Source organism: Zingiber officinale, chromosome 3B (genome assembly GCF_018446385.1).
Source record: "Zingiber officinale cultivar Zhangliang chromosome 3B, Zo_v1.1, whole genome shotgun sequence".
Classification (NCBI taxonomy): Eukaryota; Viridiplantae; Streptophyta; class Magnoliopsida; order Zingiberales; family Zingiberaceae; genus Zingiber; species Zingiber officinale.
Window position 1 is genome coordinate 133,726,538 of NC_055991.1, and position 143,507 is coordinate 133,870,044.

The following is a 143,507-nucleotide window of genomic DNA, read 5'->3' on the forward strand; positions in this document are numbered from 1 at the left end:
TTGTACAACATAAAAAAAATGCAGGAAGGTGAGTCGGCAATCCAACTTCACGTGCAGATTCAGGACCTACTGAACGACCTTCATGCAATAGATCAGAAGGTGGAAAACTGCGACATCATCAGGTATGCGCTCAATGCATTTCTGAGGAATACCTTATGGGCATCAATGGTAGATGCTTACAAAGTATCCAAGGATCTTTCTTTAATTAGACTTGATCCGGCGGTAAGAATGGGGGACCCACTTCCTGAAGGGTCCCAGCCTGAGGACGGATGGAGGACTGACTAAGCGGGTAATGGCCGCGTCAAGCAGTTGAGCAGGTCCGAGCGGAGCCAGAGATAACCCAGCCATGGGCTTGGGTTTCCGACGCCAAGGCGGGAGGACTGAATGGTCGAGCGGGTGTCTGCCCGGCTGGGACCGAAGGGCCGAACGGGTGGTCCGTTCGGCCAGGATAAGGGCGAGGATACAAAGGTTAGCCGAGCGGCCTATTCGTTCGGCTCGGGATATGGGATGTCAGCAAAGGCATGTCTGATGATTATGCCGTACACAAGATTGCACGATGGAGGATCTCGCCGTCACATCATGGAGAGGTTGATACAGTAGCGGTATGACCTTATGGATGCCCTTCTGACAGACCCATACCTGGGCATGGTCGAAAGCAGGTGATTGCTTTGATTGGCGCGCCCAGACTCCTTCGAGAGGTCTATATAAGGTCTCCATTTCTTCACCGGAGGTACGCTGGTCTGAATCTCTGAAGCCACCTCTTTGTTATTCCTCGCCTGACTTGAGCGTCGGAGGGCCGTCGCCGGGACACCCCTCCCGGCTCGGTTTTGTTGCAGGTTCGCCGGAGCACTCGAGGATCCAGCAGGGAGCGCCACGTCCCCAGCGTCCTTTGACTTCTGATTCGGACAGGATCAAGACTAAATGAGCTTTTTTCTGAATTTGAACTTCATGAACAAACTAATACTATTCGGACCAAGAAAGGTATTGTTTTGATTGCAAGAACAAGTAGAATGCAGGAATCAAAAGCAAAGCGCAGAATCGAACCCGAGTCCAAAGATGAATCAGACTCAAAAGACGACGACGATGAAATTACAGCCAAGCTCGTAAAACTGGTACGAAAAATGTGAAAAATGAAGAAGGTGACTTAATTGAACACGAAGGCCAAGTTTGGAGTTACCTGCTACGACTACAACCAGAAGGGACACTACAAGACGGAGTGTTCAAACTAGAAGCAAAGAAGAAGGAAGGCCTTGAAAGCAACATGGTCCGAGTCTTCTGAATATTCTGATGAAGAATACGAGCAAACAAGCTTCCTTGCTCTACCAATACAAGCATACGTTGCCAAAACATAGTCCGAATCAAAAATTGAAGTCGAATCAGAAACTAAGTTTGAAAGAAGCCATGGATCCGTATCCGTTTTCGAAAGGCCAAATAATATTGTAAGTTCCCTAATTTCTAGTACTAAAATTGATGAATTATAAAATTTAGTTTCATATTTGTTAAGAAAGTTGGCAAAATCCAATCTTCGAGTCAAGTCACTTCAAAAGGAGGAGACTAACCTAAGTTCTTTGACCGAGCCAATTCAAAATGGAAGTTCGTTCAACTCAAGTTCAACAACTTGAGGAAGAAAATTTTAATTTGAAAACTCAAGTTAAAGGACTTGAGGATATGTTGGAATGATTCACCTTGGGTTCCAAGAATCTTGAGCTGATTCTCGGAAAACAAAGAGTCGTTTACAACCAATCTGGACTTGGATTGAAGGCTAAACAAAAATATAGATCTTACTTATCACTTGTAAATAGAACAAAGAGAAAATTAATCCAAGCATGGGTCACCAAGTCAAACTTGATTAATCAAGTTGGACTTGGTCAATATTGGATCCCCAAGGATCAAATCCACTACCTTGATAGTACCCTATCTAGGTTATGATCCAGGGGGAGCTGATAGAAGGACCATTTTTATCAATAGATAGATTTGTTTGATGCTTGCTTTATTGTTTTCACTATACATGCTTATACTAGGATAGATAAAGACCTAGGCTTGATTCACACTTGACTAGTTAGACCGAAGAGTTTCAGAAAGAGAATTAAATATCCAATTTCTTTGAAAGACTTTGTCTAGAAATGGTGGATGATCTCCTACCCAAGAAGGCCTAATGTCTTGCCATAACCTGGAAGTCAATTATTGAAATAAATATTTAATTGACTAACTATAAAATCTTAGTCTAACTCAAATGTTAATCAATCCTTATATTGGAATTTAAATTGAAGATTAAATTAACCATCTCACAAAACTATTAAGATTCACTAAACTATTAAGATTCACTGATTGAAAATCTAGAAAAGAGTGAGATGGACCTACGTTTAAAAGTAGTTAATCAAATTTAAATTAATTAAATTATAGCTAACTCAATTAAAATTCATAATTAATTATAAAATCACAATTTCAAAATCTAATTAATTATAAAAGTTTAATTAATTTTAAAATCTAATTAATTATAAAAGTTTAATTAATTACAAAATCATAATTATTTTCATAACCATAATTAATTTCAAAATCCTAATTATTTTCAAAACTATAATTAATTTCATAATTAATTATAAAATCATAATTAATTTTAAAATCATAATTAATTTTAAATTCATAATTAATTTCAAAATCATAATTATTTATAAAATCATAATTAAATTCAAAATCGTAATTAATCTCAAAATATAATTTTAAAATCATAATAAATTTCAAAAATCTTAATTATTTGATTAGTAATTTTTAAATCATAATTAAGTTTATAATTTCAAACTTAATTAATTTTTAATATATTTTTAAAATCTTCAAAATTTTAATTATTGTCAAATGTTTAAATCTAATTAAAACTCATATTTTAAAATTTGAAATTCAAACTCATTGAAAAATTCAAACTTATATTTTAAAATCTCAATTTTAATATTTTAAATATTGATAAAATTACAATAAACTTAACTTTGTCTCACACAAACTCATAAGTTTTACATATTTGATAACTTAAAAAGGGTGAGATGGAAAATCAGGAAAATAGAAAACTACCTTGAAAATTAGAAAAATAGATAATTTCTTTTATCTTATACCTGCTTGGACTCTAGGATCCTCAAAATATTTTTAAGATATTAATCAAGGAAGAGTGAAGGGAGTTAAGTTAAGTTAATTTTTTATTTTAAAAGTTAAAGTATTTTTTTTCAAAATTTTAAAGTTAAACTTTTCTTTTTACTCTTTGAAAAGTTAAAAAAATTTTAAAGAGAAATTCAGTTTTCCCATTTAACTTTTTTTAAAATAATACTTAAATATTTTATTTGAAAAACTAAGTTTAAATATTTTTTATCTAGAAAAACAAGTTTTTTTAAGAAAAGGGGTACTTAACTAAGCTTCTTATCAAAAGCATTTTTAATCTAAGTACTTAACTGAGCTTTTATCAACATCTTTTTAATGTTAAGTACTTAACTAAGTTTTGATCAAATTTTTTGAAACTAAGTTTTTTTAAGCTAAGTACTTAACTAAGATTTTTATCAATTTTTTTTAAAGCTAAGCACTTAACTAAGTTTTGATAAAACCAAGTATTTGATAAAGTTTCTTTTTAAAAGAATTCATCTTCTTAGCTAAGAATTTTTACAAGGAATTCTGTTTAAAGTTAAATATTTTATCAAAATCTTTTTCAAACCTAAATGTTTATCAAAATCCTGTTAGAGCTAAGTTTTTCTCTAACTCTTTTTCAAAAATAATTATTTTCAAAACTTAAGTTTGGCTAAGTTTTTGTTGAAAAAGATAAATATTTTCAAAGCATTTCTAATTTATTTAGGTGTTTTAAAAGTAATTATTTTCAAAAGCTAAGTTTAGCTAAATTTTTTTCAAAAGCTAAGTCATTTTCAACTCTTAAAAATTAGCTAAGTTTCTTTTTACTACCTTTCAGGGGAACTTAAAGTTAAACAGAGTAAATTTTTTACTATCTTTATATATTAAATAAATTTTCTCTCTACTTATTTTATTTTTGATTTATGTCAAAGGGGGAGAGAGAAGTTAAAAGTTAAGAGTTAAAACATAATTTTTGTGAAAGAGGGAGCATAAGGAAGTTTTTTTTTTACAAATTATTGTATTTATGCTCATGCTAAAAATCCTTTGATTATCGTTATGTTTTACTTAACTTTGAACCAGGTTGCCATAATTAAAAAGGGGGAGATTGTTGGTGCGGAAGCACCAGACGATCGAACATATGTTTTGATTATGTCAAAGGGTCCAAAGTTAAGTTGTCTTGTGATCTAATAAGGTTAATTGAGCTTGCAGGAAAAGCCTTAAGTTGTCTTAAGCAAAAGTTCCAGTGGATTCTAGGCAGGTGGAAAACCCTAGGGGGTGGTAACCCTAGGTGATGAAAAGTTTAGCTACGGTTAGGCAAGTGGAAAACCCTAGGAGTCGGTAACCCTAGGTCATAGGGGATGATAACCCTAGGCGGAAAGTCTTGGTCAGGCGCTTCGGGTAAAATCCTAGAGTCAGGGACTTTAGGTTGAAATCCTGGTGATCGCGGACCGGGTGGAAGTTTGGACAGGTCATGGAGCGGACGTCCAGTATGAAGACCGGAAGCCTCGGGCACTGAGCAAAAGTCAGTCAGTCTGGAGGACCGGTCTGGTAACAGGTAGCTTCTCTTGAGAGAAGTAGGTGAGGGTGCATTCCCCCGTGAGGGAACATTAAGCGTCGGTTCGCCGATGGCGAAATCCGAAGTCAGAATTAGATAGTTCGGAAACTGTCAAAATAATTTATTATTTCATATTTTATTGTGCTAACTATATTTTGCAGGATATGTTTTGTATTTTGGACTAATGCATCTTACAGGAAGAGAAAAGGACTTAAAATGAATAGTTCCCAAGGCGCTCTCTATGGAGCTTGGAGGTGCCTCAGGTACCTTAGTCGAAAGCCTCGCGCAACAAGGTGCGAAGGTGCCTTCTAAGGAGATGGAAAGTGCCTTGAATGCTGGATGGAGGGTGCCCTCCATGGAGCTTGGAGACGCCTTCGGGTGGATAAGCGGCACAAGCAGCGGAGGTTATCGGCACCGCGGAAATAGGGATAGAACCTTGGCTGAAGGCACCTCCTATGGAGGTTGGAGGCGCCCTCAATGACTTACTTAAGCCTAGTTCGAGCAGAGGCAAATAAACAATTAAAGCTTGCAATCTTTCTTTCGTGTGCTGCTAACAAAATAATCTGGCAAAATCATAACACTACTCTGACGACCAGAAGCTCTCAATTTCAAACATCATTGTTATCGGTATAATATTTGGTAGCACTTTAATTCTTGTACTCTATTTGTAATATTTCAGACTAATAGTGAATTGTCCAAAATAAACACTCAACGAGTGTGGGCTTTGGAGTAGGAGTCGTCACAGACTCCGAACCAAGTAAACCTACTTGTGTCATTGTTTTCTTTAATTGTTCTTATTCCGCTACATTTACTCGATTATTTTAAAACGAACAAATTAGTCATGAGTGCTATTCACCTCCCCCCTATAACGCTTTTCGATCCTACAAATGCTTCAACCAATGCTGAATCTGAAGCCCAGACTGAGAAGAGCAAGAAACATAAGGATAATTTCTATGGGCTTGGTGCTGCAAAAAGGAAGAGGAACAATGAGGTAGTTATTGTCTAGTTTCTCCCTTTATGTTTAAACTGATTTCTTCAGTTACCAATAGGCATCTCACTGAGCACAGCAACCATGTTGTAGGATACGGTAATAGATCAATCACAAGTAGCTTCACATGCAGCTGGGGAAATGGAAGAGAGGGTAAAATGGAATTTGAACAGAGTGCTGAGCCAAGTAGTCCATCTGTGGCGACTGAGAAGCCTAGAGGGAAGCAAACAAAAGACAGCATCGACATCAGAGCACGGCGTGGCCAGGCAACAAACAGCCACAGTGTTGCAGAAAGAGTAAGCTCTTGCCACCTTCTGAAATGCCAGTTTATTCAGGAACACCTGTGAAAGCAAATTTACATGGTATATATCTAATCTATTCACGTGTCAAAGGTAAGAAGAGAGAAGATCAATGAGAGGATGAAGCTTCTGCAAGATCTTGTTCCTGGCTGCAGCAAGGCAAGTTTCTTTCATTCTCCTTAAATCTCCACATACTTTATGAAACTCATCGGCTTCAGCATGGCACTGCAGATCACAGGAAAGGCAGTAATGCTCGATGAGATCATAAACTATGTTCAATCACTGCAACAACAGGTTGAGGTAAGTATGGATTTATCATTCTAATTATACAGAATTTATCATAAAAAATGAGCCTCATCGATCGATACAACATTATAATCTCTTAGTCACTGTCTCGTGTTATTCTTATCAGATTACATCATTCCTCCATCCCTCCTCTCCCTGTTCACTTTTATTCTTAACTCTTCTATACAAGAATGAAGATTATTCGAATAGTATAAATAAAGCTATCGTATATTGCCTGAAACATTCATCTGCAACTTGCTCATTTGATCATCTCTAAGCAAACTACCCTGAAATGTACTCATGAAGTCTATGGTTTATCAGGCTGTGGGAGACACTCTTGGGGGTTTGCATAGAAGTAGTCTTCTTCCTTGGGCCTGTCAGGAATCACCACTCTCCTGCTAGGGTTCCCCATGCGCTCGGTATGAGTTGCCTTCACCGACCAGGAGAATTCATCCCAACTCAAAGTGCCATTAGTGTACTGATCTATCAGATCGACCAGGCGCTTTCGGTCTAACAGAATCGTCTTCTTGAACCCCAAGTACCTGAAAGTATGCATAATTTTAATGATGGCAGATAATTAAGCAAAAGGCCAGTAGGATCAAGTGCACCCTACCTACGATGACCTTCAACAACTTTGTCCATGTTACCGTCGTATGTAGGAACGAAGATATCACTCTCTAAGGAAACCAAGTAATCTAATGCAGCCATCTGGGATGAATGATTCTGGAAGTATCTAAGATCCGAATTTCCCAACAGAGTTTCCTTTTTTACCTATCAATATTGAAACAAGTAACAGATTGAAATAAGCAAATATTGCAATCGTAAAAACCCACTTACTGACCAGTCGAGGATAAGCAGTAGAAAGAGCTTTCATTCTCCTTTCTCCACCAAATATTTCTCCAGCTGCAATATGTATTTGAAAGTTGCTATCAATGACCAATGCCCTCAGTAACAAAGTGGTCTCTTCAGGTGTTAGAGGACAGAGACCATCTTTCCTTTTCATATCAGAGTTGATGACTTTATCTTTCCACCAGGGATAGGCATACCTGGTGCAGAAAGAAGAAGTGATAAATTGTTATGATGGACTATAATTCTCAGTCCAAGTAATAACAAAACTGAAAAGATGCACCTCATTCTTGTCAACTCATCTGCTTCCTCAGGAGTACAACCTTGAGTGCACCCTGAGAATGCCAACATATCCATTTCGTATCGCAAATGCAGGACCATAAAAGGACCTTGCTGTCGCAGAATTCTAATAATTCTTCTGCCCAATTCTTCAATTTGAGGGGTGAATCTAAGAGAGACATAGTTCACTTTGCAGCGCAATCTTTGTATTGCTAGCGGCAGACCATTGTTAGCAAGTCGGGCATCAGTTCTGTTCAAATGAATGACCTTGTGCTTTTGTATCAAAGGAAGAATCTACTTGCCAGACAAATTAGACATCAATCTTAAAAACAAGATCATTCATAATTTTATATATTTTTGTTAGCGTCATAGAGGCATACCAACCTGATTTTCATAGTAAGAAATATCAGACCAACTAACAGGAGGCATCGAATAAACTAGTCCTCGACTAACCGTTTCCTTTAACTTCGGAGGAAGTTCCTTCAATATTCGGACCTCATCTTTCAATGAAGTTATAAAATGATCAACATCAAATATATCTTGGAACTCACTGGCATGGCACAAAAATTGTTATTCTTGCTAAAGGATCTAGTAACCACTAACATATGCCTAGTCCTTGCAAAGTTAGACATAGAAACATACCTAGGGTCGTTCCAAAAGGAGGTTTTGTCCAACTCTGGTATTATAAGTGTTACATTCAAATATCTTGCAATAGCAACCATGTCGCAAATCTAGATGAACAAAAAAAATTCAATCAGAAGGAGAATTTGCCGAATCAAACATGAACTATTGATGAAAAACTCACTGCTCCTCTCATCTGATTAAGTCCACCATTGCATGAAACCATCAAGTATCCATTGTTCTTGTAGATTCCTAAAGAAAGGGGCATCCAAAGTTCATGTAAGCTATATAACTAAAATCTCCAAGACAACAATTTATAATCAGAATCATCTGAACCAAACAAACAATACAAGAAATATCACACTTTAAATATCTGTAATGAGCAAAAGGGACTCACTTTTGGGCGGCAGAAGAATTTTGTCGACGAAGATGACCGGAGAGGATTCATTCACTGCGAGTGGTGAATTATAGGAGGGAGTGAGGAAGGCTGGCCACCGTCTCAAGATCCTCGGCCCCCATATATCCCCAATTGCCGTAAGCTGGAGGACGCACGTCCAAAGCAACACCATCGTCGTCACTCGTACCATCCAAAGTTTGATCTTGGGCCTCGAAACCATCCAGCTATTCTTTCTAAGCAGCACATCCCTTGAAACCAAAGAGCTCTGCCTTCCATTCATAAGAACAGCTAAATCCGATTCATTCACATTCAAATCCCCAAAACCTCGAAATCTTCAAAGGAGATAAAAGAACGGACTCTGCCGACCAAGTCAATGAAGAATAGATACATGAACTTCGCTTTTCTCCTCAATGCACTTCGACACAAGGAATCGATAAGCGACTCAGCTAAGAAAATAAACGAATCGATCCAAACAAACAAATTTCAGCTTAAACTCTAAATAGCGTCATGAGAGCAGCCCGAAGCTCAATCTTTCGATGACAAAAGCTACTTTCCCAACCTGATTTCCTTCCAAAGAACATTAATCCAAACGCACCGCCATTCCCCAACCCCCAAAAAATTCTTCTTTGGGAGCAGACTGCTACTTTTGGCGACGTAGAAGGAAATGGAATCAGCGCAAAGGAGATGGTGGCATGGGACGGGGAGAGAGGAGAGCGAATGAGAAGGCAGGGCTCGGCGGCCTCTTCGTCCCTTTCCCGGTCCCCGTTCGATCCGCTTTAAAAAGAGTGGGAGGAGGAGGAGGAGGAGGAGGCGGCCGGGCAGTATCGCGATCGGGGCGTCGGTAGCGTATCAAATACTCGTACGGTACGACACTTTCTTCGAACTGTTCCTTTAACCGCGGTTAAATATTAACTCGCCGACGGTGGACGCGGAGAGCCACCAGCGGGCCCATGCGATGGCGTCCTAGTTTGACGCCGTTATACCCGCCGTCATACCGTTAGTCATTGTGGTCAACGTCAAAAACCCATTTGCAATATAAATGCGCTTAATTACATAACAAACAACTCATTTGATATTTGTAAACTTAAATGATAGTTGATAATTTTTTTAGTTAATAAATACACACTTAATTACTTTTAGAAGACATAAATGATAGTAGATAATCTATATTCCCTTTTTTCCATATTAATATAATAATAATAATAATAATAATAATATTTTTCTTAAATTTCAACAAATATTTAATTATTTTTTTATAATAAGTAGGTTTATAAATTAAAATAATATATTTTAAAGTTTCGATAAATTAGAGAAAAATCCTCAATCATAATGTTAACTTTGCATGTAATCTCATGTCCAAAAAACTTTATTTTCACTCCTTGCATGGAAAGTATTACTTGTTTCAACTCCCTCATGTAAATATTGATACCTAAATTGCCCTTCAAATTTTTTAGGTACAAAAATTTCAAAATTGAGTTAGAAAAGTCCGAAAATAAGTATAATTCTTCTTAAAGTCAATACTTTATATTAAAAATCGAGTATATTTTCTATCAAAATTGCCCCTCTTATTTTTTAGGTATAAAAAGTCTAAAAATAAGTATAATTTATGTTAAATTCAGCACTTTACACTATAATCTAGTACTCTATACTAGTATTGAGTATATTTTCTATCGAAATTAATCCTCATATTTTTCGGTACAAATAGTCTAAAAATGAGTATAATTTCTATTAAATTCAGCACATTAAACTAAAATCGAGTATATTTTGAGGTGAAAAAAAATCGTACTCAATTTGATAGAAAATATTCTAGATTCTAAGTTAATATACTCAATTTAAGAGGATTTATACTGATTTTTAGACTTTTTGTACCTAAAAATATCATGAGTAATTAGGTAAAGATGTTTGACTGGGGAGTGAAAATAAAAATTTTTATGAATGAGAACTACATGCAAAAATTTATTTATCTATAGGGACTACATGCAAAATTACCTTGTAGAAAAATGGCAACAAATATTATTTTAGAAGCACAAGTTAATTTTTCTAATTTTGAAAATACAATCGAAATGTTTAGCTTTGACTAGTAGAGCTTGACAATGATGGTTTGACTTTATTATATATTTTTTTTATAAAAAAAACTTTTTAGATTGAATCGAGTCGGATTTTAAGTGAATTTTCTCGGGAGTTTTTTTTTTTTTTTTTTTGTCTATTAGAGTTTTTCAATATTTGCAGAAGTATTAAAACTTTTCGTTTAAGAAAATTCCTCTCAATATTAAATGCTGAGGTACAAACAAGCTACATCTCTTGAAAATATATGCCAACGTGTCTCGACTTATCCTAAAATAAATTTTCAAAATTCAAAGTGGCGCAAGAAATAAAAAAATCTATCGATATTTTATTAAAAATGAGGGGAGAAGTAATTGATTTTCAAAAAATAATTTAGATGGCTAAATTTCACCACTAATTCTGAAAATAAACAATCTTATTTCATGATTTACCTATCGAATAAATGTAGACTACACTTAAAAGCCGACCTCAGAAAAATAATTGATTATGGAATGAGATAATTTTGTTTTTTTTCATGCTTAAATCAATGTCTTACCGAGTATGTTTGTAAATAAATTGAACATTTATGAATAAATTTAATATTTGATTTAATAAAAATTTATTTATGTTCATTCTACTTGAAATATAATCAAAATCTTATATTAATTTAATTAAATCTTATTAATCTTATTAAATTACTGAATTAATTTAATTGGATCTTAAAGTTATTAGATTAATGATTAATCTAATATTTATTTAAATTTTTTAAATAAATCCAAATCAAATGAAGCCGAATAATATATAAAACTTGACTACTTGCTACTTGAATCTTATCATATAAGAACTTGTTATGTTTTATAAAATCTTATTAGATAAAATTTGATGGTTAGGAACATGTCTTATCTGATTATAAAAAACATAAAAATTAGTGTTTTATACAAACTTATTATGCATAGTAACTAGCACTATGTGATGTGATTCTCCAATTGTGCTCATGAGATAGGCGACGATTGTGCTCATGTGGATACCGCTAGAGGCATAAACATATTAATCATATTGAGATCGACCAAACTCTCTAGATATGTAAAAGAGTTTTACACATCAAAATGTAATATTATTTCCAAACCAGTGATATTATAACCTGAATTTGTATGAATCTATGTGGTTTTCTTTTTAATTTAAACACATATATGTTTAACTTATTTATGTTCCTATAAAATATTTTGAAATCATTTTTATTAATATAATTCTTATCAACATGTTAAATAAATAAATAAATTTTAAAATAAATAAATAAATTTATATTATAAAGTCAATAACAACTAAACAAGTTTAAAATAGCTTAAAATGTAAAATTTTAAACGATCAAATAAATAAAAAAATGAATCAAGTTCGAGTTAAACTTAATCAAGCTTAAGCTCATTATTAAATAATCATATTAACGACTTAATTTGACTCGATTATTTTATCAAATGAGTTTGAATATTATAAAATTTGACTAGGCTCAACCGTGTAATGTGATAAAAGATGATTCACTCGTTCCAGCGCTCTTGCTAATCCATTCCTAAGCCAATCAAAGAAAATAAATCACGAGTACTACTAGTCATAAATGCAGTGGTCAAGATATGAAAAAAAAGTCATGCTCAAATACACAAAATTTTAATCTAATGACATAATATGATAATATCTTGTGTTTTAACCAACGTCAGGAAAGGCTCAACTCGTGTAAAAGCTATATGTTTAATTAAGTTGTTTTATCCATGAAGCACGGTGGAATATAACAAGTACACAACCTTATATATCAAGACATATTTGAATGTAGTTTAATAAAAAAAATAATTTTTTGCATTCCAATAAAAATGTTTTCCGTTGTCCTATTTTTGTGTGCTCGACAAGGATTAGAGTAGAGAAGGAGATGGGGCAACCAACGCTAGGTAGTAATTAATCTTGTGCGTATAAAAAAAATGGGCACGCCGTGAAGACAACGGGCGAAACAATGCATGTTTAATTATATATTAAGAGTAATGTCATATTTTCTTCTTATCCATATCTTTATAGATCAGGAGATGGATCACATAAATTTATGATCGGATTATGATAATTCCGTCATAATTGATTTATAATCCCTTCTTAGGTTTACTGTCTTTTCAAATTATAGTTTAAATCGGGACAAATAGTTGGAGGCCGCCCAAAGGTTACCTCCCACTCAACGATCAATAATCTGGTCACTTGTCCACCACCGATAATCTTCAAATAACTTCCGATCATTCGTCTTTATTCAAACTATAACTTAGGAGGACATTGAATCTAGAAAAATCACAATTAATTATAGTCATATCATCACCATAAATCGATCATAATTCTATATGACCTATCTTCTAATCCAAAATATGAATCAGGGGATCTGATCCCGCTTAATAGAGATTTTAATTTGAAAGTTAACAATGTAACAAAAGACAAACTCGGTATGGTTTGACTTGGCTTTTGACTAATAGAGCTTGACACTGATGGTTTGACTTTATTATATAGTTTTTTCATTAAAAAAATCTTTTTAGATTGGATCGAGTCGGATTTCAATTGAATTTTCTCGGGAGGTTTTTTTTCACAAAAAAAATATTAAAAATTTTCGTTTAAGAAAATTCCTCCCTTCCATCCCCTCAATATTAAATGCTGAGTTACAAACAATCTACGCCTCTTGAAAATATATACCAACGTGTCTCGACTTATCCTAAAATAAATTTTCAAAATTCAAAGTGGCGCAAGAAATAAAAAAATCTATCGATATTTTATTGAAAATGAGGGGAGAAGTAATTGATTTTCAAAAAATAATTTAGATAGCTAAATTTCACCACTAATTCTGAAAATAAACAATCTTTTTTCATGATTTACCTATCGAATAAATGTAAATTACACTCAAAAGCCCCTTCAGAAAAATAATTGATTATGGAATGAGATAATTTTATTTTTTTCTAATGCGTAAATCAATGTCTTACGGCTTAGGTACGTAAATAAATCGAATGTTTGTAAATAAATTTAATATTAGATTTGATAAGAATTTGTTGACGTTCATTTTGTTTGAAATACAATTTGAGTCTCATATTAATTTAATTAAATCTTATTAAATTACTTAGTTAATCTAATTAGCTCTTAAAATTATTAGATTAATCATGAATCTAATATTTATTTGGATTTTTAAATAAACTCAAATCAAATGAAGTCGAATAATATATTAGTGGATAAGACTTGTCGTATTAGATAAGAAATTGTTATATTTTATAACATCTTATTAGATAAAACTTGGTGGTTACAAGCATATCTTATCTGATTAAAAAAAAAATCTAAAAGTTAGGGTTTTATATAAAAGAAATAGATCCGCTATCTTAGGCCCCACGGATATAGAGGGTAGAGTTTTATATGAAACTTATTATGCATAAAAGTTTATATAGGGTTTTATATAAACTTATTGTGCATAATAGTTAGCACTATGTGATTCTCCAATTGTGCTTTGAGACGGGTGATGACTGTGCTCATACGGATACCGTCAGAGGCGCAAACATATTAATCATATTGACATCAATCAGACTCTCTGGATACGTAAAAGAGTTTTACACATCAAGATATAACATTATTTCCAAACCAACGATATAACTTGAATTCACATGAATCTCTAGTGGTTTTCTTTTCCGTTGTATTTAATTTTAATGTTTTATTTTGCTACATAATCCAACATGTTCAATATATACAATATTAATTAAATGAACAAGTTTTAACTAACTCATTAAATTAAATGAACAAATAGAAATGCATATATATACAATATTAATTAAATGAACAAGTTTTAACTAACTCATTAAACTAAATGAATAAATAGAAATGCATATATATTTAGCTTGTTTATGTTCGTAAATAATATTTAGGAATCATTTTTATCAATACAACTCTTATCAACATACTAAATAAATAAATAAATTTTAAAATAAATAAATAAATTTATATTATTAAAGTCAATAACAACTAAACAGGTTTAAAATATAGAAATTTTAAACAATCAAATAAATTGAGAAATGAACCAAGTTCAAATAAAGCTTGAACCAAGTTTAAGCTTACTCATTTTATCAAATGAGTTTGAATATTATAAAATTTAGCTAGGCTCGACTTGTGTAATGTGGCAAAAGGCGATTTATTTGCCCCATCACTCCCGTCAACTCATCCCTAAGCCAACACAGAAAGAGTAAATCACGAGTGCTACTAGTCATTAGTGCAATGGCAAAAACATAAGGAAAGATATACTTAAATACATATAGTTTCGATCTAATGACCTAATATGGTAACACATCATATTTTAATCATACTACCACCTCATGAACAAGCTCAACTCGTGTAAAAACTATATGTTTAATGCACATACGACATTTAAATGGAGGGATGATCAAGTTGTTTTTTCCATGACGCACGGTGGAATTTAACAAGTACACAACCTTAGCTTATAGATCAAGACATATTTGAATGGAGTTTAATAAAAAAAAATATTTTTTTGCATTCCAAGAAAAATGTTTTCCGTTGTGCTACTTTTGTGTGCTCGACAAGGATTAGAGTAGAGAAGGAGATGGTGCAACCAACGCTAGTTAGTAATTAATCTTGTGTGTATAAAAAAAAGGGGCACGCCGTGAAGACAACGGGGGAAACAATGCATGTGTTTTCTCATCTAATCCATAGCCACGAAATAATTCATTTATGTTTGTTAATTATATATTAAGAATAATGTCATATTTTCTTCTGTGTGTAACAGGGGAGATCTTCTTGTCCATAATTTTATGAATTAGGAGATGGATCATGATCATGATAATAATTCGGATACAATTGATTTATAATCTCTCCTTGGATTCATCATCCCTCCAGATTATAGTTTAAGTTGGGATGGATGGTTAAAGACCGCTCAAAGGCCACCTCCTACTCGACGACCAACAATCTGTTCACTTATTTATCATTGGCAGCCTTCGGACGACCTCTGATCATTCGTTCTAATTCAAACTATAATCTAAGGGATGATGAATCCAGAGAAAGATCATAATGAATTATAATCAAATCGTCATCATGATCCAAACATAATATCATATAATTCATTCCCTGATCCAAAACAATATGGACAAGGACATCTCGTCCCGTATAACAGAGGTTTTAATTTGGAAGTTAACAAGGTAAAAAAAGACACTCGATATGGTAGGGAGCAGTCCAAATAATTAGACTTTTTATTTTATTTTTCTATGGAAAACTCTTCCCTTGTTTTAATTTATAGTAGAAAAATGATTAATTTTATCATGTTTAAAAACATTTATTAAAAACAACGTTAGAATACCTTTAATTATTATCAAATCATTAGCTTTAATTTTTGTTAAATGACAGGAATAAAAATGAGTATAAGTTTGATAATGAGATAGAATGAAAATATGAATAAAAATAAAATCTATCTAATTATATAAATTTAGTTGATTCCTATAAATTTAAAAATTATTTTTAAATTATCATTCTTAGATTCACAATTCCGACAACATATTTTATTATCATTTCATTCTCCCATTTTTAAATCCATCAACCAAATACTTACAGATAATCCGGTTTCTTAGAAATTTATTATATAAAAATAAATTAAAAAATGATCATGATGGATGGTGCCATCAATTTCTCAAGTAGATCACCTTTCAGATAGTTAGATGAAATTTGTGTTGGTTTGAATAGAAATAATTAAGAAGAGGTGGATGAAGAAGAAGATTTCGTTTTGAATGGCTTTTAGTCCATATTTAAAATTTTATGATAATATTAGTAGTTTATAATGTATCATAATCATTAAAATTATTAATATATGCATGGAGAAATCTTCTCTCATGGTCGATGGTTGATGCACAACAATTGGTCGGTGGAACCATATGTTTTGATACAAATGGTTGGTTGGTCGGTGTTATATCCCAGCGGTTGAAATTTGAGTTGGATAGGTAAATGACCTTTTATCATTGGTACTAATTATGATGAGTGGAGTTAAAAGATAATGTGATAGTTAAAGTTAAAAAAAAAAAGGATAATCAAAGTCAAGATGAAGTGGTAGTTACACCCGAAAGGAGTTAATATCCTTTCATCTGACTTTGATTAATCGTCCAGTGCTAAGGTTAACCGAACCGAGTTATAAGCTGGTCAAGGAGAAATGATTAGCCTTCAAGCCGAACGAACCAGGGAGTTTTAGTATTTTAAGGACGACCAAATATTATGGCGACCAAAATTAAGGTCGGTCGCCCTTACGTGCCAGTCGGAATGATTGACTCAATTCTACAACAGATCAACCATTCGTGACGGTGCGCAGGTGTATCCGTCCAGTCTTAAAAGTCGAACGAGTACATATGTCCTGACCGTACAAAAATCTAGCCGGGAAATGATATGATGACACTCAGCTTAATATATCAATCGAACTTCTCAAGACATGGATGTGTCTCTCCTGGTAACCCCTTATAAGCCCGGACGGATAAGAGGATGATCGGGTTTGCAGCATTTATCATCATATTATCACCCAGATAGGATTCCAGCAAAACACAGGTTATCAAAAGGACTTCTATGGAGCAAGAGGCCTTGCGTTATTCTCCGAACAAATGTCTCAAGCATGTGCAGAATATAGTAGAGCGGCTTAAAGACCAGCGGAAATATACTCAACAAATATTATGATCATAACAAGGTGGTTGGCTTAAAAACTGGTCGAGATATATTCAGTCAGCAACATCCTAACAAGGCGACCATTTTTTAGACCGGTTGAAATACACACAGTATAATACACAATAGAGAAGCTTATGGGCTAGAGCAAAGGCAATAGGAAAGAGGGGGAGAGGAATACATTGGATGTCAGGGAGCCTATTGAACTTGTACTAAAAAACCTAGATCAAGCTTGGAATCAAGCCGGGAGCAGTCATCATACATGGGAACATCAATATGACTCGTGGAGGAGAATAACCAAGAATAACAACACACAACACTCAGACTCAGATAGATGCAGTGTCAGCTCATCATCAATGCAAGGTTTTACTGAAAATAGCTATGGGAACAGCAATACCAGTGGCACAGAAAATGGCACAAAGAAGGAACCTGATTTGGCACAGCAGTGGACAGTACAAACCAGAGCTTGAGTTGCAAAAAGGCAGATGCATGCCAATCAAGCACACATAAGTATTATGCCAAAACAAATGATTGAGTTGGTCTCGACCTTGCTAGCATCAGATACCACCAAGGCTTACATGCACAAAAAATGGACAACACCAGGCTAGATTAGGCAGTCAAACAGGGACCTGATTTGGCCAAGACAAGAGCCAGCAAACAGCAACATATCATAAATCACCAACCCCCTACAAACTAGATGACAAAAGAAATTACTGATTTGCACAATAATAGGTTCTCGGTAGCCAAACAGTAAGGAGCAGTAGGCAGTAAATCTGGTCTCTCCTTGCTCAGTGATGAGGATGGTATGGATGGCAGAGTCTAAACTTGAAATCAAGTGGCAAGACGGTCTAGGTCATCTACCTCCACATGAAGATATCATCTTGGAATATGAGGAGCTTCAACCAAGCCCCCAAACAGAGGGGAGTGCAGAGCTTCTTTCTAAAAAATAAATTAGCAGTGATGGGCCTCATGGAGACAAAATTGACATAACAAGCTTTCAAAGCAATGAAACTAAGAAGATTTAAGCACTTGGAGATGAAACACTACATTAAGGAGGGCTCATTGAGAAGTAGAATGTTGATTATTAGGACCCTTATAAAGTGACCTTTGATACACTAGAATTGAATGATCAATATATACACGACAGTCTCAGTTGCAAATTGACGTAGAAATCCTTTGTCATCACCTTTGTTTATGGTTAGCTCACCATAATTAACAGGAAGAGATTATGGGAGGGCCTAAACATGAATGGTACGGATATGGAGGTGCCTTGGATACTACTTGGAGATTTCAACTCCCCTATCTCAGTTGAAGATAGAAAAGGTGGTATGTCGATCACTTCCTACCAGGTTATTGATTTTCAAGATTATGTCATGTGAAATGGGCTTGAGGATCTTTCTCAAGTTGGATGCACATGCACTTGGTCCAACAATGAGGTTTTCTACAAATTGGATAGATGCATGGTCAATAAATGGTGGCTAGAACAGGACATGAGGGGAATGGCTGAGTTCCTTGCACCTGGTTACATACCAGACCATACACAATGTTTGGTGACCGTTACGGGGGAATTGGAACACACCGATAAACCTTTCAAATACTTCAACATCTGGACTACTCATGCGAACTACAACATTGTGGTGGAGAGGAAATGGACTAGCTTGAATTGGGGCACACATGGAGGCACGACATAGTATATGTTCAAGCAAAAGTTGCAAGGGTTGAAAACAGAGTTCAAGCAATTCAATAGACTTTATTTTCAGCACATTAAAGAGAGGGCAAACCGGGCACAAGAGGAGCTCCTTCACATGCAATAGTTGGGATACACTATTGGTCAATTTGAGGAAAACTATCAAATGATCCGAAAGCAAGCTCATCAACTGAGCCACGCAGAGTTCCTATTTTGTGCTCAAAAGGCAAAGTGCCAATACTTTAGGGAGGTGGACTGAAACACCAATTACTTTCATGCACTAGTTAAAAGAACAAATCGGAGAAGATAAATAATAGTCCTTGAGAAGGGAGATGGTGGTAGCACAACAAGTTTGAATGAGATTGTGAATGAGTTTATGGAAGCATTCTAAGGCTTGCTTGGCACTAGTGTCCACAAGACTCCAATCCAAACTGAATGTCTAGCTTTTGGGAAAATGTTAAGTTTGAAATAGCAAGAATCCCTTCAAAAAATGTCGACTGAAGATGACATCAAGAAGGCTCTTTTTAGCATTGGTGATCAAAAAGCTCCCGGCCGGATGGGTATGGATCCAAATTTTTCAAGCACTCCTGGGACATCATAAAGACTGATTTGGTGGCAGCGGTGAATGGATTTTTTTGGCATGGGAAGCTACTTAAACAATGGAATCACACTCTTATATCTTTAGTCCCAAAAGTGTCGCATGCTAGTAGAGTTGTGGATTTCAGACTCATATCATGTTGCACAGTTTTCTACAAGATAATTTCAAAACTACTATCTTCTAGGCATGCAGAGGTTGCTGAGCATATCATTCACCCAGTCCATGCTGCTTTTGTTAAAGGGAGGAATATAGCAGATAACATTCATCTAGCACAAGAGATTATGGGAAATTACATAAGGAAGAGAATCTCCCCTAGGAGCACTATGAAGGTAGACCTCTAGAAAGCTTTTGACACGGTTTACTGGGATTTCTTGATAGAGGCCCTTGCAAGACTACAGTCTGTTGGAGCAATCCTAATGGTCCGTGCAACCATGTATTTTGGTGTTTGGGCAAAGAGTTTAAGTTAGGTTCACTCTTATATTTGATATGTGTATGTGAGTGTGCAGGTTTACAGGATACACATATGACTCAGTTTGATGACTTCGGGTCTGGTGAAGGATGGAGCATCCGAGGGACCGTGAACAAGGCAGCAAGGACAAGGGCCGAGGGAAGTGACTTCGAGTCATACGTGAAGGATGACATTAGGGACGAGCCGCGGGCTTGGATGCATCCGAGGGACGAGAGCCAAAGAAACTAGGCTTGAAGGCAAAAGGTCAAGTCTGCGAAGAAGAGTTAAGTGAGTCGTAAGGGTGAGGGTTTGAGTGTTGAGAGATTATACTCGGGTACCAGTCGACTGATGGTTTCATCAGTCAACTGGTGCAGTCGACCGGGTAGTCGACTGGGAGCGAACAAAATGCTTGTATTTACTCGGCCAGTGTGGAGCAGTCGACTAATGGAAGTATCAATCAACTGGTATCGATCCGTTGGGTTGTAACGGTCGAATCTCCATAGAGGGCAGTCAACTAATAGTTTCATCAGTCGACTGATAGTTTCATCAGTCGACTGATAGGCGGGGTTTTCCAACCCGTGGCTTATATAACCAAGCCTTGGAAGCTTGATTAAGGTTGACGAAATAGAGGTGGTTAACTCCTATTAGTAGTCTACATGTGCCCTAGCTTCTCAAGTATTCTTGTGAGAGTTGTGGTGAGGTTTCTCCATCCACAAGGAGCTACGTGAGCTAGCCGAAGTTTGTCGGGGAGTCATCCACCGACAGATCAGGATCATCCACCTTACGGACAGCCATGGAGTAGGAGCCTTATCTCTAAATCACATTAAACAAACGTGTTAGCAGTTTGAATTTCTCTTCTTGTCTTTAGTTTAGCTTTCGTATTTGTATTTAGTATTAGATTTTCGCCGTGCACTAATGAATACATAGGAAGCTATCGAATTGGGGGTGTCGTCTATTCAACCCCTCTTCTAGTCAACCATCTGATCCCCTACAGATGCTCTCCATTGGACTAATCACCAAGGAAGTAAAAGATGGCCGACTTGATAGCACCTCCAAAGTTTGAAGGAGGAAGCCTAGGGGACATCACATTTTGGATGATGAAGATGAATGCCTTCTTCGACATGGATTGAGACACCATGATGGTGATCAAGGACCCGTTCGAAGTCCCAAGAGATAAGAAAGGAAAGAGACTCCGACCACGACATTGGACGGAAGAGCAAACCTCATGATCGGAGGCAAACTCAAAGGTAATATCTATTTTAATTGATATTTTACCTAATAATGTTATGAGTTGTGTAGGTAATTATGAGAACGCCCATGAGTTATGGAGCAAGGTGAAGATCGTTCTACGGGAAGAACCTGTTGGATCGAAAAGAATTTAGATATCTTCACAATGATATGATATTGTCCACTTTGGGCCTAGGCCCTCATGGCTTTGCTCTTGGGCTCTCCCCAACATGCCTCATACCAATGGAGATATCTTTCTCTTATAAACTCATGATCTTTCTCATATGTTTTCAATGTGGGACTATGTTTGCAACCCCAACAATCCCTCCCTCAAACAAAGGACCACAGGCTTCCCATGTCCGATCCTCGACCCACCAGGTCTTCCTACCCCTCGGTCCACCCGACCTACTAGGACTTCCTGCCTGGTGCCTGATCCTCTTGATCCGAACATAGGAACCCCACTTTCTTTGTTTGAGGTCAATATTGTACCCACATGACTCAATCAGACCATAGCTCTTGTGCACAGTCGGCAGTTAAACCTTCTGGCAGTCCAGGCTCTGATACTAATTGTTGGATCGAAAATAATTTAGATATATCCACAATGATATGATATTGTCCACTTTGGGTCTAGGCCCTTATGACTTTGCTCTTGGGCTCTCCCCAACATGCCTCATACCAATTGAGATATCTTTCTCTTATAAACTCATGATCTTTCCCATGTGTTTACAATGTGGGACTATGTTTGCAACCTTGCAACCCCAACAGAATCTAAACCTACACAAGAAGAAGAAGAACCCAAGAAGATGGGTTTAATTACTCAAGTTGAGGAGGAGCAAACGGAAGTTGAGTCATGCTCAACATCCGAAGAGGAGAAGGAAGATGATGCATCATCTACATCCTCAAAGGTTGAAGAAAAATCCAAGACAATTGAAGAAGAAGAAGTCTTGAAAGTCAACCTAGTGAGCACCTCCACCGAAGTCAAGTCAAAAGACCACATCATTTGCTTCGGTTGCAATGAGAAGGGACATTACAAGAGTAGATATCCTTTGCTCAAGAAAGTAAAACCTAAATCCACTCAAATTATCTTAGATACTAATGTGGGTTATAGGAATGATGGTGCCAAGAAGAAGAAGGAAAAGAAATGGCACATAGTATGCTTCACATGTGGGGAGAAGGGATATTACCACACCAAATGACCCAATGGGACGCAGAGTGCGACCGGGCTTTGGAAGAGCTCAATGAGTATCTTAACTCTTTACCTGTACTAGCTAAGACGAGCGTAGGAGAGCCCCTCTGGATCTATTTGTCATCCACCAAGCATGCGATCGGATCAACATTGGTTAAGCAGAACGGCCATGAAAAAGATTCCGATGGGACGCAGAGTGCAACCGGACTTTGGAAGAGCTCAAGGAGTATCTTAACTCCTTGCCTATACTAGTTAAGTCGAGCATAGGAGAGCCTCTCTAGATCTATTTGTCATCCACCGAGCATGCGGTCCGATCGACATTTGTCAAGCAGAACGACCATGAACAGCAACCCGTGTATTTTTTAAGCCATATATTAAAAGATGTTGAGTCTCGCTACACTTATCTGGAAAAGTTAGCTTATGTTATGGTACTTTGCGCTTGGAGACTCCATCCATACTTTCTTGCTCACCCAATCATCATCATGACCAATAGCACCCTTGGAAAAGTCCTCCTCAACCCAGAAACGTCTGGGCGACTAATCAAATGGGCAACTGAATTAAGCGAGTTCGATATTCAATATCAACCCCGAACAGCAATTAAAGCTTAGGGCTTGATTGATTTCATCACAGAAGTCCAGAATGCAGAACCTGAAGCAACCTGGAGAATATATGTGGACGGTTTTTCCATCCGGTAAGGAAGCAGGATCGGCGTACTACTGATCTCACCAAGGGAAAATCGAATACAGTTCTCCGTTCGGCTGGAATACTGGGCCACCAATAATGAAGCCGAGTATAATGTATTAATCACTAGCTTACAGGCAGCGCGGCACGTCAGGGCCACAAAAGTCCTCATTCACTCAAATTCTAAGCTAACCGCTCAACAGTTATTAGGTACATTCGAAATAAATAATTCTCGACTCAAGCTCTATACAGAAGCCTTTAAAAAACTAAGGACAAGTTTTCAAGAAGTCACTATATAGAAGATCCTCCGATTAGACAATCATTCGGTAGACGACTTAGCCAAATTGGCTAGCTTGTTAACGCCCGTCAGGATTAAACGCCTAATCGAGCAGGTTTTACTAGTGACGCACATTGAACGAAGAGAAGACCTATCCTTCCCAAATGACTGGAGGATGTCATTCATCGAATTTCTCCGATCGGGTGTAACACCGTCCGATCAGGAGGCCAATCGTCTACTGAAGAAAAGGGTTGAGCGATTTACGTTGATCGGAGATCAACTCTATAAGCAAGCCTTTTCCAAGCCCCTGCTTAAGTGCGTCAGATTGAAAGACATAGAGTACATCCTCCAAGAAGTACATCGAGGCTCCTGCGAGAATCATCCGAGCGGTCGTTCATTAGCCCGGAAGATCCTTCTCGCCGAGTATTTCTAGCACATGCTCCAAGAAGATGCCGCTCGGACAGTGACCACTTGCCTATTGTGTCAATCGGGAGATTCTCAGAGGATTACGAGCTCGGCTCGACCACACAGGAGGCAGCTCGATCAACGAACTCCCCAGCATCCTGTGGGCCTTGCGCACGACCCCGAAGGAGGCGATCGGCGTGACACCATTCCATCTAGTACATGGCGATGAAGCACTAGTCCCAGTGGAAGTCGAAGTGGAGTCCGATCGAGTGCAACACTATGATGAGGATAACGGCGAGGGGAGACTGATGGAGCTAGACTTGGTCGACGAATCACGGGACAAGGGTGTCGTTCGGCTGATGGCATACCAACAACGGATGAAGCAGAGCTACAACCGGAGGGTTATCCCGCGGTCCTTCTAGGTCGACGATCTAGTGTGGAAGAAGATAAAGTCGGTTGACGACGTCACCAAACTCGAAGCTCCATGGGTGGGTCCCTATAGGTCGTGCAAAAGCTTCGCTCGGGAGCATATTATTTGGAAGACGAAGACCGAAGATGGCTCGAGTGACCATGGAGTGCGAACCACCTCTAACCCTATAGGGTCGGGTAAGAGGTGTGTGAATAATTATATTTATCGATATGTGCGTGCATGTCTTACAAATGCAGGACAAATATTTATAAAACTGCAAGCATTCCATACGCATGAGTCGATCGAGCGGCGACCTTAAACACATGTTTTCACCGACGGTCGAGTGGCGACCTTAAACTCATGTCTTCACTGACGATCGAGCGGTGACCTTAAACTCATGTCTTCACCGACAATCGAGCGGCGACCTTAAACTCATGTCTTCACCGACAGTCGAGCGGCGACCGTGAACCCATTTCTTCATCAACGGTTGAGCGACGACCTTAAACTCATGTCTACGCCATGAAATGGTCGTGCGACGACCTTAGAATCGGAACTGAGCGATCAGCTAAGAAAATAGATAATCCATTGCTGATCAAATGAACACAAGGCCACACTTCACTTTACGCGACAACAACTGATCTAAATCAAAAGTATCAAACGACCAGAAAGGGATAAAAAAAATGGTTCGCCAGACGGACCATCATTCATTGATACTTCAAAAAATTATAGAAGCCAAACTTACAAAAGTAGGCCCACTCAAGATAATCTAAAACATCATCGGGCAGTGACTCAGCCAGTTTGTCCCAGCTAATGATCTTACTTGTCAAAGCAATGGGGAGGTAGTAGCCTTCCTTTAGTTGATCGAGAGTCCTGTCGATAGCAAGGTCAAATAGACGGAGTGCCCGATCGACAACCTTGTCGTTAAAAGCGTCCGAGCGGATATAGGCCTGCTTCATGAGCTCGAACGACTCGGCTCCCTGATAAGTCTCTAAGGCCGCTCGGGAGGCCTTCAACTCTTCCTTCAACTTGGATAGCTCTTCATCTTGCAGCAAGCAGGGTCCTCGCTGTGGTTTGGTAGGCCGATTGTCCATCCCGCTCGGCCTTCAATGTGGCCTCCACCTCCTTTAGGTTTTGGGCCAACACCCGAGACTCCTTATTTTTGATCTCCAAGTTCTCAATGGCCCGGAGCTTCCTGGTGTTGGCCAAAATGAGCTTAGACTCGAAGGAGCTGACTAGTTTATCAAGTCGAACCAATTGTGCAGCCTGCTCAGAGCCTTTGCTCTTCTTCGCCTCCAACTGCTCGGAGCTCTTACTCAGATCGGCTCTTAATTGAGCCATCTCAGCGTTCATTTGTTCCAGCTGTGCCTGAGAAGCCGCCACCTAACCGCTCGGGGCGCGCAGTTGTTTGACTTCTTGCTCCAAAAAGGCAAGCTGCTGGTACATAGCCAGGCTTTCTACCTAATACTACGAGAAAGTAAAAAGAATTTTTAGGGGCTGAGCGGAGACATATAATAACTGTTGGTGCGGTTAACACTAACGGTCTAACTCATGTTTTGATGAATGACAAAGTAAGTTAAGTTAGGTTTGTTATAATCTAACGATCTCACTAAGTGTGCAAGAGAAGTCTAAATAGGTCGACGGACTGACCGAATATCTGGCAAGAAATCCAGCTAGGTCAATGGGATAACTGGATAGCTGGTATAAAGTCTAGATAGGTCGATGGGCTGACCGGATATCTGGTACGAAGTCCAGATAGGCCAACAGACCGACCAGATAGTTGGCATAAAGTCCAAACAGGTCGACGGGCTTACCGGATGTCTGGCAGGATGGTAAGTTAAGGTAAATCACTAGAGGGGAGTGACTTGGTGATGATGCATTCCCCGTTTGAGGGAACAATAGGCGTCGATCCAACTTAGATCCATTTCAGAAATCTAAGTTGAGATTTTGTTTAGATTCTGGTCTCGAAGAGATAGAATCTAATTACTACTCTATTTTTATAATTGTGCTAACTTTTATTTTACAGGGTAGTATAATGTTTATTGCCTTGGACTAATCTTTTTCTTGAAGGAAAAAGCTTTTGCTGGAAAAGTGATCCCGGAAGGGATCCGGGCGCCCGGAGCTACCTATATAAGGAGCCCTCCACCTGAAGCAAAAGACAACAACTTCTTCTACGATTGCTCTCTTGCACGCTGCTCCAAAGATGCTCTTGCAACGCTGCGAAGCTTCTCCGACAACCTGCGACTCAGTTTTAATTTTCTTGTTGTCAGTAATTCAGTTTTATAGTTCTTGTACTAATCTTGTAACTCTTTTTACGAACTATTATTCGATTGCCCAACGAAAATACTAGACGAGTGCGGGCCTTGGAGTAGGAGTCGACGAAGGCTCCGATCCAAGTAAAATTGATTTTTGTTAAAGTTGTGTTTATTTTTCTATTTCCGCTGCTTACTCGATAACGAATTTTCAACGATCGCTATTCACCCCCCCCCTTCTAGCGAACTTTACGATCCAACAAATGATATTAGAGCATGTACTGCTCTGATTTGATGCAACCACCAATCAGGCAAAGGAGTGATTTTTTTCTTTTCATTTTTTTGTTTACTTTTTGACATAATCCAAATTGGTATAATTACCTCTTTTGGAAAATTCTTTTTCGTAGCAAATTAATTTGATTTGGTGCAACACTAATTCAGTCGTAATATTTTCTTTCTTTCTCTCACACTACTAATGCAAGATAAATTATTGGGACCCTCTCTCTCTTCTCTCTATGTGTACAGGATTAATGGCCCAGACCAAGGGTTACAACATCGTCCTGTTGGAACCCCAAGGTTGTTTTGATGTGATCAACCAAGTTGGTTAGGTCTTATTATGTTTTAACCCTGTGTCTAAGTGTGCATGAAGTTAGGAGCACAAGAAGTCGAGCAAAAGACGTAGTGTTGTGGAAGAGTACACCGGCGGACGAAAAGGAGGCATGCGATGTTTCCGAGAGACTAGAAGCTGCAGCAGAAGATTTCTTGGGGAGCAAAAGACGCAGCTAGCGAGAAGGTCGACACGAGAGAGAGCCGACAGGCTTAGTGCGTCTAATGGAAGAAGCTGCGAAAGAGTGCGCTGGCGGACGAGAAGAAAGCATGCAACGATTCCGAGGTACGAGAAGCCGGAGCGGAAGCTTGCTCTAGGAGAAGGCCGGAAGTTGGGTTCGGGTGAACTCTATTCCGGATGGCCGAAATCACCCAAGCGAGCGGAGTCGGAGCGGAAGACCCGGACCGAAGTGAAAGGGGCCAAAGCTGGAGGCCCGGAGAGAAAGTCAACAAAAAGTTGACTTTTCACCTTCGGGGCGCTCGAAACCATTCCGGGCGCTCGGAGCAGTCCGGGGCGCCCGGAACCCTTCCGAGCGCTCGGACCTGGATTTTATCCAGAACGCAGTCAAACGCGATCCGCGTAAAGGGGATAAAGTTTTTTCCCCTCTCAAGGTGCCTGGGACCCTTCCAGGCGCCCCGACCAAGGCTATAAATATAGCCTTGATCCCGGAAGCTAAAGAACACTTGTGTGCTTTGGTCCCGGAAGCAATTCGATAAACAACACTTGTGTGCTTTCCTTTCTAGTTTAGCTTTATTTTTCTATGGATAAATTGCTGTAAAGAGGCTTCTCCGCCTGAAGGAAAATTTAGTGTGTTTCACTTTCTTGGATTACCAACCTCCCCGGTTGTAACCAAGTAATTTCGGTGCCTCTGTCTTTTGAGTTTCTTTAGTTATTATTTTATGCAAGTGTTCTCTTAAGTCCGAGAAGGGTTGTTTTGTTTTTATTTGTGCAGGGTTATTCAACCCTCCTTCTAGCCTGCTGCCAACACTCCAACAAGTGGTATCAGAGCCAAGTTCGCTTTAGGAGAACTAACCACCAAACGAAGCACACGAGATGGCCGGACCAAGTATCTACCCAACAAAGTTCGAGGGGGAGTTCGCAAGTTGGAAAAAGAGAATGGAGGTATTTTTCAAAATCAATTTTGATTTATTATTAATAATGGAATTTGGTTTTCAAGCACCCGAGGGCAAAGAGAAGTATCAATGGACGAAGAAGGAACAAGCCGACTTCGTGGCAAACGGCAAAGCAGAGTTTCATCTGCTAAGTGTTCTACCGTCGCAAGAAGCCAACCGGATCGGAGCTTACGAGTCCGCAAAGGAACTCTGAGAGAAATTCCTGGAACTTTACGAAGGAACCTCGGAGGTAAAACTGGCAAGACGAGACCTACTTCGCATCAGCTCACCAACCTTTGATTTGAAGAAGACGAAACCATCACACACCTTCACTCAAGGATTAAGGAGCTCATCACCAGACTTTCAAATCTCGAAGAAAAGACAAGTAACCGGTATTCGCTAAGGTACACTCTCAATTCATTCCCTAGAAATACTAAATGAACATCATTAGTTAATGCCTTCTATATCTCTAATGACTTAGAGTCTATTACCTTATAAGAATTATTTTCAACTTTTGAAGTGCATGAATCGAGATGTGCAGGTACGAAGGAGCCAAAGCACAACATCGCCTTCAAGGCAACAAGAGATGAACATGAGTCAGAATCCTCTCTCGACGATAATGAAATGGTAATGATGGTAAGACGTTTAAAAAAATTATTTAAATTAAGAAAAACTAACCATCCGCAGGGTAGAAAGAAAAGGACAATCAGATGCTACCACTGCAACGAAAAGGGCACGTTAAGGATAACTACCCTAAGTTAAGAAACAAAGATAAGGACAAAGGAAAGAAACCCGTCCAAACAAACAAGTACAAGACTTTAAAAGCAACGTGGGATGAAACGTTGCCCGAATCGAAAGTTGAGGCTTTCTCCGGACTTGCATTAATGGCTAGTGATCAAGAAGATCAACACAAAGTAAGCTCGTCCGAAATGAGCATCGAGAGCATCGATAAAGGGGGAGCTATATCAGAAGAAAGCAGTAGTTCAGGGGGAGCCACGGATAATGAGATCGACAAGGTAAGTCAGGTACGATCTCTACCTCCCGGTGAAATTATTAACCAAAGATTGTTGCAAACTTGAAAAAGAAATTAGATAATTAAAATTAATTCTAGCAAAATCATGTCCATTAGATGATTTTGATAAATTAAAGCTAGAAAATGACAATTTACAAAATGAGATAAAGAACTTGAAAAATCATGCATGTTTGTATGTAGAACCCAAAATTATAATAGACTAAGCTGACATCTTAGATTTCATAAGGGACAAATTAGAAAAAATTCAAAGAAATATTTCCCTAAAAAATTCTTAGTTAATCCAATTAGATGGAACCTATATTGGGTTCCAAAGTCGTGTCTAACTTGAACTTCAATTAGACTTAGGACTTTCAGAGAGTACATTAAACGTTTAATTTCTTTATGAGACTTTGTCTAGAAAGTGGTTGTTGCTCCAATAACCAAGAAGACCTAGTGTCTCGTTATAGCCTAGAAGCCAAGTATAGAAATAAAATATTTAATTAACTAACTGATAAAGCATTTAATTGTAAATAATGCTTTAAGAGTTAATACAACTTTTTGTAGTATCTTTAACTTAAATTTTTTTTCTTTCTTTTAGAAAATTTTTAATTAGATTTTTTTTTTAAAAAAAGAAACTTAAAGTTTATAAAATTGTTGTAAATCTTTATAAGTGATATCAAAATTATTTTCAAAAAATTTTCAAGTCATTTTAACTTGATAAAATCAAAGTTTTTTTTACCCTTAGATTTTTTTGGAATCCCATTTTTTATGTGAGCAAAGGGGGAGAAGAGAGAATTAAGTCTAGGGGAGGTAGGAATTAAAATTTATTACTTTTTGCATTTTTACACTTTATTACAAAATTTATTGTTTTAACTTCATATCGGTTTACCCTAGCTTAACTTGGGTTGCTCACATCAAAATGGGGGAGATTGTTAGAACCCCAAGATTGTTTTGATGTGATCAACCAAGTTGGTTAGTTCCTGTTGTGTTTTAACCCTACGTCTAAGTGTGCAGGAACTTAGGAACACAGGAAGTCGAACAAAAGACGCAGTGTTACGGAAGAGTACACCGGCAGACGAGAAGGAGGCGTGTGATGTTTCTGAGGGACGAGAAGCTGCAACGGAAGATTGCTCGGGGAGCAAAAGACGCAGCTAGTGAGAAGGTCGGCAGGGGAGAGAGCCGATGGGCGATGCGCTCAGTGCGTCCGAGGGGCGAAGCTGTGGAAGAGTGCGCTGGCGGACGAGAAGGAAGCATGCTACAATTCTGAGGTACGAGAAGCCGGAGCGGAAGCTTACTCGAGTAGAATGCCGGAAGTTGGGTTCGGGTGAGCCCCCTCTGTGACGCTCTCCTCCTTGTTCCTGCGCACACTCTGACGAGTCAACAGAACGTTAGTGACCAAAGACTAGGGAGAGGGTCCTCTGATATTGGTAGCATACTAAAATAAGAACGTGCGAAGTCCTCTGATAATCTCTCTATTGGTAACTTCTGCCTAGCCTTGCTTTGGGGATATACTATAGATGTGAAGGCTTGGGTGATACCATAACCTACACACCATTCTCGGAGCATTCGATCTTGAAATTGCTTCCCATTGTCTGAAACTATCTTATGCAGAATTTCGAAACGTCATAAAATGTTCTGCCATAAGAACTGAATAAACTTTTGCTCAGTTATCCTTGAAAGTGACTCAGCTTCCACCCACTTAGAGAAATAATCACAGCCACCAAAAGAAATCTTCTTTGAGCAAGTGCTATCGGGAACTGTCTCATGATATCTATGCTCCATTGATCAAAAGTGCATGCCACAATGGAAGTATTTAATAACTCGATCGGGTGATGTGGGATATGTTGGTCTCTTGGAGGCCAGCAAGAGGGGGGTGAATTGCCTGCACAATATATAAATAAACACCATTCTCGACTTTTCAAACTAAATTAAAAACACTGGTACAAAAATAAATAATAAGCAAATTAACTAAAAAGAAATAAGAGGCAAGAACCTTTTTACTTAGTTGGCAATCAGAGGATTGCTACTCCAAGACATTGAAAGCTCACTATCAAATCTCCTTTGGACGGAAAAACCTCTTACAACAATTAAAACACTAACTCACAAAATAGAACAGAAAGAGAATCATTTTATTGTGTTGTTTTGAACTACTAAAATCAGTATTTATAGCGCTGATCCGGGTGTCTGGAAGGGTTCTAGGCACTTGAGCGTGGATACAACTTTATCCACGTCGCACCAGATCGTGACAACTCAGCTTGGCGATAACTTTCTAGTCCGAGCGCCTAAACCAGGTCCCGGTGCCCGAATCCTTGTGAACCTGAACCACAACTGCGCGCAGCCGAGGCACTCCTAGGGGCGCCCAAGGGATCCGAGCACCTAGACCAAGTCCGGGCGCCGGGACTCCAGTCAACTCTGAGTTGACTTTCTGTTTGGGTCTTTCGCTCTGGCTCAGCTCACTTGGGTGATTTTGGCCATCCGGAATAGGGCTCACCCAAACCTATTTTCCGGTCTTCTTGAGCAACCTTCCTCTATGGTTTCTCGTCCCTCGAAAACGTCGCACGTTCCCTTCTCGTCCGTCAGCGTGCTCTTCCACAGCGCCTCATTCCTAGGACACACTGAGTCCATCGACTCTCTCCCATGCCGTCCTTCTCGCTAGCTGCGTCTTTCACTCGACTTCCAGCGCTCTTAAGTTCCTGCACACTTAGACACAGGGATCAAACCACAACAGGATCTAACTTGACTTGGTTGATCACATCAAAAATTACCACGGGGTACTAACAATCTCTTCCTTTTTGATGTGAGTAACCCTAGTTAAGTTAGGGTAAGACTAAAAATAATTAACAGTAAGGCAACATATTTTGTAGTTAAAAAATGTGCAAAAATTAAAATGTACCCTTCTCTAGACTTAATCTCTAATTCTCCCATTTTGATCACATTAAAAATGGGGGTATGCCATGAAAATAACTTGAAATAAATTTAAAACAGAGTATAAAGGATAAAAATACAATGACCATTATCCAAAAAATATTAAGTTTAAATTTTAAAATTTTGGAATTTTCTTACAACTGTTATACCATTTTAGGAATAAATAATATGAAAAAAAAATTAATCGTGAAAAAATTCTAAAATTTTTTGTAAATGTTAAACAAACATATCTAAAGCAGCGATAACATTTTCATGGAAATTTGAAATTAATTTAAGTAGTAATAAATTATTTTCAACAACAAGATGTATTTTTGAAAAAAAAAATACTTAAAAATAGTTTTTAAGCTTGAAAAAATCTTGAAAGATTTTCTGAGTATGTATTATATCAAGTAGTTTTGTAGGAAAAAAAATAAATTTTTAAAAAATATTTTTTTTGATAATTTTTAATATTAAAAAATTATATTTGAATAAATAATTTATAGAAAATTCACCAATGGTTACAAAATTTAAGAAAAATCTTCTTAGATAAAGAGAATGATAAAGTTTTACAGAAAAATAAATTTTACAAAAAATAGCATTACGAGATATTTTGAAATAAAAAATATTTTTTTTAAAAAAAAATAATAAAAAAAGTTTAACTGTCAGAAAAATTTAAAATTTTTTCTACAGATAAGTGATCAAATCATCTTTCTCGGAAAAAAGGAAAATTAATTTTCAACAAAACAATTTATTTAGATAATTCTAAGTAAACAACAAAAATTAAATCATTTAAAAGTATGATATGCTTAAAGATTAAATTTCAGTATAATTTTAAAACTCAATATAGGTTTCTTTCAACTGGGTTAATAAAAAATTTCTTAGGGACATCTACTTTTAAATTTTCATTTTCAATCTTTAGTTTGTCGAAATCTTCTAATCGACAAGATGTAGCTAAGTTTCCTTTTAATTCATTATTTTCTTTTATTAATTTTTCATTTTCTATTTTTAATTTACAAGCATTTTTGGACAGCATTTTTATAAATTTGTACAACTTGTCAGAAGGCAGAAACCATACCTGACTTACCTTGTCGATTCCTTTCTCAGAAGCTCCCCCTGTCATGCTGCTTCCTTCTGATATTGTTCCCCCCTTCATCAATGCTCTCGATGCTTATTGAGGATTAGCTTGCTTCATCACCTTTTTAATGACTTGCCATTAGCGTAAGTCCGGTGTAGGCTTCGATTTCTGATTCTGATGAAGTTTCGTCTCATGTCGCCTTTAAGTTCTTGTGCCTTTTCTGGGTTGGTCTTTTGTCCTTGCTCTTCAATTTTGGACAGTTGTCTTTAACGTGTCATTCTTCATTGCAGTGGTAGCATCTTACCTTTCTTTTCCTTCTTTTACCCTGTACTTAATTAAACTGATTAGTTTTAAAAAAACTTTTAAACTTCCTTACCATGAATGTCGTTTCATCGTCATCGAGAGAGGTTTCGTATTCTAGTTCATCCATTTTTACCTTTAGGGCAATGTTCTGCTTCGTCTTCATTTTTAGATCTGCATTTCTAGATTCGTGAATTTGAAATGTCAAAAATAACTCCTCTAATCACTTACCTCTAAGCCCCTAGAGATGAAATATGTATCTACTAGGCTCAACCATTCGGGAGTCCTAGGAAATGCGTTAAGCGTGTACCTTAGCGAATCTCGGTTGGCTACCTTTTCTCCAAGATTCGTGAGTTCGATGATGAGTTCCTTGATCCTTAAGTGGAGGTGTGCGACAGTTTCACCTTCTTCCAATCGGAGGTTGCAGATCTAAAGCAGATCCCATTTCGCGAGTTTGGCTTCGGGCGTACCTTCATGTAGCTCCAGGAACTTCTCCCCAAGTTCCTTTGTTGATTCGTAGGTGCTGATTTTGTTGACTTCTTACGGAGGTAGCATGCTCAGTAGATGGAATTCGGCTCGTCCATTAGCTACTAAATCTACTTGCTCATTTTTGGTCCATTGATATTCTTCTTTGTCCTTCGATGCTACAAAATCATACTTTAATATTAATAATAAATCAAAATCCGTATTGAAAAATACCTCCATCTTTCTTTTCCAAATCATGAATTCCCCCTCAAACTTTGGTCGATAGATGTTTGGTCCGGCCATCTCTTGTGCTTTGGTCGGCGGTTAGTCCTTCTGAAGCTGTTAGACTCTGATACTAATTGTTGATCCCTTAGAGGCAGGCAAGAGGGGGATACATTGCCTACACAATATAAAAATAAACACTTTTCTCGACTTTTCAAACTAAATTAAAAACACTTGTACAAAAAGAAAAAAGAAGAAAATTAACTAAAAAGAAACAAGAGGCAAGATCCTTTTTACTTAGTTGGCAATAAGAGGATTGCTACTTCAAGGCGTTGAAAGCCCACTATCAAATCTCCTTTGGGCGGAGAATCCTCTTACAGCAGTTAAAGTACTAACTCAGAAAGTAGAATAGAAAGAGAATCATTTTCTTGCGTTGTTCTGAATTACTGAAATCAGGGCTATATTTATAGCGATGATCCGACGTCTGAACACGAATAAAACTTTATCCGCTTCGCACCAATTCGCGACAGCTCGGCTTGGCGATAACTTTTTGGTCTGGTCGCTTGAACCAAGTCCGAGTGCCTGGATCCTTGTGAACCTGATCCACAACTACGCGTAGCCGAGGCGCTCCTGGGGCGCCCAGGGGATCCGGGCGCCTGGACTGTTCGGGTGCCCGAACTCCATGTTAGAGTGTATACTAAAAGCCTAGCTTTTGGTATAAACATTTATCTAGAAATAAGAATCACATTGGTCAAATGTCTACATTTATGATAAATGTAGTTGTTCAATTAATTTATATTATAGATAACATGGTGTGTGGTGTCACACACAGAAGATCATGTTAACAGTACCTTATAAATTATAAACAGTAGCTCACGACCAAGATGGAAAGGAACAAACCATTGGAAGGTCGTAGTGTAATTAGGTATTAGTTTATCTTAACTATATAATTACACTAGTACACTTAGAGTGTATTGAGTAGGACCATTAGAGGTCGTTTCTTTTATACTGACTTTATAAAGGAACAAAGACCTCAGTTATTATGGAAGTGTGTGCTCTTAATCCTAATATAATAACAAGCACATATATTTGATATTTATTTCTTTAATTTATCAATGGGTGACATTTAGTTCGATAAATCAATAAGCCCGATAAGTTGGGAAATGATATCACTTATAGTGTGTGTTGTTGATTATAGAAGGAAACTGTGTCCTACTAATTTAGGTTGAGAATGTCCCCAAGATGAGCTCATAAGGATTGTCATGTTAAACCCTGCAGGTGGACTTAGTCCGACATGACGATAAGGTTGAGTGGTACTACTCTTGGACTAAGATATTAATTAAATGAGTTGTCAGTAACTCACTTAATTAGTGGACATTCGACATCTTAAACACAGGGAGACTAACACACTCATAATAAGAAGGAGCCCAAAAATGTAATTTGGGATTGGTGCGGTAGTTCAATAATAGTTCTCTAGTGGAATGAATTATTATTGATAAAATTAAGTTGTGTGTTTGGGGCGAACACGGGATGCTTAATTTTATTGGGAGACCAAAACCAATTCCTCCTCTCGGTCCCTATCGTAGCCTCTTGTATATAGAGATTTATACCCACCACATACCCACCTTCTTACCCATCCAATGGGGCCGACCAAGCTAGCTTGGAACCCAAGCTAGGGCCGGCCAAGACCAATTGGATGAGTCATGTAGGTGGTCGGCCAAAGCATGGGTTCCAAGCTTAGGTGGCCGGCCACTAGAATATTTAAAAGGATTTTTATTAAAATTATTTCTTATGTGGATATCATGATTTTAAAAGAGAGTTTAAAAATTAAAAATTTCCTTTTATAGCTTTCTACAAAAGATTAAGAGAAGAGATTAATCTCTTTCCTTATTTGTAGTTTAAAAGGATGGTTTTAATTTTTGGTAAAAACTTTCCTTATTTGTAAATCATCTACATGTTTAAAAGAAAGTTTAAAATTTGAAATCTTTCCTTATTTGTTGATTAAAGGAGGATTTTAAATTTTAAGAAAAACTTTCCTTTTTAACCATGTTCATGATTTAAAAGAAAGTTTAAAAATTAAATATTCTCTTTTATAAGTTTCTACAAGAGATTAAGAAAAGATTTGAGATCTTTCCTTATTTGTAGATTAAAAGAGATTTTAATTTTTAGAGATAACTTTCTTTTTATCCACATGTTTAAAAGAAAGATTTTAATTTATTAAATTTCCTTTTTATAAACCAATCATGAAGGGATTAAATTATTGGTGAAATTTTATAAATTTCCGGAAACAAATTAGGAAGTTTTAATTAAAACTTTCCTTGATTTGGGGCTTGAGGTGGCCGGCCATTGTATTTGAAAAAGAAAATTATTTTTAATTAAATAATTTTTCCTTTTCAATGGAAAAAAAATTAAGGAAATTTTTATTAAATTTTCCTTATTTGCCAAGACCAAGGATTATAAAAGAGGGGGTAGAGAAGGCTTCATGATGGATGATCTCTATTCTTTTCTTTCCTCTCCTCTTTGGTTTTGGTGGCCGGCCCTATTACTCTCCTCTCCTCTTGTTGGCCGAAACTTATCTCTTGGTGGAGCTTTTGTTTGTGGCCGGATCAAGGAAGGAGAAGAAGGAGAGAAAGCAAGCCTCGTTTCTAGTATCCCTTGGAGCATGGTGGTGGTGGCCGAACTTCTTCATCCTAGAAGAAGTTTTGATGGCCGAAACTTGCCAGGAAGAAGAAGGTGCTTGGTGGTTCTCATCTCGGAAGATCGTTGCCCGCACAACATCCGAGGTTAGAAGAGGAATACGGTAGAAGATCAAGAGGTTTTTTCTAAAAGGTATAACTAGTAATTTTTCCTTTCCGCATCATACTAGTTATTTTTGGAAATAATACTAAATACAAGAGGCATACGATTCTAGTGTTTCGAATTTGTTTTCGATATAGTGTTCTTTTGTTTTTCTTTTCCTTGTGATTTGATTGTTCTTTTTGGTTGACCTAAAGTTATTTTAGGAAATTAAATATTAGCTTTCCATAAAAGGTTTTGTCTAGTCGGTGGTGGTTGTTCCCATATCCAAGAAGGTCATGTGTCTCGCCACGTCAGTACTGGGAACCAATTATGGAAATTAATATTTAATGGAATTAATAACTTAGGTGATTTGGATCAAACGTGTTAAGTTCCGCAGGAGATCCAAGTCTAAACCTAAAAGAACAAATAGATTAAGTTTTGGATCAAACGTGTTAAGTTCCGCAGGCGATCCAAAATTTAATTTAAAAGAACACATGGTAGCTAGGAAAAGGTTCAAACCTTTGTACAAAAATTTTGTACAGTGGAACCTATAGGTTTTCCGAGTAGCAACCAACACTCCAGTCAATTCTTAGTTGACTTTCTATTTGGGTCTTCCGCTCCAGTTCTGCTCGCTTGGGTGATTTTGGCCATCCGAAATAGGGCTCACTCGAACCCATTTTTCGGCCATCTCGAGTAACCTTCCGCTTTAGTTTCTCGTCCTTCGGAAACGCCGCGCGCTCCCTTCTCGTCTGCCAGCGTACTCTTCCGCAGCGCCTTGTTCCTCGAACACACCGATCCCGTTGACTCTCTTTCATGCTGTCCTTCTCACTCTCTACGTCTTTCACTCAACTTCATGCGCTTCTAAGTTCCTACACACTTAGACATTGAGATTAAACCACAACTTGACCTAACTTGACTTGGTTGATCACATCAAAAACTACCGCAGGGTACTAACAAGATATTCTAATATTTTTGGTAGGATAAACAAGTGGATACCAATCGAGTAGTATCAGCCTGTAAGGTGGGTCAAAAATACCCGACTAGTAATATCTTCCGGACGAGCGATCGCCCGCCTAGGTGACTTCCACACGATCCTTGGTGTACATCTTTGTAAAATGTACTGTATGTCTTCAGGACCAACACACTTGAGAAAAGGTTATGAGAAAGCTCGTTTATAAAGGTGATCCTCAATCATAGTGAACCACCCGACTCTCTTTTTGATCATGAACGCTTGTTCCTGATCATCCGGTAGAATGCCCTGCTGAAGGAATGAAATCAACGATATCCTGTAGTCAGTCTGTAGTTCTACTTCGGCCTGTCTTTCAATGTGAGCAACCAAGAGTGTCTGTTCGATCAACCTGTCAAGTATCCGCTTGACGAGCTAGTCCAAATTCCATGGACCTAAAGCAGAAGCTAGTTTGGCTATGTCATCAGCCATATGATTTTATACTCGGGGAATTTTATGTATAGCGACCTCCTAGAATTTAGTCTTTAACTTATAAAATGCCTTTGCATATAATCTAAGACGTTCATTATTGATCACGAAAGTGCTAGACAGCTGCTGGGCAGCCAACTGAAAATCTGAATAAATTAAGACTCGAGCAACTCCAACATGTCGAGCAGCCTACAATCCAGCTATTAATGCTTCATACTCTGCCTCATTGTTGGTAACCCAATAATTCTGATGGACGGACAATTGCATCCAGTCTTCCCTGGGTGATATCATAAGAATGTCTATTCCACTGCTCTGTCTAGTGGATGAACCATCTACATATATTTTCTAGGTCTCTTTCAAGATCAGGGCTTTGTACCTCGATAATGAAGTCAGCTGATATGGGTTATAATAGGTCGGCCTGTCGAATGAAGTAGAAGTCATGGTTGAGAAAAAGAGGAGAGGTCTATATCTGGTGAATGAATGATTAATAGGATAAGGAGCGACCAAATAAAAGGCTTTCTGCAAGTGCTCGTTCAGACAAAACCTGACCAAGCATAAATGTACTTATGCTTATACAATTTTTAGTATATTACTGGTCGAGTGGAGGCTGAGCGAGCAACAATGTGCCTATATGCGCTCGGCCGGATGAAGCTCGACCAAGCGTAAAGGTACTTAGTCTTATACATCTTTTAGTATATTACCGGTCAAGTGAGGGTTGAGCGAGCACTAATGTGCTTATATATGCGCTCGGTCAGACGAAGCCCGACCGAGCATAAGGTACTTAGCCTTATACAACTTCAGTATATTACCGGTCGAGTGGAGGTTGAGTGAGCATCAATGTGCTTATATACGCTAAACCGGATGAAGCTTGACTGACCGTAAAGGTACTTAGTATTATACAGCTTTTAGTACATTATCAGTCGAGTGGAGGTCGAGCGAGCACCAATGTGCTTATATGCGCTCGGTCAGACGAAGCTCGCCCGAGAGTAAAGGTGCTTAGCCTTATAAAGCTTATAGTACATTCTCAGCTGAAACATGCTTAACAGAAGATATTCTCAATATATATGTGACCGACTTAAATGATCGGTCGAGACATACTTAACAAAAGGTATTCTTAGTATATATGCTACCAACTTGAATGATCGGCCAAGACATACTTAACAGAAGGTATTCTTAGTATATATACGACTGACTTGAATGACCGACTGAGACATGCTTAACAGAAGGTATTCTTAGTATATATGCGACCGACTTGAATGACCAGCCGAAACATGCTTAACAGAAGGTATTCTCAGTATACATGCGACCGACTTGAATGATCGACCGAGACATGCTTAACAAAAGGTATTCTCAGTATATATGCGACCGGCTTGAATGATCGGCCAAGACATGCTTAACAGAAGATATTCTCAGTATATATGCGACTGCCTTGAATGACCGATCGAGACATGCTTAACATAAGGTATTCTCAATATATATATATATATATATATATATATATATATATATATATATATATATATATATATATATATACACACACACACACACGACCGACTTGAACGACCGATGGAAACATGTTTAACATATATATATATATATATATATATATATATATATATATATACACACGACCGACTTGAACGACCGACGGAAACATGTTTAACAGAAGATGACACATAAGTATGATAACTTGGTAAATTTGGTGAGAATTATTATCTAGAAACTTCTTCAGTTATAGTGACGTGTTTCTATGCATACTTCATCAGAAATATGAATCATAAACGATAAAGAGGTACATATTGGTAAAAAAAGATTCCTTAAAGGATTATTGCATGAAGCCTAAAGTATGACTTCATCTTCTAACAAACTGGGGATCACCTCCTCACTACAGAAGTTATATGATATAGTATAAAAAAAGGGGTCCTCTCCGTTGACAAGGTAAGCAAGTTCTGACATCCAAAGCTTTGTTTCTAAGTACTATTTAGTTATTGTACTTCTTCTACTTCTGCTTCTTCTTCCACCTTTGAAAGAGAAACTGACTTGAGTGTCAGAGGGCCTAGCCAGGGATTCCCAGCCCGATCCTATGTCACTAACGCTTTGTTGGCTAGTCTCACTGTGCGTACGATCATTGAGGAACTCTTCCGGATCTTTAGGAGTCCATCTTTATCGGAAACCACCGTTCACTGGAGCCAGCACACCACCTCACATATTTCAGACATGATCAAATCTGGTGCCGTCTGTGGGAATCTTCACCTGAATCTAAAGCTACGAGATGGAAGAAGCTGGAAAACCAATACCGTTACTCTGACACAGGAAGATCTGGAGTTACTCATCAATGCGAGGGTGCAGAATTTGTTACAATAACAACAACAACATGCTAACACGGGTGGTACGTTACCTTTATCACCACATCCGGTAATATCAACAACTGCTCATCAGAGGGAAAGAGGGATCGAGAGGAATGATCCTGCTTGCTTACTCCCTATCCCTCTCTCTCCAACTCGACGTCCTCGAGCATTTTTCTGGACACCTCTTGAACAAGAGGGGCGAAAGGCAATTTTTCAGGAATCTTCTAGAGAAACACCTTTAAGGGATAAACGAAAAGGGAAGATCGTAGCCAGCGATAGTTCTCCTGAGAGGATTGTTACTTCATTCTCTCAACGAGTACTAGATGATCCTCTGTCGAAGCATTATCAAAACTTAAATATTGGAGAATATTTTGAAAGAATCAATCCAGAAGATCATCTCCTTAAATTCAAAATGCAACTCTCCTTCAATAATTCGCTGATGTCATTAAATGACAAATGTTCCTTACTACCTTTGGAGGTGCAACTTAAAGGTGGTTTAAGCGACTACTTGATAATTTTTGCCACTTCAAGGATTTTCACAAGGTATTTCTTCATCATTTTTCTAGAAATCGACGATATCACAAGACCCTTTGGAGTCTCTTTTCAATTAAACAAGGGCCGAAGGAATCTATTCGAGCATATATTAAAAGGTTCAATCAAATAGCCGTAGATGTACCTATAGCTACCACTGAGATCTTGGTAAGCGCCTTCTCGTAAGGGCTTAATGATAATAACTTCTTTAAAGATCTAATCCGAAATCCTCCTACCAACTTTAATCTACTGATTGAACGAGCAACCGAAATCATTAATATGGAAGAACCTCAAGTTGCTCGGAGGAAGGAAACTGTTACACCTACCTCTGTTCCAACTACGGAATGCCCCGTAGTACCTGCTTAGCCAGCCACCCAGAGGGCCTCACGCAGGTCCTCCACATCATCATCCTGAGCCACGACCGCAAGCTGTACAACATGTGGAGAGGTCACAGGAGGTTCCACGGAGGTGGTGCACGTATCATCAGTTGAGTACCCATAACATAGAAAATTATTTTGCTCTGAAAAATCAATGAACAAGTAATGCCCGATATCGCCGACTTTCCCCAGCCCCAAATCATCAACAATATTCATGGCAAAATAGTCCATTCAAGCTTGAATATCGGGCAACTAAGCTATCGTTAGGAGTTTTACAGCTCCCGGTTGGGCAGGCTAAACGCTTGATCGAATGCAACAGTAACCATCAGCTATTCGACAAGAAGAAAATTGTAGCAATGTTGCTCGAGGTAGTATTAACATGATAACAGGAGGACCAACAGATGGTGATTCTAATAATGTGAGAAAGTCACATACTCGGTGACTGGAAATTCATGTTGTGGGGACTAGTGCAGAAAAGGCGGCCAGACCATAAATTAGTTTTAGGCCCAGAGATTTGGAGGGGGTAGAAGTGTCCCATGATGATGCATTAATAATCAAGACTGTTAGCCAATTATAATATTTCTCGTACCTTCATTGACACTAGTAGTTTAGTTAATATTATTTTCAAACAAGCTTTTGATCAGTTGCAGATAGATCCGAGCAAGTTTCAACCTATGGTGACTCCCTTGTATGGTTTCACGAGTAATGAAGTTCAGCCACTTTGCCAAATAAAATTGGCTATATCTTTAGGATAGGAGCCCCTAATGAGGACGCGCAGATCTTACTTCATGATGGTGGACGCACTTTCTGCATATAATGTTATTTTGGGTCGACCGACATTGAATGAATTCAGGGTGGTCGTTTCAACTTTCTGTCAAAAAATAAAATTCCCTATGGATTATCAAGTGGGGGAGGTCAAAGGAGACCAACTAGTGGTGCACAAATGCTATGTGGAAATAGTTAAGATAAAAGTCAATGCCTCCTGGAAGATCCAAAGAATCAGGGTCAACACCATCTAGGAGAAACCACCTACCTTGGTATATGAGAAAAATCAGGAGATACAAATTCAAGCTGGGCGGTCGGAAGCTATTACTTAGATAGCGGTCGACTTAGATCTTGAACTTAAGATCGAGCTGATACAATGTTTAGTAAACAACAGTGATGTGTTCGCTTGGACACCCAAAGAAGTAACGGGCGTTTCTCCCACTATCATGGAGCACATACTTCATGTATATTCTGACGCTCGGCCGATCAAGCAAAAGAAGTGTGTGACAAAGTAGCGACTGTGCTTATATTGTATCGCTGGAGAATGAGACAAAACTATAACAGAAGGGTCATACAAAGATTCTTTCAGGATGCAGAAGGGACGAATCTTGAGCTACCTTGGGGTGACAACCATTTACAGCCTTACAAAACTTAACAAGTACGCCTGTAATCTATTCATGAATTTTGTTCAATTTTTTTAAAAGTGCAAGCAACAGTATTTCTAACAACTTGATACATATTTTATTACCTTAAATTTGAATTACATATTCTCTTTAGTTTGTTTCTATCTAATTAAGTATGTATTTAATTGAGTTTTGTATTTAGTTGAGTATTTTCTTAAGAAATGATTTTCTAAAAGGATTTTTTAAAGGTTTTAAAAATAATTTTGAAAAATTTTAAAAAGAAATTTTAAAAGGATTTTAAAATAATTTTTATAAGAATTTTTAAAGTATTTTTAAAAGAATTAATAAAAGGTTTTAAAAATAATTTTTAAAGGATTTTAAAATAAATTTTATAAGAATTTTTAAAAGTTTTTTTTTTTGTTAAAAAAATAATTTTAAAATTTAATTAAGATTTTGAATTATTTTTTAAAAAATTTAATTAAGATTTTAAATTTAATTTATGATTTTAATTTAATTAAGACGCGTAAGAGAAGAGAATGCATTCTAAATTCATCATTTTAATTGGATTTTATCCGTTCCATATTATTCAGGAATAATTTTAAAATCATTATTCCTACCCTTTAAATTTCTATTATTGCATTCCTATTTTCAAACCCTAAACCAAACGCGAACAATGGATCACAGCCGCCGCCTTGCCGTGGCCAGCCGCCGCGTTGCCGTGGCCAGACACCGCTCCGTCCTGTCCAGACGCCGCGCCGCCGTGGCCTTTGCCGCCTTCGAAGCTTCCGCCGCGGCAACTGACGGCCCCGTTCGCGACATAGTTGTCGCCGCCGCGGCGGCAGCCGACCAAGCGGCCTACGCAGCCGACCAAGCGGCCTACGCAGCTTACTTCAATCCAGCTGCCGCCGCGGCCTATGCAGATGCCGCAGCGGCCTATGCAGCTGTCGCCAAGGCCTACGCAGCTCACAACCCCGTCGGTGACCCAGCTGCCGCCGCCGCCGCCGACCCCGTCAACAACGCCCCGCAGACCCCGCCGCCGCTGATCCCGACAACAATCCCCCTGCCGATACTGTCGCCACTGATCCTGTCAACACCCTCCTCCTCCTCCTGCCGATCCGTCAACAACCCTGCTGCCCCTGATTCCGTCAACAACCCCCCGCCGCTGATCCCTTCAACAACCCCTCCCGCCGATATCGTCACCGCTGATCCCGTCAACAACCTCTCCCCCTCTGATATCATCGCCGCTGATCCCGTCAACAACTCAACCTCTATAAATTAGTTTATAGTAGTTACTTTATTGTTCTCGTTCTGCTTATAGATGGAAAGACATTTTTAGGTGGTTAGCACCATCACTCTTTTGTTTTCAGAATTTCTTTAATTGCAAGACCCTTGTATGGTTGTTTAATGCTAGATTGATTCATGGAAACTTTAAATTGCTATCATTAAGTTTCGATGAAAACACAGAGTCTATATTCGCTGCTTGTGATGCCCATCATAGAAGATGGGCAAAACTACTTGGTGTCCGTGGCCTCCTTCAGTGGTTTTGAGCATTCTTCTGAAGGCAAGAAATACTATTGCATGCCAAACATACATATTTTTAAATTAAGGGATATTTGAGCATTCTTTTGAAACCTGAACCAGTGGCATATAAGTCAATATTTTAGAATTAGTTTTCTGTCACATGGTCTATACATGTGCTAATTGGTAGTTGCATTACAATCATTACATTCAATTTTGGGCGGATTATCGATTGTGATTTTGAGCATCCTTCTGAAGGCAAGAAATACTATTGCATGCCAAATATACATATTTTTTAATTAAGGGATGTTTGAGCATTATTTTGAAACCTGAACCAGTGGCAGATAAGTCAATATTTTACATTTAGTTTTCTATCACATGGATGGTCTATACATGAGTTAATTGGTAGTTGCATTAAAGTCATTACATTCAATTTTGGGCTGATTGTTTGCACATTTGTTTTACTTTATTAATTTGAGAGCAAATCATGATAACCTACCGTGTTATATAAATTTAAATAGATTTATTTTTGAAGTCATGATGTGGCTGGATGCATAAATGTTGGTGACATTTTGCAGGTAAAGATCATTTCCACATTTCTCAGTTCTGAGAATAGGGTAACCTTTCCATTAAAGGATCCAGAAGGTTATTTTTTACTTACTGGGGTATCCCTCAATTTCATCAGTATAAGATGAATGTATTCTTCAAGCTATTCTGGGAATGGATGTTATTTGTCAAGCAAGGTCTGGAATGGGCAAAACTGCTGTTTTTGTTCTTTCTACTCTTCAGCAAATCAAGCCTGTTGCAGGCCAAGTTGCTGCACTTGTGCCATACAAGAGAATTGGCCTACCAGGTTTGATTTTTTTTGAGGAATGATTTCTGTTGATTTAGTGTTTCTAGAATTTTGATTCATACATGTATCTTGCAGATTTGCCATGAGTTTGAGCGATTCAGCACATAGTTACCAGACATCAAAATTGCTGCATTCTGTGGGAGAGTTCACAACATGAAGCACAAGGACATACTAAAGAATGATTGCCCGCATATAGTCCCTGGCACACCAAGAAGAGTGTTGGTGCTAGCAAGACATAAGGATCTTAATTTGAAGAATGTGATGCATTTCATTCTCGATGAATGTGATAAGATGCTGGAGTCACTTGGTACGAGTGATGATTTTTACGACTTGTTTATTGATTATACTTGTGTAATCCGTCTTTTCTTTGTTTTGACAGTTTTTTTTTGTTCACTACTGATATTTCTTTTCATTATTCATTCGCTTCCATGATGAAATTTTTTCTGTAGTTTTTATTTTCATTCTCCCAAGTAAACAGAGCCTTAGGGTCTGACTAGATTGTGCAAGGGCAAAGTCTGCGTAGTTCAATTTGCCTTTAAGCTTGCTATTTTGTGTCTATTTGATAAGCAAGTTAAGGAATTGATTTTGTGTCATAATATATCAGCTATAATATACATGTTGCATCCTTTCCCCCTGTGATAGTTAAATGACATCAACATAAAAATTCTTCTTACCTCATCTAAGTCATGCAACACTTGCATGATTCTTAGGGTTGTTGTTGAATCCAACTAGATATGGGTTCATCAAGAAGCTAGAGATGGGTAAAATTATAGTTTCGTCATCAACATAAAAATTCTACACTTGCACTATTCTTAGGGTTGTTGTTGAATCCAAACCAGATGTGGGCTCATTAAGAAGCAGTAGACATGGGTTAATTATAATTTCGTTCCCAATTGAGACTCGCTTCCTTCCACCACATGATACACCTCGGACAAAAGATCTTTCAATCATGGTATCTTGGCACTTATAAATGTCATTAAATTTGCACAGATTGTACCATCTGGGATGCAATTGTATATTCATTTTCTTCCTGTTTCTTGAAGTGAAAATGCTCATAATCTCCTCCTATACAAGTTTTTTGTTGGCTGTTTATCAAAGTTGAAATTAACTGGAAGTTTAATACGATCATTACCTCTCAAGATCAAGCTCACATATGACATCCATTGCCCTCTCTTCCTTCTTTCAATTCATGAGTTTAGTTAAATTTAAATTTAATAGTTTTTTATATAAAAATTTATATTTAAAAATATTTTTGTTGACCTTTAGTTACAAGAAAAAGGTGGCAATGAATAAGAAGCAATGCTTGGTAGACTACTGTCACTTTGATTTACCATTTTATCATCTATCCTTGTGAACATTATGCTTGTTCTTGAGCTGTATCTGTTTGATGTTTCAAACTATTAAAATCAAATTTATATTCACTGATAAATTTTGTTTGTTATTGTGTGAGTATGTTGTGTATGACAACGTTAAAAATGGAGTTTTTCAATAATTGAGAGAAAACTAAAATGTATCTTGATTTAAATAGTTTAATTTTATTGTGCCATCTACATATTAAGATAGTATCATATCTATGGTTCTCAATATGTGAATTGTCTTCTGATATGAATATTCTCAGTTGATTTTTTTGAGCATTTGAAGTAACAAATAGTAATGGAGTGATAATGGACTTCTAGTACATATCTAGAAGCTATGAAAAAAAAGAGTGAAATTACGTGTTATGTCTAAGTGAATTTTATTCTTTGACTTTCATATATAGCATTGGAAACTTGGGATAAAACTGCCTTCCACTGGATCGTTTATCCTCACTTTGGGAAAGTCATTGTCATTGAAGTAATGAAGTTTGTCCAATAGTTCATTATTATCTCTTTGGTCATTAGTTTGACCATCACTAATTGTTTATGTTATTGTATGGTTGATTTTTTCATGAGGCAACGCTCTTCATAGTGGTTTGATGATCTTCAATTAAGAAAATGGATCCTTCACCCTTTGCAATAGTCACACTCAGCATTTACTACTTTGTACATATTTCTATAATACATTAGTGGGCTACATTGCTTTCTTTTTGTAGAAAAATATGAAGAAGCTTCCTTTGCTAAATTATTTTTCCAAAGATATTGGGTTTCACTTAACGAAGAAACTGATGGGTTGAACGATATCCTGTATAGACTCTTCAGTTACGTTAGCCTGTCACTCAGGCTGTTTCCAGGTACAGCTGTTTTCAAATTGTTTTCATATCTAGCTTCTAAATTATTTGCAATAATGTTGGTGGTCACGTAATGTCTTTGAATATTTGGTTCCACTGCTAAATCAAAACTTATTATTTGGAATGAAGGTAGAAAGATCCAAAGCATTTGGTATTTAGCCCATCTTTTTGACTCATAGAGGATGCAGAAAATAAAGTTCCATTGGGATATTTTGCACCCACTGTGGTGTCTTGTGACAAGAGATATATACTTTTCAAATTGCATTTTAGTGAACTAAATAAATAAATAAATTGCTATAATCATGACGATGATGCATTGAGGAGGCAAGGTTGTAATCTCAATGCTGCACTATTTATGATCAAATAGTGGAAATATTAATGGAAGTTAGCTTTTAGCTATATATGTTATGAATTAAAAAATTTGGTGTGCAAGGGGACAGGCTAGTGCTATCTAGTATCCACATTTGACAACTAAGTTAGTTTGGCATCCTATTATTTGCTTTGATCCTATCTGTTTTATTGTTCATCCCTATCTGTTTGTGGTCATTTGTGAAGTCCTCTGAATTGCCAAAATTTCATTTTGACTTTGTTCAGGGTATGTGGTTTTCCTAGACAAAAAATTCATTGTGCATTAATCACAATTAGAAAAAGGTTTAAATCCATCTATGTCGGTCCCAAGTTTGAATGAAAAAAAGGTGAGGGTTGCGCGTTGGGTTGTCAACCACCATTGACTTTCAAACAAATATTCAATTAATGGATACATTAAACTATTGTTCTAATGCTATGTTCTCTAAAAGGAGCACACACATTGTAGGGTTTGATTGTAATGTCCTGGCTGGACAATTACATTTCCATAAGAATTTGAGTTAGTGTTAAATATACAAGAGTTCTCACATCATAAGTTGAGTAAGAACAAATATTATAGGAAATTTAATTGTCTAATTTGGAACATGAAATCTAGGAATAGTCACTAGTAAAATAATGGAGGTAGTAGATATGATGATTAATAAAGGAATTAATATTTTATATATACAAGAGATAAAATGGGTAGGAGAAAAGACAAAGATGATAGATAATTCAAGATTTAAGTTATAATACATAAGGAGTAAAACAAGAAATGAAGTAGGTATTATTGTCAATAGTTCGCTAAAGGATAAAATAATAGGAATAGTTAGAAAGAGGAATATGTTATATCTTAAGATAGTGGTGGTAAAGGAAACTATTAACGTAATTAACATATATGCATCTTAAGTAGGATTAGATGAACACAAAATCTAGATTTTAGGACGACTTTAATGAGGTATTACAAAATATTTCATTAATCGAAATAATTTTAATAGGTGATCTAAATGGATATGTAAGAGTGAAAAAATGAGAAATATGATATAGTGCATGGTCATCATTTGAGAAATCTTAACTATTCAATTAGTAGTGTTAGATTTACGCCTCAAGTAGAGTTGTCTCAAGTCTATTTGAGGCCCTAGGTGAAAATTCTTTCTAGGCCTTTGATATTGTTTTTAAAAAAATTCCTCATTTTTTTTTTCATTTGGATTTGAGACCGACAATTGTGGGTTTTATTTTTTTTAAACATATTTAAATATAAATTTTAAAAAATAAAATTTTATATAAAGTTTAATTTTTTAACTTTTTGACATACAAAATCATCCGCGGTATGCATCGGACAGTATAAGCATTTAGACAATCTAATTCAGAGAATTATAAGTTTTACAATATTAAATAGTGTATTATTATTTGATATAATAATACATCTCAGGAGATAATAAGTATATAATTCACTTAGTCGAAAATAAATGTATTTAGAATTGTTTAAAAATGAAGAAAGATAAAAGTATCTCTAATTACTCAAATGAAAGACAGAGATAATCCTTACAAAAAGTAACAAAATTGAGTAAATAAGAACAATGAAATGGAACAATAATAGAAAGAATTATGCTAACGCAGGGTCGTCTCAAGGTTTCACGAGGCCTTAGGTAATTTTTTTTTATAAACCTTTAATAATTTTTTTTACTAAATAATTTAAAGTAAAATACTTTACTAATTCTTTTAAATATATTAACTTTTTAATATAATGAATTATAGAAAAATATCTAGAAATTTCATCATTTAGAAAAGAAATATTGATTTATCTGATTAAAACTTTTTCAACAATTAAATATATTCAGTTTTTAACAAATTTTTTTTTCTAAATAAATCCCTACTATTTTATCAAAATACAATATAATTATTTAATTATTAAATGAATAATAAAATCTAATTTACGCCATATAACTTTAATTTGATGATATTATAATAAAATAAATAAATACTAAGTAAAGATTTTTTTTAAAAAAACTGAGTTATGCATTTAAAAACTTTATTTATGCATTTAAAAACCTGATTTATGTACTTAAAAAGTATATAATAAACCAAGTGCACTGTAACTATTAAAAATCTATGACTATATTCATATTTTATGATTTTTTTAAGTGCATAAATCAGATTTGTGGTGAATTATAATGGTAATAATTTGATATTTTACTTGCATGGGAAAAAAGAAAAAATGGAGAAATTTTTTTCATGTAATTATTAATATTCTATTTTTTCAAAAATGTTTGGATCTATTTCTTTTATAATTTATCATTTATACATAAAAATAAAAATATTTTGAGAAAAAAAATATTACTAAGTTAGGAAGGAGAAGAATGTCCTTTGAGAATCAAAGGATCACACGTGAGAGAGAAAAAATAAAAAGCACATTCATGAGCTAATAAGATGATCTAATGGATTATCTTATTATAAAATTGGATGGAAAAAAATTTAGATAGAATTTTAGGAGAATGTAATTAATATGGAGTCAATTGATCGATATAATGAGTTAATGAGGAGCAGAAATCGAAGCATCATTGTTGCAAAATTGAAGTGTCACAAGCATGCGCATGTTGCAACTTTGGTGTAGTCCGATCCATTATTATGATGTTTAGCCATTAAAAATTTAATGAAGATACTCATATATTTAAAAAAAAATTAAAATAATGGGCCCTGATTTTGTTTGGGCCATAGGCATAGGCTTTAATGGCCTATGCCTTAAACCGGGCCTGTGCTAACGCCCTCAACTCATCATCATTTGTGAAGCACAAAAATCAAATAAATAAAAAATACATCTATAAATTGACAAAACTCAATGCAATCCTTAAAAAATGAAGATCACAACGAAACTAAATCATCCATTATCATTTATGAGCCTTTTTAGGTACACAACAAAAAATATCATATTTTTCATCACCTAAACTAGAGCAAATGCAAATGATAGAATTGAGACAAAAGGGAAATTGAAAAACTTATGACTTTAATACATCTAAATAAAAGTTAAACTTAATATCCATCAAAGAAGTGAAATTGTAAATGTATCTAACTAGTTATTATTTGAAAATAATAAAATCCTCTATTTCCATCAGAACACAATATGAATGTATGCATCATCGTTTGAACTTAATAGCACCAATCGGATCAGCGTGACAACGTTAGGTGTGGTTTGTTTTCCCTAATCTCAAAGAGTGAGAGAAGCACAGAGAGGGGGAGTTGGAAAATGAGAAGAAGGGAAACTAAAAAAAACTAGCATTTTATTTTAATTTGTATTGTATGAATAAAAAATTTCTAATTCATGTTCTTATCGATGAGAGGAGAAAACGTCACTAATGAAGGAGCCTGCATGGCTTTATCCGCTGAAATCATAATGAGATTTTTGCGAAATTCGAAGCTTTGACCCGAGAATGAAATCATGCAAATCTTTTATCACGTGAATTCTATTCTTGTCCATTCTCTTAAAAAATTTACATAAAAATATATTTAATATATAAACTGTTAAGAGAAAATCGTATATTAGACACCACGGAGTTATTGATTTATATCGAGAAGGATATACAACATAATTACAATAATAACCCTAGTTATTATGTTATAATATTTTAACACTCCCCCTCAAGCTAGAGAATATAGATCATATGCACCCAGCTTGTTACATATATAGTCAATTCAGGAACTTATTAGTGACAGTGAATATATCTGCTAGTGGATCATGTGAGTTGACAAAACTAGTAGATATTTCTCCTGATATGAATTTTTCTCTAACAAAGTGTCAGTCAACTTCAATATACTTTGTCCTCATGAAAAATTGGGTTCGAGGTAATATGCATGGCAACCTGGTTGTCACATATAAGTAACATTTGTGTAACCTCCCAAACTTGAGTTCTTGAAGTAAGCATTTTAGTCATATAAGCTCTTGACTAGTTATGACCATAGCCCGATACTCTGCCTCTGCATTGGATCTTGCCACAACATTCTGTTTTTTGCTTTTCCAAGAAATAAGATTATCTCCGACAAATATACAAAACCCAGAAGTGGACCTTCTATCATTGGGAGATCCTACCTAATCTGCATCAGAGTACCCTATGACTCGAGTATGTCTTTTGTCTGCATACAAAAGGCCCTTTCTTTGTGCGCTCTGATATATCGAATAATGCAAGTCACAACATCCCAATGTTCTTTGCATGGAGAGTTGAGAAACTGACTTACTACACTTACCGTAAATGACATATCCGGACGAGTAATAGTAAGGTAGCTTAATTTCTCTTCTAATCGCCTGTACTATTCAAGATCTGGAAGAATTTCCTCCTGATTTGGTAGGAGCTTGACATTAGGATCCATAGGGCTGTTGACTGTCTTTGAGTTTAACATTCCTGTTTCCTCCCAAATATCCATTGCATACTTCCTTTGGGATATGACGATCCCTTGTTTAGACTGTGTTACTTCTATCCGCAAGAAATATTTGAGTTTGCCGAGGTCCTTTGTCTGAAAATGTTTTAAAACATGTTTCACCTGTGAAATCCCAAGATGATCACTACCTGTGATGACAATATCATCAACATAAATCACTACGTAGATGCAACTAGTAGATGAGTGACGATAAAAGATAGAATGGTCAGCCTCGCTCTGAGTCATGTCAAACTGTTACAGTACTAAATCTACTGAACCATGCTCTGGGTGATTGTTTGAGGCCATATAAAGATTTTCGCAAGCGACATATAAGACCAGAAGACTACCCCTTAGCAACAAAACACGGAGGTTGCTCCATGTAGATTTCCTCGAATAGATTACCATGTAAGAATGTATTTTTGATGTCCAACTAATAAAGAGGCCAATGGCGAATCGCAACAATTGACAGGAATAGACGTACAGAAGACATCTTGGCAATAAGAGAAAAAGTATCCCCAGAATTCAATTCGAAGATCTAAGCATAGCCTTTAGCGATGAGATGCGTCTTAAGTCTGTCAACCATACCGTCTGGACCAACCTTTATCGTATACATCCATCGACAACCAACAACTGACTTCCATCGACAACCAACAACTGACTTCCTAGTTGGTAGAGGAACGAGGTCCCAAGTCCCACTACTCTGTAAAGCACAAATTTTATCGAGCATAGCCTGTTTCTATCCTGGATGGGCAAAGACATCACCTGCAATCTTAGGAGGAGAAACATACGACAAGGAAGAAAGACAAGAATAATAGGAAGGAGAAAGACGATGATAACTCAAAGAAACATAGTAAGGAGAAGGATTACGAGTAGAACGCATACCCTTTCGAAGTGCAATAGGAATATCAGAGTCAGGGGATGAGACTGGAGGAAACGACGAAGGACTGAGCTTCAAAGATGTGTCTACGAGTGTCATTGTCGGTCGGTGGCAAAGCAGGACGAGAACGACACTGATAAACCTGCAAAGGAGGAGATGAGGCTGGGATGATAGAGGTGCCTCCGGAGGATAAAAGATAGTCACTGGTGCAGGTGGAGAGGGAGAAACCTTGGACTGGGAAGCGGGAGGCCCAAAAAATGAAACCGAATCAAAGAATGTGATATCAGCAGAGATGAAGTACCGACGAAGAGTAGGGGAATAACACTTGTACCCTTTCTAAGACCGTGGGTACCCAAGAAATACGTACTTATGAGATCGGGGAGAGAGTTTATCAATGCTAGGATCAAGATCATGAGCAAAACATATAGAACCAAAGATCCGAGGTGGTAAAGGATGAAGATGATGATGAGGGTAGAGGATGTGATGAGGTATTTTACCCTGGAGAGTGGAGGAAGGCATACGATTGATGAGATAACACGTAGTAAGTACGATATCACCCCAAAACTGATAAGGAACATGAGAATGGAGAAGAAGAGTCTGAGTGGTCTTGAGGAGATGACGATTCTTGCGTTCTACAACCCCATTCTGTTGAGGGTATGAGGGCAAGGCGCGCAATGCAGTACACCATGAGATACCAAGAAGGAACAAAACTGAGTAGAAAGATATTCGCGTGCATTATCACTTTGCAAACTTCGAAGAGAAATACCAAACTGAGTTTTGATTTCATGAAAAAAAGATTGGAAAATAGAAAACAATTCTGAACGTTTCTTCATTAGATATAACCATGTAATACGGGAAAAATCATCTATAAAAGTAACAAAATATCGTGATTCCAATGTAGAAGAAACACGACTCGAACCCCAAAGATCAGAATAAACCAAAGTAAAGGGGAACGTAGCCCGACTCACAGTGCGAGGAGAAAAAGAACTACGAACATGCTTACCTAATTGACACGACTCACAAAACAAAAACTCTAATTGAGAAAGACTGGGATATAATTGGTTCAACTTATCAAGACTTGGATGTCCCAACTGAGTATGAATAAGAAGTGGAGATACCACCACCAAACGAACAAGTGATGGTTGTTGAAGCTGATAAAGTCCATGAGACTCACATCTGAAGCCAATCATCCTCCTCATCCTCCTCGTACTTCGGTCTGATAAAGAAACAGACATTTTAGTAAAAGAAATAACAAAATCAAGAGACCGAGTAAGCTGACTTATTGACCATAGATTAAAGAGAGTTCCGGGAACATAAAGAACATTATTAATGGAAAGAGACGAAGAAGGATGAACAATACAAATACCCTTGGACTCAGTTTGAGAACCATTGGCCATGGTAATAATTGGTAAATAACCAGAAATAGTGAGAGAAGAAAATAGAGATTTATTACTAGTAATATGATCAGTGGCCCCAAAATCAAAAACCCAAGGACCCGAAGAGTGAGATATGCCAGCAAAGGAATTACAGCAGTGGAATCAGAAGCCCGGCTATCCTCAAACCATTTTAGAAAGTCATTATAGGAAGGTTGTGAGTCGGATCCTGTGGCAGCAGTGCAGCGGAAGCCGAAGAAGCGATAGAACTCTGAACGACCTGAGCAGCGTGAGAAGGTCGACCATGTAGACTACAACATTTATCAATCATGTGTCTTGATCACATCAATGACGCCCTCTGCCACCCTTACGAGGTGGAGGTCTGTTGTTGTTTCGAGAGACTAAAGCTGACGAGTTACTAGGAACGGAAGGAGGCATCGTTAAGAGTTTGGCATGGATACGGAGGAGAGTCATCCACGTACTGTCTATGGTAGTTTATGTGAGGCTGCCCAGGATTTGATCACGAACATGAGAATAATATGATGGCAGACCATATAAAGCCAGAGACATAAAAAATTTCTTCCGATTTTCAAGCATTGCAACAGGAGTGACCACATGTGGAAGTAGTTCATTGAAGTCACAAAGAAGGCTAGAAGACCGAACCTTAATTTGATGGACACTAAGGATGATCATGAGATCTTCACAAACTTGATAAAGTCGTCGAGAGGTGTTTGTAAAGAGTTGTTGAGCCTGTGTCCAAACATCTTTACACGTTTTGTGAGTGCGGAAGACATCCCTAAAAGATGGATGGATGGTGGCTCGAATAATGCAACACAACTAGGCGTCAACCTTTTTCACAGAGGACGATCGACGACTTGGACATCCTCTTCGGTTTGAGAGAGATGTGCTTCATAACTCTGTCCAACAAGCCAATGCTTAATGTGAGAGGCCCAAGATGAGTAGTTCTTACCATCCAATTGCTCGGAGGAGAGTGGTGCAATGATGTGGTTGGTAAAGATCGAAATATCCGGCTTTGGAGTGCTGGAGGTAGCCATTGATCAGCTCGGTGAAAGAGGGTAGCAACTCGACTCTTCGGCGACGTCACATCACCTTGGAGACAGGCACGAAGTTTCTCTCCGTCGTCGGACTGCAAGAGAATTAAGGGTTTGCTGCGGCGCTGGAAAATTTAGGGTTTGTTGTGGCGGCGCTGCAAAATTTTTGGGTTTATTGTGGCCCAAAGATATTGCGATGCAAGTATATTCCACGCAAAAGGAAGAGCAGCGGCGGCTTGTGCTCGCAATCGAGAAAGAGATGCCTCTGTTGGCGCACAAGGAATGGAGGCGGCCTTGCGGGCGACACGAGAGGGAGAAGCAGGTGACACACAAGGGAGAATCAACGGCTTGTGCTCGCGGGCGACGCGAGAGGGAGCGACTTTCGGTGTCGACGTCAACGACGACCACGGAGAAATCGAAGCGAGCGACGTGAGAGGGAGAACAGAGGGAGGAACAGGAAGAAATGCTGCCGACAGACAAGGATGGAGAAAGCAGCGACGATCTTAAGCGGGAGGGCCGCCTTCTTGTCAAGGATCCCCTCGTCTTCGACGTAGTCGCATTCGCCAGAGGAGAACAGAGGGAGGAGAGGGATTGGGAGAGATTTTCTCATGCCCAGGCGTGACTAATGGCGGCGGCATGAATTGGTGGCAGTGATGGAAAAATTAGGGTTTGGCTCTGATACCATATTAAGAGAAAATTATATATTAGACACACGGAATTATTGATTAATATAGAGAAAAATATATAACATAATTATAATAATACCCTAAATTATTTTGTTAGAATATTCTAACATTAATAATAATGGTCCCACTAAAAATTGGAACCTTATGCATAGAGCCTTAATTACCTAGGCATAAAACTAGCCCTGGCCTCACATGCCCTTTAGAAACTCTAAATTATTATAAGCGAAGAATAAAATTATTCAAATTCTAAAATTTAAAAATTATTTACTTCCTTCCCGCTTTAATACTTGGCAATTAACAAATACTTTATTTTCCCTAAGTGATGTAATTTTTGCGTCTGGGAAGAAAGTAGATGACGTACCCTTTAGAAACTCTAAATTATTCATAGTATATATGTTTTTACCATATTTTAAAGTTTATCATCTTAATTCTGGCAATTTAATGCATTACAATTTACAAGTAGTTTATATTTATTTCTTAGAGCATCCACAATACTATCACTTTATTATAATACTCATCATCTCATTAAAAAGCATAAGGTTCACTACTATATACTCATTATAATAACCTCTTTCTTTCACCTACATTCCTTTTAACATTAATATTCATTATTTATGGGTCTCACAATTCATTCAATAATTTTAAAATTATATCATATTATAAATATATTTTAAAATATTTAAATTATTATTATTATTATTTTTAATATAATTTTAATTTTAAAAATATTATTTTATTATTTTTCAAAAATAATATTATTTTTAATATATTTATTAAATAAAATATATGTTTGTGAAAAGCGCAATTATAATCTTGGTAAAATGAAATTATAAAGTCGGGAAAACGAAATTATCACTGAGAGACTAAAATTATAAGTTGGTAAAATGAAATTATAACTGAGCGGCTAAAATTACAAAGTTGGTAAAATGGAATTTATTTTAAATTATCATCTAATTATGAAATTGAAATACAAGAATAATTTAAATAAACCATACTATTATCAAATTAAAAATAATATATAAAATATTAATTCACGGATTATTGTTGTATTACCCCTAGATATGCTCAACTAAGTGGCGCGAAGTTGATAATGAACTTGAGTGTTACGTAGCTCAGAATTTGTTTGAAGATAATCCTGAAATCTTCGGTTTGAGGCATGGATAGGTTGTGCGGGTTCGTCACCTTCATCGTTGTACCAATTTGTCACGTGATCTCTCTCATCCTCAACAATCATATTATGCAAAATAATGCATGCTAACATGATTTGTTTTAACTTTTTTCTATACTAATAACGAGCTGAATCTCTGACAATCGCCCATCGAGATTGGAGCACCCCAAATGCCCGTTCGACATCTTTTCTTGCAGACTCCTGTCTTTCCTTAAACAATTTTCTCTTGGGATCTTCCGGGCAAGGAAAAGCCTTAACAAAGTCCATTCGAGATATATTCCATCTGTTAGATAATAGCCCTTCGTATATGTAGTGTCGTTCACCGCGAAATTAATCTTCGACATATTTTCTTGTAAGCCATTGTTGAATATGAGAGATTCATATAACACACTAATATCGTTACGTGAATCGGCGACCCCAAAGAATGCATGCCACATCCACAAGTCATGAGATGCGACCGTTTCAAGTACGATTGTTGGTGACCCATGTCGCCTTGTAAATTGACCTTTCTAAGCAACTGGATAATTTTTCCATTTCATGTGCATACAATCAAGGTTGCCTAACATGCCAGGTAAGTCATGTCTCTCATCATTCATTTGAAGAAGACGTTGAACATCATCAGCATTTGGCATTATCAAGTACATATCACCAAATATTTTAACCACGTATTCGCAGAACTTGAAAAGACACCTGATGACAGTTGATTCATCCATACGTAGGTACTTGTCAAGATGATCGGCGGGGACTCCGTAAGCTAGTTGACGAATTGCAGCGGTGTATTTTTGTAGTGGTGACAACCCTTTTCTTCGTATAACATCGTCTCTATGTTGAAAAAAATACTGAATGATTCTCTAATGCATTCACTATGCGGAGGAATAACTTTCTTTGCATTCGAAATCGTCTTCGAAATATTTCATCGTGATACACTGGGTTTATAGAGAAATAATCATTGACGAGCTTTTAATGCCCGACTTAACGATTTCTTTGGACAAACCTTCTGCGTGTGTCCCTCCTATGATATTCTTCTATAAGTTGTTGGTGTTGTTGAAGAACCAATAACATCAGTTTTTCACTCGGATCATAAACTTGCTCATCAATTTCAACATGGATTTCGTCTTCGCTTGTCGAGCTAGAACTTGAGCTAGAACTGCCATGTTTTAATATATGTGTTTGAGAAATGAGATGATAGTCGAATGAAAATCTCGTAGCAAGATGTGTCTATATATATTGTTTTTCTCATGCAACGGCTAGTTTGCATTGACTAGTTTGCAACGTCGCATTGCAACGACTAATTTGCAACGGTTTGTTTGCAACGATTAGTTTGTAACGCCTAGTTTGCAACGGCTAATTTCTAACGGCTAGTTGCAACAGCTAGTTTCCAAGTCTAATTTATAACGATTATTTTGCAAACTTATAATAATTAAAAATCATATTAATCGAAATGAGAAATACAATAATTTAAAATTACAATCACTCGAAAATATAATAATACTAGAAAATGAACGTTAAATAAACAATTTAGATATTTTATCTCTACCTAATATCCTGGCATAGAAATAAATCGGCGATACTCTTGCCTAAGCATCTCTGACCAGTCCTCTCCTGTTAAGCGCTTTGGAAATAAATCGTCGAGGGTGCATAATCTTGAGTAGGCGGGGCCTTCCGCATTCCACTCCGATTGCTCTCGGGGCGGCTGTTGCTACTGTCTCTCATTCTGTCGCCCTTCAGGCGACGCCGACTGCCCACTTTGTGTTAGGATGTATACTAAAAACCTATCTTTTTGTATGAACAGTTATTTTGAAATAAGAATCACATTGGTCAAATGTCTGCATTTATATATTAAATGTAGTTGTCTATTTAATTTATATTGTAGATAACATGGTGTGTGGTGTCACACAGAAGATTATGTTATCAGTTCCTTATAAATTATAAATAGTAGCTCACGACCAAGATGGATAGGGACAAACTATTGGAACGATCGTAGTGTAATTTGGTATTAGTTTATCTTGACTATAAAATTACACTAGTACACTATGAGTGTATTGAGTAGGACCATTTGAGGTTGTTCTTTTTATACTAATTGCATAAAAGAACAGCACCTCTGTTATTATGGATGTGCGTACTCTTAATGCCGATATAATAACAAACACATTGTTACGAACCGTAAGTGCACGGATTCATCGTCAGTAATAAAAATATCGATCCCACAGGGACTGGTTATAAGCACTAGCAATTGTTCACTTAGGGTTAGCTAGACTACCAATGTTTGTAATTAATCTAAGAAAGAAGATCGGGAAGGGGAAACGAGAGCTAGTAAAAGGAGATCTTGGTTATGAGGAGTTCTAGGACTTTAGTTTCGTTGTGGTGGTATTGATGTGTCACGTTCTATCTTACATTCATCGCCCTTCAACGTGCATTCGCTGAAAGCTAAAATAACTATTCCCAAGTATCAAAATAGAGATGGTTCCTAAGAAATCTTATTACGATTTACCCATGTCACTAGGGCATCTTGGTAAATCATAAGAACCTAATTCTACTTGGTGTATCTGAGAATAGAGATAAAGAGCTGAGCTTGGTCTCTCGTTTCCTTGAGGAGAAGTTGCCTCTCCTTTCAAGAAAGTATCCTAGATGTCCGTGAACCGGTTACCCCTGTAACTAGGGCCCCTCGGGTGTACGATCTAGAGATATTTCCTCTACAAGGTTAGTATATTTCTACACAATCAATTAATAAGCAATTGAAACTAAGCAGCGAAATCATCCAAAGAACATAAATATAAATGCGAGTCTACATCAAACCGATCCATAATTACTCCCTAATCCTAGAATAAAGAATCTACTCCATGGATGCTAGAGAGATATCCGAAGACATAGTGTATACAAACATACAATTCTCCAACACGAGAGGGAAAAAGGAAGTATGCTTATCAATGACGACGAGTGGCCCTCGGGTCTGATCTTCTGCTTCTGGATTAGATACGGTGATGGAAGATCGCTGGACGGAGCTCTGAGACGGCGTAGAATGACACTAAGATGATCCTCCAAATGACGGCTCACTCGTATTCGGCCTACCCAAGAAAAAAGGTTAAAAACCCTTATATAGCTTAGGGTTCGGCCGCGGCGGCACAGCCGTGTAAGGATGGCACGGTCGTGCCTTCTCTTGCCTCTGGCTGCGCTGCACTGCACGGCTGTGCCGATTGGCACGACCGTGTGATGACTAGGTTCGACATCCTGGGGCACGATCATGCAGAGATGCACGACCGTGCATTGCTTTGCTTCGGTTGTGGAGGCACGACCGTGCAGGGTTGCATGACCATGCATTGATCTGCCTTGATCTTGGCCGCACGACCGTGCAAGAGTTGCACGGCCATGCACTACTCCCCTTCTGCTTGGGTACACGATCGTGCAGGGTTGCACGACCGTGTTGTCTGGCTTGTTTCGGTGCATCGATAATCTTTGTTTAAGCTCTGAAAGTTTCTGTCAACACAAACCAAACAAAGAGTAGATATCCAAACAAAATAATAAATATGATGAGTACAAGATAAAAGAGGTGATCATGCAAAGAATATATATGCATATAGTAAGTGAATGTGCGCTAAAACATGCGTAAATGATCATAATATTTGTGCACATCACACCCCTAGACTTGAACTTTTGCTTGTCCTCAAGCAAAACGCTACAAACTATGTTCATGTGCTCCTGCAGTATTTCATAATCCCTAGTGCATTCGTCTAACTCTATCAACTAGTTTCATTGATAAGCATGACTGTGGAGTAACCCTAAGTATGACCTAAGCATAAGTCCTTGTGCTTGGTGCAGTAATTAGCTCAAACTCTTCAAGTTTCAATTCTCTGTCCTAGTTAAGTCGTCATATAATTGAGTTCCTAATATTCCCGATGCTATGCACTTACCTGCCACACACTTGATTCGTTTTCCTTAAATCACACAAGGTCTCAAAGGATACTACTCGGAATCAAGAGAAACATAACATTCATTTCCCAAGTAACCTAACTCGCTCTCAAAGGGGTGAATTGTTAGTTTTCACTTACGACAATTTTTTTTATTATTCCTTATTCATTTTCATTTATTATTATTATTATTATTATTTTTTTTTTGCACACATGCGAGATGCATATGTTGAGATTTAGATTTTTCCGAATGAGCTTCCATGATCCGAGATTATCCAGTAACTAAAATGTAAATAAGGAATCACCATGGGAACAAAAGTACTAAACAATTTGGATGAATCATAACTATTTCAAAAGTATATCTACCATTCAAGCTTAAGTACTTAAGTGTAGTGAAAATAAGGACCTTAAGATTAGGCCAAAACTTATACCAAACTCCTTACAATACTTAGTTTATTTCATGCTACTAAAGATAGAGAAAGGAGATACACCAAACATACTAACACTATCAGACAACACATGAACTAAGAAAATACTAGTCGTTTTATTTTTAGACAAATAGTAGAACAAGTATGTGTTAGGATCGATGGACGCGGCTAGAGAGGGGGGTGTGAATAGCTGACCCCAAATCGTTCGTTTCTTTCTACAAATCAAGGTTAGCGCAGCGGAAATAACTAAATAGAAATGCAAAAACGAAAGATCAAACTTCAACAGTCTTGATGTTCTCAAATAAACCTTAGAAAGAAATGAAAAGAAAGTGTAAATAAGGTGTAAGAAGAAACAAATAAAAATATGAATAAACAAAGCAAGTCTAAGTAAAGCAAAGCAAACTAAATAAAATATGCAAGAAGAAAAAGAAAAAGAAAAAGAAAAAGAAAAGAAAAACTAAGAATAAGAAAATCTCGACTCAACTCAGGTTATGCAACAACACTCCCCCAGACTTAGACTTTTCATCGTCCCGATGAAATCAATACGGTGGAGATGGAGGGGGTGGGGGAAAGGAGGTCCCTGATATGGGTCAAGGGGAATCTAGGCATATCAGGAAGATGGCCAATGTGTTGATGATATTGATACATGGCGTCTACTTGTTGTCGAGTGATATCTATATCATCCATAAAATTCTTCATTCTTTCCTGGTTAACCTCATAATCCTGAACGAACTCCGTCACCTGACTATGGAAGTCTTTAGCTCGACCCCATCTCAGTCAGTGTGGGCTGAACTCGTGGAAGCAAGACTCTCCTCCTAGAGTTAGTGCTCCAGTCTGTGCCTTTAGCTTTGCTCGTGCAGGACATATGTACTCCTTATCGTTCGCTGGAGGGGAACTCTCATGAAAGCTGCATTCTTCGACTTTGCGTGCGTTCATCCTGCTAGAGTTTTCCTGAGAAGAGGAGACATAGTTAGAAGAGTTGGATAAATTAAATTCAATCTTTTCCTTGCCGATCTCCAAGGATAACTTGTGATTCTTCACATCGATGAGGGCTCCAACTGTGGCAAGGAATGACCTTCCAAGGATGATCGATATCTTGGGGTCCTCCTCCATATCCAGAATGATGAAGTCTGTGGGAATGACATATCCACCCACTTCTACTGGCACGTCTTTCACTATTCCCATTGGGTATCTACATGAATGGTCAGCTAACTGCAGTGCCATAGTAGTCAGTTTAATGTTCTGGAGTCCCAGCTTTTTGCATAAAGAGTACGGGAGTAGGTTGACACTAGCTCCCAAATCGCATAAAGCTCTCTGTTTGAGTTCAGAACCAATCTTACACGGTATAGAGAAACTCCCTCGATCTTGAAGTTTTGGTGGAGTATTCGCCATAAGCAGAGCACTGCAATTCTCTGTCAATGCTACAGTCTCGAAGTCGCCCTTTTGTCTCCTGTTGGATAGAATTCCCTTAAAAAATTTTACGAATTTCGGCATTTGGTGCAGTGCATCTATCAAGGGTACTTGTATGCAAATCTCCTTGATTTTTTTCAGAAATCGGTGGAACTCTTCATCCTTTTGGGATGCTATCAGCTTGTGGGGAAAATGGACTGTCTTACTTTGTGGAGGAGTTCAAAAAGTTCCTTCAATCCTCTTGATGATCTCCTCTCCATCCCTGTCCTGGATTTGATTATGCTCCTCCTCTGAGTTATGTCCTTCGTGGGTGTTGATCTGAGGATCTCCTAACGTTCCTCCGCTCCTCAGCTCGATGCGGTTGTAGTGTTCCACCGGATTTATGTCAAGTTTTCATGGGAAGGTTCCCTGTGTTCTTGTAATAGACTGAGCTATCTGGCTGTCTTGCATCTTTTGATGCATCTCAGAATTTTCCAGCCTTTGAGTCAGTTGCTTGATCTCACTCTTCATCTCCTTTTGTTCTGAGAGAGCTTCCTCAATCATCTTTTCAATCCTGGACAGCTGTGAAGGTTGCTGCTGTTGATAAGTCTGATGTATGTCCAGATGAGTAACTTTGTTGCCCAAGTTGGTAGTTTTAATGTGTTGGCCCTTGGTCTTGATTATTCCTGTACGAAAAGTTGGGGTGGTTCCTCCATTCAGGGTTGTATGTGTTAGAGTACGGATTATTTTGCTGCTGATTATAACTAGCTATTGCATCATATTACTCAAGTTGATTTATCTGTGCTTGCATTGGCCCAAGGGGGCAAGTGTCTTGAGCGTGGTACGTACTTCCAAAGATGTCGCAAACGCATGCTATTGCATTAGCTGTGTTGCTACCCACGACTTCAAATTTCTTAGTCAAAGCATCCAGCTTTGCAAACATGAGTGTGAATGCATCTACATCGAATTTCCTTGACGCCTTCGTCTGATTCCTTGAGAAAACACCACTAGATCTTTCAGATGCTCACTGATAGTGGTTCTGTGCCACATTCTTTATGATCTCTTCAGGTTCATCAAGGCTCTTGTTCATCAGTGCTCCTGCTGCTGCAGAATCTAGAGATATCTTTGTGTGATAGTTGATCCCATTGTAGAAGGTGTGTAGAATCAATCATTTTTCAAGGCCATGATGGGGGCACTGTCTCAGCATGCTTTTGAATCTGTCTCAGGCTTCAAATAATGATTCTGAGTCTATCCGTTTGAAGATAGCGATCAGGTTCCTTATGTGGGCAGTCTTGCTCGGTGGGTAGTGTTGGTGCAGCACGACCAGCAAGAGGAGGGTGAATTGCCTGTCACTCAAAAAGTATACCCTCCTCAAAGAACTTTAACTCAAAATGAAAGCAACAAGAGTATTATAAATTAAATGATAGAAATAAAAAGAGACGACTCAGCTATTTGACTTGGTTATAACCAAGACGGTTGTTAATCCAAGGCGGTTGGAAAGCGCACTAGAAACGTCTCCTTCTTTGAAGGCGGTGAAGCCTTTTACACTTTGAGAGCACAGAAGTTGCTAAGAAATGAAAGTACAGAGTTGTTGTTTCGAATAGCTGTTCAAGACCCCTTTATATAGGGGTTCCAAAACTTATCAGATCACCTGATCTTCGGGATCAGGTTTTGACTCGAAAGGGATCGATCGACTGATCCCCAGGTTCGGTCAACCGAACCTGATGAACTCTCCCAGCTTTCCGTCTGGATGCAGGCTCTGTGGATCGAGCTTAGGTTCGGTCGACCGAACCTTGCGTTCGGTCGATCGATCCTTGTGTTCGGTCGACCGATCAGCCAACGATCTCCCTAAGCTGGCCCGATCAGCACGCTCGATTAGGTCTTCTGGTTTATCTTCGGTTCGGTCGACCGATCAACCAACGGCTGGATGCTGACATGGCTGCGACGGCTGGCTTCTGAAGATAGGGGTTCGATCGACCGATCATGGCGTTCGGTCGACCGAACACTTGTCAAGTCAACTCCCGGTTGACTTGCTCTAGTTCGGCTTGCTTGGGTGATTTCGGCCAACCGCAATAGGGCTCACTCGAATCCAATTCCCGGTCTTCTCCTCAAGTAGTCTTCCGTCCCGGCTTTACGTCCCTCGAACGCCGCACACGTTCTTCTCTCCCACCGGTGTACTCTTCCGCAGCTCTCTCGTCCTTCGGACGCACCGAGCCCGTCAGCTCCCTTCTCGTGTCGTCCTTCTCACTAGCTGCGTCTTCCGCTCGACTTCCTGCGCTCCTAAGCTCCTGCACACTTAGACACAGAGATCAGACAAACATGACATAACCTAAACTTGGTTGATCACATCAAAACAACCACAGGGTCCAACAATCTCTCTTTTTTTGATGTGCATAAACTAAAGTTTAAGTTAGGGTAAAAACAAATAAATAGTAATTTTAAGAAAATTACGAAACTAACATTTTAAGCACAAAATTTAAATTTTTTTTAAAATTTTCCTAACTCCCCTTAAACTTGTTACTTAAGTCTCCCCCTTTGATCACAGAAAAAATGGGGGAAAAATTTCTAAGACATTTTGAAAAAAAAAATTTCTAAGTGAAAATTTAATATTATTTTCAGAAAAACTTAACTTAGATAAATCTAATTTCAGAAAAGATCTTAATTAAAAAAAATAAGAATTTTTTTAAGTAAAAATTTCAAGAAATATTTTTCTAGATAAAAAAAATATTTTTGAAGAATTTTTATGGAAATGTTTAAAAAAATTTTAAAGCATTATTTAATTCTAATTTTAATATTTTTATCAAAAAGTTAATCAAACAGTTTATTTCGATATTTCGGCTTCCAGGTCGTGGCGAGGCACCAGACCATCTTGATTATTGGAGCAACAACTACTTCATTAGACAAAATTTCATAAAGAAATTCATTGTTTAATTTTCTCACTGTAAGCTTTTAACTAAAATAAAATTTTAAACTAGTAACGATTTTGGAACCCAGTAAAGATTCCTTCCTACACGGTTGGTCAAAAACTTAAGGGGTACATAGCCTTTAGGTATTTTTCTAAGTTGACCTTGATGTTTTCTTACATACCAGTTTAATTTTCCATAAACATTAATTTTTTTATTTTTGAAAAGCATTAGTTTTTAAATATGAATTTTCAGTTTTCAATTTTTCAATTTTCAAATTTAATTTCTCATTTTTTAAATTAAAATTTTCTAACTTTCTTTTTAATTTGGCAATTTCTTTTTCACTACGTCTTTAGTAAGTACTTTGATAAACTTAAAAAATTGAGAAGGAGTGAAATCACGTACCTTACTTACCTCACTTGGTGATGCTCCCCTTTCATCGTAGCTTTCTTTTTCTGATTCTCCTCCTTGATCAATACTCATCTCTGAGTCCGAGTAATCTTCGAAGAGATGGTTGGCCACCAGTGCTAGTCCCGAGAAAGCTTCGGCTTCTGACTCGGAGGATGAAGAATCATCTCATGTGGCCTTCAGGCTCTTGCGTGTAGAGGATGTCAGTTTTTTAGAGTTCTCTTTGTTCTTTTTCTTCAGTTTGGGGCAATCATCTTTGATGTGCCCTTCCTCGTTATAGTTGTAGCATCGGGCCGTCCTTCTGTTGTGTTGATGCTTTCTCGACTGCGATTTAAATTTATTAATTTTATCCTAGATGGTCGCACGCATAACACGTAAACATGAACAATGGTATCAGATACTAGTCGAGATCAAGATCAAATATGGATTTATTTGATGCAAAGAAGAGAGAATATAGTCATAATCATGATGATTAATGGAGAATTCGAAAAGTCATCATAATTGATAATTAATGGAAAAGTTTAAGAGTCATCATAATGAAGGTCATAAATGAAGAATTTATGGAGTCTATAACTCTTCATCTTCCTAATTAATGAAGATCATAAATGATGAATTTATTGAGAACTTAACTCTTCGTATTCTTGAAAGACTATAAAGTAAGTTTTATGCCAATTTATTATCTCTCTTTGTTATAATTTTGAAATAAAAATAATACTTTTCATCCAACATAAGTACTCGTTTGTGTTCATTTATATTTAAAATACATGTTTATGTATATATTTAATTGATGAAAACTTTTTGAAATAAAATTTGAAGATATGAAATATTTTTAATTTTTTTATAAATAGTCATCCTCGACAAGATGCAAGATAAGAATTCCTTCTCTTTGAGTCTCCCTTGTCAGATTCTTCTTCGCTTCCTTCCATCGAAAGAGATCGGTAGTGCTTCCAAGACTTTGTCGATCCAAGAGGCTAGCACCTAACGGATCGTGTTAAGTTCATGATGTAGTGCGCGTGAATACCACTAGAGGAGTCACACGTGGGGCTCTTATTTGTTTATCTGTCTGTAATATCATTCACACCTATCGAGGACTCGAGGTATGTTTTATATTATTTTTGTGCAAAATTATATGGGTACGTTTGGTTCAAGTTATCATGTATAACCTTGGTTATGCGATTACCAGGTAATCACATAATCAAGGTTATGGGAAATAAAACATAACTAAATGTTATTTGGTTCAACCTAGGCAATGCAACAAAAATTTGTTTGTTTAAGGTTTTAATGAATACCCTAGCTTAATATTTTACTGTATTACCCTTAGTTACAAAACCAACTATATATAATATTATTATTATTATTTAATTTTTTTAATATTTTTTACTTTTTCTGTTTCCTGTATATTTTTTTTTGTACGTTTTTATGTTTTTTTTATTTTTTTAATGTTTTTATATTTTATATATATTTTTGTTTTTTATGTTTTTTTATTTTTTATATTATCTTTAGATTTTTTTAATTTTATTTTTTATTTATTTATTTTATTTCTATTTACTTTTAATTTTAAAATTTTTAATTTTTAACATTTTTTTAAATTTTAAAATTTTTTATTGTTTTTTTTTTTTTTACATTTTAAAAATATTTTTTACATTTTTTTTTCTATTTTTTCATGTTTTTTTATCGGAAAGTATTTTTGGTAAAAAAAATTCGTTAACCTCGGAATTAAGAAAAGCCTTAGGGTGTGTTTGGTTTGCATTATTTTCATTTTCATTTTATAGAAAACACGCGTTTTCTATAAAACAGAAAACGACTTTTTGTCATGTCGGGCATGAAACATTATTTGGGAATCATTGATTACCTAAATCAAATAGGATTTTCGTTGATAACCTTGGATGGATAACTCCCGACCAAACACACCCTATGTACACGAAAAGATCCATGACTTATTATATGTCTTCTGCTGCGCTTCGAACCAACATGTGTAACAACTGCAGAATATTAGGCAGTTCTAAGCAATCTGATGGAGTTCGGAGGCGATTGGCTGGTGAAAACTTTCGACGAAGTGATTTCGGAAGGTCTAGGCGAACATGTATACATGTGACTGAGCGTGAAGTAATGTTATCAGCAACTCGAACACGACAGTCAAGATGAAGTTTGATCCCCGCCTAGGCAATTGGGTGGTACACAGGCGACCGAAAATCATTGTTAATGTTATCTTACAGATAGAAGTTGCAACTACATTAGCACTTGTACATGCGACTGGGAGAGCACTATATAAGAAGGTTCAAGACAGAGCTTTCAATTCATCCCTTGCTCAATCATCTAGTTTGTCTAGTGCTCTATGTACTCTTTTTGTTTTTTGTGCCGCAACACGTGTTTTATTTTTAACGATAACACTTAGAGTAACATTTTATATTGTTTTAGTATTGTCTTAAATTTTTATTTGCTTAAATTTTAGATTGTTTTCTCAGATTTATGTACCTAGAAGAAATTAGAAATAAAAATTAAATTTTTTTAACAATGCTTATATTAACCTTTATCTTAATTAAATTAGTCTAAATTAATTTATTATTTTTACTATGCTAACTCAATTAATTCAGTTATTATCTGTTTATTATTTTTATTATAAGCATTTTTAACGCTATTCATTCCTGTTAATATTTGATCCTATAATTTTTCAGTAGGATGACTAATATTAGATGTTGGATAGTTGAGTCATCCACTATGATTATAGTCGGTACAAAATTTTGATGAGATCTACCTAGAACTATCCCGGATGCTTAAAAGGTAGGCGGTGTCTCTGGATTTGGATCAACATGATGTTTGCTAGGCTTGCAAATCCCATTAGATTACATAGGGGTGTTGATTTTTTAGTTTTAGAATATTTGGGTGGCCCTTTAGGATTGTTCAGGTACTAATTTATTATAAAAAATTGGAACTTAATTCTGCTTGATGCTAATAAATAATTTATAAAAATAAAAAATTAAATGATAATGTCAGTTAATATCATTGATTATTTTTGATAATGATCAATCCAATCTCATGGAAAAATAATCAATCCAGTCCCATGGAAGTTTACGATGACTAATTCAGAAGTTTGAGAGATAACCTGAATGTCCTACCATGACATCTCCCGGGACTATCAGGAGGCTAAAGGGTATTTAGTATCGGAGGATATAAACGCATTAATTAGCCATAAAGAATGATATTTAGATTTACGTGTTCTAAGTTTTGCAGTAGTTTTAGGTCTTTCTTTTTGTCGGAAGTTTTAGTCTCTTTCTTATGAATACTAATTTGCACTCGTCAAATTGACCATAGAATCACTTGAGAAAAGAAATAAAGTGCAAATAAAATCGTAGTAGCCAGACAGATTGGAGTAGTATTCACCAAATTTTCCTCATTTGATCAAATTCGACGCCAATCTTTTAAGATCATCTGGATCAAAGATACTTTCCAATGTGCAAGTGCAGAAGCATTTTCCGCGAAGAGGAAATGGATGCTAATTCTTATTAGATGCTTTAATCAACTGATTCCCTACTCAAGTCCGAAGGATTGGGTGTGACCCGCAAGTGCAGAAAACTGATTCCACAGTATAGTTATTCTATAAAAATATACAAGGAAATCAATGCACCCGATGACTCGTTTTTTTTTTTTTTTTTTTTTTTTGGCTTACAGCACTTTATAGCTTGCTTTAGTTTGTTGCTTTCTTGGAAGACCATATCCATATGCAACATGCGTGATGACAAAGGTAATGCAAGCATGCAACTCATACCAAAAACAAAGTCAGAAGTCAATTGTTGGACGGAAGAAAAATGAAAATGTGAATCTAAACGCAACGAAATGATTCACTCAGTTTCATTAATGAAATGAATTCACTTTATGCTTGATCCATCCAACTACTTTAGCAGCTTTGGTCGTTCAATCTACAGATTTGCACGGTACGTGCGATGTTTTATTCGTTCACGTAATCCGCTCAATCCATCGGAGGCAATCTTGGAATTAGAAGCAGAAGAAGAGCATGAGTGACAACAAATTTAGATTAATAGCGACTGTACAGAACAGTATTCCATGTCTACAAGAAGCCGAGAACAAAAACTAGTATTCACCGCACCAACACAACAGTATTGTGAAGGAGGGTAGCTGCATACATAGAAACGCACCTGCATCGTCCATGGAGACCGGCGTCGTGTCCTTCGATCTAAAACCACGGCCAAGAAGAAGTCGAGATGAAGCAGGCAACGCCCGGTTCCTCGCCAGGGAGGACGGGAGTCCGGCAGAGGGGACAAGTGGCGTGCTGGTAGTCGAGCCACTTTTCTAAGCAGGTTTTGTGGAAGAAATGGCCGCAGAGGAGACGGTTCACCACTGAGTCCGGCTCGAACCGGGCGAGGCAGACGCGGCAGTCGGCGGTCCGCTCCCGCCTCCGCCCCAGGGTGGAGCCGAACCGGACCGGCTTGCACCAGGTGCGGAACCGCTCCGTCAGGCTGTGCGGCTCCTGAGCCTGTTCCCCAGCGGCGTGATCCGAAGGCAGTGGAGGCGCCGCGCGTAGTCGGAGGAGGTGGGTCAGGGAGCCGAGAAGCTGCTTCAGGATGGAGATGGTGAGGGCGGTGTTGACGAGCACCAGAGTGAGCACGCTATCGGATGGGGTCGGCAGGCTCGAAAGGCCCATCGCCGTCGGACTCCGGAATTTGACGGTCGCGATTTGCACCCAGAAAGCTTTTGGATCACCGGAATAGAAATCGCCGGGAGTCCAATCTGGAGACAAATTGAAAGGGAGCAAGCGTGCATTAGGTACTATCTCAAAGAAACTTCAGATCTCGGAGGGGGAAAACCCCTAATTAGTATTATACCGATAGATCGATCGAAAAGGTTGCAGAAAAATTGTAAACAGTTCATCTACCAAAATTCCACACACAAAACAGGTAGATTCAAAGCAATCAAACTCCTCAAACAAGAAAGAAGATAAGATCAACCACCAAGAATTCATCCAACAAAGAAAAACCTTTTAGACAATCTACCCCCCGCCAAGATTCCAGATTGGTCGAAGAGAAAGCAAGAAAGCTACAAAAAAAGGTACAGATCGGAGTAACTCACTGTGATGGACTAGCGATTTCTTCTTCTTCTTCTGCTACTCTTCGGAAACACTCGTCGAGACGCAAGCTAAGAAAGGGGAGCAGCTAAAGAGCCCAGAGCCAGTGGTCTGCTTTATAGATGAATTTGCCGGTAAGGTTACCGCTCCCATCTTCTCCGTAAGCTTCTCCAACTTTGCTGCTGAACCATCGGGCACTTTTTAAACTCACCTCCGGTAAGTCGCACTCGTCTGCCAAGAGATAATGTTAAAACAATTCATTCCGACCCGTAGCTCCTCCAAACCCGCCCAACCACCTTCTCCTCTTTCTCCACGGGCCCCACTTCAACATCCAATCACAGAGGCGAGTGAACACGTCGGTCGACTAGGAAAGCATTTCTTTACCGAAACGATACCTAGTACTTAACAACTAGAACTTGATATCCTCGCTCTCAACGACCAAATCCAGTTAATCAGACCTTAATACGTAATTAATCAAAAACCAAACCCATATTAAGATGAAAACAAAAAAATTAAAATAAATCAAAAGTAGGTTAGCTTTCTGCCTCCAATCATGCATGCAGTTGCTAATCACATGGCGAGAAGGCATCTTTGCATGTGCTTTCCCTGCACTGACTAAATATTAAATATCAAAAATCGCGAACAGCATAGGCGATATTTGGCAGCACGATGGAAATCGACAGGGAAGACACATGTCACGATGCCTTCTGTGATGATGCATGCTCTTTATACGTGGCGTCACGCAGAGAGAACAACGAGCCGTGCCTTCATCAGTGAGGCGACACATATGACTTCGCACTGGAAGGTTCACGCTTGAGCTCCACGTTGCACCCTCCGATGCTGGAGATCATCTGTTTTTGGCCTGTTCCAGTCGATCTAATGAATGAGAATTGCTGTCACTGCTAGCCAATCTCCGCTCGGATCATTAAGAAAGGGAAAAAAAAATGTTCTTTTTAATTTTTGGCCTATTTTTAAGCTTGTCGTCGCTTTGCATTTTATTATACTAGTTGTTTTTTAGGAGACCGTCTGTTTGGTCTGTGGAGAGGGAACCAGAGGTTAGGGTTTCAATCTGCGGCGGGACGGGGTTGCGCGGCTTTGAGATCCCATTAATCGCCATGTCCTACGCCTTCCTCTTCAAGTACATCGTCATCGGCGACACAGGTATTTAATTAATTTGCGATTCTTTACATCTTAATTATTCGAAGAATTGAAATTCTCCCAAATGGGCTTGTTTTTATTGATTAGTTGTTCTTCCCTTTTCCCGTCAGCAATTATTCAAAAGCTCCCCGATCGATCATGTTTATGTCTTAGTTGTTCTCATGAGAATGAAATTGAGTGAATCTCTGTATATAATTGATCATGTTTGTTTTCGTGTCGACGGTAGGAGTGGGGAAATCATGTCTTCTTCTGCAATTCACAGACAAGCGTTTCCAACCTGTGCACGACTTAACAATCGGGGTTGAATTCGGAGCGAGGATGATAAACATAGACAAGAAGCCCATAAAGCTGCAAATTTGGGACACGGTGAGTTTGACATTATAGCTAGTTGTCGTCGATCGAGATTTGATATGAAAAACCAAAACCTTGCAAATTGTAGGCCGGGCAAGAATCATTCAGATCGATCACCAGATCCTATTACAGAGGTGCTGCCGGTGCATTGCTTGTGTACGACATCACTAGGAGGGAGACGTTCAACCATCTCGCGAGTTGGCTGGAAGATGCGAGGCAGCATGCCAATGCCAAGATGACGATCATGCTCATAGGCAACAAGTCAGACCTGGCTCACAGAAGAGCTGTCAGCGCCGAGGAAGGCGAACAATTCGCCAAGGACCATGGATTGATATTCATGGAAGCTTCGGCCAAAACTGCACAGAACGTCGAGGAGGTGAAATGAAATAATGCCATGTTGTTTTGTATCTTCTTGTCTGGCTCAATTACGTTTACTAGCTAGTATAGTGTCCATCGCATGCAGGCATTCATCGACACTGCAACAAACATCTACAAGAAGATTCAGGAGGGAGTATTTGATGTATCAAATGAAGTATGTTTCAAGAATCTTGTGCTACAAAGATCCACTACTTTTGTTTTTATGATTGATGGCATGGTTTTTGGCAGTCTTATGGAATCAAAATTGGTTATGGAGGAAATACAGGGCCATCAGATGGAAGAGATGGACCCTCTTCTCAAGGTGCTCCTTGTTGCAGCTAAAGGTCCTGCGGCGGGATCAAGATTCTGATGAGCTTCTAATTTATCTCTTATCTTTCGTATGACTAATTGTACATCGATCTTTCTTTCTTTCTGGAGACTAGTTGAATTGTTCATGATTCAATTGATGCCTAAATAATTTTTTCAATTGGCTTAATGGTTGTAGAAGGTGACCTTATTCAAATGGTTGTAGAAGGTGACCTTATTCAAAGCGGTAGAACTTGCTTTATTAAATATTTAATGAGACTCTCTTTGTTGTTGATGTATTATTATTGAAATGATATTTCAAATGTATAATAATGTTCGTATTGGTATGCCTTTATATTTTAATAAGTGTTATACGTTGTCATATCAATATTTTCACTCAGAGTTATCATAAACTTTTTGAAAAAATTAAAATTTACTTATTATAGTTTTAATAAAAGTACCACTTTACCCCTTAAGATTTTGATTGTTATACTAGCTGAAATGGTGAAATTATAGCCCTAGGTAATGATGCATTAGAGCATCTATATTAGTTATCAATTTTTACATCAGCTACCTTATATATTTTTTAAATTTGAATTTGATAAATAATGATTCTCTAAATTTAGGGAATGAAAATTTTATCTTAAATATATAATAATATTTCTTTTCAATCTCTCTCCTTTTACTCATTCTTTTTCCTTCCATTCATCTTATAAATATAATAATAAAAAATAAAAGAAAGAGAAGAAAATAATAAAAAATTGAAGATAATGAAAATTTTAGGATAATTAATGTAGTGTGTAGTGAAAAATGATTATCTAAATTTAATATAATGAGCTATTTATATTAAATTTTAAATATAGTGATAGGGGTATTAATGTGAATGCTCTAACTATGCAGCAGTAGGGCGCATTTTAATTTTTTTTTAGATATATTTAGATTTCATTAAATTAAGAGATAAAATTTTTTTAGTAAAAATATTAAATTAATGGATCATTAAGTTTTTGCCGATTTATTTTGATGGCTTGTGTGTCATTCTAAAATTTAATAGAACCGGCCGGGTCATTTCTATATCTCACGTCATTTAAAAAAAAATGGTGAGTTATAATTGTGAAGTTATAAATGAAAAAGAGAGAAAATAGTGGGGCAAAGTGAAATTTGCTATATAAAATAGAACCGTTCGTTTACCTGTTGACCCCACTCGTGTCTCGTCCCCCCGTCTTGGACGTTTCCGCTTTTGCTTGAGATCTTGATTAACCTACGCCGCTCGCCACTGCGGCGCACGATAGACTAAACCCTTCTCTTCCTCGAAGTTTCTACCCTACGCCATCGACGATGGCGTCCCCCGGCGGGGGCCCCAACACCTCTGCAATCTACGACACGCAGGCCCTGTTCAAGCCCCCCAGCCCTAGTCCCGGTGCCATTCCCCGGCAGCCATTCCCTCCTACCTCTGCGTACCCGTCTCCGCTACCGCCGTCGACATTTCCGACTCCGACGCATCCAGGCGCTTTCTCATACCCCATGGCTACTCCGCCTTTCCACCACCATCCTTTCCTCCACTACCCCCAGGAGTCCCTCCACCGCCTCCCAGTCATCTACCCGCCTGTGCATCCCCACCTTCCGAACCCCAATCCCAACACTAACCCCAGTACTAGCTCCAATACAAATCCCGGTGCTCGCCTTATGGCCCTCCTGAACCCTCCTGCAAGCCCCCAACTTGATCCCGCCGTCTCGATGCCGCCTCCCTCTTCTACTCCTTCGGATTTCCTGATGCCTTCCACGGTTGGCGTGCTTCATCCTATGCCGTCAGCACCACATGCGGCACTGGCCCAGCCAGCGCCAACGAGGTTGCCGAGCAACAAATCGCCTAGGGGTCGGCTTCTCAGCACAGGGGCACATGCTGTCTATGATGTGGATTCACGTCTGCCGGGAGAGAACCAACCGCCTCAGCTCGAGGTGACGCCGATCACCAAGTATATATCTGACCCAGGGCTTGTTTTGGGCCGGCAAATCGCCGTCAACCGGACCTACATATGCTATGGGCTTAAGCTTGGTGCTGTTCGGGTGCTAAATATCAACACAGCTCTGAGATCTTTGCTAAAGGGGCATTCTCAGGTTCGATCGTAAGAAACTTTCAACTAGACTTAGTAATTCTTCAACCCTTGATCAGTCAAAAAATTTCATCCTGTTGAGGTGTGAAGTCATTTTGTCTTAGTTTATATGCTTGTTTGATTTACGACGATATCATTATAATAAGGATGTTGTAGTATATAGTTAATTCATGCAGATAAAATTAGTTCTTGAAATTCTAAGTCTGTTGGCAGTTTGAATGTGGATTCTACTAAATTAAAGATTTAGGATTGTTAGATAATTTATTTTTGGATGCTAACTGGATTTTGTTTTTGCACAAGTTTTAATTGAAAGCTTATACTTTGTTTCTCATCCATAGTTTATGACCTGGACATGTTTTTTCACCTTGACATCTGAAACATTTTGCTAAAACAATTAAATATCTGCTTTGATCTTCATGTTGGCAGATGGAACATATTTTAAGTATAAAGGCTTTGATTTGATGTGATTTTAGCTGCTCAATCATTTATATGTTTATTATTTAACATAATGTTGGAAGCTTTTCTGATGCATATCAAAGAACTTCAATTGTAACTTTTATTTTGTATGTTGAGCATACTACTGCCCAAAGAAATTAATTTGTGTGATCTGATTTTGTTTGCAGTTCAGTTGAGAATATCATTGTGGAGTTGTCTCTGATTTATATTGGTAAACTAGTTTCTACAGATTTTTATCGGTTAATAGTGTCTCCAGGTAAGCAAGTTATGGAGTGCTAAGATCTGGGAGACCTCATAGTTTATTCCTTATTCCACTTTAGTGGTAAATTAATGAATCTGAACTGTTCGAGCCAGATGGTTCGCGTATAAGAACCTTGTAAAACAAAATCTGTTGCTTTTTCTAATAATCTCTTGGCATCTAGTTTTTGAGCCTGTGATTACCAAACTGTTTCCTGCTTACAGAGGTAATGACACACAACAGATTTCCCAATAATGGAATTCGACTCTCAAATATAATCTTTGTTCCTTACTGGCAGTACATGCCATTCATAAATATAATAGTTTTCTATTTATTGTTCTCTATGTGCAGGATTTTTGTCAGCATCTGTTTCTTAAGAAATATCCTTGCCACATCTCGTTCAAGGAAAAATTGCCATGTTGCTTCTTCTTCTTGTTTTCTCATGTTTGAGATATTCCTCATGCATTTAGTATTTTAGTGGCGCAATCTGGAATTCTTTATTGTGCAGCTTTGCTTTGCTTTGCTTTACTTTTCTTTTCTTCTTAAGTTAGATTAATGTGATTTGCATTTTTTTGTAGAGAGTTACAGACATGGCTTTCTTTGCCGAAGATGTACACCTTTTAGCCAGGTACTTAATGATGATCTTTTTTTTTCCCCTTCTTTTCCCTTAACATTCTGCTCATTGCTTTTATTGCTAGTGCAAGCATTGATGGAAGGATTTTTGTGTGGAAGATTGATGAGGGGCCTGATGAGGACAACAAGCCACTGATTACTGGAAAAATTATAATGGCTATTCAGATAGTTGGAGATAAAGAGTCATATCATCCCCGAATTTGTTGGCACTCTCACAAGCAAGTAAGGTTATCATTAAAATTTGCATGATCATGTTTGATACAACTCTACATGGGAACATGGCTTCAACCACCCCTTAAATTTACCAATGTAGGGATGCATTTTTTGCTACAGCTAATTTTCCTTATAGTCATATCTAGGTATTCTTATGAATCTGAAATTTCTTCTGCAGGAAATTATGTTTGTTGGAATAGGGGTATATGTGCTAAAAATTGATATAAATAAAGTCGGAAGGGGAAAAGAATTTTTGGCTGAGGAGCCACTAAAATGCCCCATTGAAAAGATCATCGAAGGAGTGCAGATTATAGGTAAACATGATGGAGAGGTGACTGATTTGTCCATATCGCAATGGATGGTTACTCGTTTAGCATCATCATCAAAAGATGGCACGGTTTGTACTTACATTGGTTGAATGCTTGCTCTTTTAATATTTTGTGTTGCGGGCAATACAAAGATGCATATCTAATAGGTAAAATTCACTTTGTAGAACTACTGCTGTATGTTTCTTGACTTCTTTGTAGTCTATTATATGACCACATTGTTTAGTTCAGTTCCAAATGAAATGTGCCTGTTAGTGTTTGCATGCAATCAAAATTCAAGAAAACTGATGGTCAGGGTTTCCAAAAGAGATGGGGATCATGTGTATGATGCAATATTGAAGATAAGAAAACTAATAATAGATATGTCCATTATGGAGATAGCAACTCTCGTGAGCTTGCAAAATTTCTTTGGCCAAAACAAATAGCTATTGTTTAAACTTTTAATTGATGTTTTGTTGCTATAAGTTAGTTTTACATGGTATTAATTCTTATAGCCTAACTGTGTTGAAATGTGGTATGCTTCCACCTTTGTCTAATGTGATTCTAAAGAGACTTTACTCAGGTACTTATGTGAATATTTTCTTTTATCATCACATCAGTAAAACATTAAATCTCACAAGAGACCTATGTAACTAGAGACAAAGCAATTAAGTAATATATATTTCTTTTTATATTAAGACCCATGCTTTTCGAGTTTTGATTAGCAGTAGCCTAACAAAACCTTCAATTTTTTTTTACACGAGCTTGATACTCCATTGTTGATTTGATGATGATAGTGAATCTTTTGGGTTATTTATTACTGAAAATTACAGTAATATTATTGTTTTTGGATGCCAGGATGCTAATGCTAATTCTTGATTGTTGCGCTCATTGTTTTTTCCCCTTCTATTATCATTTTTATCATTTTCTGTCATCTCACAGGTTAAGATCTGGGATGACCGTAAAGCAATGCCCCTCTCTGTTTTAAGGCCACATGATGGTCATCCTGTCAACTCCGTGGAGTTCATGACAGCACCTAACCACCCTGAACACATCAATCTCATCACAGCTGTATGTCTCATATTGTGTATTCAAGGATGTTTATGTTACCAGTTACTTTTGACATACATATTTTCTTAGCTGTCATTCTTTTGCTGCTCGTAGGAGTGTGTCCATAATATAGTAATGATTAAGATAATTTTATTTTCTTATGGTGCAGTTGTAGGTTGAGATGAATGACAACCTTCATTCTTAAATGACATTCTTTGGCTGTTTACAGCTTTCTTTACAATGACATTGGAACTGCATAATTTCTGTTGCAGGGACCTTTAAGTCGAGAATTAAAATTTTGGGCTTCTTCTAGCGAAGAAGGTTGGCTATTGCCTAGTGACTCTGAATCATGGCATTGCTCTCAGACTTTGGACCTGAGAAGTTCTTCAGAACCTCAGACGGAAGAGGCTTTTTTCAATCAATTGGTAGTTTTACCTCAAGCAAGCCTTATAATAATTGCAAATGCCAAGAAGAATGCTATTTATGCAGTGCATATTGACTATGGTTTATGTCCTGCTTCTACACGCATGGACCATATAGCAGATTTCACTGTGGCAATGCCTATTTTGAGTCTTACGGTAACACATGATATCCTGCTTGAGGGAGATATAATTGTACAAGTATATTGTGTACAAACACAGGCAATTCAACAATATGCTTTGGATTTAATTCAGTGTTTACCACCACCAATTGCTAATGTTGGGTTAGCAAAAGATCCTTCATCTCATGTAACTGAGACATCCAGTTCCGAGGGATTACCTGTGCCAGCGATATCTAGTGAACACTACAGAACTGATTATGCTATGGAAAATGCTTCACTACAAACCCTTCTTACTGATGGTGGCATGGATTGTGCATCTGCAGCTCCAGCTCTTGTAATCCCAGATTCTTCTGAGACTACCGGTATCAATGAATCATCTACATCAAATGCTGACGTTAAACTCATTGCTCCTCCACTTCCAGATGTGGATGCAGATGCAATGCATGCTGCCTCCTCTCCTGTTCCCTTTAACATGGACATTGCAGGAAGATCACTTGCTCTGAAGAGCCCTGAAAAGACATCTGAGGATGCACCATCATATAGGGGTCATGAAACTGATCAGTCAGTGTTTGGGTATTCAGTCGAAAAGGATGGACGCAATACTGGACATAATGATATATCCCCTATATTTAATCCTCCTATGATGCTTAAGCTTGGTGGAAACTCAACTCACCTAATTACTCCCTCTGAAATTTTATCTGGTGCTATATCTACTTCAGAAAGCAGTAATGTCAATAAAAAACTTGCTGAGGAAATGAAGGACCAAGACATAAACACTAGTGACAGCATTAAACATGCTGAAGTAGAAGTGAAATTAGTGGGTGAGTTTAAGGCAGTTCAACCGGAAACCAATACTCAGAAGGTGGCTCAAGATTTTTCTGTTCGGGATTTGTCTCCCCAAACTTCTATAGCCCACTCGGAGGTAGATAATGAGGCTCCTATAATAGTAACTTCCTTTGAAGAAGAAAGTCACTCAGGTGATGACATTGCTATGGTTGAGTCAAAGAGAACCTTATTAGCTACCGCTGAGGAAGATGGACGAGATAGCACAATAAATGCAACAGAAGATATAACTGAACCTTCTGTTATTACTGTATCTCAATCTCTCTCGGTTGTCAAAGGAAAGAAACAAAAAGGAAAACAACATCAAACATCCAGTCCTTCATCACCTTCCTCTACCCTTCTGCACTCCACCTATTCTTTGAATGAATCAGCACTCAGTGAGAATGCCCCTTTAGTTGATCCTGCTTCCACAGATATTCTTGCAATGCAGGAAATGCTGAGCCAGGTATAATATCATTTAACTTAAAGTTGAAATCACTAATTGAAATGGTTGGGCTCGCTCGCTACATACTTCTGTAGAGACTTTAAAAGGGGACTGAGTTTCTAGTGCCCATAAGGGCAATGATTTGTGTTTGCTTTCACTTTTATTGGCGTGATTCACATTGTTTGTTTTGTTCACCTTCAGATTGGATCAATCTGAGATCAATTTGTGGTAGTATCCAGACTTGATCAAGTTTCTAAGGGTTGGTTTGGTATCTTGAGGCGGCATACAATGTCTTGGGCATGTTCCTTCCCCTCTTATTATATGAAGACTAGCTGATTGGTCAATGGTTTCCTATTAGGATATAGACTCGTGTGATTTTTTTTTTAATTTATATTTTCAGGGGTGAATTAATCACAAACTTCATTTCCTTGTATGAAAACTGGTGCATGAAATGGCTGACACTTGAGTACTCCCTTTGCTAGTGAAATTCAATACTTTGATAAAACATTCACCTATATGTGGTGCACAACCAATGGGGTATTCTTTGCTTTCTTTTTCTAGCTGCTCTCCCTTTCATATCAGTATTTACATCTGTTGCCATCAATTGTTGAACTAGCAGTATGGTCTTTGGATATCATGTTTTATTCTTATGGTCATAATTTGTAAATCTGCACAACTCCACTTTGGATTGAGATTAACAAATTTAGATTAAAATTTATTATAATTAAAAAGTGGTATTGAAGATGAAGGAGGAGGGAAATGGTGCATCAAAGCTTTATCATCACGATTACAAAGAGATGGTAGAAGGCATAATGGGATAATGTACAAAAGGTTAAGAAAATTTTTAGGTTTGAGGATTATATAAAGGAAGTAGGTGTTCTGAATTCAATACTGTTAGTTGATCATCTAGTGGAGACGAGGGTTTTATGGCATACGCAAATAGGGATGCAACGGGGCGGGTTTAAACCTGGCCCCGTATTAAACCCACCCCGTTCGGGGCGAGTTTAAACCCGGTCAAATGGGTTACGGGGTGGGTTTAAACCTGTTGACCGGTTTTAAAAGCAGGTTCGGGGCGGGTTACGGGTTTCAATGAATCCGCTCCGAACCCACCCCGTATAATAATAATAATAATAATAATAATAATATCCCGCCTAGTTTTGATTGGGTTCGGAGCAGGGCGGGTTGAAAAAGTAGGGAGGGCAGGTCCGGGTTCGGGTTCATTTTTTTGTAGTGGGGGCGGGTTCTGGGATTGGCCAAATCTGGCCCGAACCTGCCGTTGCCATCCCTAAATGCAAATGGTATGGTCCAGATGTAAATTTCTCTGAGGTCCTTAGTGGCGGAGTTCAAACAATTGACAATGTTTCTAATTATCTCGTCTAGTATTCCTCCTTGTCTCACCAATAAAACTTGAGACATTTATCTATCACCCGATACAAGTGGTACAACTAAGTTTCAGGTGGCATGTCAAGACAACTATACTCACTCATGTCAATTCCAACAACAATGCTTCTAATCCTCTCGTTCTTCTTTGGCATGCTCCCTTTAGATAGTCCAACCCCAACGAAGTGGAAGTAAATTAAAAATATTCAAGAATTAATCCTATGTCTAAAATGACTCAGCCAAAGTAGGGATGAATCTCTTCTTCTAAACAAGATAATTACTAAATAAAAAAATTACCTTAGCTAACTTTTTTCCTAAATAAAAGAATCTAAAAAAATAAAGCTTTTTTTTCAATCTAAAACTTAAAAAAATAATTTCTCAATTTGTATATTCTCCTTCACTAAGGGGAAATGAGTTGTTAGCATCATCAATTAGTAATACTTCAGAAAGGAATAGTATAAACACAGATTGTAACTTGTCCTTCAAGGAGCAAACTATCTTCATTATCTTCTTCTTTGACATTTCTTCCAATTGATAAATTATTTTTCTTGTTAGAGGAATTGAGTGTTGATTTTGTTTTCTTCCTTTTTTTATCATCCAAATTCTCATAAATAAGAGATGACAAGATTGATTACTAGTGGCAAAAGATATTGTAGAGATGATAATACTAAGGATTTGGTATCAAATGGAAGAAGCATGTCCTATTATAAGGTTGCCATGGAAAGATGGAGTCTCCCACACAGTAAGGTAGCAAATCTTCTAATTTGAAAAATGAAGCAATATAAATCAGAGTGACGCTTTTGGGCTATAATGTCTGTTTCTATGCTTCACTTCTTGCTTTAAGTTTTAGTTGGGTTAACATCTTAGGTTTTGGTTCTTTACAGGTAGTGAATATGCAGAAGGAACTGCAAAAGCAGATGAGTGTAATTGTGGCTGCTCCTGTAGCGAAGGAAGGAAAACGAATGGAGACTTCCTTGAGCCGAAATATAGAGAAGATGATCAAAGCTAATGGAGATGCTTTATGGGCCCGTGTTCAAGAAGAAAATGCAAAATATGAGAAGTTTGACAAGGAACGTATGCAACAAATCACCAATCTAATTGCTAACAATGTGAATAAGGACTTGCCAACCATTTTAGAGAGGGCAGTGAAGAAAGAACTTTCTACAATAGGATCCACTGTGGCTCGTTCAGTTGCACCTGCTATTTCTTCAGCTATAGCAGAGTCATTTCAGGTTTATCTTCTGATTATTTGCTTTTATTTGGGCTAAAACTTGGTCATTTATCTTACTTTCCATGTTCCGTTGTTCTTAGAGGGGAGTTGGCGATAAAGCAGTAACTCAGTTGGAGAAGTCAGTCAGTTCTAAACTTGAAGCTACTGTTGCAAGACAAATCCAAGTGCAGTTTCAAAACTCTGGGAAGCAGATTCTTCAGGTATGCATTGTTTCAAAAAAAATGATGTGTGTGTATGCATCTGACTATTGAATTATGGCAAAAACTGTATGATGAATTAATCAAACAACATTATTGTTTTATATAGTCTATAAGCTTAGTTTGAGGTATGCTATTCTTGTTTGAAATGAATTTGGTGGTCCTCTATATTGCTATTCAGCAGCACAATTGTGAAACTTATCTACAATTTGACCAGACATATTGTTTGCTTCTTGGGCTTGGAAACTTATCACAATGGTAGCACAGTGGAAGCAGATTCCTTTGGATTAGGATTGATTAACATGCAGGCAGAATGCTGATATTGATAAAATGGGCAGCTCAATGCCCAAAACTCCCACCAATGTGGATATCGGGGAAGGGTCTATTATATACAACCTTACCTTGCATTGCAAGAGGTTATTTCCATGACTCGAACGTGTCATACTTGATAGTTGGAATGATTGACTTTGTTTATTTAGTTTTATCTCTTCGTAAAATGTGTTCCCTCATTAATATGAATGTTTCATATGTACGATTAGGAACACAATGCATCTAGTGCCTCACTTGTGAAATAGTGGTAAATGCTACATTTCGTCTATAACACATTTGGTCCGTTTAAAAATAGCAGCTAGGATTTTCTCCATGATTTCAGACACATGAAGGGGGGCTTGTATTGAAGGAATCATAATGCTTCCATGTCTGCGGTGGAGTGTAGGTATATAAGTAACAAATCAATTTGAGGCCAATATTAGTTGTGTTAAATGCAAAATTGTCGTCTTGATATTTTACTGGCCATCTTGTTTAGACTGGATGACTGATATTTATAGTCCACAGACCCCCCTTCTATTTGAGGTGTACTGTAGGTATCTTATGATCTTATCCAACTAGCCTATTGTTAGAAACACTCCTTGTGATAGTTTAACTTTATAACAAACAAATACACCAGAATCCTACATCTCTTTTATTTTGACTTGGGATATTGGCAGTTCCAAATATGAAGCTTGTTATTATATGTTGTTTCGCTGTTTGATATAGATGTTTGTAGATCCCATACTTCCAATTAGAAAATGCAGTAATCCAATCTAAAACTTCTTTCTATATGAAACATGCAGGATTCTCTTAGATCCTGTTTGGAATCATCTGTTGTTCCTGCATTTGAGCAATCTTGTAAAGCAATGTTTGAGCAAGTTGACAATGCATTCCAGAAAGGAATGAATGAACACGCTGCTGCTGCTCATCAACAACTTGAGGCAGCAAATACACCTTTAGCAGTTACTTTAAGGGTATGTATCTCTATATCATAATCATCATTATCCTTGTTGCTGTTGCTTCTGCTACTATGCCTGTGCTGTCTATGATCTTGGTATATTTTGCTTGGCTTATAATCTCTTTAAACTGCAAGGTGAATCCTTTTATTTGCAATGAATTTTTTCTTTGTTTGTGCAGGAAGCAATCAGCTCTGCATCTTCAATCACCCAAAGTCTCACTACTGAGTTAATTGATGGCCAACGAAAAATTTTGGCTCTTATAGCAGCAGGAAACACAAAGGTTCTCAACCCTCTGGTTTCCCAACAAGCTAACGGCCCTACAGCTAGCCCTCCTGAGATGGTAAAACTTCCATTCAGGATTCCTGTAGCATGCATGACTGGTGGACGGACCCTGTCTTTTATTTGTTTTAGTTGGATAACTTGATTTCCTTGTTAGTATGCAATTCAGTGACGCTTCATTCTATTTACAGCAGGCCTCCCTGTCTCTCCTGCAGGTTGGGGCACATCTAGATCCGACAAAAGAACTCTCCAGATTAATTTCTGAGCATAAATATGAGGAAGCATTCACACTGGCGCTTCAAAGAAGCGATGTGTCGATAGTGTCTTGGCTATGTGCACAGGTACGGGTCTAATTCCTGTGGAACCTAATTTAGTGGCTCGACATTGATATTTTCATGTAAACCTTTAAGCTAAATTTTCTATCCCAATCCTAACATGATATTGCAGGTGGATTTGCATGCGATTTGTTCCACAGTGCCACTTCCCCTAAGTCAAGGTGTTCTTCTGGCACTTCTGCAGCAACTGGCCTGTGATATCGGCAATGAGACATCCAGAAAAGTTGGCTGGATGACTGATGTTGCTGTAGTAATCAACCCGGCTGACCAAATGATTGTGTTACACGTCCGACCTATCTTTGAGCAAGTGTACAGTTTGTTGGGTCGGCAAAGAGCCCTTCCAACGACTACTGCCCCTGAGTCAGCCATCATCCGCCTATTGATGCATGTTATAAATTCTGTACTCACATCCTGCAAGTGATTTATTTGGAGGGTTTATGCTCATGTACAGAAGGGATTGAAGATAGAAAAGAAGTTGTGTATGTAGATTATAGAGGAGGCAGGTTGGTTCCTCGTCTCCCTTTTCTTTCTTCGACTTCTTTCTAGGTTTTGAATGAACAATTGTAAGCTAGAGAGACACAATTCGGTCATGCATTATGGATTTTTAATTTAAAGATTTTGGTATATTAGTAAGCAAAATGACATTAATTAACTCTTCAGCAAATTTTGACTACTGTAATGCATTAGTTTTACTGAATCAATAAATCATTATGCATGCTAAAGATGATTTAGCTATCAACTATTCTCGTTGATGGTTCAGATATAATTTACGTGTCACATTTATTGGATTTGATTTGTTATGTGCGTTTATTAGGCCCTATTTGTTCGTATCATCTGTTTCCTTGTATTTTTCTAAGCCATCTATTATTTTAGTTCTTCAACCTTCTCCAAGTTATGATGTTGATATATTACACATTGTCCCTTACCCACATTACCGCAACAAAAGAGAAAAATGTTTTGTTGATATATAAAATGTTGATGCAGCGGGGTCGGTAAGAGTGGAGTGAATTGTCTACAAAATAAAAGTATACCCTTCTCGATTCTTTCAACTCAAATAGTGTAATTTAATAAAGTAAACTAACAGAAATAAAGAAAAAGACTTAGCAATTTACTTGGTTACAATCAAGAAGGTTGTTAATCCAAGACAGTAGAAAAAAGTTCTAAAAGATCTCTTTCTCTGAAGGCGAATAAATCTTTTACACACTAAAAGTTTAGAACTATTACTAGAAATGAATACAGAGTTGATTGCTTGATTGATATTCATTTCCTAGTTCCAGGGACCTTTATTATGCGGACGCACCGAACCCGTTGGCTCCCTTCCCATGTTATCTTTCTCGCTAGCTGTGTCTTCTGCTCGGCTTCCTGCGCTCCTAAGTTCCTGCACACTTAGACACAGGGATGAGATAACTAACAGGACCTAATCTAATTTGGTTGATCACATCAAAATACTCACAGGGTCCAACATAAAATATGACACAATCATTTCTCCAATGAATCATCTTAGTTAGCACTATGTCAATTTATTTCTCATTAATTAGGAATTTATGGATGAACTCGATTAGTCTGTCGTTTACCTTTCCTTTGTGAGATGATCAACCAGTGTCATTCCCTTCTAAGATCGACAAAACTCTATGGCCCCATGGACGTAAGAATTTGAATACAGAGTATGACGATAAAAGGAACATGGAGTAGCTTTCTCGTCGCATGCATAACTTCTATCATAGGCGACAAAAGTCGTTTATCCTTTTTAAACCGACTAAAAGTTCTTTAACCATCCTTAGATCGAAAGGATTTGATGCATCTTCTCTACCACTACTATATTTTTCAACTACTCAAGTGGTTGTACGATGAATACAAAGTGAATTATTCTTTAGCTTTTTATTAAACGATATCACATGTTATCCAATAATAAATTTTAGATTCTGATCGTCCGCTTTCAGCTAGGGGCGTTGATGTAATAATTTCATATTTTGTATAATAAATTTTAGAATCTGTTGTGATAAGAGAGCCTCCAAGAGATAAGGATCGACTATCTCCCGTATTAGTTAGTCTTAATTAGACCCCTGATTGCATTTTAGGTATATATATATTTAAAATAATTTTTTTTGTACGGATTGCAGTATAATTACAAGCAATTTCCGGAATAATAGGAAATTAATATTTGTTAATACTCAGCATCAAATATTATCCAACTCAGACATTCTAAAATTTTCCTAATTCTTCTAATTAAAGTTTGCTCACGCAAATAACAATTATTATAAAAAAAGTTTCAGATAAAATCGGCGTTTCTTTTCACTAACTTATATTATATAAATATAAATATGGAAAATATTGAAGTGACTACTTACAGAAGTAAAACATAATGTCATTGCTTACCAAAGAATATATACTTCAAGTCAGATAAATATAAATAAAATTAATATTAATATTGGAAATTTTAGGGAAATATTTCCTTTTGAAATTATAAAATAAATTAGAGAATTACCATTATTTTTTAATGTAAAAACAGAATATCATAATCCCTTCAATTGCAACATTCCAAAAACTAAAATTCCTACAGAATTCCAACCCAGCCCCCTATGCAAAGGTCTCGATAGGATTTCCAGTGCGGACTCCTTTATCCACCGTCAGGCCCTTCCAAGTGGAAAATCTGAACCGTTGAAATGAGTCGCAGATTGGTCAGTTACGTTCTCTACATTCTATGCGTTCGGCAAGTCCGCCTAGTCGGGAAAGAAGTAACCTCCGGCGCCACGTGTGCGAGCTTGCCATTTTGGTACGGAAATCCCCTTCGAAACGGGCCGGCAGACGCTCAACGTTCCCTATTTAAGGACTCGCCGGTGGCCCCCTTCACGTCGCACCACAACCACCAGCGCCGCCGCCAGTCATAATCGAGCACCACCAGGCCGCGCGCGCGCAATGACGGGGGAGACGAGGACGGAGGTGGTGATCGTGGGCGGGGGCCCCGCGGGGCTTGCCACGTCGGCGTGCCTCAACGTGCTGTCGGTCCCCAACGTGGTCCTGGAGCGCGAGGCCTGCACCGCCTCGCTGTGGAAGCTGCGGGCCTACGACCGCCTCAAGCTCCACCTGGCCAAGCGCTTCTGCGAGCTCCCGCACATGCCCTTCCCTGCGGGCACCCCCACCTTCGTCCCGCGCAAGCAGTTCCTGGACTACCTCACCGAATACGAGCGCCGCTTCGCCCTCGCCCCCGTCTGCTCCACCCTCGTCGAGCGCGCCGCCTACTCCGACTCCGCCGCCGAGTGGCGCGTCACCGCCCGCGACGTCATCACCGGGGAGCTCAGGCTCTACCGGAGCCGGTTCCTGGTGGTGGCCACCGGGGAGAACAGCCAGGGGTTCATCCCCAGCATTCCCGGGCTGAAGAGCTTCCCGGGGGACGTCCTGCACTCGACCACGTACAAGTCCGGCAGAGACTACGCCGGGAAGAGAGTGCTGGTGGTCGGAAGCGGGAACTCCGGCATGGAGATCGCCTACGACCTGTGCAACCACGGCGCCGAGACTTCCATCGTCATCCGCGCCCCAGTAAATAATTAATTAAATCAATAATATTTGTTTTCGCATTAATTTTTTTTTTTCCATGATCGTTCGATCGTCTGAGCTTCCTCCGGTGCAGGTTCATCTGTTTAACAAGGAGCTGATATATCTGGGCATGACCTTGCTCAAGTACCTCCCCGTCGCCGTGGTGGACGCCGTGGTGCTGCTCATCGCCACGTTTAAGTACGGCGACATGTCGAAGCACGGCATTGTGAGGCCCGCCAAGGGGCCCTTCAGGAACAAGATCGACACCGGCAGGTCCGCCATCATCGACGTCGGAACCGTCGGCAAGATCAAGTCAGGAGAGATTAAGGCATGCACGTCTTCAATTAATTTAATTCCATGCACATACGTAACGTCTATATATATATATAACTATAACTATAACTATATACGTACGTGCATGTGAAGGTGGTCAAGGGAGAGATCAAAAGCATCAAGGGCAACGAGCTCGAGTTCACAAATGGTGAAACCAAATATTATGATCATATCGTCTTCGCCACGGGGTTTCGAAGCACGGCTAAGAATTGGCTCAAGGTGTGTATATAGATAGATAGATAAATAGATAGTATTATGCATGCCTTCTTTGAATTTTGCTCCTGGGATTATGATGTAGTGGTAAGAGCGCTTAATTGTCCTTTTTTTAGAGATTTGTAATTAAGGAATGTTGAATTTCTGGGTCACTCGGCACAAGTATTTTCTGATTGACGGGTATGATTAACAATGTGAATTGGTGATTATAGGATGATGATAATTTGATGGATGCGGATGGAATGCCTAAAGAGAAGGTGCCGAACCATTGGAAGGCAAAGAAGGGACTCTACTGCGCCGGCTTCGCTCGGTCAGGCTTGGCAGGAGTGGCCATGGATGCTCAGAACGTCGCCAATGATATTAAGAAACATTATGCATAATTAAGATGGATGGATCGATGAATCGGAAGGTCATCCATAAAACATATACAAAACAATATATGAGCATTATTCTAATAAATAATTTAATTACAACACTAGCAATAAGGACGGACGGAGCTAATTTTTGATTTAATTTAATTTAATTTTTTTAATTTTGTTATTTCGTTTGAGACTTTGAGTGATTACTAAAGCAGTGGCTGCATGGACGAGTGTGTCCATAGCTTGTGCAAGAACTTTTAAATTTGTATCTTTAATTTTGCCTTCAAAATATATCATGAGAATTTTTATATATATTGTTCATGTCGGAAATTTGGGAAGACGAAACTATAGGAATGACGTGTTTAGAATGTTGACCATATCTCCATGATCCGAATGATAAGTTGTCATCTGTGTTGACCAAGTTTCCGATGTCCTCTGGTCAACACTACCTGCAACTAGCGACCGGGTCGTCCCGGCCTCTGGTACCCCCGATGCTCAAGACAGGTCCACGAATATATAAGCAGCTGAATAATAATAGAACAACTAAATAAATACAAGACGAGTACGATGATATACTCTGTCCTCCGGAGAGGCACCCTCGGATGGATCGATGAGTCGGTCGTACTGCTGATTGGGTCGTCACGATCTTGAAGAATAGCTGGCTCTGGTGGCTCAGAGCCGAACGCGATATGGATCCGCAAGACGGCACACGACCTAACTACAACACTAGCTCGCAGGCTCGCAAGCCGACTCAGATAAATAGTATGAAGCATAAACACTCGGACGGTGACTACCCGGAGGATGACGACGGCGTGTGATAGCTACGGGATCCTACGGCGACGTTGGAAAGGGGAAGATGATGCGGCAGCTGGGCAAAAAGGGGGTGCCAGCGCCAGCCGATGTCGGCAGTCATCGTTTAATGACGAGGGCAGCGAAGGGGCTCACCGGGAGTGGCGTCGGCAGCTGAAGGCGGCATCCATCGCCGCTGGAGGTGGCGCTGGCGGCGGGAGGCGCCGGCGACCGCCGGAGGCAGTTTCGGAGATCGCCGGAGCTGGCGGTGGCGCCACTAAAGGCAGAGGCGATGCTAGGCGGTGCTCCTCGACAATGTCAGCATGGAGAAGAAAAAAAAAGGGGAGGAAGGGGCAGCGACGCCCTCCTCATGAGTCTGAGTGGCGTCCACGGCGTGAAGCGGTGGCGGTGCAGCTTGGAGATGACCGCGCCGAGAAGGCAGGAGGAGAGGAGACGGAGGAGCGGCGGCGAGAATACTCCGTTCGCGGCGGCGGAGAAATCGCCAAGAAAGGGAGGGTGAGAGGTAGCGGCGACGGAGAAGAAGAGGGGCTCAGGCGGCACCGACCGGTTCGATGAACGGTGGAGGCCACGCAAGTGACCTCCCTCCTCCCGTGCTTGGCGGCGGAAGAAAGCTCGAACTGCCTCCCCCTCTTCTACTGTGAACAGTGTTTTTCTTTAAAATTTCTAAACCCTCAAAAATGAAATGACCAAAATACCCTTCTCTCCTTCCCTAATCATTCTTAAGCCCTTGGGCTGCATCCGCATGATATATATATATAATCCTTAATTTGGTATTTTGGAGGAATAATTGTGGAATTTGGGATCAATTCACTCGAATTGCTATTTCAAGCGTTGTAAGATATTCAAAGTCAAATTAAGGATCAGTATAATGTACCTAATAAATTATTGGATGGAGCGAAATGTTAAATCTAAGTGTCAAAAAGGACATAGAAAAAGAATATTGTATCAAATCGTATTACATCTCGGACGATGAATTTAATTCTATAAAATTTTTCCAAGGTCGTTTGTATAAGTCAGAAAGTAATTATAATGAGTGATTCAGAAGTTTAATATTTTATGATTGTGAGTTTTATTTAGAAAAAAAATATCTATAAATATGTTATGGCTAAGAATTAGTTGGAGGGAAATGTTAAAGCTAAGCGGTACAAATGAGGTAGAAAAAATATTGTATCAGATAACATTAAATCTCGGACAATGGATTTGATTCTATGGAAATTTTTCACGATCGTCTGGGAAAATTGGAAAGTATTCGTAGCGAGTAGCTCAAAAGTTCAATATCACATGATTACGTGTTCTATTTGGAAGAAAAATTCCTATAAATACGTCGTGGCTAAGAATTGAACCGCGGATAACTGAGTGATAACTTGACGCCCTTATATTACCTTGTAGTCCCGGAGGCATCAAAGGATGCTAGTAGAGATGGGCAAATATTCAGACCGAACAAACTAATCTAGTAAAAGACATGACAAAGTCAATAGAGTTATGTTGTTCAAAAAGAGGTCGTGGAGATCAACATGGGCAATGGATAAATTTGACCCTAGTTGTATGTTCTTAGGATCAACTCTTAATCTTAATCGTCCAAGATTATTACGATTCACAATTTGGAACTTTCAACTTACAGTTTATCATAGTTCAAGATTATTATATTAAAAAAATTAAAATAGATAAAAAAAACTACTTGCACTTATTTAAATTATCTATGTATACTCTCTAAAAAAAATTAAATCATAATCATTGATAAAAAAAACTATCAAATAATATAAATAGTTAAAAAAAATATTCCCCAATTCATCTTAATGTAAGAACCATCAATTTAGCATTGAAAATTGTTTTAGACCTTTACATCGCACTTAAGAGAAATATCGTTCTAGTATCAAAAGAAAGTTAATAATTAGTTATTAAATAATTAACTATTATATATGAATATTAATTTGTTGTAATCCAATTGGTAGGTATCCTTGGTCCTCAACTAGGATATCTAGGTTAAATCCGGGCAAACGATCATACTTTTTTAACAAATTTTTATTAAATAAATAAATCAACTAAATTTCGATTAATTCAGCCATTGAATTCGGACGGATTACGGTTCAGAGATGGTTACAATTAGACCCATTAACTAGGTATGGGTCTAGTTAATCGATGGTTCCATAAATTGGCCATTGAAGCCGGGCTGATTACGGTTCAGGCCCAGTAATCAAGTAACGGGTCTTGTTCAAACCTGGCTCTGGGTGAAGCCTAGTGACGGATAAAGATAAATCTAAGATATTTTATAACTTAGTTATTTTATAACTTACAATTAATTTTTTTTTAAGTAAATCTTACTATTTAATTAAGAATCTATCTTCTTTAATAACTAACTCTCAATTGATTTAGCAAAACTTAAAATTAAATTATATTAATATTTTCTTATTTTCTCATCGAAAATAATTTTAAAACTTATTAGTAATTTTAATTTTTTATCTTTCTTAAATCACAGACATATAACCTAATTCTACTATCTATATCACTTATTCTTACCGCCTCAATTCTCGTCAGTTCTTTATCATTCTCTCCTCCCCTCTCCCTCTCCAATTTTTGCTATAACTTTCCTATTCCTATCCTTTTTATATTACAACACATCAATTCATCTATTTCGACTCTTTTGCATATCGATACAGCCACATCAATCCATCTTAGGGGTGTAAATGAGTCAAGCTGCTTGCGAGCAACTCGGTCAAAGCTCTACTCGAGCTCGAAGTTGATCGAGGTCGAGCCGAGGTCGAGTCGAGGTCGAGGTCGAGCCGAACTCGAGGCTCATTTAATATTCGAGCCGAGCTTGAGCCCATTTAATACTGGCTTGATGGCTCGTCGAGCCTGCTCGAGCCAAGCTAATTTAATATTTAAAATAATTTCTACTTTAAAACTAAATAATAAGTTGAGGAAGTGTTTGTGGTAAAAGTGTTTTATTAAGTAAACAGAGGTTAAATGTTCAAATCCCAGCTTGCGTAGCTTAAATAGCCGAGCTTGAGCCCATATTTAAAAACTTGCTCAAGACTAGCCTCTTTAGTTATTGATCTTGTCCGAAAGTCAAAGAGATGAAAAGCTGGGGATGTGGCGCTCCCGCTGATTGTCTGTAAACTCCGCTCGGACGTATAACACAGATGATGTCAGTGCTGAGCCAAGGAAGGGGTCCCCGGCGTTGACCCTCTGACGCTCAAGTCAATCATTGGCGATAAAGTATAAGGCAGAGAAACAAGAAGATTGTAGCGCAAACAGTGAATATCGCATATCTCCGTCGATGCTTGGACCCCTCTCCTTTATATAGAACTCCTGTAGTACGTGTGCACGCTCCCCAAGGTAAGCACATTTCCCGAAATTTTCCATGAAAATACTTGTCTGTAAAGTGTCTCTGACACAGTACCTTAACAGACCGAACATATCTCTGAAGTGACAGTGGAAGCTTCCATAGTACGATCTTCTAGTTGTCCATGCCCGGTGTCGGCGACACTAACTCCCAAAGGGATCTTGATGGATACCAGAGAAAGTATGTTGCTCGGCTGAGCGGACTAACTGCTCGACCGAAATTTCACTGTTCTTGTATCTCGTCCTCTCAGCCGGAACCCGACCATGCTTATGCCATGTCCGCTCAACCGTATTTTACTATGTTTGTGTCGCGTCTTGCTGCCACGCCGAGCGGGGTAGCCGCTCGGCAGAAGTTTCATTCTGCCAATGCCAAGTCTTGTTGCCTCGCCGAGTGGGGTAGCCGCTTGGCAGAAGTTTCGCTCTGCCAATGTTAAGTCCTGCTGCCTCGCCGAGCGGGGAAGCCGCTCGGCTCGGCTTCTGCACATCGTCTCCTCTGAGCGGCGGTCGTTTGACTCCTCCTCGTGTCGAAGGTGGCGGCGGATCAGGACCTTCTCCCTTCGGTCAGGGCATGGTCGCCCGACCAGCCAATGATATCTAAGCGTTGATCGTCTTGACTTTGACCTCCACCGTGACAGCTATCTTCCGTGGGGTAGGGCCCCTCATCATCACAGCATCACATGTCTCCCCCTTAAGTGTAGTCGAAGAAGGCTGTAAGTCCGACTGGCTGGACAAAATTATTTGTGAAGCTTTTCACCCGATCGACTTCGATACTTCTTGGCCTCTGATCAAAATAACGTGACCCCACGGTCAGCTATGTGACCGCTCTTTGCTGAAAAGCCTATTGAGGATTGTAGATCGGCCATAGTTCTGCCCCCCCCCCCCCCCCTTAAGCCGGTCGGCACAACGAGCATTCACACTTGGCAATCTTTTCTTGGGCTTCTCTGGGTGAGCGCGATCCTTACTTACATCATCTAGATTTCTGAAAAATCGTGCAAATCTCTTCGCATTAAGGCTGAGTGCGCCCCCATTCCTTTTAATTGCCCTCATTAAATGTCATCCCGTAGCGATGCGCCACGTGTCACGCCCGCTGCAGCGGCACGCCTGACATGATAGGATATCGATATGACATTTGGAGATTTAAATTCAACGGTCGGATCTATGCCTGGGTTTCTGTGACCTAGATCGGACGGCTCCAGTCGGCGGTCCTCCGGGTTTATAAGCAGCGCCTGCCTACGTCTTCTGCACTCTACGTCGTCGTCGTCGTTTGCGAGCCTCTCATCGTCGCCGTCTTTGCCGCGCTTTGCTCCATCACCCTTTCTCCGGCAATCTCTGTGATCTCTCGTAAACCCTCATCTTCCTTCGATTGAAGTTCTTCGTTGCTTGTAGTCCTTTTTTCCGAGTCGCTTTTCTTCCCTGTTTTCTGTTTAACTTTAGTTTCGATGGCAAGCTCTTCTCAGTCGCCTGTCGGCGTCCCCGGGCTCTGGTATACCTCTACTGAGTCCTGGTTTGACGCCGGTGACGTTGAGAGTTTGACAGCCGTATTTGAATTTCCTCCCGGCTACAAAGTTGTCCTCTCTTCTCCTTCCGATCGTCCAAATTCTCTATCGTTCAACTGCATTTGTTTCTTTAGGGATCAGTTTACCGTCGGTCTGTGGTTTTCTATTCACCCCTTCTTTCCCGTCGTATGTAAGTGCTTTTGTATCTCTCTTCATCAACTAGTACTGAACTCCTTTCGGCTACTGTGCAAGGTAGTGATCCTGTTTCGCCTGCACGACATTTCTCTCACTCCCCGAATTTTTCATTAATTTTATTATCTGAAATTTTCTGAGACGGGAACTTTTCTTTTCCAAGCCCGAGTGAGCTTAGTTTTCTTCAACAAAATGTCAACCTCCAATAAGCATTGGAGGGAATATTTCTTTTCTATACGCCTTCCCGAGCGGCCGGACTTCCCGACCCACTAGCAGCTCGAAGTGGCGGCCCAACCTCACTTAAAACAGTATAAGAGCTGATCGGACTACCTCAACGCAGCTTCCATGTTGGCCGGTCAGAAGTACAACATCCATAAGTTGCTGCTGGAGGGTGTCTTGTATATCTTCAGCCTGAGTCCGATCCGCACCCGGCTTCCGTTCAGCCTAGGTATACGACTTTTGTACTCCTTCCTTTGATTCTAACTGATTTTTCTTCCTCTTTTACAGACGAAATGCTACGCACGCGTCTGTCCGGCAAGGTTACGATTCAGAGCGATTACGATTCAGACCCGTTACCTAAGTATAGGTCTGGTTAATCGATGGTGCCGTAAATTTGACCATTGAAGTCAGGCCGCTTATGGTTCAAGCCCAGTAACCGGGTAACGAGTCCGGTTCAGACCTTGCTCGGGGTTAGGTCTAGTGATGAATAGAGACATATTTAAGATATGATTGTCCTTGTTATTTTATAGCCTACAATTAATTTTTTTTTGGAAAGTAAATTTTAATATTTAGTTAAGAATCTAGACCCTTTAATAACCAACTCTCAATTGATTTAGTAAAATCTAAAATTAAATTACGTTAATATTCTTTTTTATTTTCACATCGAAAATAATTTCAAGACTTATTAGTAATTTCAACTTTTTATCTTTCTCAAATCATAGACGCATAACCTAATTCTATTATCTGTATCACTTCTTCTTGTCACCTCAATCCTCATTCGTTCTTTATCATTCTCTACTCCCCTCGCCCTCTCTAATTTTTACTACAAATGTCTCATTCTTATCCTTTTATATTACAACACATCAATCCATCTGTTTCGACTCTTTTGCATATCGATACAACCACATCAATCTATCTATATCTCATTGATCTTCGGAAAAAAATCATAGCTGCATCTATCTATCTCTGTATTTCATTGGTTATCTCATAGGTTCTTCGAGTAATATAAGATATCTTGCTCCATAACTTGAGATATGATTAATAACCTAATTTTTACTTTATTTTTGGATTTAGATTTTTATAGAATAAATCATATTAGCTATTCCTGTCCGAAATCGATGAAGGCGGTGAGCTAGGGGGACGTGGCTCTGCTGCTGACTCGGTGAAGACTCTGCGCTGTCCTGCAACACAAGAAGTGTTAGTGTCGGGTCTGGGAAGGGGTCTCTCGCGTTAGTCCTCCGACGCTTAAGTCAGTTATCGATTTTGAAGGAAAAAGTAGTCGTGAATTGTAGCAAATGGCATTGCATACCTCTGTCTGTAGATACAACTCCTTTTATAGTGTCACTGTTGCGTTATGCACGTATCTCAAAGCGTTACCACATTTCTCAAAGCTTTTCTGAGAAGTAACAGGCCATAAAGTGTCATTGACACCTCTCCTTAAATGAGCCTGCAAATCTCTATGACTTGACAGGCTGAAAGTTTCTAAAGGACGACTTCCTGATGGGATATTCTCTGTCCTTTTCGACACAAACTTCCAAAAAGTACGATATAGTCGGTATCTGGGTTCCGCTATAGGCTGACCGGCCACCACTCAAGTGGGAGCTTGCCAGCTTGGCCCTCCAGAATGTAGTTACCAACTTGTTCTTCACTTGACCCTTTATGTTGTTATAGGGGCACACTATGTCTGATCGGCTAGGATGGTGGGCCGAGTAAATTAGTACTTAGCTCCAAATTCCATCTGCGAGCTGTGAAGGACGATTGTTTGGATGGTCCGACTGACCCTTCACGTCAAACCAGCGCTGCGAGGCCTACTCAGCCAACCTTACCTAGTCAGCCATTCTAGGATCGTCTGATCCTGCGACTTTGACTGTTTGACTTTGACCTCCATGTCAGTTGATTCTCCCGACTTTGACCCACTTTTTGGGGGATCCATTTTTATCACCGTATCACTAACATTGAATAATGTTGTTTAATTACTTGACAATAAATATTTATTAATTTACGTGTTTGCATGCATTATTATATATGTAATGTGTGGGTGCGATGACTAATATATATATAAAAAAATCAAAGGATCACAAAATTATTAATCTCTAGATGTCTATACTCTATACATCAATACAAACGACTACAGTTCAAGATATCTATGAAGAGAAAACATATCAAACAAGTAATTACCACTTGACTAAGAGCTTTGTATACTACCAAAGCATCGATTCATAACTTAATTGCTTGCTCACGGTAAGCTAAGGACGACAGACAATATGCCATATGAACCGAACAAGAATGTCCCCTATGCCATCGATTTGAAGAATTAGCAAAGAATTTCGTTTACCTTTAGAATTAATTGAACGAAGCTCAATTATCAAAAACATTTATTCAATAGCTGAATCAACAAAGAAGTTCGTCTCCCTCTACAATTAATGGGACGAAACTCAATTAAGGGAGACATAATTTCTTAATTAACCAAAGAGCATATATCTAATCTATCACTTGCATCAACTAGTGTAGTCCCAGTTGTGACAAATATAACAAGTTAAATCTAGAATATTAATTACAAGAAGAGATGGTGTACAATTTAAATATACATGGAAGAACATTAAAGTAAAGGTACACAGACCCTAAACGAGCTAACTAGACTTGATGTTTATTTATGTATACCAAACGCAAGAGCCATTCCCTTCGACGTGTGTATTTTCCCGTGAGGTGGATGAATCAATGCTAGAAAGAAGAATATAAACTGATCGACTTGTTAAACACCAAATCAGAACATACAACCATCACTGAGCTAGTAGTAAGGATGTTTGCATTTTGGAGGGTGAAACCTTTGATAATTGGAAGAGGAAATCCTTGCCGAAGTTGCAAATTTACGTATGGAAGGAATATTGTGTTCAGAAAAACCCGCACTACCCCCTGCACCAATGAAGCAAAGCAACAGTGAAATCGTAGCCAGAGAAATACATAATTGGATTTTATTTTTAGAAAATTGCAATAATATTACAAAACAAATAAAAGAAACATGAGAAATTATGTTGTTAGAATTTAGAATGACCATATGTGCTCCATACTCCTGTGAATCGCATGAAAAGGGCATTGAGCAGCATAAGAGAGCGCAATGACTAGTAACATATTTCGACCAGATAGATATACCACAACTTCAAGTTAGGAAATATACAACTTAGCCTCTGTATCAGCTTAGTCATATTCATATTAATGGATGCCACCATCCCTCAGTTACTCTCAATATGAAATTATGATGCACAGTTGTACGAATGGATTTAACTGTTCATAATTTTTTGTGTAATTATCACAGGATTATGATTGGCATGGACAAACTAACACAGGTGGATTTTTTTTCTCTCTCAGATTTGCAACAAGAGAATCTCATTGATAAGAGAACACATATACCATTCGGTTACATAATTCCAAAAAGAAGCAAGATATCAGTTGATCAAACCTTACCTGTATTAGGGACATATGAAATTTGCCTACATCACTCCACTTTAGGGAAAGGGTGAAGTCATCTAACCCAACTTGACCAGCTAGATTGTTGCCAGATATTGTGACTGCTCCAGAGACATTAACCACCTAAAAAGAGCAAGTTTCCATATCATACATACTATATGGAAGAAATGGTTTCTTGAAAATCCAAACTAAGATTTCTGGGAAGTGGAGTAAGAAACTCGATTCATGATGTAAAAAATAAAATACTCGAGTATTCTCGCCCGATAGCACAGATACACAAATTCTCATAAGAATGGTGCTGGTAGTGAACTGCTGGAAAAATTGAAATAGTAGATTTGTGTGTATATATATGGTGGCAGAAATAATCATTGTAACAGCACAGGATATACATCGGATAGTCTGTAGCAGAACTATGGTAATCTGCATTGCAGCTAAGAAGGAACAACACGGTTATCATTGAGTAATAGAATTGACAAACCAAAAAAAAACATAAGATCAGATTGTCGATCTTCAGAGTCTAAATATTATAGTTCTAAGAAAACTGCAAATTGATAAATATTTTATACCTCAGTGACAAATGAAGTTAATGAACCATAATCTCCATAGTTCACATGGCACTGAAAAAAATTTTAAACAAAACTTTAAGTTGTTGGTGCTGGATAGTTATTTTTCCTATACGAAGGTATCCCCTCTTGTATGAAATACATATGATACCTTTGTATCTTTAGGAAGAGCTTCTGTACGATAGAGTGACAATCTCAAGACTAGCTTTCCTATATTGTGAAGTGGTGACGCTATAACAAAAGAAGAGTATCACAACTTGTGGTTGCAACACAAAAATGGTCACCTTAATCAGTTATACCCATTTACGGAGATTTAGGATCTGAAGCTCAAACTGAAGGCATGAAACAAGTAGCTACTCCTACTGCAATTGGGGACTTCTTTTAAACCACAGCTCAGCCAAGAATTCCACCTTGATTCCTCTCTACCAGAGAATTCATGAATCCAGGCACACAGTAACAAATGCCATATGAAGCAAATGATCCAGGACAGTCCAGAGGAAACAGTTAAGTAGGTCAATAAGCTGTTATCATCAGTAGAAAGTAATGCACTTAAAGAAAAAGACCTCCAGATAAGAAAGGTCCAAATTATGATTCAAATAACTTGATGAAGTTATTCTTAATTTAGATAATTTGACGCAAAAAAAAAACATATTCTCATGTAACTACATTGGCGCTTAATCTAGCTCCCATTCAATTGAACAAAGAGACATCTCGATTTAAACATTTCTGTAATAACTCAGATTTCAATAATCAAGAAGATATTCTGAATTTAGACAGATTATCTCACTGCATCAAGGTGGCATAAAGAAACAAAAATATTGTAGCATACCATGTAGTAGATATAATGAAGGAAGAATCTAATGGAGATAAAATGGTTACCATTGATATGCATGCAACAGGAGTTCTTGCATCGCCATCCAAGACAATAACAGTCATATCTAAAAGGGCAACAGCTCCAAGTTTTTGTGAGATTATCCACACATCTGGAGGAGAAGTTAGTGACATGTTCAGTAGCATGTCATCATTAGGATACTTCTTGTACAATTGAGGAATAAGATATTTCCAGCTGGCAGTGTTCAGAAGAGACTGCTGAGGTATCTTGTCAACCATCCAATGCAGCAAACCAGCCTAAATATGCAAACACAAAATTACTAAGGTCAAAATAATTTATCTGCTGTACTAGCGGATGACTACCTAATAAATTCCAAATCAAAAAACATAAGACAGAGAAGTCTTTCACAGATCCAAGATGCCATCATTTTTTTCCAAGTTAAAGCCTGAAATTTGATTAATGACCCTCCAAACTTGTGAATGGTTAAGCCCACATAGACATGACAGCAGGATACAGAAACAATTCCTTCAAGCTGACTCTACTAATAGGCCATGGAAATCAACCAAGAAAGAGCCTTCCAAATAGCTCACGAACTAGCCATACTAATAGGCCACGGAGTTCACTGATGTTAAGTAAAGATTACCTGGAAGTATATGACAGATGCAGAATTAAACACGGCTTCATCCAGTGAAATTGAAAGCATTTTTTGTTCCCCGTAACAAGTATATGAGAGCTTAGACATCTTGTGAAGGTAATTATGAGCATAAGTTTTGTCTGATGAAATGAACAAGCCTTTAATATCCAGCTCAAGAGAAGAATTTGTGAGAATTGGGTCATTCACAAATGTGACATTTAGAGCAGCGACTTTGTCCACATAAATTTTTTTGGGAAGAGTTTGAAGTAATGAATCAAGCTTTTGTGCCCCTTCCACAATCTTCTGTGTAATTGCATCTTCTACAGCAATTTGGATATGATTTGCAAAAGCATATACAAACCTAAAAAGTATGGACAGAGAAAACAAGATGTTTTAGTGAATAGACTCCCTTACATGAACAAGAATAAACAACTTTCTAACGGAAGGAAACAAATGTTCAACTAAGATGACTTACTGAAAGAGCACGTGATAGAAGATAGGTTTATGTTTGTTCTAAATGACCAGAAAGTTTAGCCATTGGTTCCTAATCTTTAAACTGTGGATATTGGAGATTCATGTGTTCTGATACCATCTCTATTGGCCTTTTCATGAAGCACTAGGTGATCTTGTTTGATTAATTATGCAATACGCACAAAGTAGATGTATAACTCATCTCTCTCAATATTGGAACATGCAAGCATCTTAAGACAAAAATCGTTATAGTATACATAGTTGAATTTAAATATTGATGTCCTTAATGATTGAACCATGTACCCTTGGTAGAACCAAGATGCTCCTCCATCCAAAGTTATGACTAAATTTTCCATGTAACAACCACATTGTGCAACAGCCAGCTCCAGTGTTCCATTCTTTCTGTCCATGGTCATGGTTAGCCCAACTTCCATGCCTTCAACCTTGCTTCATAAAGCAGAAAAAAGGTGTATAAATCAAAAGTGATCCGCAACAAGAATCAAATACTTAAATTCTAGAAAGGAGCTATGGTGTTCAAAAGAAGAAAAACATTTTTATGGAAAGAAAGGGAAAAGGTAATCTGGAGATGACGTCTTAAAAAACTACAAAAAAACTGATATTCATGAGGTAATAGCTAAATATGAAGTAATAATGTGTTCATCACTGCAGTTTTTACAGACAAAGATGATAAATAGTTCGCATGCACCTCATTTAAACGTAAACTCAACCTATATCTTGCCATCCACGAAAGCTGAAAAACTACGAAATAAGAAATCTATGAATATCTTGGTTTCTCTTCCATGGTACCTGAACAAAGGCCCTTCCTTTATCAGAGATTTCGATAGGGATAAGCCAACTACTGTAAGAATACGACCAATCAAAGCTCAAGCTCGCGGTGGCGCCGGAGGCGACGATGACAATCCCGGACTCCCCAGGCTTGACCGTGGAAGAGGAGACGTCGATGGATGAGAGGGTGATGTTGGCGGCGCGCATGTGTACCCATCCAATCAAAGGAATGTGCACGGACTTCTCGATGTCGTGGAGGCAGAGCGGGATGAGCGAGTCAATCGCCCGCTCGACGAGCAGGTCCTTGGCGAAGGCGAGACCAGACTCGGATATCACAGCGGAGATGTACCCGATGTCAGATTGCGCCACGGAAGCGTCCAGCGCGGAGGAGACCGAGAGGACGAGGAAGAGGAGGAGAAGGGCCGGCGCCATGGGCGACAGAAAGGGCTAACCTTCTTTGCTCGGCAACGCCGATTGGATGATTTTACTTTTACGCCCCACAACTATCTTATATTTCAACTGGATTTTCAAACTCTTTTTCATTTTGCCACTTAAAATTCATAGATATCTATAAGTTATCTCGAAATTTAAAATGCATGTAAAAATTTCCGATGCTTATAAATAAATTAAATATTTTATTCGATAAAACTTATTTAAACCGCAAACAGAATTTATTACGCTGTCTGAGAAGTGACGGAGAATAGTTGCTTGCAAGTCACAAATTATTGGCTTAAAGCTAAATGGAACTTATACTTATTCAAATAACCCGAGCAGCTACGCGCTTCATAAGTGAATAAGACCTACTGGTCCCCAGAGTTGGCCTTTTACCAATCCAATCACTAGACGAGAAGAAAAAGTGTATTTTGTGTGGAAGCTTCACCTTCTTATCTTATAATATATTAAAAATCTAGACGAGAAGAAAAAGTGTATATTGTGTGGAAGCTTCACTTCTTATCTTAATATATTAAAAATAAACATTTTTAATAATTTTTTTCTAAATCTAAAAATTTTAAATTAAAGCGGTAAATAAAACAAATTAGTTGACTGAACGCACTAAATCACGCAGAGGCAAAGAAAGTTATTTCACTCTGTTTCGGTGCTTCCTCTCCTACGCTAACAGGACGTCTAGGGTGTAATCGAACTTAAATAAATTTTTATTGAATCGAGTTTCAATTATCTCACGAGCACCGACCTGATTCATTTATCCTGATAACAGCACAAGAACTGAAGCAGTTTCTTTGCACGGCTCACTTTCTCCTCCACTTGCACTTGCACTTGCACTTGCAGCTGTCTTATCTCTGCCCAATGCCCATTCCTCTTTCACTCTCAGCAAAGCAGAAAGGCAAAATGTATCCAAATAATTGCAAATGTTTCTTTAGTCACTTTCTTCCACCAGTGAGTTCCAGCTAATCGCCTTGTCAGAAATCACCACCGGATTGCATCACTTACTTCCAATGGAACGGCAGATGATTTTTTTTTTTTTTTTCACTTAGATTTGCAATTTAGCTGAAGGAACAGAATAGTTACTAGAAATGTTTTCTTATGCCGTAATGATTAACTTATACAAAGAGAAGGCAGCCGGGGAAGTATCTACTATCTACAGGTAGATGACGAAGCGCATGGCTTCGCCGACCACCAAGTCGCCTAGCTCGGCGGCGTGGAGTCGGCCCGCCGCGTCCGGGAATTCGTCGGCCCGGCTGGCGAGGCAGGAGGCGGCGGAGAGCGGAGCCCGGACGACGGCCAGGAGCGCGGAGAGGCCTTCGCTCCACGGGCGGCGGCGCGAGGCGCTGGCAGAGGCGGCTTCCTCGTCGAATACCCGCGCGCTGTGGCGCCTCCCGGGCCACTGCGGGAGCAGCCGCCTCATGGCCGCCAGGAGGTGCGGCATGGCTCGCTGCGCAGCGGTTGCAGGGAGGCTCGAGGGAGAAGAGATCGATGAGAACGAGAGGCGCCGATGGTCAGGCCTGCTCTGGTTTGGTTGCGAAGGAGGCGTTTAATAATAATATGCTGGTGGAGAACTTTGGCCTCTTTAAATTAGAAATTATAAACTTTTTTTTTATTATTTTAAACTTAAATTACTGGGCAATTATCATAATCCAGTTAAGAGTTGGAGATAATAAAATTATAGAATTTAAAAATTATTAAAATTAAAATTAAAATTCAGACGTATTGATCGGTTGAGATGGACCTTCCCAGATAAGAGCCTCCTTTTATAGCTTTTAACTTTGACAGTATTAAACGATCGTGACCATTCATCCAAAAATTTGATGCGCGCACGTCTTAGTCGCACACAAATTAATTAGATTTAGTGAAATTTGAAACATTTAGGTATTCACATTAGAAAATCACTCTCTCGTACACCGTCCTTTAGGTATGCACGCGAAAAAGGCGCTCTCACTATTTGTAGGTACTCACTTGAGTCCAAAAATAAGGGTCAAATCTTCTAGATCATTTTTAACTCACTTATAAAAGGAGATCATTCATCCTCATTAATATATATAAAAGAATCATCTCTTGAATCATAAAATACAATACAGAGAATTTGCTCTCTCAAAAATATAACACAAATAATAGACATATAATATATCTAACATAATAAGAGACAATGTTATATATTTATTATATTTACTTTATATCGGTATAAATTTAAATAAATATAATAATATCCTAAAATAGTATGTTATTTTATAAAATATTAATTATTTGAATTGATTGTGAAATATTATAAATATATAGAATATTATTTAATAATTCATAATCAAGTATTAATATATAAAAATAATATTAATACATTAAAACTAGCATGTATCCGATTATTTAATCTTACAAATCATAGATATAATATATCGTATATATTAGAGAATATGTACTAAATCAATCTGCTATGAGAATATTTGATATATTGTAATATGAATATTATCGACATACTCATAGTGACTATTAATATAAACAATCTTTTGACCTCAAGTCATTACGATTTTCTATATAAGAACTTGTATACTTAAATATCGACAAATGTCATCTATAATAAGATCGATTATAAAATCATTCATTGGGAAAGTTATATGAAAAAATGTGAATGATATAGATGAAATTTGTCTTGTCCATATAACATAAGTGATGTGTATGAGTCTTTTGATTATGTAGAATTATTAAATGTATGACCATGTTCAAATAAGTAAATATGAGATATTAAGCTTATTTGATTAAGTAAATTTATTTAGAGATCAAAAAACATACATATATCGATGAGAGTATGACACGATCTACGCCTTGTAAATTAATCTAGATGTCATAAACAAAAGGACTAAATAATATAATAAAATAGTCATAGATTAGATCGAATTTACGACATTCTCATCACTTGGATAGTCATGATACATTGCTAGACATCACTCATTATTTATGTTTTTAAAATGAGATTTTAAAATCACTGTCAATATTATGAAAACTTATTGAGTGACACACAGATAACACAACAATTTTAGAGTTTATTTTATTTTAGTACGACTAAAATAAAATGAGCCAGAGTTTTAAGTTTAAAATTTATTTTCAATTTTAAGCTTATTAGATTAATGATTGCTTATTGAATTACTTGGTTAATTTAATTAAATCTTAAAATTATTAAATTAATTGTTAATCTAATATTTATTTGAATTTTTTAAACAAGCTCTACATTATATACCCAAGCTTAATTTTGGATATGATCTTATTAGATAAGACTAGAAGGTTAAATAGACTATGAACAAATCGTGTCAATCTTAAAAGTTTAGATTTTTTTATCTCACTTTAAATATTAGCTAGTACTATAGTATGAATACTTGAGACTTCAATTGTGCTCATGAGACGAACAACAACTATGCTAGTTTGAATACCATAGAGGCACGAATGCATGATTCTATTTAGATTGGCTTGACTCTCTAAATTAGTAATTCTCCGCTCCAGAGGTAATTTTCTACACGAACGATTAATTCAAATCCGTATGGATCTCTATTAGGTTTTTTTTTCCGCTATGTATTTTTCTTTTAATTTCACTTGAAATCTAACACTCCTCCCATTACTCAAAAGTCAAGTAGCATTTAGTAGGCAAGGTCAAGCACTAAGCGAGCAAGAGGAATAATGGAATACACTGAACCAAGTCTACACCACAAATTTTTGGAAGAAATGATGCAGTCCCAGTGTTTGACAAATTGATCTTGCATGGACGGTGGCACGGTGCCTACTCCAGAAGATCACAAGAATATTTTTTTTCCATCTTTCACGGCAAGCTCAACCGAGCGCACATGCCTCCCTCCCCCTCCCGTTCGTAGGTTTTCATTAGCATGTCCACCTTCGACACACAGATTGGCCTAAGGTGAATCTTAGGTTCACTAGCCGAAAGCTTAATTGTATGCAAGTGGATGAGTGTGGTCATAAAGCAAAGCAGCTTTCAGTGGAATTTTCCTATTCGATCTACAATTTGTGTGATCTTGGATGCTTCGCATCTACTTTTGTGTGGTCTTTAGGAAAAACCTTTTCTTTTTGTTAGGAACAGGTTCAGGTAGGTGGTAATGCTCGGCAAGTGAGCATCATTTTCACTGTAGTAGATTTCTGTTTCACTTTCTTTGAAATTGGCAAGCATGTTGTGGAAGCCATCAGAGAATCACTCTCTGCTTCATTGTTGGGCACTTGGCGGTGAGTACGGTTTTTCAACATCACCATTTTCGTCTTTCTCGCCAGACAACAAACCACTACCGAGAAGAGACAACGAAGGGCAGAGGTGCGCACTTAATCTGGATATTTTTTCCAGAAAGGCGAAAAAAGCACATCGGGACACACGATAAACGACGCGGAGGAGGGAAAAAAGAGATCGAGGAGAGGAACTACTCACCGGAAAGGATTCGCCCTTCCTTTCGCCGTCGAGAGGATGAAAAATCAGAGGAAGCGTCTATCCGCCCTGTTAGCTGCGCACGAATCCGGCAGGGCACTCCGCCATTGGATCGATCGACTCGATTTGGAATGGGAAATGAGGTGCGAGCGCACCCCTCGCTATCCCTCTTCCCTGCACCTTCTTCGCCTCCGCCGTCGTCGCCGTGATCTGCGTCTTCCCTGTGCAGGGGACCGGGGGCGATGTTTCAAATTTCAAAATCACAGCGGTGAAAACACCGACCAGTCAGGTTACCGAACGTGAAACCAGAAGATAATGATTATTGGATAATCGCATAGTCAACTTTCTTTAATAAAAACTGCTCATCCAAATTTTATATTTATCAAAATGTATATCTAATTTCTATTATAACTGTTCTGAGACTAAGATTATTGTGTATTCAATAGACTTTTCTAATCAATTCTTAATTTTTTTAAGCTTAGGATTTGTTGATAAGTAGTCAGATTGATCTGTCATATCATTCGACTATACAAAATTTAATATCTAAATTCGTGGATAAGAGCGTGATTATACTGAGAAAGTTGTGCGGGACGTTGGGGACGTACGATTTAATCTTTTACCATATGATTATACTAAGAAAGTTTATCCTACATCCTACATAATTTTGTTAATGTGTCTTTATCCTAGTGCTAAGTACATTGCTATCTATTGTTTGAGGTGCAGAGTTCAAGTCCCTTTAGTAGTATAAATATTTACTGTCTGAGGTACCGTGTTCGGATTCTCTTAGCAGCACAATATTATTGAGTATAAGACCACTCAGTTATGAGGTCAATCATTTAAAAAAATTTATCCTGCACAATTTTATCCTCTCGAGGTAGTGCGGTGGTTAGTGCGGTGGTTAAATCATGGGATGTTATCACATGAGGTCTTGGGGTCGAAACTCGGCGTGTTCGATCATGTCCTCCCCTAAACCTTGGCCACTTATACTAATGGCAAGTAGTCATTTATAATTTACCTCCTCCGTGTTGCCTAGGGACGGGTTGGCGGGAACATTAGGGACGAACGAATCATCTTTTATCACATGATTATGCTGAAAAAGGTGTAAAAGTAGAATGATTGTGATTTGAGATATTTCTAAAAAGTAGAAGATTATCTATAAATTTTGATCAAAATTTATTAATAATTATATTAAAATTTTAAAAATTTAACATGCTCTAAATTATAAATTATACCAGTCCTAGAAATTTTTTGATGGTGTTTGTAAATGAATATGATATATCTAAGTCTTAGAGCTTGTAATAAAAACATCTTAAAGTTGTGTCCATTTCAAAAACTCATAGCTATATATTTAGGTCATGAAATTCATATTGAGAGCAGAGTTACACACAGGAGGATACCTTAAGTATCTCAAAAATTCTTCAATTCAAGTTTATCATCCCCTTGAATTTTCCTTTTGAGTGTAATCATATTCTCATGCCTAAATTCTACTGTCTAAATTAAGAACCATGAATTTTACTTAAGTTCATTAGATGACCTAGGCATGCCATTTATCAAGTACCATCAATGAGTTCTTAAGACTCTTGATTCAAATCATTTCAAGATTTTAAAATTTTGAACATATTAGGGGAAACAATAAATTTTTATCAAAACTAGTTGATAACTTTAGGAACTTTGAAATCGTTTTCAAATCAAGTTTATTATACTCTTCATAACTTTTTGAGTGTAATCATTTTTACAAGAGGTTAAATTTGTCATCATCGCGGTTACCATGATTGTCTCACACTATTTGAAAAGAGTAGATAAAATAATTAAAATTAAAGATAATTGTTCGGTCTTTACCGATTTTTCGAGTATAATCATGCTTCCATACATGAATTAGAATATTTCGATTAAGATATTAAATGTTTTAGGATCACTGATGCATCAATCAAATCTAGATTTACGATAGTCCTATAGAAAATTTTATAATCAGTTACTAACGCAGTCGATTAAATCGAGCACTTTTAAAAATCGATTAGAAATTCAATACATATTTTGATAAATATAAATTTTGAATAAAGTTTATAGTATTAAAGAGAGTTGACAAATTCCGTAAGTTGCCATTGATTATTAAGGTATTCGGGCTCCACGTGAGATCATCACGTATAACTGCTTCACCCGATGCTCAATTGGATCACGCCGTGGAACCCGCCAAATAAGATCAGGTGGCTCGGTGTAAAGACGAGGTTGGTGCGTGGGTAGGTCCGATGGAGTAAAAAAAGGGGCCGCCGACATGCAAAGGAGGTAACGATTCAGGAACAACCGACAGGGTGTCGGCGGCGATGCGGCGGCGGAGCTGAGTCAGACGACGAGGATGCCTCGGTGACGGTGGCAGACGAGAGCAGTACACCATCTTAATCATAGCTAGTTTTAGATTCTAGTTCACTATATCATATATACCCCTTCTATACATCCCTGAATTAGAACGGTAAACAAATCGAGTCGATTCGAGTTTTGAGATGTATAAATTTATTTGATAAAATAATTAAGTCGAGACGAGCCAAGTCGAGTTAAGTTTAAAATAAATCAAGCTTTTAAAATTAATGTTAAAACTTGACTTGATTTATTTTTCATGGACTTGAGCTTGTTTGAATCTTGGTTTGAGGTTGGTTCGTTTAGCTGTTATCAAGCTCTCAATTCAACCTTGACTTGAGCTTGGTTCAAACTTGGCTTGAGCTTGATTCGAGTTTGGTTCGTTTAGATATTATCAAGCTCTAAATTCAATCTTGTTTGATTGTTTGGAACTTTTAGTTATTTGATTGGTTATCGAGCTTGATAATTTAAATTTATTTATTTATTTTATTATTTATTTAGTATATTGAAAAGAGTTTTATTAATTAATATGGTTCATGTTGTTCACGAATATTGTTTATGAACGTTAATGAGCTGTATATGTTCAAGCTTGTTTATTTAACTTAACAAGTTGTTCAAACTTGTTTGTTTAATTAATCTTATATATATTGAACGAACAGAAACAAGCTCTTACCAAATCGTACACTAAACTTATTCACGAACGCTTGGTTCATTCACAGTCTACATTGAATCATTAAACAATACATAAAATGAATCTCTATTCTTCTCTCTGTGTCCAATAGATATACGCACTCAGGTAGTATTTTAGGTGTATGCGTGCATGCATGTTATGCATGCCAAGAAGTGCTAGCTAGCTAGCTTTGCTCGATGAATCCTCTCGTGGATGGAACGAGAGGGATTAGTGCGAAAGATCAACGTGTATCAATAAAAGTTTGGTGAATAGCATAATTAGTAATTATCGCCCGGGATGATCAGTGCGTTGTCGTGAGAGATCTCCACTACCTCCAAATCGCTGAGGTCGAAGTTGATCTCGGACCCTTTTGCCTTCTCTCTGCTACATCTTACAACGTGGATTTCCATTCGCCGAGCGTACGACTTCCTGACTCTATTAGAGTCGTCGCCAATCGGGCCACCAGTGATCATGCCTATTTCTCCTCGGGCGGCGTTGCTTTTGTTTTCTTCTTCTCGAGCGGAGACTCAATTTCCCTTGGCCTTCTTGAGTGAAGGCGTTCATCATTGTCTCGGATGAGACCGAGAGGATATCCATGTCTACTTGGTTAAAGCGCTTGATGTACACTCGGAGCGCTTTCTTGGGTCTCTGCTTTAGGGCAAAGAGGTTGACGCACATCTTCTGATAGCGTCGACTGCTGGCAAAATGGTGCTGGAACGCAGCTCGGAAGTTCTTGAAGCTACGTATTGATCCGTCCGACAGCCTTCGGAACCAGAGCTGCACCGAGCTGGAGAGGGTAGTGAGAAAGACTCGGCACTTCACCCTATCTGTGTACTGATGCAGCGTCACCGCATTATCAAAACTTATCCCGATGATCATTTGGATCGGTCGTTCCGTTGTATTCCCCGATCGCCAATGGGGTATAGTGCCGGGGTAGAGGATCACACAAGATCGCCTGAGAGAATTACAGATTGATCCGTTTTGGCGAAGCGTAACTTTTGGGCGCCTTTCCTTTTCGCGCATCCCAAACGGGAGTGTCGTCCTAAGATGACCCACTTTCTTAGTTCGCCTGAGCTATTTCTGTGGGGATTTAGAACAAGGCGCGATGAAATGAGATGTGCGCGGGTGGCGTTTCACCTTGTGTACTAGTCGATCCTCTATTCTGCCCCCATATGGAAACTGGTTCCGGTCGGTCTTCTAATCTCACTCGCCCTCATGCTGTCGACGTCGTCGGCTGTTGTACTAGTCGATTGGCTAGTGTTCGTTGTTGTTGCTGCTCGAACATCTTCACCGCTCGGGCTTGCTCGAGCATGTCGAGCTCCTTTTTGGTGAGCGTCAGTGCGTCACGGTTGTGAGTCGTCCAACGTCCTCCATCTTCTCAACTCGGTTGTAGATTAAGTTCTCACAGACGACGCCAAATATGATTCTATTCGAAAGTCGATGAGATGGAAAGCTGGGGTTGTGGCGCTCCTACTGACGGCTTGTAGACTCCGCTCCGACCTGTAACACAGACTACGTCAGTGCTGAGCCAGGGAAGGGGTCCTCGGCATTGGCCCTTCGATGCTCAAGTCAGTCACCGGCGATGAAGTAGAAAACGGAGCAACAAGAATGAACAATAGCAAGAACAGTGTCTATCACGTATTGCGTACCTCCACCGATACTTGAACCCCCCTTTATATAGAGCTCTTGTAGCGCGCGTGTACGCTCTGCAAGGAGAGCACGCTTCCCAAAGTTTTTCCTGAAAAAATTTATCAGTGAAGTGTCTTTGAAACAGTACCTTAACGGGCCGAGCATATCGCTGAAATGACAGTGAAAGCTTCCACCGTACGATCTTCTGGTTGTCCATGCCCGGTGTCGGCGACACTAACTCTCAAAAGGATGTCGATGGATATCAGAGTATGTTGCTACGCTGAGCGGGGTAGCTGCTCGACCCGGCTTCTGCACACCATTTCTTCCTTTGTCTAGCGTTCGATATTCCATTAAGCGTCGGTCATTTGACACCTCCTTATGTCAAAGCGGGGTCAGACCAGAATTTTCTCCCCCCGATCGAAGCATGATAGCTCGACCGGTCGATGATATCTAAGTATTGATCATCTTGACTTTGACTCATCGTGACAGCTATCCTTCGCATGATGAGGCCCTCATCACCGCATCATCTAGCTTTAGATTCTAGTCCACTATATTATACCCCTTCTATACATCACTCAATGATCAAACAATACAGAAAATGGATCTCTATTCTTCTCTCCGTGTCCAATAGATATACGCACTCAGGCAGTATTTTAGGCGTATGCATGACCGCATGTTATGCATGCCAAGAAATAGCTAGCTAGGTAGCTAGCTTTGATCGATGACTCCTCTCGTGGAAGGAACGACTGGTCACTCCTGTCTTGGCCGAGCTACCCAAAGGGAGCTGAGTGCACGGAGACGGTGGAAGTACTCGGCGATGGCCAGCAAGCACCGCGCCATCTGCCTCGTCGTCAGTATCTGGTAAAGCCGGTGAAGCGTTTGCTGTCTCAGGTTATCCGCCTGCAGTGCACAGTTATAATTTGTAAGTGTCTAGCTAGCTCGTAATTAATTAACTATATATCTACTATACTTGTCGAATGAATCCTTCTAAGGCGGTGAGCTTGTTCATGGCGACGGCCATCTGGCCGAAGTAGTTGGCCACGTCGGACGTGCAGTTCAGCGCGTCGGCGGTGATGGCGTCCAGCAGGGACTGGTTCAGGGCGTCGTGGCCTTGGCTGAGTGCTTCCTCCGCCTCTTGTGTCGACTGCTGCAATCCGCACACGGCCAGCAGCTGCTGCTCCGTCAGTGGCTCGATGTGGCTCAACGGCATCTGAATGAGTCGATTACAAACATTCAATTGACTTTAATTCATTTAATTGAAATTAATTCATTTTAAACTATTTTCAAAGTGTAGTAGCTAGTTAATTAATTCTCGATCGTCATTAAACAATTGGCCACTGAAAAGGACTGGCGGCTGGAATGTGATCTCAGTCGCGAGAAATCAATTAACTAGTATTAGAATCGAACAAAATTTGATTAAAATGGTTTGCTAAACAACTGTCCTCTTGCATGTTAATCAAATGTTTAATGGTTACGTTGCAACTGTAACATTATTGAGCTGTGCATTGCATGCAGACGATGGAATGGTTAGGGAATTAATTAATTAATTAATTAAGAGATATATGGCCGGAGATGTGCATACCTTGAGGAGGTCGGATGGCCGGAAACCGCCCATCCACATGAAGCAGCGTTCGGCGGGGGTGAGCCAGGTGCCGGAGAGGAGGTGGAACACGTCGGTCTTGATCACCATGTGCTTCAGGCTCATCATCTGGTCGTAGTGCGCCACGCAGCTGTCCACGAACATCCGCAGCCTGTTCTCCGGCGGGTGCTCCTGCACCGCCGCCCGCAGCTCCATCATCAGCCGGTGGTGCTCCTCCACCCACCTCCCGTACTCCACGTCAAATATCGACGCCGCATCTAATTACCATTAACGCAGTCTCAGCTTAGTTCATGGAATCAAACTTAAGTGTTCATTAATTAGCTCACGCACCTGAGCTAATCCCACCGGCGCCGGCGGGGAATCCCTGATCGCCGAGGAGAGCTCCGCCGCCGTATACTAATCCCTGAATCAAATACACATAAGTTAATTGAAAATTTCCACTACAATTCAAGTTAATTGTGTACATACTTGTGATCTGGCTCTTTGAAGCTCTTGCTCTAGCTGAGTAAGCTTGATCCTACTCGTCTCTAGTTGTTGAATATAAGCCTGTAAAATAACGTTGAGTTAATTAATACATCAACGTTAATTGCTCAGCTAATCTTGAGTTAATTGACTACATGCATGCTCACCTTCTTCCTCAGCCGGCTTTTCCTTGCCGCCTCTCTATTCTGAGCCAGCCTTCTCAAGATCTGCATGCCCAAAAATCAACAAATCAAAAGAAATGATTTAAGAATCTACACATGTCTAAATTATATTACTCTATGGACTTTAATTTCACATTAATTGCATATGTGAAAACTCACTTTAGGGTCTGGTGTCTTAGGCCCTACTTCTTGATGATCTGCACCAGTTGTTCCCCTTCTGTTAATTCCTTCCTTCTGGAGTCATACATGAACCAGAAACAAATATACATATACATTAATTTAAGAACATGTAGTGAGAAAAATATATAAGAGTTGCACCTTGATCGCTGTCGGAGGGTCTTTTTTGGAGCTGGCCAACTCCATGGCCTGCTCTGAGTTAGACTTCTTGGAGCCACTGCTTGATGGAGATGCCAAACTTATTCCTCCTCCTCCTCCCTGTGGATTGATTATTGAAGAGAAATTGTTGGAAGGAAATTAATTGTGTTCCTGTTCAGCAAGCATACCTTGTAATTGGAGGGTGGCTCTACGTGCATAGGTTGAGAAGGGAAAATGTTCAGAGTCTCTGCACACATGAAGCCTCTCAAGCATTTATTAAATGAATCAGAGAAGATGACTCTCTAAATGGAGAATAATTCGGATCAGCTTTTGTTCCAATAGATATGTATGCTGAATCTACTGATTGCTGATGAATGAAAGCATTGATCGTACAGATAATGCCGCTAAATCTTCAAGGCAAAAATAATATCAGAGCACAAAATCAATGAGCAGGAGGAGGAAGAAGAAGAAATTTTATATCTGAAGAAATTAGACCGTGATCAACAGGATAGTTAAGCATGTGATATATCAGATAATTAAATTGAGAGGAAAATAAGAGACTGACGTCTTTGTTCTTGCGCTGAGTGATCCTGCCCATCTAAGTACATGAACAAAGCTTGATCCAGCTCTCCCAAGTCATAAGCTCCACTACTCTCCTTGCTTCTCCTGCAGCCCCAAAATAAAAAATTATCAGAAATATGTGCTTAATAGTATCTGAACACAATAAAAGCACCAGAATTTCAAAAAAAAAAACATTTTTCTAAGTAAGACTTTGGAATTTCTTTTCTGACTAAAAGAAGAATTCTTGAGCTAAAACACTTGGCAGAAACAATAGTACATAAAGCTTTCGTGCATGGATGAGGAGGAAGAAGAAGGATGATGAATCATGGCGAAGGAAATATGCTGCTGGTAGCCATGGCCGCCGGAACTCCCTTCGTTTGCCATCAAATAGTATTAATTCCCCACCTTTTCCTTCTTCCTTTTTGCCTTTTGCTTCCCTGTTTCCTTTCCTGTTTCGGCCGAAACAGGCCATTAATGGCGAAACGGCCACCTCCTCCCTTTACTCATTTGCTTCGATCGATGATGAACTTCGACCTCGCCCAGATGCCTCAAGAAAGCCTCTCAGTTCCTACCTCTACTCTCTCTCTATCTCTCTTTCCCCTGCTTTAGATCGTACAATTGTGCTGCGCCAGCCAAATGTAGTAGTTTTACCGAAAACATCAAGACTTCAGAGGCGTGAACCATTTTTTAATGGTGCAACTCCATTTTTCTTATTATTTCTTCGAAATAAATAACAGAGGCGGGCGGTAATCTGACCGCCATAACGGAACCGCAAAACGCGGAGCGGTGACCTGAACCATGAAGCAGTTTCCCGACTCGGATTTGGCCATGCTGCCCCTCCAGGTCGCTGCCGGTCGTTTACACGCGGCCTACGCTGCCTTTTTTTTAAAAAAAAATTAATAATAATTCTGCGACTTCTAATTAATGCGTAAATAAATAAATATTATTTAATTTGAGGATTATGGGCTAGATCGTCATTTCACTCTGCACGGGATCCCGTCCGCAGCGCAGTCGCAGGGGCCACGGCAGCGCGCCCTCTCAGTGAATCCCACGTGGCATATGGCTTGAGAAGTACGGCGTGGGGCCGAGGGATCCACGAGATCCGGTGGGTGGGTCCCAGAACGAGATGGCCCATTTTAACGCAATTACATGACGAGAAGTACGACCTAAACTCTGGTTACCCGTTTCCAATACCCAACCCTGTGCATGAGCAAATGCGGGGTCCATCTAAGGGCGGTCGTGGCGGGTGAAGTCTAGATTGAGATGTTTAGATGGGCTGGGGCCCGTCGTTCCAACAACCCCGTGGACCCATTTTTTCCTGAGGAATTATTGAAGTAAAGAAATAAAATTAAATATGAAATTATTTTTATTCTGGACCGTTAGGCGTGAATGCGAATTGTCTATCATCAAGTGGTCGATTCAGAAATTCAGTACGTTAATCATGATAAATATATTAGAGTTAGAAATTAAATTACGGATATCTACCATTTAATACCTTCCTAGTGGACTATAGTCCCGATAGAGTTGTCAAATGAGCTTGTGGTGGGTGAGTCATTTGATGGGATGGGACGGGTCAGATCATTATTTTGGTAAATTAGGAAATCTCTAATTTAATTCAATTTAAGATGGACTGGGTTAGACTAGTTAACCAACGGGTCCATCAAAAATATAAAAAAAAATTCGATATTTTTAACATTTTATTTTGAAAAAATTTTATCAATCAAATATATTCATAAATAGATATTTTAAATATAAATAAACAAGATTACACATATTTAATAAAAAGTATTATTTTATTTTAAAATTATAACAAAGGAAAATAATTAATGGATATAAAACTTAACTTACATGTATTTTTCAACCCGCGTATCAATCTAAGTCCGTCGTAGACCGACCTACATAGGTCATGGGTCTAGATGAGTCAGCTTATGATGAACTTGGATTGATAAAATTTCAATCTTATCAGTTCAAATTATTTGACAAAAAAAGTTAATCTAACCTATACAACCTAAATTGACCGCTTGAGTCCCGGGAGCTGAGCCAAAGCATTGATATTTCTAATGTGAAAATCTACATTAACATATTATTATTGGAAGATTTTGTCCTAATAAAGAAGGAAAGGCCGTTTACAAGTTGTTAGATTTGTTTTATCAAATTTAGTAATGGTATGTGCATACATACATTAAATTAGCGCTGAGGACGAGTGTATTCATCTTTTTGTCACAATATATGCATAAAATTAGGCCTCATGGGATGGTACAATCATTAAAACATAAGATATTTGTCATATGAAATTTTAGAGTCGAAATTTATCATATCCGAATATATTTTCTTCTATATTTTAATTGGTCACTTGTACTAATAGTTAATGACCATTAATGATTCATCTCCTTCATATTAACCTAAGGACGGATTGATAGGGACATTGAAGGTGAGTGAATCATCTTTTTACCACATGTATAGATAAAATTCTGATGAAATATTTATAGGGGTGTATAAAAAAAGTGACCTTACCTGTCAATTTGATCAAAGTTTATATGAAAAATATGTAATTAAGATCAAAAGTCAGGTTAGTATTAAATCAGATTGAATCCGAAATTAAACTTGGAAATATTTTAGGGTTTGAATTTGGGTTGATCTGAATTTAGGACGGAAAAGTGGAGCTTGAAATTTGAAAGGTAATATTTATTTTGTAAAAAAAATATTTTTTTTAAATAATTATTATTTTTTTAGTAAGGATTAAGCAGTTCAGATCCTCTGTCCTCAAATTTCTCTGTCCCCGTGTCCCCTGCCGATCGGACGGATCAGATTACATCTTAAGGCATCATGACATCTTTAAGATGTGTGCAGTATTCTCGTGATGTGCAAGACATCCTTAAGATGTAATCTGATCCGTCCGATCAGCAAGGGGACACGGGGACAGAAAAATTTAGGGACAAAGAATTCAAACTCGTAGCCGGTAGACAATTAAACTCTCAAATTTAAACATAAATATTATACAAGACATTTCATGAAATATAATTATCAACAAGGCCAGGCTTATTATTATGCGTTTAAATTAAAATATTATTATTCTGTATTTTGAATTTTTATTTAATTATTTTGATAAAAAAAAATAAAAGAATAATTAATATTGTATACTAACAATCGAGTTGGTCACATTATTCGGGTTGGTTCAAGTTCAGATTTGGATTTATAATTTTTAAATGGGTTCGAATTCTTATTGATTTTTTTTATGGGGGGGGGTAATTATCCAAAATATGAACTCTACTATTTGCACCACCAAAGGGCATTTTTTAAAATTGATTCAATCAATTTGTAAATGCATTTTTTTATTTAAAAAAAATGAAAAACACAAATGGAAAACTCTCATAAAGAATCAAAATATATAATTAAATTACACGACTCATTGAAAAAAGATAATTAACTCGGTTAATAAGGTTGGTTGAGTTTGATCAATTCAATTAGGAGTTGGAAATTTTTAATCCCCATTGAAAACAATTGTGGTCTACATCATGCACAATTTCTCCAGCAATTACCTACTATTTAATGCAATTTGACACTAACTGACCTATTAAAATTCAAAACTAAGAAAATCTAAGAAACTAACTTGTCCCTTCTCGTTCTCTTATAGATATTATAGCACTTGAAGAAATACTGTCAAGCAATATCAGGTTGCATATTAACAATATAAAATAATTGATTAAATAGTGTCATCAAATACAATTGTGGATTTACTACTTCACTATTCTTGGATAGGCAAAGACTTTATCATATTTTTCAACTCCATTTTTTCACAAAATAAAACATTAATTATTTCTTGTGTCGACATCAAAGTTGTTCTACTATCTTGAATACACAAAGCAAGAAAGGGACACCATGTGTCTCTTTCTTTTTGGTTACATGCAATTATTTAATTCATGTGAGAAATCAAAGATACTTGGATTAGGTAATTTCAAAGCATATCTTGTGACTTGCACTCCCCACAAAAGAACAAAAAAAAAAAGTTAATGAAGACTTCTTCTTTTTTTAGCTTGAATTAGATAGTAGAGATGACATGGCTTGACAAATTATTAGATGGAAATCTAATTATAAAGTAAACTACATGAGTTTAATTCGGTTATATTATTAATAAGAGTACATTGATTAATGTATATATCACTATTAGCTAAGCATGACATAAAAAGTTTGTGATGTTTCGGACTTCAAATTGGCTTATGCTGTGAGACAAATGAAGAGAATTTGTTGGTCTAAAGAAAGACATTTTGATTTTGTCTGAATCACAATTTCTTTAAGGATTAGTGTTTTGAGGATAAATATATTTATAAAACACTTTTGTATCTTCTAAATAAATTAAACACATTCATTCTTATTCTGTTCAATGTACATTATGAAAGGAAAAAAGTAATGTGAATAAAATGATTGTACAAAGGAACGAGTAGAGTTGCTAGTTGGAACAAGCAAGCAATCTAACTGGTATATTTATTATTGTATATTCATAGAGAATTGGGGTACTCATTTGATTTCCTTTCTGTTCAGCACTGCTTGTCAAAATTCGTTGTTTCAAATTATAGATTTCCAGATTTAGATTTACTTGTCCACAAACATAATAGAAATTTCATCTCCATACAATGACACAAATAAGAATAGATTAATTTGACATGATTCTACACAATGCTACATTTACTAAGAATAAGTCCAAACGTGTGAGACAAAAGTTAATGTAAACTAATTAAGTGAGAAGTACATGAAAATAACAATAATAATTGAGATCTTTGTCAATTTAAACTCAACTTACAATACCAGAGTGATTGTTGATGGCACAGTTGCTTCTGATAGAATAAGCACACTAGTAATCATTCAGGGAAACAGATAGATACCCCAAAATCATACTGGGAACGAATCACAAACAAGATATTATTCAGTCCAAGCATGGAGCCGCTGAAAACCTGCAATCAAATTATAGGTGGCAACATAAAAAAGGTTCATATTCTATAACAAGAAGCATAATAGCTTGATAAACCAATCCAGCCATCTTGCACTTCAAAGATTCGAGTTCACCAGCAAAGACGAAGCCTTTGGGGCGCCCTTGGTGATATCCAAGGATAGTCAATCAGTCTTTCCCTCCTGAGCACCAATCTCTTGCAGGTAATGCTCTGCATCTAAAGCAGCCATGCAACCTGCAGAATACGATGGATGGCAATGTATCAGATCTTATAAGCATCAGGGAAAAGTTTCTTATAAGCTAAAATGGCTGTAATGGTTTAAGCAGAATAAAATAGAAAAATGAACTCATGAAGAAAACAAAATATCAGGGCATTTAACTCTGTATAGACTAAACATTGGTGGGCCACTGTGTCCCACCTTTTGCATAAAGCAAGCAAAAAAGCTAAGAAGGTGACGATATTCAGTTGTTGGATAGTGCAAACAAAAGGTTAAAGGAAAGCTTATGGTTCATTATCAAAATGATTACCTTCTTTGTCTTTTTGGTGGAGTTACAGTATGATGAATATGGGTAGTTCTACCATTATCAAAATGACAGTTATTTTGGAAGAAAATTGGAAGTGTGGTTGATTCATTTCTATGGATGTGTCACATCTATGAGAATTTATTGGAAAACCTAAAAACTTGACACGGATGTAAATCTTTTAAAGACTAGCGAATCTACTAGCTATAGTAATCAAGAATAGAATGTCTGAAACAAAATCTTGACAAAAAAAGGTGTAGTTCAAATTTCACAAATCACAATGGATAAAACTGATAAAACAGTATTTTAAAAAGAGCCATGGAGTCCGTTGAGAATTTGCCTTTTGAGGGAAATATTTTCCATTGTGTGCTAGAGTATTTGGCTGTATAATGGTCAATGGATGAGAACATGGTGCCTGCCATAGTCATCTCAAATCTAAAGTTTCGCTGGCTATTATGGATTTTGCGACTAGTATGGGTTTAAATTCATATATCTTTATCTGACCATACCTATAGATTCACACATATTCCTATATGCTCCACCTGCTTTGGTACATGCGAGCACCATGCAATCTGCTGCTCTTACCTCTAGTGTCTCTGGTGTTAAAACTTAAAAGTGATGCAACCTGTTGTTCATGATATCATGAGGTCTATATTCACTAATGACAAGATTATCAATTTATGGTGTCTGGTTCAGAATCTGAAATTGCTATGGGCAAGCAAACCTAGAGGTTCCCTTTGGTTGGTCATTGATTGGTAGTCATCCTTACTTCCATTGTGATGGCAATCTAGCATGGAAACAAGTCCTCCCAGACATCTGATTTCTCCATGATCAGGTCCCACGCTTAGGATATGACATATGACTAAGGCTCTTCAGAATTGAGAATGGGTAGGTATTTACACAATTACAGGTGCTTTTACAAAAAATTTAGAAAGTCATTGAATTACAGGTGTAAAAGCACCTGTCATTCATTCCTAATTTTATGTTTTGTCATGGGTGGCACCAGTAAGTCATTGAATTGTTCTGCTTGCTTCATCACAGAGCAGTACTGAATTTTGTGCAAGTTTGCATAGTGGTCTAAATACACACACAGATCTAAATGAGCTAAATATTTGTTTGAATGAATCTTAAGAAACATCCTAAAAAATAAGTGCATTTGGACTAGCTACTTTGCTTGTAAAGTTCTCCAATACAATATCTTCATGTGCTGAAAACAAAGCTCTCCCAAAAAAGAATTGCGTTCCTAAGATGTCTGCAAAATGAAAAAGTTGATTGTCTCAAAAAATCTCCAACGCAGCCTCACCCTCTGATCACCTCAGGAAGGTTTTCTGAGCAGGAATCAGTCGAGCTTGACAAGCCAGGTCTCTCTGTAGAAGTGGATTATAACTCTAACATTGAATCTAAATATCATGTTTGGTATTTCATCAAACCAGGGGATTAATTAAATTATCATAGGAATGGTTGGCTGGTGAGATTATGCATAATCCACTGGGTCATTTTGAAACTTCAAATTTTTAGTTGTGCATGGTACACAACCATAAAAGACATTGAGCATAACAAACATTTTCTACCAGGACTAAGTGATGAACTTCAACAAAGGATGCTGGAATATATTAGGTGCTTAATACTGTTTCACAGTGGCCTGTATAGAAATGTGTCTGAGATAATGTTCCTATTAAAAACTATGCTAGAATTTTAAATGCAGGTAATATGGTACCAAACATCTGCAGCACTAGCATTTGACCTGGATCTTTAATAGATATTCTTCAATGTTCCATTTTTGGGTTCTCGAGAGGCATTTATATTCTTTCTTTACTGCTTACTAGGTTGCCCAGACTGGCCTCAAGTAAAATTTAGCCCTTTTAATTAAGGTACACGCCCACATAGAAGAACCTATCTCCCTTCAGGCAGCAATATGGGACTAAGGGTTGTGCTTGCCTCTTTTGTGCATATAGCAACAGAACCCATGTGTCTACATTAGCATCTCACAATTATGGCAAAGATTCAGCAAGATTTTATCCAAAAACTAGTTGTCTATTAAATCAATATTGAGTTTTGGAAACATATTGGATTTTGGATAATAGATGTGTATATTAGGCTTTTGGATACCAAAAATTAGCTGTCTATCAAATGAATGAGATTTTTAGACACATATGCCAATTATCCATGATGTTTGCTCAAAGGGACTCTTCAGCTTTCACAAATAGATGGTTTCAATATTGAGTTCAAATAGTTCCGAATTGTGTGTCTTGAGAAAGCATTTTAAGGCTTTGTTATATCCTAATGCACATGGGCATACTTGCCTTAAGAAAGTGATAACTACTACAGGGTGTTTACTCCTAAAATATCTTTTACACAATATACACATTTCATCCGTGGCTTAATCTTGTATAGAACAAAAATGAAATGAATCATAAACAGAGCGTTACAACAATAAGGAAGACAGTTATAATCATTATGTATTTCAAGCTCGATCAGCTCCAGAATTAGTAAAGCATATACCCAATCATAACCTCACTATAGGAAATCTTATGCGTTAACTCAGCAATATTTGTCATCTTTTAGCGAAAGAAAAGTAAACAACATTAAAATCACAAATTCAATCACCTGATCCTGCAGCGGTGATGGCCTGACGATACTTTTTGTCCTGTATGTCTCCTGCAGCAAAGACACCTTTCACACTGGTGAGCGTTGTTCCAGGCTTGGTGGCGACATATCCATCAGAATCCAGCTCAAGCTGTCCGCCAAGGAATTTTGTGGCAGGCTCATGCCCGATGGCGAAGAAGAGGCCCGACACATTGACATCGGAGACTTGCCCAGTTACTACGTTCTTCACTTTCACGCCGGCGAGGGGTCCCTGAGCTTCCCCGTAGGCCTCCACTACCTCCGAGTTCCAAACAACCTTGATTTTAGGGTTTCCCAGAGCCCTAGCCTGCATGATTTTGGACGCCCGGAACGCGTCCCGGCGATGAATGATGTAGACCATGGATCCGTACTTGGTCAAGAAGTTAGCCTCCTCCATGGCAGAGTCGCCCCCGCCGATCACCGCAATGGGGCGGTTCCGGAAGATAGGCGCCGCCCCATCACAGACAGCGCAGGCAGAGATCCCCCGATTCCAGTACTCCTCCGACCCCGGGAAGTGAAGGCGGCGCGCGACCGCGCCCGTGGCGACGACGACAGCGTCGGCCTCCACGGCAGTGGAGGACGACAGAACGAGGAAAGGGCGCACGGAGAAGTCCACGGATGTGATGGTCTCTGTGAGGATCTCGGTGCCGAAGCGGAGGGACTGCTCGCGGCAGCGATCCATGAGCTCATAGCCCATGACGCCCTGGGGGAACCCAGGGAAGTTCTCGACATCCGTAGTGGTGGTGAGCTGGCCTCCGGCCGCGATGTCGTTGGCCATCCAGCCCTCGAAGAGGACGGGCTTCAGCTCGGCCCGCGCGGCGTAGATGGCCGCGGTGTGGGCGGCAGGGCCACTTCCGATGATGCAGAGGCGGGCGCGGCGGGTCTTGGTGGGGGCGTCGCCCATCGCGGCCGGGAAGGGTTTCTTCGATGGAGAGCGGCCGTCGTCGTTCTCCAAGTCGGAATGTGGTCCTCGGAGGCTTGCACTTCCTTTAAATGCATACCTTCTAAATGGGCTTTAACTGGGCCGACAGTTGACTGATCTAGTGGGCCGAAATTAGTAATGGCCCCCGTTAATCCCGAAGAGGGAAGCGATTCAGTACGGCGGCGGTTCAATCAAGCCGGCTGATTGGTCCAGGAAAAAGGTCGAATCACAGTCAATGGTCTGCTATTATGGCCAAAGTTAACGTATTTGGTTCAAATTATCATATTAATTAAATATTATTTGATTCAACTTAAATAATATAATAAAATTTTATTTATTTAAAAATTTTAATGTATAATTTAATTTAATATTTTAATATATTATCTTTACTCATAAAATCAACCATATATATTTTTTAAACTTGACGTTTTTTTTTTATTTTTCCTTTTTCACATTTTTCTTTATTTTTATGTATTTTCTATTTCTTTTCATTTTTTTAAAATTTTTTTAAATTTTTTATTTTTTATTTTTTTTAATTTTTTTAATGTTTTTTTAATGTTTTTTATTTTTTATATATTTTATTTTTTTTACGTTTTTATTATTTTTTATGTTTTTATAATTTTTTTCCTATTTTTTTATGTTTTTTCCTTTTTTTTTATTTTTAAATTTTTTTTACCTTTTCTCTATTTTTTTAATTTTAAAAAAAATCTTTTTTATGTTTTTTTACATTTTTTTAAGTTTTTTATTTTATTTTTATATTTTATATTTTATATTTTTTTTCCTTTATATTTTTCTTTTTTTATCATATTTTTATTTTATTCGAAGGTATTTTGGATAAAAAATTTTGTTTATCCCGGAATAAAAAAAAACCTTAGTGTGTGTTTGATTTGCATGTTTTTTATTTTCATTTTCTAGAAAACACGTGTTTTCTAGAAAATAGAAAATAACTTTTGGACATTTTCTATTTTTCTAGAAAATACTATCTATTTTTTAAGAAAATGGATATGAAAAATACAAACCAAACATCATTTTTTAGAAACATGTATTTTTTAGAAAATGAAAATAGAAAACGCATAAATCACCCTTTTCTAAAGTTTTTCGATTCCGGATTGCATGTCTCTTTTGATATATCGGACATGTAATATTACTTATAAATCATCCATTATTTAAATCAAATAAAATTTTATAATTTTAAATAAATAATCAAAATTATCAAAAGAACCTAAACTAAACGTACCGAGTATTACTCCATCCATGGAGTTGAGTTGCTTTGTTAATTATACGTGGCGAAAGATTACAACGCTCATCTCATATGATACCATCGGCCTTAGAGATGGCAATGGGGCGGGGCGGGGGCGGATTTGCCATTCCCATCCCCGTCCCGTTCTCATTTTTTCAGATTCAGGGATTCCCCGAACCCGAACCCACGGGTTCGGGGATTCCCCATCCCCGCCCCATTTCTAAATTTAATTTATATTATTATTATTTAATAATAATTATTAATGATAATATTAATATTACTATCAATATCAATAATATTATTATTAATAATATTTTCAAAAAATTTAATATTAATATTAACACTATTATTAATATTTTTTAAAAAAATCATATTATTATTTATTAATATTAATAATAATAATATTCGGGGCGGGTTCGGGGATGGGGATAGTATTCCCATACCCGCCCCAAACCCGCCCCATCCCCGAAAAATCGGGGATCCTCATCTCCATTTCAGGTTTTCCCCACGGGGCTCCAAACCCACGGGGAAAATTGTCATTCCTAATCGGCCTCCTTATTAAATGCAGACAAATAAATGACGTGGCTTCATCTAATAATAATAATAGCATACAACGGAATCAGAAGAAAAAAAAATGAATTGCACACATACAACGGAATAAGAAAAAAAAAAATGAATTGTACATATATTTTTTCTTTACGGTTAAATAAAAATATTTAATAAATAAAAATTCTATATTAACAACGGCTTTTGTTTTGAGTGATAAATTGTATTTTCTTAAGAAGTATTAATAAATTAAAAATAACTGATGAAGTATTTAAAAAAAAAATTAGGTTAATCACTATCAAGATCATAATAATTCCAATATTTCTATTGGTAAAACAAAAAAAAAAACAGAAGGTAATCATCCTGTCATGTTTTTCTTATTAAATTTTTAGGTTTGATATCTCAAAGGTTATAAAAGTTTATCTTTCTTCCATAGGTGAACTTCATTTCGGGGTTAGCACAAAAGTCAACGATGGCCGATCAATCTGTACAAGAGAAGACAATTGGAATCTAAAAGACTGCATTTATTGAAAATATTATAATATTTACTCATTTTCAATTATAGATAAAGACTGTCATTCATCCATTAATCTCCCATTTTGTTATGTAAATCAATCTTCATAGTCTTTATTGTAGAAAAAACTCGTTCAATAGATGCAGTTGCAACTGATAAAACTAATGTCAACTCTATTATATGATAAATCAATGGGAAAATCAAATATTTTTCAATTTCAACCAATTTTTGAGTAAGAATTCTTAAGTTGTCAATTGAAGAAAAGTGAGGATCATCTCGCAAATTATAAAAGTAACTCATAAGTTATTGTTCCAAAAATAAATAATCAGTACCAAAAAAGTTCTTGGGATAAAAATCAGCAAGATGGATGAGTTTGCGAACATCAAATTGAGAGAAATAATTTCTTGGATGAAGACATGATATGCAACCAAGCAATTATGTACTGACTTCTGAAAAATGATTATTTATCTTTTGTATAATTAAATTAATAACCTACCTTCAAATTTACAACCATGATAACATTAATAATCAATAAATCTCTTTAATAAAAAAATATTTTTTTTAGAAATAATACTGGACAAAAAATAGATTTTTAGAATTAATACCTGACAAAAAATCTTCGCACAATAATGATGAAAATTGGTGATGAGTTGCCCTCTGTGCCTACCATGACCACGAGTTAACATATTGTCCTCCATATCAAGTAATGAAATCATATTTAATTTACAAAATGTGTTAACTTGTTCTAAAATTATCTGTCATCCATCTTCTCTGAAGTCTTGTAGTTGACATTTCACACTTCTAATCAAAGATATGACTTAAACAATATTTTGATCCAATTGTTGTAGGGAAAGTGATAACTCATTTGTAATTCACAATATATACTTCATCAAATGTAACACAAAAATAAATTGATAACTCTCCATCTTCTCAATTAAACCTACGACAGCGCCATTATTCGCAGAATAAGAGGCGTCATCATGTACACTTCCTAACACTTCTATCACTTAATATCACATAGAGCATAGATGAAGTAATGCTAAGCAGTGTTAAACTAGTTTCTTGATTTTTTTTTTCCTTTTCCAATAGTGATTTCTCCACTTTCCAATTCAACAATTATCTTATCAAGTTGAATCATTCTAAGTTGATATTCTGTCTTAAAAGATAAAGGGCAGCCCGGTGCATGAAGCTTCTATCTTACAAGATGCTTCGGATATATTCACAATCATGGTGACATACCCAAAAAAATTCACTCATGGTAAAATTATCATGGGCAACAGCAACAAAAACTAATTGGAGCTAGTGAGAAAAACAATAAACATACATTGCAAATGGATTTTCTTGTAGCATCAAAGATTTCAATCCATTCAACTCACCACTCATATTTGAAGCCTCATCATATCGTTGACCTCTCAATCTAGATAATGATAAACCATGTTGCACAAATAAAGCATCAATAGTTGTTTTCAAAGAATGAGAACTAGTGTCAAGCATATACACAACTGCAATAAGTCGTTTAATCACACATACCTCAAAACAACTCTCAATGCTCCTTCATTGAATTGTCCCAAGCCTCATCAACCATTAAAGAAAAGAATTTATCTCCAATATTATTGATTATAGTAACTGTAATCTCTGAGATACAAGCATGTGTTAAATCCTTTTAAATTTTTGGGGAAGTCAATTGATTGTTTGCAAGAGCACTTTGTTTTATAACTTTGGAAACCTCTTCATTTCGTTGATTATACCATTCAAGCAACTTAAGAAAATTATCTCTATTTGAAGAACTAGTTGACTCATCGTGTCCTCGAAAAGACAACCCTTGCTTCAATAGAAAGCGTGTCACATCCAATATTGTTGTTAAATGGGTGCGATAATCAATTTGTATATCACGACTATGTACTCATAAAATATTTCCCACACTATGTCTTCGATCTTGAAAAAACTCAAATGTATTATAGTTTTATTGTGACAACTATTCATAGTCCCCATATGACGATTGAATCTTTCTAATGCTCCTTTCCAATTGTTGTATCCATCTTTTATAAAGGCATTATCTACATTTTCTTTATTTAATGGTTTGAAAAGATAACATCAAAAATAAAATGCAGCATCTTTTGATATGTTATACTCTAGCCATGTATATTTTTTATATTAAGTTTCATGAAAACTCCTTTCTTGATTACCAAAAGTTATTTTCGGATACACATGACCATTTGGTTGACAAGACCTTCGGAGCGCACACTACAAAAAAATGGAGGTTTCAGCATCGGTTTTTTAGAACCGGTCAAATGACCGCTCTTATAGCTTGAATCGGTTTTATAGAAACCGTTGCTATATATCTTGATTTGCAGCGGTTCACATAACCGACTCTAAATTATATAATTTGCAGCTGCCAAATGTGGTCGCTACATGATATCAATATTAGAAGTGGTTTGTGACCGCGGCAAAAGGCATATTTTAGAATCGGTTTCTATAACCACTCCTACAGCTGTAATGAGAACATTTAATTAGTAGCGGTATGTAACTGCGGCAAAAATTATGTCAGAAAAACCCTTAAATATTTATTTTGTGGGTCGATTGCATCCTGTCTATGCAATCTTGACTATGGGAAAAGTTGTGTTTACTCTGTCTAAATTGAATTTGGTTGGTCAATAAAAGATTTACCAGCTAAATTGTACTTTGGCTAATAAATAATTTTAATTATCGACAAAAATTTATTTGGCAGACAATTTTAATTTATTACTGACGCAAGTTTAATATGGTAGGTAATGTGTAATTTTTTTACCTATCAAAATTCGATCTGGTATGTAATATTTAATTTGTTTACTAACTAAAATTTGATTTGGCCAATAATGTGTAATTTTTTACCTTTAAATTTATATGGTAATATTTAATTTTGTTTGTCGAACAAAATAAAAAATTTAGTTGATAATTATTATAATATAATTAAACTTTTAAACAACGCATGACCAATCTTAATTATTTAATTGTTAATCAATAATTAAAATTAGTTTATAATCTGTTTGTTTTATTTTAATCCAGGCGTACTTAATATTTTTTTGAAATTTTCTTTATATCATTTTATTTCTTTCTTTTTTTATTTTTATTCTCCTTAGGTTTCTTTTCCCAAACCTCCTTAACGCACAACCCATCTCACGCGACCTTTCCTCTCCTCTATTCCCGCCGAAAAACCCTTCTTCTTCCTCTACTCACACCGAGAAGCTCTAAATCTCCGTTAATCCTTCGTTCGAACAAGGTATAGTCATTCCTTGCAATTATCACTCTCCATTCTTTGGTTTTTGAATGTTCCTTTTAATTTGATGAATATCCTTTTGCGTTTGTGCCTTCTGTGCACTTATTTGAATAAACAACAAGGTTGGAATCCTAAGGTTTAGGGTTCTGGAAGATAAGGCTTAGCGTACTTATCTGTATTTTTTTTTTTTAATATGCAACTCCTCTCTTCACAGCTGTGAGTTGAAATCGCTACAAGTAGCAGCGACGCCGAGAGACCCAAGAATCCAGAGTTTCTTCTTCCTCTTTACATCGAAGAAAATTGTAAGCGCAAGGATCATTTCGTTTATATTATATATTAGTATATTACTTTGTTGTATCTGATTTCATGTGAGTTTTTTTTTCTTAGACAAAATAAATGTAATAGAAACACTAGTGAAATTATAAGTTGACCTATTCAGCCTTAATGGATCTTAATTGATACTAGGTAAAGATCAAATTGAATACTTATCTAGTTAAAATTTAAAATAAGAATGTCAATTAATGTAAGTAAAAATAAATTTAATCCTTACGAACTCAAATAACACTTGCCAATTTATAATTATACGAAATGAAAATAATCTATGAATATTTTATTATGGCTTCTTTTAATTAGGACTAGAAAGTAAATTTTTTATTTATCAATTTATTGTATCTCTTGACCAAGAATAATAACTGTAGTTGAATCTTGAATTAATGTATTTTGATGATTTGAAGAGTAAAGATTATGAGATTTATTGTTTTATTAGTTACCATGAATTGATCTTTTGTACCTAGATACATGCACCAAATTTTGTATTTTTATTTTTATCTCAAGCTTTTCAGTTATTAGTGATTGTAGGTGAAATTGTATTATCTTATCTGAAAAAAAATGAAAATAAATTCTCAAGCCTGACTTCAAGACAAATTCTTCGCATTTTATCAAATATTTTTTTGATAGGCTTTACTAGATGAAGCTGTGCGGCGTCGACTTCAAGACAAGCCTGAGGGAACTCAACCTACAGAAGTGCATGAGGACGCATTTCGGTTATAATTTCTTAACATTTTTTTATTTATTTATGGTAGTTAAAGTTATTACAATTATGCGATATTAAGTATTTTTTTTGTGTAGTGATGTTTTTGGACCCGAACATTCTGACCGAGTTCGATGTTTAGGTGCTGGTGCACTTCCTAGCCAAGTTTTCCCTGAGCTGTGTAAGCGCACAATTTATACACCAAGTTATCACTCTAATTCAAATATGACAGCTGAATTCAAGGAAATGCAAGAAAAAATAAAAGAAATGGAGGAACGGGAAGTACAGAGGCGGATAGAAACAGAGCAAATGATAAGGCAAATGCATGACCAACAACTTCAAAATTTTACACATATTATGCAGAGTATGATATCCGGAGCTGTTGGGGGATCTCGTGGCCCAGAATTGTTACCGGCACAGGTAATAAAAATATTTAATATTTATTACTAACAATTTAACAATTCAAAAATATATAAATACATGCATCATTTTAACTAATATCTTTTTTTAATAGATGGCGGCTATAATGGCAGAGATTATGCAACGAAATATAGATGCTCCACCAAATGCAAAAGGAAATGATCCTACACCTCCACCACCAACAGATCCATCTAATAATTAGATAAACTTTTTAGAGAAAACTTTCTTTAAATTATGTTGCCACTTGTTAGTGTGGAACCGCCACATCAGCGGCCCCCCTAGAGCCGGTCCCACGGATATGGAGGGAGGTAAATGCAGGTACACAGGTGGAAAGTGTATGGCGAAGACGTTAACCCCAGGCAGTGACACCCTGGACCTTTCAGCCACAGAACCATGCACTCCCCATCTGTGCTACGCCCTGGGGACTATGTTGCCACTTGTTAGTGCTATTGTGTTATGTTGTTTTGGGGTTGCACATTTTTGTAAAAGAATTTTGTACTTGTTACTGATATGGTGGTGTTTTGGGGTATGTAGATTTTTGTAAAAGAAGTTCGTACTTGTTGCTGATATGGTGGTGTTTTGGGTATGCAAATTTTTATAAATGAATTTCTTATTGGTTTTGTGAATTGAAAGATTTAATATGAATGTTTTGTTGGTTAATCTATTAGTATTTTAAATTTTTTTGTTGAATGTTTTGTATTGATTATTAAAAATTAGGAATTCAAAAGATTTTGTAAATAAATATTTGAAACATGGAATGATTATAGGAGCTTCATTGGGGTCCATCATTTGAAATAGGGCTGGTTTTAAACTGTTGCTAATACACTTATTAGAAACGGTAAATAACCGATCCAGGTAAATAAATTTAGAAGCGGCTTAATAACCGCTCCTAACCATGGTACGCAGGAGTGGTTACAAACTGCTGCTGAATTACTTTTGGAGCGGTTACAAACCACTACACTATTTAACTTCAGAATCGGTTTAATAACCGCTTCTACTACATACCAATAGAAATGGTCATTAATCGCATTTGTAGTAGTTAACAAGTGCGGTTAGCAGCCGCATCAAACCACATTTGGATAGGTTAAGGACCGCTGGTATTATAACCTATTAAGGCGGTTAATAACCGCTTCTATAGAGACATCAGAAGCGGTTGTTCTGTTTTCACCACCGGTTGCTATAACCAATGCCATTGATGCTAGGAGCGCAAGCTGTTGGATCGATCAAGTAACCGATTCAAAAGCTTTAGGATCGGTTGAAAACCACTTCTATAGTTTGTTAAAACCGCACCTAAAGACCTATTTTTTTTGTAGTGGCATACTCTCTTTGAGCTTGATCTTGAATAGCAATATCAAATTCTTTAATTGGTTTTAGTAATCTTGGATCACTAACAATATCATCCAAATTTAATTCTACACGGGATTGATTTTCCACTTGTCCAATAACATTCGACTTATTAGAGGAGCCGGAGCAGAACTATGAGTTCATTTAAAAAATATCTTCATATCCTACACAAATAAATAATTAAAAATAAATTATGTAATGGAAAACTATAAATGTAACGGAAAAATATACGTTGAACTAAAATTTTAATAAATTACCACTAACAATTTAATGGAAAACTAAACTACAAATGTAATTGTGTACATTTAAAAAAAAAATCAAATAATAATGAAAAACTATCAATCTAATGAAAAACTAAATTACAACTACAAATGTATTATGTACATTTCCAAAAAAATAAAATAATAAAAAAAATAAAACAAAACAAATCTAAGTTCTAATCTTATGGAGTTATGGTGATCTTATCCAAATGGTGTTGGAGCTTGGAGCTTTGGAGGCTCGGTTGGAGAATGGAGACTACTAGACTAGACTCTCGAGTCTTGTTGTGTCGCTTGTCGCCTAGCTATTTGTGAACGAGAGCACGACTCCACCAACCATTGCACTTGGAGACTTGGTTGGAGGTTTGGTGGCTAGACTCTAGACTCTAGACTCTAGACTCTGTCACTCTTGAGCCTCAGAGAGTTGGAGTTGGAGAGGTTAGGATTTCACCATTCTATTTCTGCGAAGCAGCGAAGGCCAAGGAAAACAAAGAGGCATTGTATTTGTATCTATCAGTTTGTCTGCCCGTATTTAATGTTTTAGTTTAGTTTTATTATTATTTGATTTGTTTGACTTGGGCAGTTGGGTCTCCACTTGACACAATGTTTAATTAAAATGTTAAAGAAAAGAAAAAAAGATACAAACAAGTCCTTTGCTCCTTCTCCAGCACAAGCGCACCCGCACCGGCGCTGCAACACACCACCAGTGCACCACGTCGGCACTTGCAAGCAGCAGCAAGCGACAAGTGCGGTGGGTGGCGTGGGGGAGGCAAAAGTCTCCTCATCCTCCTACGTCTGCCCAGAAAATTTCCTACCATCCGGCGACATCCAATGGGCGACAGCCAAGCTAGAGGGGCTAAAGCCTCCCTCAGCCCCCGGTCGATCCTCCACTGTATATACCAAAGGTGAGATAACCCGTGAAGCTACTAATTGATAATTGACTATAAATTTATCTATAACAATATCATTGCTTGAACCATTTACATTAGTCCATGAAGAGTTTTACCTAGCAATAATAGTCCATACAAGGATGAGATAATTAGTGTAGCTTACGCACCTGTTAAAAATCAATCTTATATTTATCTGTAATAATATCATTGTATGAACCATTTGATAGAAACAATAATGAGTCGGATTCTGATAAAATTCTATTTCATTCATTTTCATAACGATTGAGATTGAGTATTAGATATCCATCTGTACGACTATATTCATAAAAAAAATTAAATATTTTTTCTAATAATATTTCTCCATCCTATCCTATTATAGAGAATGTATGATTATGAATATTATAAATAATTCAAGCATATATATATATAAATAAAAGTAGAATGCATGATGAGTATTAATCCCCTAAACTCTCTTTCATTTGAATGGATAAAGCATTCTTCATTTGTGGTAAAAGGTGAATACATTCACCCTTAGCATCTCCACCAATTTATCCCAGGATCAACACGGAGGAGGTAAATCATGGACGGCTACTAGCTTTTGGAATAATGACTAATACATAAGGTATTTACCTCGACTTTACCGAGATTTGAACCCAGACCTCATTGTGATAACACCTCATGCGCTAACCACTAGATTCATCTGAGGGGACGACTGCGTTCTTCATTTGAGTTAGGTAAAGGTAATTATGTTCGTTCTTAATTATCATCCCGTCAATTTATTTTATTTGGATTTAATTAAAATCTCATATTAAAAAAATTTAAGAAATATCATGAATATAAGAGCCGAGAGTAAAATTATAAAGATTTAATCCCAAAATAAATAATATTATATTATTATAAAAATATATAAATATCTTTGAACACAATAATTGAATCAAGATATCGGATGCCCATCAAACTCAGAGAAAATGATCATCCTACTATCTGCAGCTATCCGTGAGGCCCATTGCCCTGTTAATGATCACCGCCACATAAGTAAACAAGGCAAGGCAGAGCTTCACAATAAATACACCAAGCGATGATACGGCAACTCCAAGAGCATTAATAAATGCGAAGAGTGAGGCAGACGCAGATGACTTTACTTGTATGCATAATGTATCATTCTAAATGCTGCTGCAACATAATAATCTTTGATAGGGAAATACCTCAAGATGGATTTCTGTATTAGTTATAGTTAATGATGTTGATTTGGTAAACAGGCAAAAATTAAAATGTGTCGGTGAGAGCATGTAGTTGTCGAATTCGAATCAGATCAACAACCTCTCTCTCTTTTTTGGCTTTTTGGTTGGATTAGTTTTGTGTCCATGTCCAGCATTTTTTTTTTCCAGAAGAAGACATCGAGAACAGATACAGACAGCTGTTGTTTATAGATTTTATCCCCCAAAACACAAGTTTTAATTTCCTTTAGCATCACTGATGGTGACTACTAAGTAAATCTCTGTTACTATCTCCATAGATTAGTCACTAAACTACCAAAGTTAAGTAGATATAAAACATTAAGTTGTCAAAATTTGATCTTTCTCTGAATATTCCAAGATTTAGTTGTTGCTGTTTGGAGGAGTAGATGCAGTTGCAGATTAAAATTAAGCTCTGTCCTTCCAAATCTTTATTGCTTCATCTACTCCTCTAAAGTAAACCATGGCGTCCCCGGCAAAACTTGTTATGTCTTCACCTAAAGGAAGCCATTGAAAGTGATGCTGTTGTTGTGACAGAGCCCTCCCCCCTCGAATCCACATATTTATTGCGCACTTCTCATTTTCTTAATGCTGTAGTCGTCTGGAAGGCTGCTAAAAGTATCTATGAATCCGTCGCTGTCTACAGTGGTGGCATCTTCCAGTCTCATGCTCTTTGTTTCCTTCTCCTCCATTTCTCTGAGAAAGCTTTGAAGCAGGGTCTTTGGTTTACTCTTCCTCTGTAGATTCAGGTGCTCCGTTCCAAGATTTACATGGACAGGCACCTTTAACCTATGGATTTCAGTTTCTGTTGCTTTCTCTTTCTTTTCCTGCATGTCCTTGTACATGTGAAATACCGGTGTTTACTTGTATCATTCAGGATTGTATAACTTTTGGCACATGAGCACCGAGTGATCGACAGAATTTGTCAGAGACTAAATGGAGACACCTCGCATCAGAAGTCGATTTTCGGCTTGTTCTACCAGGGAGAGGCATTGTCGTGGGTAATTGTTGTTCGAAGAGTTCTTCATTTGTTTTTGAAATAGTGGAATTGTGGATTTTGGTTTCTTGTGTTCTCACAGAGAAAAACATGCATCTGTTTTACTTTTTGGTGCAAAATTCCATGAGGAAAAAGTTTGATTAGGGATGAATTATCTTGTGAGGGTTTTTCTTCATCTTTTTTAAGCAACATATGAGAGTTTTTGATGTTGCAAAGGGGAAGACCTCTAAGGAATTTTGAGCTGATGCTAACACACAACTCATTCTTAAAGGATCAGTCTCTTTTCGATACTTTTTCGGTTATCACTACCTGGAAAAAGTTTCTAGGATGCTGGTGGCAATATGAGAAAGTTTGTGGCCGGCCGCAAACAGGGAACAAATTTGTTGAACTAGAACAAAACATATAGAATCTTAGATTTAACCTTTGGCCTTTGCAAGTCTAAATTCTTTCGTATCATCCTGTACTTCCAAGTTGTATCACCGATTTGTTGATTGGAATTCTAGCTTGAAAGTTGTTGATTGGCATGTATTTATTGTTCTACATAGACCATCACTGTATATGCTGAAGTATGCAGAAAGATTTGTATTCTGTAATTTTGTTTAGAACATTTTAGTTTGCTAGTGTCTTTCTAAATTGGGAACCTCTAAATTGTTTCTTCCACTAATGGCCAATTTGTTAAGCATTCTCGCTCTAATCAGTGTCAAATTTCAGTGTTTCTGGAGTACGAGAAGATGTGTTCAATTTATCACCTCAACCTTCATATCGCAATCCTGTAAGTCCAACATCAAATTCCTATGCCTATACTACAAGTAATGCAATGGTCAATCCAGCTTTCTTACTTTATTGACAAGGATAAGTAAATATCATGCAGGCTACACACTTTGAGAGAAAACTCGATTATACGAAATCGTTTAGCTTTCAAGAGGCGGCACCAAGTCGATCGTCCATTGCATCTATCGGTTCTTATGATACTTCAGTTAGCAAGGTTCGTTTAGATTTTTCCGTAACTCAAAGAAGCTTTAAAGCTATGGATGACTCAATCTAGACTGTCAACTGACGAGCAATAAGTTTGATATGTAGTCTGCTTCTGAGTTGGTTAGAGAGATTTCTGCTCTTGAACTGGAAGTCATACAATTGGAAAGGCACCTACTTTCGCTATATCGGGCAGCTTTTGATCAATATCTTTTCGGTTCCCCTACCTCCTCATACAATGCCTGCAACTCAGTTACACACTCCAATTCAAGAAGCATAGAACAAGAAACTGAACTTTGGAAAGGATATGAAACAAATGATGTTGCCAAACTAGATGTTCTGTTTGACAAAGAGTGCCGAACTAAATCTCTCGAGAATGAGGAAGGCCGCTACAACTTCGGTCGGGGAGAACAATCTCATGTATGCTATCTTGTGCTGGTTTAATGTGAATAACGCAATGCTTTCTATTAGTTTATCTCAAATGGTCTGTAATTGGATTTTGCATTGCAGGATACAGCAAGTGACATCTGTAGTCGTCGTAGTCTCGCAGATCATCTTGGTACATCGGTTACTCATCGCGTGCCTGAGATTTGTTGTAGACTTTCTGAAGAAATCTTGAGATGCATTGCTGCTATTTATTGTAAACTTGCAAGTCGACCACCTCACAATATCGATCTGTTGGATTCACCGACACCTTCAGTATCATCTACGAGCACACTATCTACAAGAGATCCAGGTGATGGCTGGAGTCCTGGATTCCGTTGTGAAACTACAGAAAGGAACTCTCGACCTGGATCTTACAAAGATAAAAAGAATCCATATAGTGATATGATAGAAATTCCACAAGTACGAATCGATGGTGAAAGATTTAAGTATGCCTCACACAAGCTGAATATTTTCAGGTATTCATTCACCTCAAACAACATTAAACTGCAATGCTACTGGTTTCTTGATCCATTTCTGTTAGGTCACTGATTCGCCGTCTCGAGACTATAGACCCCAGAAAGATGACACATGAAGAACAGCTCGCATTTTGGATCAACATCCACAATGCATTAGTGATGCATGTATGCATACTATCTAGATTTAAGATTGCTTCAGAATTATTTCTTTCACTGTAATCCAATCTTCATTTTGAACTTTCCAGGCTCTTCTAGCATACGGGCTTCGCGAGAATAACATAAAAGGCACTTGCGCGATACTCAAGGTGCGCGTTATTCTTTTCTTGTAACTATGAATTCTAGTCGATAAACTGCCAACATTTCTTTCAAAAAAATGTATCTCAGGCAGCTTACAATATCGGCGGGCACTCTGTAAATGCATTTATCATTCAAAGTTCTATTCTTGGATGCCAACTGCATCGACCGGCTTTGGTATATCTTAATCTGTCCTTACTTTTTTTCGAGTTAATTCTACATCTGGACAGTGTAGATTTTGCTTACACTTTGCATTTTAATGGTATCTACACAGTACTCTTCGAAAATCTTCTCAGTAAAGCTACCATCAGTGAAAGACAAACACCCGTATTCGCTAGACCGATCGGAGCCACTTGTTCATTTTGCGCTTTGTTCAGGATCATCCTCGGACCCTGTTGTAAGAGTCTTGGCATAATTAATTTGCTGAAGTTGTCGATCACATTCAGGTTTCTAATACTCGGATGAACTCTGCTGTTTCCTGCAGCTCCGAGCATACACTGCCAAGGGGATACGCCAGGATCTGGAGATCGCGAAAGCCGAATTCATACAGGCGAACGTTTGTGTCGTAAAAGAAACTAAGATCATGCTGCCGAAGATCTTGCAGTACTATGCAAAAGATTCATGCATGGAACTGCTTGACCTTCTCGAGATGATCTGCGATCACTTTTCCAGTCCTGAGGGAAAGGCCATCCGAGCATGCTGCAAAAGGAAGCCTGAGAAGTTCGTCGAGTGGTCGCCATTCAAGTCGTCCTTCGGATACATTGTGCATAAGGATTTAGCGAAATAGTAAGAGGAAATCCAAATAAAGCATTTGTGCCTGTGGTCTTGTAAGTTTGTGTGAGAAGTCGATTGTTTCTGAAATGGTGAGCTAGAAATAATCAAAATGGTGAACAAAAGTATGGCCTCTGTGACTATGACACCGCCATGAATGATGGTTGAATAGGATTAGTGTTCATGATACAAGCCAGTTCAAGTTAAAGAGGAATCTAAATTCACCTCTATATTCCCCTTACTGAATTGAACGCATATAATTTTACCTTCGGTTTTTCTTGTGATGCTGACCTTGCATGAAGGAACTCTGCGACTTCATCATCTTTAAGACCGTCTCTATTTGAAAAATCGTCTAGATCTGATTTGCTTGGCGGATACGAGAGACTTTCCATGCTCTCCTTGTGCCTTGAACTGGAAGGGATATGTTGTGAATTCGAGCCTGTATGGAATGACACGAACTCTAATGACATCCAGTAAGAGACAGTGAACTACCAAATATTCTGTCTTTTTATTCTTAATTTTCCTCCCCCTCTTTCTTTTTTTCTTCTTTTTGTCATCCTTTGATCAACTCAATTCATCATTGCTCCTCATCAAATCTCCCTCTGCTCATAATTAAGCAAATGTATGTTATCTGCCTAGGCAATCCGTTCACTGCATCCTTCAACTTTCATCATCTGGTCATGTGATCATTGTCTCTGGCTAGATCTCATGTGGACATGGAGGAAACATGAAAGCTGATCAAGCACAACTTCCATCCCATTTAAATAATCCAAAATCAATCTGTTAATAATTGCAAGTTCAAATTAGAAAATGAACGCCAGGTAGAAGTTGAAATTGGACCTAATTTGAGCATAAAATCAATAAAACCTTAATCTTGTCGATGAAGCTCATCTTAAACCCTAATGAACCCAATTGAAGTTATTACATGTGCATTTTGGCTTAGTTATAGCCAAACACAATAATAAAATGTAGAATATGAAAAAGTATGTGACTATATATAAATATTAGGTTCAGCAATAACAAAAAAAAATTTCAAGTTATTTCTACATAATATTAACTCAATTGACTATGAAATGGATACATTTCTTATTTTCCAAGCAATTAACCTAAGTGGGAGATCTAACAGGTGAAACCAGTAGAAAATTGGGTCACCAGATACTACAGTCTTAACCATTTCTGTCAAATATCAATATCAGATTGAAACATAAATTACAAACCCCATATCAGAGTTTACCTGCTTCACTAGGATTTTCAAAAAAAATAACTACAAAATTCTAGATTGTTTCGCCAATGTCAGGTGAGGCTTGCCCATAGACATTCTACTATTAAGAAAAATGAACAAAGTAATCAATGAGCTGAATTAATTTAAAAACTGATTTTGTATCACTTAAATGATTAAATAAAGAATTGAACCTCTCCTCTATTAATGTCATTTGGGGTGATTGAACGACTGAAGCCCAGACCCAGTTACCAATTTCATCACTGTATTGATTTGGATGGATTTGAAACCATATCGATGTTGGTTGCAGGATTTACTGGTCCATTTGATGTAATACATTATAAATCCTGGTTGACATTGTTTTGGTCAAACAAATTTCACTTTCAATAGCAATAAACCATAGCCTCTTGCTAGACAAAAGTTTGTCTGTCCTAGTTCTGGATCTCCAAGTTGATTATGGTTTTCCAAGCAATAAGATTACACTGGTATTGTCTTCAGATGCTCAGAAGATTTGCAAGACTATGCATATAATGAGTTTGATTGCGATTTTATCTCAAGAAACAAAATAATAAATAAATATTCTGATAGATAAACTACTTTACCTTTAAAATTATCCAGATAGTTATCTAATTCTTCTAATCCTTCTCTGTGAAAATCTTAGAATCAAATGACATGGATCTACAAGACCATTCACGTTAAGTTTATACTTGGGTAATTTAAGGCAGTCATGAATACGATAATGCTTCTCCATAGATAAGCACATGAAGAAGGCACGTGAATCAGACAACTCTAATTTCCAAAAATGAGCAGAGTCAGTCAATTTACAAAATCCATTCTAAATTTTAGGGCTTTTTGTTGCCTTGGGCAAGTTTTGCAAGAACAGGGGCAATAAATCACAGAGATTGAATGAGGTAAGAATGAAATATACGGACTATATTAGATGAATTCAGATGAGCAACAAACCTTGTTGTATGTACGCCAAGAACAGCGGCAGTTAGAAAACGTGAATTTAGCTGACATCTAACACTGGGCATATGGAGGTAAACATGAACACCTTTTTCTGCTTCGGCACACAATCTCCTAGCCTCCTCCAATAATAAGGAAGCAAGACGGTTCTCTGTCTCCAGATCCATGTTATGCACCCAGGCTGCAGTAGATAACTACTTATGATATGTGCAACATTGAATAGAAACCGAAAGAAATTTCTTTAAGCAAAAATTGAACACAAGACTCATAACAGGAACTTTATATCTAATATGGACAACAACTCTAAACATGCATCAACAGATAAGAATAGTAACTCTAAGCATATATCATCAACCCAACCAAGATACTCCAGATATGTATGAATAAAATCAATATGATAAATAAGGTAAGCATGCCATGATCACATACAGGATCGAACAATCACTGCAAATGAGGATTCTACCTTGGCGAAGGACTATCGTCACAATCGACCTGCTGCCAATGTCTGAGCAAGAAATGTAGTCCACAACCACTGCCCAGACAAGGGAAACAAAGGATTAGACACAACATTTGGAGCAAAGGGGAAAATAGATAAACTGGCCTTGCCTACGAAACAATCAAGCAATCTTGTGACTATGCAAGTTTGCAAGCAAGCAAGCAATTGAAGCTGCAAAGGTGCAATTTTTCTGCTGGCAAACGAATCATTTCAGCTTTAATCGCCAACTCACATAGGCACGCGAAAACGGGATATGGGAAAAGGCGGCTGCCTGACGTCGCTTGCTGCTTGCACAGGTCAGAAAGGCAAACTACTTGCACAATCGGACGAATAAGAAGGCCCTGAATCCACCGTCTTTCCAGCGTAGCTGGCGCAGAGGAAAAGCTGCGCTCGCGACTGGCCGACGACAGGCACACGATAAATCCACGAGGAAGGGCACCCAGATTCTACTCGTTCGACAGCGATTCTCGCATAAGATGAGCGAGATCGCCGGCGTCTCGCGTCGCAGGAGGCAGGAGATCGGAGCTACACGGTGATGAACTACTTGGCCACCGGCCGATTTCACCGGTGTTTCTTTCCAAATCGAGAGGCGGCGGCGAGCTTTCCAAATAGAGGGAGGGACGTGAGGAATTCCCAAACCGGCGAGAAGAAGGACAAACTTTATGAATCAGGACGACGACGCCGATTTTCCAAACGGGCAGATCGGCGCCGGGGAAGAAATGGCGAACGGGCTTTAATATAAAAGTTTGGCAAAAAGATAATTAAAATCAAGGGATTTTATTTTATATTTAATCCATCTTCTCTCACTTTTATCAAAGTATTTATCTAAAATGACTTGTCAAAAGAATACTAATTTTCTATTACTATTCTTTTGACAATTCATTTTAGATAAATACTTTGATAAAAGTGAGAGAGGAGGGATTAAATATAGAATAAACCTTTTTGACTTTAATATCGTTTTTAACAAACAATCATCGTATTAGGCTCTTTTTATATTAAGATCAAATATATACGTTTACATGGACCATAATAGAAAATAATCCAACAATCTCTCATTTGACTATGTGACGATTTGAAAAATTCAATAATAACTATAATTGCACATTATATGTTGAAATTGACAAGTCATCATCTTTAATTGAATTGATATGATCAAATCATGACGGACACAAGTCATTTAACAACATGATTCCTTTCATATATCACAAAATCAACACAACCCAACATATGTAATTAATGTTATAATTATCTTTAATATCTTTTCAAAGACCTATTCTGTTATCACATCAAATCATTATCACATCAAATCAGTATACTATATATATATATATATATATATATATATATATATATATATATATAACAGGAAATAAGCATAAATATAGCTTTAATTGAATTCAGAAGTGTCATATAATATGAGTATCTTTTCATACCTATGTATTCATATTACTATGACATTAACAAGGACTTATCCATAATACTCATCCTTTCTATATGACCAATAAACATTTTGGGTGATAATCATTTAGTTAACGGATTCGCTATCATTAAATCAGTTCTAATATGCTCCATTGTTATCTTTTGTTTCTGTACTTCTTCTTTGACAGATAAGTATTTCAAATCCATGTGTTTTGCACCTTTTGAGTACTTGTCATTTTTAGAGAAAAACATAGCTACGATATTATCACAGTAAATTCTTAGCGACCTGTCTATGTTATCAATAATGCCGAACCCCAAGGTAAAGTTTCGCAACCACAATGCGTGAACCGTGGCCTCAAAAGCATGCCACAAATTTAGTCTCCATGGTGGAAGTTTAGATTTAATATAGTTCTTCTGAGACAATCGCAGCAATCATTGTGATCTGTCACGGAATATTTTTATTCCTATCACATAGGATACCTTACCCATATCTTTCATTTCAAAGTTTTTAGAGAGATTTTTTTACATCATGTAACAATGCGATATCATTGGTAGCAAGAAGAATGTCATCAACATATAGAACTAAAATAGTAAACTTACTCCCACTGATCTTCATATAGATACATCGATCAACGATGTTTTCTACAAAATCATACGATGTAATGATATTATTGAATTTAAGATACCATTGTCTGGAAGCTTGTTTCAGTCTGTATATTGACTTCTTTAATTTAC

The 143,507-nt window shown here is 37.7% G+C and overlaps 11 protein-coding genes and 2 pseudogenes across 18 annotated transcripts; 7 read left to right on the plus strand and 6 right to left on the minus strand.

The window, feature by feature from the left end:
- The first annotated feature begins 4,420 nt into the window (after positions 1-4,420).
- LOC121967903 lies at positions 4,421-6,103 on the plus strand. Its single transcript, XM_042518420.1, has 3 exons — positions 4,421-5,648; positions 5,739-5,941; positions 6,038-6,103. Exons 1-3 carry the CDS (start codon positions 5,499-5,501, stop codon positions 6,039-6,041), a joined length of 357 nt encoding a protein of 118 aa, XP_042374354.1. The 5' UTR covers positions 4,421-5,498; the 3' UTR covers positions 6,042-6,103.
- Positions 6,104-6,239: 136 nt separating this feature from the next.
- Positions 6,240-9,215, minus strand: LOC121967902 (rhamnogalacturonan I rhamnosyltransferase 1-like). The gene is made up of 8 exons (XM_042518419.1): positions 8,373-9,215; positions 8,160-8,227; positions 7,997-8,085; positions 7,739-7,904; positions 7,359-7,648; positions 7,071-7,275; positions 6,843-7,000; positions 6,240-6,771 (listed from the first exon to the last, which is right to left on the minus strand). The coding sequence occupies exons 1-8, from the start codon at positions 8,650-8,652 to the stop codon at positions 6,537-6,539; spliced, it is 1,491 nt and encodes a 496-aa protein (XP_042374353.1). The 5' UTR covers positions 8,653-9,215; the 3' UTR covers positions 6,240-6,536.
- A 35,171-nt stretch (positions 9,216-44,386) lies between these two features.
- On the plus strand, positions 44,387-47,810 carry LOC121967904 (annotated as a pseudogene).
- A 16,407-nt stretch (positions 47,811-64,217) lies between these two features.
- On the plus strand, positions 64,218-64,289 carry LOC121968934 (annotated as a pseudogene).
- A 6,074-nt stretch (positions 64,290-70,363) lies between these two features.
- On the minus strand, positions 70,364-71,563 carry LOC121967905 (probable E3 ubiquitin-protein ligase XERICO). Its single transcript, XM_042518422.1, has 2 exons — positions 71,436-71,563; positions 70,364-71,096 (listed from the first exon to the last, which is right to left on the minus strand). The coding sequence occupies exon 2, from the start codon at positions 71,008-71,010 to the stop codon at positions 70,543-70,545; it is 468 nt and encodes a 155-aa protein (XP_042374356.1). The 5' UTR covers positions 71,011-71,096; positions 71,436-71,563; the 3' UTR covers positions 70,364-70,542.
- Positions 71,564-72,271: 708 nt separating this feature from the next.
- LOC121968656 (ras-related protein RABB1c-like) lies at positions 72,272-73,840 on the plus strand. 2 transcript variants are annotated; one of them, XM_042518968.1, is made up of 5 exons: positions 72,272-72,591; positions 72,851-72,954; positions 73,028-73,315; positions 73,403-73,471; positions 73,546-73,840. In XM_042518968.1, exons 1-5 carry the CDS (start codon positions 72,546-72,548, stop codon positions 73,636-73,638), a joined length of 600 nt encoding a protein of 199 aa, XP_042374902.1. In that variant the 5' UTR covers positions 72,272-72,545; the 3' UTR covers positions 73,639-73,840. The 2 variants fall into 2 exon arrangements, with proteins under 2 accessions (XP_042374902.1, XP_042374900.1); XM_042518966.1 differs by having other exon boundaries at positions 72,283-72,591; positions 72,815-72,954.
- Positions 73,841-74,803: 963 nt separating this feature from the next.
- On the plus strand, positions 74,804-85,720 carry LOC121967906 (varicose-related protein-like). Of its 3 annotated transcripts, XM_042518425.1 has the most exons (13): positions 75,608-75,717; positions 76,337-76,425; positions 76,986-77,035; positions 77,106-77,262; positions 77,432-77,650; positions 78,501-78,629; positions 78,881-80,437; positions 82,681-83,028; positions 83,108-83,227; positions 84,337-84,507; positions 84,671-84,832; positions 84,963-85,112; positions 85,219-85,720. In XM_042518425.1, the coding sequence occupies exons 3-13, from the start codon at positions 76,998-77,000 to the stop codon at positions 85,525-85,527; spliced, it is 3,360 nt and encodes a 1,119-aa protein (XP_042374359.1). In that variant the 5' UTR covers positions 75,608-75,717; positions 76,337-76,425; positions 76,986-76,997; the 3' UTR covers positions 85,528-85,720. The 3 variants fall into 3 exon arrangements, with proteins under 3 accessions (XP_042374357.1, XP_042374358.1, XP_042374359.1); XM_042518423.1 differs by lacking the exon at positions 76,337-76,425 and having other exon boundaries at positions 74,804-75,717; XM_042518424.1 differs by lacking the exon at positions 76,337-76,425 and having other exon boundaries at positions 74,804-75,717; positions 84,987-85,112.
- Positions 85,721-88,022: 2,302 nt separating this feature from the next.
- On the plus strand, positions 88,023-89,566 carry LOC122055274 (probable indole-3-pyruvate monooxygenase YUCCA10). The gene is made up of 4 exons (XM_042616639.1): positions 88,023-88,643; positions 88,735-88,968; positions 89,067-89,192; positions 89,399-89,566. Exons 1-4 carry the CDS (start codon positions 88,023-88,025, stop codon positions 89,564-89,566), a joined length of 1,149 nt encoding a protein of 382 aa, XP_042472573.1.
- Positions 89,567-98,133: 8,567 nt separating this feature from the next.
- Positions 98,134-102,848, minus strand: LOC121967907 (putative BPI/LBP family protein At1g04970). Its single transcript, XM_042518426.1, has 6 exons — positions 102,377-102,848; positions 101,873-102,012; positions 101,108-101,459; positions 100,512-100,760; positions 99,067-99,192; positions 98,134-98,517 (listed from the first exon to the last, which is right to left on the minus strand). The coding sequence occupies exons 1-6, from the start codon at positions 102,785-102,787 to the stop codon at positions 98,326-98,328; spliced, it is 1,470 nt and encodes a 489-aa protein (XP_042374360.1). The 5' UTR covers positions 102,788-102,848; the 3' UTR covers positions 98,134-98,325.
- Positions 102,849-112,358: 9,510 nt separating this feature from the next.
- LOC121967908 (bZIP transcription factor TGA10-like) lies at positions 112,359-115,687 on the minus strand. The gene is made up of 11 exons (XM_042518427.1): positions 115,268-115,687; positions 114,995-115,095; positions 114,618-114,676; positions 114,433-114,549; positions 114,274-114,348; positions 114,100-114,159; positions 113,939-114,016; positions 113,801-113,873; positions 113,453-113,727; positions 112,841-113,080; positions 112,359-112,770 (listed from the first exon to the last, which is right to left on the minus strand). Exons 1-11 carry the CDS (start codon positions 115,372-115,374, stop codon positions 112,621-112,623), a joined length of 1,335 nt encoding a protein of 444 aa, XP_042374361.1. The 5' UTR covers positions 115,375-115,687; the 3' UTR covers positions 112,359-112,620.
- Positions 115,688-119,734: 4,047 nt separating this feature from the next.
- On the minus strand, positions 119,735-124,044 carry LOC121967909 (thioredoxin reductase NTRB-like). Of its 2 annotated transcripts, XM_042518429.1 has the most exons (3): positions 123,065-124,044; positions 120,052-120,170; positions 119,735-119,939 (listed from the first exon to the last, which is right to left on the minus strand). In XM_042518429.1, the coding sequence occupies exons 1-2, from the start codon at positions 123,984-123,986 to the stop codon at positions 120,100-120,102; spliced, it is 993 nt and encodes a 330-aa protein (XP_042374363.1). In that variant the 5' UTR covers positions 123,987-124,044; the 3' UTR covers positions 119,735-119,939; positions 120,052-120,099. The 2 variants fall into 2 exon arrangements, with proteins under 2 accessions (XP_042374363.1, XP_042374362.1); XM_042518428.1 differs by having other exon boundaries at positions 119,735-120,170.
- Positions 124,045-135,081: 11,037 nt separating this feature from the next.
- LOC121967910 lies at positions 135,082-138,918 on the plus strand. 4 transcript variants are annotated; one of them, XM_042518431.1, is made up of 11 exons: positions 135,084-135,514; positions 135,614-135,737; positions 136,445-136,505; positions 136,605-136,718; positions 136,814-137,125; positions 137,216-137,607; positions 137,673-137,772; positions 137,853-137,912; positions 137,992-138,078; positions 138,176-138,298; positions 138,386-138,918. In XM_042518431.1, exons 2-11 carry the CDS (start codon positions 135,673-135,675, stop codon positions 138,686-138,688), a joined length of 1,617 nt encoding a protein of 538 aa, XP_042374365.1. In that variant the 5' UTR covers positions 135,084-135,514; positions 135,614-135,672; the 3' UTR covers positions 138,689-138,918. The 4 variants fall into 4 exon arrangements, with proteins under 4 accessions (XP_042374368.1, XP_042374365.1, XP_042374366.1 ...); XM_042518432.1 differs by having other exon boundaries at positions 135,084-135,485; XM_042518433.1 differs by having other exon boundaries at positions 135,084-135,453.
- Positions 138,831-141,799, minus strand: LOC121967911. The gene is made up of 4 exons (XM_042518435.1): positions 141,586-141,799; positions 141,321-141,389; positions 140,855-141,038; positions 138,831-139,452 (listed from the first exon to the last, which is right to left on the minus strand). Exons 3-4 carry the CDS (start codon positions 141,022-141,024, stop codon positions 139,359-139,361), a joined length of 264 nt encoding a protein of 87 aa, XP_042374369.1. The 5' UTR covers positions 141,025-141,038; positions 141,321-141,389; positions 141,586-141,799; the 3' UTR covers positions 138,831-139,358.
- Between the last annotated feature and the right edge of the window lie 1,708 nt (positions 141,800-143,507).

Coding starts and splice junctions, on each gene's coding strand:
- LOC121967907 (XM_042518426.1), bottom strand. CDS start 102,787: ATGGCGCCGGCCCTTCTCCTCCTCTTCCTCGTCCTCTCGGTCTCCTCC. Junction 100,761..101,107: donor CATCTGTCATATACTTCCAG/GTAATCTTTACT, acceptor TTGCATATTTAG/GCTGGTTTGCTGCATTGGAT. Junction 99,193..100,511: donor CTGTTGCATGCATATCAATG/GTAACCATTTTA, acceptor TGCTCTTTTTAG/GTGGTTAATGTCTCTGGAGC.
- LOC121967906 (XM_042518423.1), top strand. CDS start 74,938: ATGGCGTCCCCCGGCGGGGGCCCCAACACCTCTGCAATCTACGACACG. Junction 84,508..84,670: donor CTTTAGCAGTTACTTTAAGG/GTATGTATCTCT, acceptor TTGTTTGTGCAG/GAAGCAATCAGCTCTGCATC. Junction 84,833..84,962: donor CAGCTAGCCCTCCTGAGATG/GTAAAACTTCCA, acceptor TTCTATTTACAG/CAGGCCTCCCTGTCTCTCCT.
- LOC122055274 (XM_042616639.1), top strand. CDS start 88,023: ATGACGGGGGAGACGAGGACGGAGGTGGTGATCGTGGGCGGGGGCCCC. Junction 88,644..88,734: donor CCATCGTCATCCGCGCCCCA/GTAAATAATTAA, acceptor CCTCCGGTGCAG/GTTCATCTGTTTAACAAGGA. Junction 89,193..89,398: donor CGGCTAAGAATTGGCTCAAG/GTGTGTATATAG, acceptor TGGTGATTATAG/GATGATGATAATTTGATGGA.
- LOC121967910 (XM_042518431.1), top strand. CDS start 135,673: ATGGAGACACCTCGCATCAGAAGTCGATTTTCGGCTTGTTCTACCAGG. Junction 136,506..136,604: donor AACCTTCATATCGCAATCCT/GTAAGTCCAACA, acceptor AATATCATGCAG/GCTACACACTTTGAGAGAAA. Junction 137,608..137,672: donor CACAAGCTGAATATTTTCAG/GTATTCATTCAC, acceptor CATTTCTGTTAG/GTCACTGATTCGCCGTCTCG.
- LOC121967911 (XM_042518435.1), bottom strand. CDS start 141,024: ATGGATCTGGAGACAGAGAACCGTCTTGCTTCCTTATTATTGGAGGAG. Junction 139,453..140,854: donor CTTGGCGTACATACAACAAG/GTTTGTTGCTCA, acceptor AATTATTAACAG/ATTGATTTTGGATTATTTAA.
- LOC121967902 (XM_042518419.1), bottom strand. CDS start 8,652: ATGAATGGAAGGCAGAGCTCTTTGGTTTCAAGGGATGTGCTGCTTAGA. Junction 8,228..8,372: donor AATTCTTCTGCCGCCCAAAA/GTGAGTCCCTTT, acceptor CCCTTTCTTTAG/GAATCTACAAGAACAATGGA. Junction 7,649..7,738: donor TTTCTTACTATGAAAATCAG/GTTGGTATGCCT, acceptor TCTGGCAAGTAG/ATTCTTCCTTTGATACAAAA.
- LOC121967903 (XM_042518420.1), top strand. CDS start 5,499: ATGAGTGCTATTCACCTCCCCCCTATAACGCTTTTCGATCCTACAAAT. Junction 5,649..5,738: donor AAAGGAAGAGGAACAATGAG/GTAGTTATTGTC, acceptor ACCATGTTGTAG/GATACGGTAATAGATCAATC.
- LOC121968656 (XM_042518966.1), top strand. CDS start 72,546: ATGTCCTACGCCTTCCTCTTCAAGTACATCGTCATCGGCGACACAG. Junction 72,955..73,027: donor AGCTGCAAATTTGGGACACG/GTGAGTTTGACA, acceptor TGCAAATTGTAG/GCCGGGCAAGAATCATTCAG. Junction 73,472..73,545: donor TATTTGATGTATCAAATGAA/GTATGTTTCAAG, acceptor GGTTTTTGGCAG/TCTTATGGAATCAAAATTGG.
- LOC121967905 (XM_042518422.1), bottom strand. CDS start 71,010: ATGGGCCTTTCGAGCCTGCCGACCCCATCCGATAGCGTGCTCACTCTG.
- LOC121967908 (XM_042518427.1), bottom strand. CDS start 115,374: ATGGCAAACGAAGGGAGTTCCGGCGGCCATGGCTACCAGCAGCATATT. Junction 114,677..114,994: donor CTCAGCGCAAGAACAAAGAC/GTCAGTCTCTTA, acceptor TCATGTGTGCAG/AGACTCTGAACATTTTCCCT. Junction 113,874..113,938: donor TTCAAAGAGCCAGATCACAA/GTATGTACACAA, acceptor TATTTGATTCAG/GGATTAGTATACGGCGGCGG.
- LOC121967909 (XM_042518429.1), bottom strand. CDS start 123,986: ATGGGCGACGCCCCCACCAAGACCCGCCGCGCCCGCCTCTGCATCATC. Junction 120,171..123,064: donor CATCACCGCTGCAGGATCAG/GTGATTGAATTT, acceptor CGTATTCTGCAG/GTTGCATGGCTGCTTTAGAT.